The sequence below is a fragment of the Aythya marila genome (assembly GCF_965140915.1).
Source record: "Aythya marila genome assembly, chromosome: Z".
Classification (NCBI taxonomy): Eukaryota; Metazoa; Chordata; class Aves; order Anseriformes; family Anatidae; genus Aythya; species Aythya marila.
This window is the reverse complement of record NC_139080.1, coordinates 82,860,751-83,004,929: the sequence shown is the minus strand read 5'-3', so window position 1 is coordinate 83,004,929 and position 144,179 is coordinate 82,860,751.

The following is a 144,179-nucleotide window of genomic DNA, read 5'->3' as shown; positions in this document are numbered from 1 at the left end:
TGATGAGATCTGTTTGGGATTCTGACTCAACATCTTGCTGCAGCCAAGAGAAAGAGGAGCAGAATGACTGGAGAAAGTAATTGCAAACTCTTCTTTATGAAAAGTCAGAAAAGAATATATCCCAAGTAAACGCTAAATTGGCAGGCTGTAGTATGAAGATCTTTACATGGTTTAATTCTTCGAGTCTGTCCTTCTCCCACAAGGCTATGCAGAACTTGTGTGCCTCTTGCACTGCAGAAAGCATGCTGCCTGCTGGAGGCCTGCAGGAGCACTGCTGGATGAGGATGCTGGCAGAAAATAGATAAAATGTTCCTTAAAACAAAACACATCAAAAAAGAGGAGCTGTAAGAAAGTGGCAGAATGTATCTTCCACCTAGCACTGGGAGCAGGATGAGGGTACTGGTGATGGAAAAACACCAGCGAGGATGTCAGTGATTTTTTATTTTATTTTATTTTATTTTATTTATTTATTTTTGAATCTCTGTTCTGAAACCAAAGGTGCTTAGACTTTAGAGAAGTCAGTGTTGGGTGACTGGGGATGCTGAGAAGAGGGGAAGAGGCAGAAGGTCACACGCAGCCCAAAAGCATGAGGGACATGGGACCTGCACCTAGGTGAGGCAGACAAGAGGACTTTCAAAATAAAGACAAGGATGATAATGCTTTAATTACAATTTCCTACCTCTTTCCTTCCTCGGTTTGTGAAGTTACTGATATGGTTCCTACATGCTACATCCCTCATCATTCAGAAAATGAACAAGAAAAGAGATTTAATATGTTAAATTCAATTTTAGAAGGAAAAGAATAAATTTGAATCCAGGCTGTTTCATTTAAGAAAGATGAGATTTATAACTGCTGAAATATTAACCTTGAAAATCTTGATTTATGAGTGATAATGGAAGCACTGACAAGACCCTTTTGTGTACTCACTAGTGCTGCAACTCCTGATATATGCAAAGCTGGTGAGATAAAAGAAAAGTAATAAAGCAGAAATAAAGCACTATTGTGGAAGACAAACTGTTTTAATCTGTTTTAATATCAAATAACTCCAAAGACCCGATTCCCATGTTTTCCAGAACTAAAATCACTGAAATCAGAGTAGGTTTACCTACCAAAGGCAGTGAACTAGGAACAGATGTTAAGATGAAACAAAAACAAATCTGTTGCTGATAATAGGTGTCAAGCTAGCCTCTGAAGATGTGGTGCTTTGATTCAGGGAGGCTCCCAGAAGTTTGCAAGAGTCTTCAAATCTCTCTAACATATAAGTTGCTTTTTCTCTGGAGATTTCTCTTAATAATAGCGTGCAATTGGATTCCAATGTGCATTGTGTTTGTTTTTTTTTTTAGTACTCTCTTTATCACAGATGATGGAAATATCAACCAGATCAGTTAAATTAGAAACAGAACCACTTAAGTGATTTTTAAAATAAATACAGTTTGTCATTATAGAGTGAGCAGTTATCAGCTTTTCTCATTGCATTCCAATCAATAATCACAGCACTAGGAAAATAAGACAAAATGTCTTGCTATATTCTTCAGGATGGTATTTTGGTGTTAACTGTATTGTCAGTTCTAATATTTCTCAGGTAAAACACAACACCAAGTAATACTCCATCAGTTGTTTGCAGGTATGAGCACTGTAGTATGATCTGAACAGGACATCTTTATTAAAAGAAACAGCAGGGTATGCACAGTCTAGACAGGGAAACTGATATTTCTGACTTCTGTGAGCTACAGCATGTTAGCAGGTTACTGTAGACATGATGCTGTATAAAACATGGATGTGATTTTGTTATGATTTCAATTAATTAAGGAAAATTTCAGCAGAACTCTGCATGTTAAATGAGCCATTGTGCAGGAAACCTGACTGCAGCACTGGAAGGATACTTACACGTGGCCTCCCATTCATCCCACTGCCCTGTGACTTACAATGCACCAGTTACTGATGGGACAGGTGGGAAGTTCATAATCATGGAAGACAAACAAAAAAAAACAAACACACAAAACCATGGACCAAAACATTCCAATCTTTTAGGATACTAGGCTGTACCAAATACATACTCTCTTATTATTTTTCACTCTTTAATGGACTTTAACAGTGGAGAAATTTAAGGAAATATCAACAATTCATGAAACACTTATGATTCTTTTTTTACAAATAAAAATATTAGTATCTGTGCATGATGGCTTGCAGTTCTTTACACCTGTGTACTACTGCACTCAATATCACACATACAGGAATTGTTGGGAATTTTATTCCTCAAGCACAGCAATACCAAGAAGGAGAATTGCAGAAAAACGTGTGCTGGAAGATGGCTAGCTACTGATAGCAATAATTTTTCTGTTTTCACAGTATCACAGAATTGAAGGGGTTAGAAGGGACCTCAAAAGATCATCGGCTCAAACCCCCAAAGTGTTGTTTTAAAGATCCTCGCCATCCAAATGAGGAATGCTAGCTACTGCATACGGCCAAAGAGACTTGTCATATAATCAGATGAATAAATAGTAGAATAAGTAGTCAGAAATACAACAACAACAAAACAACAACAAGAAAAACTGTTTGCAAGACACTCACTTACATGTGAAAAATCCTTCTTCTGAGCTACATAGTGAGTACTCATGAAAAATTCCCATTTTTGTTGAAAATCTGGATAATTCTCAGGTTTATGAAAGTCTTAATTGATTCCTAAGTGATTCAAAAGCACAAAAGAGATCAATTCTGTAGAGAGAAATTGCAATTTGCCTCATATTCTGTACTTCTTCAGCTTCTGTCTTAGTTGGGGTCAGGGTGTAGTAGTGAAGAAGGAGGCAAGTGTTGAAAATGGTGGCAAGTGTTGAAAATGGCACATCTGCTCTGTCCTTTCAAGCCATGAACCAGTGTGGAGGAGCAAAAGTCTGTGCCACACATTGGGTGAGGACAAATGGGAGGTGTGGAAAAAATTGAGACAGAGACAGAAATTAAACAGGCCCAGAATCTGGCCATTTCTAGCCAGCTAAGAGGGTCTTCATGAGTGGTGGGACTCTGTTGATGCTAACATCTCATATGAAGAGCATCTCAGTGTCTTGCTGCACCAAGCATGGTGGCAGCACTAACCTGATGGAGGAGGGATGTTTTGGCAAAAGGTCTTCCAAAAATCCCGAGCCAGAGGTAAAGCTTGCAATTGTCAGGCAAAAAGCACAAATAGTGTTGAGGAGGACCTGCTCAAGCATGGTGCAGTTCATACCTATTAGTAGCCTTGGCACAACAAAAAATTACCAAGGGACTGTCTTGGTGCTGATGTAGCCCAAACCAGTGTGTAAGCTTGCTGGGGACATGAATCTTATTCTATAGAAGGTACTCAGCTGGCTGGAAAAAAGCACAGAGGTTAACACCACATTCATTTAAACTATTGATACTGACGTGAACCACGTAACCCAAAGAAACAGTTCTTATATATAAAGCAAATATTATGTCGTTTTATTACTTGTAGTTAACTTGCACTGAAGTGATATGCAAGTAATTTGAGTCTGTACATAGAAATAAAAACATCTGCAGGGTATTCCCAAGGTTATAATTTTGCTGAGGATTTCTCTGATGTCATAAACTGAAAGAGCTGAGTTGAGCTGTTTAGTCATAGGAAGTAACCCCAAGATGAAAATTATAGCCTTGTAACGCACAGCAGGCAAGGCTTTATACATTAACAGCCTTAAGTGCGCCATCTGTGACGATTATACCTTCTCTAAAGACTCAGGGTTCCACTGAAATGGTTTTCATACATATAAAATGATTTTTTCCCCCCATCTATTTTGCCGTCTTCTCATTGAAGATGGAGATGTCAGTCTGTGCTCAGCCAACAGGAAGGCATAAGTGTTACCTGTTAAAATTCGATTATGAAAGAAGAGAAATAAAGTTGGAAGGCTGTAGCTTTAAATGTGGCTTAAATACAATTTCAAAGTGTTGTCACACCAGCCACGTTATCCTCTGCTGACATCGGTGTGTTAGACTGTCAGAAAACAATCATATAACTCTGACAGAGATAAGACAACGCTGAGCTTACACTGAAAATACAGAAAGGTCGTCAAGCAGTCATATACTGCTCATATCATATTTATCTTTTGGATCCTCAATCCAGAATGCCAAATGTGGGCTACTGCAAATCTTGCCATTGCCAAACAAACAAACAAACTTCCTTGCAAAACCTTATTATGAGAGCAAGAGCAGCCTCCTGCCTGGATCAAAGCTTTCTCTTCTGTTAATTTTAACAGATTCGTGTTGATTGGATAGGTCATCTTGAAGAATGCCACCTTTAATGACTAATTTGAGGAAAACCAATAGGGAAGATAGTTTTAGAAATATACTCTATGTTTTTATGCTCCCTTCCCTTGATAGTAAGAAACATTTTTGTGTGCATTTATCTCTGTGTAAGAGAAAGTTAAAATAAGACCAAGCTAATGAACATCTGTATTACTTAAATGATACACACAAAATCATCCTGAGAGACCTATCAGGTGGCACATTATCATGCACCACATTTTGCATAAAAATATGATAAGTAAGTTAATATATCTGCTGTATATTCTACACACTACGTTTGTGGGAGAGGCAATGCTCCTTAAGTATGTATATAATTGTATATGTTTGTGTAGAGTTTGAAATCACCTGGTATGCAGTGGCACGATATGCTAGCATCAAAAACCCCACATCACCTGGCATGTTCTGCTCCTGAAGAGGAAAATTAATAATAACTAATGATGGTCTCAAGACACCATTTTGTAACAGAACTCCTAATATTCCTTTTTGATTAAGGATCGAACACATTTGTATCTGTAATCCTTTGTTTACATATAGAAAATTTAAGAAAAAAATATATACAATTAAATATGTTTGGTTCATATCAGGTGTATAAGGTTACTTATGTATGCAAGTCCCTGAATTCAGAGCAGTTCTGGATTGATTCTGCTAATCACCAACTGCCTCATCAATTGTTTGTCCCTTGCCTTTTTTTTATGTATGCTTTGACATATTATCTAACAGGTGTCTGAGAGACAGGCTGTTAAATACAGGATGATATGAGGGAGAAAACATTTTTAAAGAAGGTTAGATAAGCAAATCACTTAGAAGAAGTGCTATCACATATTCCTCACTGTTTTCCTGACACAGCATCTATTTTCAATTGAAACTTAATTTTATTTTCCACAGTGGAAATAGGATTTTATGTTTTAACTTTCTTGGTTAGAACAATGTAGACAGTTCAGAAAAGTGCATTAATTTATAGAAATTTATAGCTAAGAAGGACAAGGTCAATATTGGCCACAAAATGCTAACTCAGTTGCCGGTCATTTCAAACAATGTATAAGTGGTTTCCATCAGAGCTTGCAGTATGTAATTTAGTGAATATTTCAGACTATCCACTGGCATCTTAATTTCTCCAGCAGATCTCCCATGTCAGAAGCAACTGACTACTGGTCCAGTTATTTATATTTCCAGAGTGAATTAACAAAAGCAGCTTTCATGGTTTTCTTCGGTGTTTCATACCACAGATATGCCTGATTGGAAAAGTAGGTTTATATTGAATCGCCATTGAAAATATCATTGGGATGATTTATGGAAAAGGAATTCACATAATGACTGCATTTGATGAAACTGAAAGCTGCTTCATTGGTTTTGTGAGTTTGTGATGTTCCCAAGGCCTTGGGATGAACTCGCTGGCTTCAGCCGCTCTCCTGGTGACACCCAATCCATTACACAAAAAATGTCCTACAGGATATTTCCTGCATTTTTCCTGTTTCTCCCTAAGGAACAGTGTGCTGCAGAAATCAAACACTCAAGAAGGTTTGGAGCAGAGAGTTAATATGTGTAATCTATTTCATGTGAAAGATGTTTTTCTTTTTGAGACCTCTGGTCAAGTCCAAGGCTGGATCCCATGGAGCTCATGCAGGGCACCTGGTGAGGTTGCACTCACATCTGTTTTCTCCTTTGGGCACTGGTGGCACTTGGAAATTTCCAAGTATTTCCAAAGCACTTGTCAGGATCTGTCCCGGCAATAAGCATGTTCCTAAATGCAAACATTTCAGGGGAGTGAATACAAGGCAATAAAGCAAACATCTCATAACTCTGCTGGAAGGATCTCAGAGGCCATTAGCCGCCTAGACAAATCTACACGTCATGACTTTATTCAGTAGCAAGAAATGCTTACTTCAACAGGCAGACAGAATAGCCAAGTCCCACAGCTATTAATAAACTGACTTACTGCCTGAGAAAGGGCAACCTGAGATTGTTTGACCAGTGACAAATGTTGGAGATTATATGGAGAAAATAACATCTGAAAATACCCGGAGGCTGGAGTGAGTGACCTGCTCTGTCTCTGCCTTTGAGCATTCTTTGATACGAACTCAGAAAAATGCAGTAAAGCTTCTTGTTCTGGGTTACCTTGCCCCTGTCCTCACAGCCTGACACTTTCAGTTATTTAACACACACAATCAGCCCCTACACAGTCAAAGGAAGACACAGTGAAATACTACAAGTGATCAAATAAACATGGCTTGACACCTCCTTTGGAATCTCTAGGAAATGACAACAGCTCCCTGTTGTCGAGAATGAAAGACTATTGTTCTGGAAGAGCAAGAGCCATTAAGCTAATTACACATTTGCATTGATTTTGTGAAAACTGAATGAAGTTAAATTAATACAAGCCAGATGTAAACCAATTTAAGTGTGTTTGCATAGGGGCTTTCACCAGTTTAACTGATTTAAAACCAATTTCATGCACAAACAAAGCCATATATCTTTTTTCTTCTACTTTACAGACTGAAAATTAAGTAATCATTTCAACTTGGATTTTGAGAACTCTACATTAAAAATGTAGCTTCATTGCTATTTAAGAATGACTCAACCAACTATTATTACAATGCATATCCTTCCAGAACGAGATCTCAGATTCACACTTCTCTTTGTAACCAAATCCTGTATGTCAAAAGCTGGATCCAGACCTGGTTGTAAGCAACCTTGGCTTACGGGATCAGAATCATGGTCTTATGGTTATATGAGGGTGAAATAGTAATTTAGTGCTATGTTTTTTAATTTTTATTTATTTATTTATTTATTTATTTTTTGGTGCTACTTATTGGGGAATAAATAACAAGACAAGGAAAAAAAAAAAAAAGGAGAATAAAAAGAAAAGGCTTTAAGATGCTTCAGACAGAAATGAAGAATATTATTTTAAATTTTAAATTACTTTTTAAAATTATTTTTTTACTTTTATTGTTGTCTTTAAAATCAGTAGTTTGGAGAAGATGCAGATGGAGAGGGGAAAGCCACAGAGCTCCTAAAACACGTGCCAAAATTTGCCTGCTCTGCCAAGACATAAGCAGTAGAGATGTCAATGTCAAAGTGAAGGGATGGCAAGGACCCTGCTGCTGCAGCATAACACAGAAATTAAGGAATGTCCATTTTTGAGATATAAGCAAAATGCCTGCCCACACATGGTCAAGTGCTTGAGCATGTGCAAATGAAGTAGAAGGACTAGAAGAGTATATAGAAATAATGTAACAACTCTACAGACTTAGTAATGCATACGTTTACTTCAGAAGAAATACAATCAGCAGGAACTAATATTTATCTTCTGGAGAAATGTGATTGGGTCATATTAAATCAGTTTAGACAAACCTGGGCCTAAAGTTTGCTATATCCAAAGGAGATTCTGTGTGTCTTCTTTAAAGCAAAGTTGCATCTATAACATGCAAAAAACATAGAAATTTATCTTTATTCTTCATAGTTTCCTTAGAAGCAATAGTTCTTTACTTGACACAATAAAATAGATATAATTTAGAATATTTAGTTTTACCATGTGTCATATTTTATTTACTAACATTAAAAATTTCTTAGTATGGCATAATTCAAAATAATAATATAAACAATTAATTCAATTAAAAATTAAGCACTTGATACATTTCCTTGCTCTAAAATATAAACATGAAAAAATGCTTTTTAATTACAAAATTATCTACTGTGATTTGATGAGTTATTTTGTGTCCCACTGCAAATGCTTCCTTGATGAAACAAGGCACATCTGGTAAGCCAAAACGCACTACTTTTCACTTCACCAGAACTGTGTGCAGCTCGAAGTCACCATCACACATCCTCCACGGTAACCCAAATTCTAAATCCTCTCTTTCCATAGTTCCATTCTGTGGGCTCTTTGCAAATAGATGTATGAATTTTTGACCAGGAAAAAAAAACAAACACACACACACACACAAAACAAAACAAAACAAAAACTGACAATGAGTCACATGTTCTTATTTTGTTTCAGGGATATCTGGGATATGTACACTCATGCATGCTGATGTCTGCATTGAAAGAGTGGAACCTGCTGAACCTTTGGCACAGGCTGTTCTCCTCCAGGTACTCACTTAGTCCAAAAAATGAAATCTAAAATAAAAAATCCAAAGAGAAACTTCCCAAAGTCAGAACGTTGCAAATTCTCTGAAAAGCAGATATATTTCCTGGCTGGAAAGGTCTTGCCTGTAAGTATTAAGCAAAAGGTGGCAAATCATAACTACCGTAACTTGGAAACTTTCTTTCTGTAACTTTCCGTAACTCAGGGAGCAATGAAAAGGCAAAGCTTGCAGATATTCAGAAATATTCTTGTACGGCTTCAGAGCAGGTGCTGGAAAGCCTGTGGTTTTCTGCTTTCCTTTCTGGTTGCTGAGGTTTCAACGTTGCAAACATGCTACTTCATATTACTGATGGAACACAACAAAATGAAGCCAGAAAGTGATTCCCTAGCAATAAACTCAACCTGAAATTTAAGTTATGTAGTGGATGGTCAAACTACTTGTCCACAGTCTAAGAAAAACATGGCACTTCTATTCTAGTGTGGATGGGAGGGATTTAAGGGTGGTACAGAGAAACCTTGAGCCTGTCTCTGTATTGAGTTTGCCTTTTACACTGAAAACTCATTGGGTCAAAGCCTGCCAGTTACTGTGTGTTTGCAGAGTGTTTAATATAATAGGAACTGAAACCTTGGCTGCTGAAAAGACATAGATATAATACACATCATTGGTAACAAAAATTTCAAGCTGTGATAAAAATTATCCCTCTCCACAGTTTCTCTGCTTGAAATATTATCCTGAAAGCCAGTAGGAAAACAGAGTCCTCAAAATTTAGCCTTCTGATTTGTTTACTCAAGCTACGCTTAGTCATTTAAAAACAGTGTCTCTGTGTGTGTAAGCTTTAGCTAATAGTGTCAGGCTTAGAGAAAAATTCCCTACAATCAATGTGTGTTTCTCTTTTAGTAGTGTGTGTGTTTATGTACATCTGCTCTCTTCCTATTGTCAACATCTCACCGTGCTTTGGGTGCTGTCTCAAAGAGCTCACAGCTGAAAAGATAAATAACATTGAGAGGGAAAGAGAAAGATGCAATCAAAATATGCTCAAAATTTCTGTGTAGGATCTCCCCCTTGGGGCACATGAAAAGTCTAATCCACTTTCAGAGGTGGTAAAAAAAGCTCAGAAGTGTATTCTCTGTACCTGTACTATCACTTCAACTGCAAACACAGAGCTGGAATTGTCTTTCCAAATTTATTCATCTATGAAGTTGTAAGGAGCCTTATCAATGGCAGCAATTAATTCTGCTGTATTACCTCTTTCCTAACTACATTTATCTAAACCTTCAAACATGACCCTGAAGGCACACAACCGCATTATCACGCATATGTACTGATGTACACTGATGATGCCTAAAGCCTATTTACTATTGCATAGCCTCACAGAAAAACACAGACCAATTTTTTAATAGATTAGCAGGCAAACGGACATGTTGTAGCCCATTTTATTCGCTGACACTGAGCCAAAATTAGCAATCAGTTTAGATACCTCTGGTTGTCCATTTCTCTGATGAAATGACGAGGCTGAGGCAGTGACAATACCTCTTTATGCCGTTCAAAGAGTGTATTAGGATTCAGAGGAGCTAGGTTCACAACAGTCCCAGGGCTTGGCACAGAAATAATGCATCATTCCACAGCAACTTTCCCCCGCCATCCCCAGAGCAGCCACCACACAAGCCTACACCATTTTTCACTAGGAAATTAGGTTGTTAAACCCAACACACGAAAGCGTTTCTGCAAGGGGTGTTAACACAGGTGTGGATTTCCACACAGCTCATAGCACACAAATGCATTGAAAAATAAGCAGCCAAGTTCAAGTTTAAAAAAATATTAAAAAAAATAATAATATATATATATATATACATATATATATAACATGCACAATCCAAACAAACCAGACAAAAAACCCTGTCCCATCTGTCAAATTGTGTGTGTGACATCAACAGATATTCTTCACTTGTTTGCAGCCATTCAGACCAACCTGCCCCACAGCCCGGGCTTTGTGCTCCAGCTCTCTTTACAGGCTCAGCGGGCTGGAAAATTACCACATGCTGTCACAGTTAGCTCAGCCAGGTCTTGTTATCATTGTTTCCAAGGAATCCATTCATTCCATTATTTTACATATCGGGCAGACGTCCTACCACGGAGGCTTGGGCCGCGTTAACTTGAAGGGCCAAACGTTAATGGTTCGCTTTTGTTGGCGCAGTACGTGGGAAAAAGTGCCCAGACAGCTCACTGACACTGGTTTAGGACCTCCAGACTTAGGGGGTAGCCTGTGAAGAGCTTTTATGTAAACAAGACTTCAATAAACAAAGAATATCTTCTGTGTCAGTATTCATAACCCATAAATTTTTCTCCTCATCCCCCCCCTCTTGCCCCCCAGAGCAGCATAACTCTTCAGATACAAAGAGGCAAGAAAGTGGTATGGATGGTCAATGCCTTTTGCAGAGCCGGTCTGGGGGATGTGTGCAAGAAACCATACAGCCAACCCTGATTTATAAGGGATATTATTGAGCTCCCGGGTGGAACAAAGCAGTTTTATTTTGAGCTTGCTCTACCATCAGTGTGGCTGATAATGGGGCATGTGATTGTGGAAATTTAAAGCTTGTGATTTGTGTATGTCATAGCTGATGTGTCAAAAGGAAGGCAGAGCATGCCTTTCCTTCTGTCCTGGGCATGGAATTTCAAGCAAATGGATCGCACTAACGGCAAATTTTATTTTCCTCTGAGGGAACTGAAAAGCTTGGCAATGTTCAGAAAGTACATAGTAAATTTGGATCATTCAGAAAAAAAAAAAAAAAAGAAAACAAAAATCAGAATAAAGAATAATATGTTCAGTTATGTTGGTGTCGTCATTCCCACCCCCAGCCCCCCCTAGATGTCGATGGTTTTTAATTTGTTTTTATTTATTTATTTATTTATTTATTATTTTTTTAAGACCAAATTCTTTTCTCAGTTGACTTGACTTTTGTGATTTCACAGGGCTTGGCTCTGATCAGGAGGAGCTCTTGCTCTGGGACAGCTCCACCAGCTTTACCCGACTTTGTCCACCTTCAGCCCACCATGGACCAGAGGAGGATGCAGCTGGTGGGAATGACTCTTGGCAGGGCATCTCCAAGCAGGACGAGTCCTCGCCAGTGATGTGATGTCTCAGGGGCAGAAAGAGATGCTTGGATCCTTTAATTTGAACGGAGTGAAGTGAATAACAAAATGTGTCACACAAACGAGTTGCAAAACCCTTTATGCCAAGAGGGAGGCACTTTTAAACTGCTTAAAAATTAATCCCAAGCGAGAGCGTCTCTGAGTGCCTGGGGCTTAATTGTCAGATCTGAATATGCTCTTCTGCCTCGGGTGTCAGGCTGGTGCTGAGGAGGGAAGGGGCTGGGCTTGGCATCTGCTGCCCACAGTGTACATTTCAGGTGCTGAGTACTTCCCTTCTGTTATTTCCGTTGCTTTTGGACAACAAAGGTCTTGATAACATGACCTGGCTGCTCCTACTGTGACAGCATGTGGTAATTAGCTGAGTCCACTGGCATTTCAAAAACCTAAACACGAGTCTCAGCTTTTTAAGCTTGCCTGCAATTAGCACAGCTGTTATTTCAGTTAATTTGTTTTATTGATACTGGGAACGTCTACAAAGAGCCCCACAAAAGTCAGCAGCACAGTATATCTTGTTTTCTGTAAACAGTACTGAGTACTTGAGAACAACTCTCAGGCTCTTTCTAAAACCCCTCTGTGATATGTTTCAGGTAGTAATAAAACGTGTTAAAATACTTGCACTATCCTAAATTCAGGTTAGCCAGTTCACGTCTCTATGAAATATATTCTAATTTCAACCCACATTATTTTGGGGTCAGGCAGCTATTTTTTTCCCTTCTTCAGATGACATTAAGAGCCAATTGAGGTAAATTTATTTTTCCATAAAAGTAAAGCGTCAAGGCTAGAAGTCCAAAGCCAAGCTTTCCGAAAAATCATCATAATAATTTTGTAAACTGTAGATAATGTCATCTTGGAATAAAAAGATTTTTTCAGGGTAAGAAATGTTACATTAAGACATACATTACAACTTAGTGTTGCCAGCTTAAACGTAACCTTTTTTTTAAAAAAAAAACAAAACTTCCAAGGCTTTAAAATAAGCATAAAATGAGAGAGAAAGAGAGAGAGCAAAGAACGAGACTGAGTTACTGAAAGAGTACAGGAAATAAATGTCACTTTTTAAAGAAATCAATTATTTCAGGCATTCTGAAATGCAATGTTTTGTCCTTACCTTTTCAAGCTTTTATGTTCATGTGCACTCACTCATGCTATTTCCAGTGTTTTTAGGGAAGATGGGGTCTGGAAGTGAAATGGGAATAAATTAATAGGAATTGCCCCTAGTTTATGTGGTCTTCTAAAATTGTATTACCAAATACACAGACTGCATTATTCAAAGCAGCAGTTTCATGTGTAGCTTTTCATGGCAGTAAAAGTGTTTTTGAGTGGGAAAGAAAGTGCAAAAAGAAAGACATTTTAATGTACAGTGGCAGACAACTGCCTAAGTCCCATTAACATTTGGGGACATTAGAGCAGTTGATCTTTTTCTGTGCACTACTTTATTCTGAGTAACCTGGTGTTTAGCCCTTGAAAATAATAAAAAGCTACCACTTGCCTGGCAGTCAGAATGTCTCCTGTACCAAAGGGTTTGTTTTTCTTCAATTAATGCTGTGCTGCTGTCAGACCTCAGGGTTACATCTGCTCTCCTGTTTAGCATGATGATTCAGATCTTCCATTTTCAAAGACTATTACGCACCCACCCACTCCCAAGCCCACCATTCTCTGATGTCTATATCGCCATCAGAAATTCAGGTGTGGAGGGAAAGCATAGCCCCTTCTTACAGTGCTAAAATGCCACTTGGTTTGTAAGTAGGCAGCTCCTGCACTCTGCTCTCCAGCAGCCTGAACATGATGGAAAACCTTACTGCAAGTTTTCACTTGCATTTTTAGTTCTTCAGAAGAGCTTTCTATTGCAGAATGAAGATTACAGCCAGCAATACAGCAAGGATGGAGCCTGTGCTGAGGATGATAATGGCCTTCCCTTTCTTAAGCTGCATTTCCTTTGGAAATGTCCTTTTCATCAGCTGGATCAGGAGGTTTTTTACTTTGGGAAGCAGATGAAGAGGTCCCTCCTAACCAGGGGACATTACCTCTCCTGAGGCAGCAGACTGACAGCGAGGCTGTCCTTCACAGATGTAGGCTACATAAATTCTTCTCTAAATTACAAAACATGGTATCTGAAATGTTTGGGATAAGATTTTAGAGAAGAAGAGATAAAAAGAAATAAATATTCTGATAAGTGGCTGAGACAGTCACCTCAAAGCTTGTAAGAAAGAACTTAACTGCAAGCTACTAAGAAACGTCTTTCTTTAATCTCCTGACCATGAAGTGTAAGCACAGATAAGTAACTTCCATTGCCTGCCCACAAGCATGAACAGCTACCATTTATCTGAAATTTGTAAAACCAGAATTCTCTTCCTGAGCATGACTAAAAGTCGAAACAACTTGGAAAGAAAATCCATGCTACTCCACTATAAGGAAATAAAAATATCTGTATTCTTACAAAAGCTTCTTCAGGACTGTAGAAAAAAAAATAAAAATCATAGCTCAGTGTGATAGTGGCCTGTGATATACTCCAAATAAACAGAGCTTTCTTAAGCACAAAAGTCATACCTTTGACAGCCATCTTTTCCAAATAAAAGTGCAAATACTTAAGTGACTGATTCAGTGACTTTAATATCTTCATTGATGATCTGGACAAGGGCATTGAGTGCACCCTCAGTAAGTTTGCAGATGACACCAAGCTATGCACGTGTGTCGATCTGCTCGAGGGTAGGAAGGCTCTGCAGGAGGATCTGGATAGGCTGCACCGATGGGCTGAGGTCAACTGCATGAAGTTCAACAAGGCCAAGTGCTGGGTCCTGCACCTGGGGCACAATAACCCCAAGCAGAGCTACAGGCTGGGAGATGAGTGGTTGGAGAGCTGCCTGGCGGAGAAGGACCTGGGAGTGATGGTCGATAGTTGGCTGAATATGAGCCAGCAGTGTGCTCAGGTGGCCAAGAAGGCCAACGGCATCCTGGCTTGTATCAGGAACAGTGTGACCAGCAGGGCTAGGGAGGTGATCGTCCCCCTGTACTCGGCTCTGGTGAGGCCGCACCTCGAGTACTGTGTTCAGTTTTGGGCCCCTCGCTACAAGAAGGACATCGATGTGCTTGAAAGAGTCCAGAGACGGGCGACGAAGCTGTAGAGCTTAGGGATATGGTTTAGTGGGGACTGTTAGTGTTAGGTCAGAGGTTGGACTCGATGATCTTGAGGTCTCTTCCAACCTAGAAATTCTGTAATTCTGTGATTCTGTGAAGACAGTGAAACAACTACAGGACGGCTCACACTGAATTTGGTATGATTTTGAACAAGGAATACTACTGGAATTCATAAAATTTACGAGAAAAGGCATTCAAGGGCATTCAAAGGCATTCAAGGAAATTAGCAACCTCTGCATCCTTGTCCCTTTGTCACCTTCCATTCTTTTTTAAAAAGAAGTAACAATAGTTCAGAAAAGTATGCAAAACCAATATAGACTTTATCTACCTGACCCATCATAACAAATTAGCAACTGTTTATAGTATTAGCCATTTCCTATCATGTTACATTAATATCACAGAATTTTAGCATTTGGTTGCCCCAATAAGATATTACCTGGCAACCATTTCAAGCAATTTTCATATCAGATTAGTGAAAACAAAGACTAACACACTCAGATGCTAGGATGGAAACTACCAATAGAACATGTAAAATATTCCTTTTTTTTGTTTGTTTGTTTTTTATTGTATATTAATGTTTGTATTTCCCATTTCAACATTTTCCTCCAAAATTTCATTACTAGACTTGGACAACTAGCACATTATCACTTACTTTCCAAATTAAGTAAGTAACCCATGTGGAATAGTTATAGCAGTTTTTAACACCTTTTATTATCAAATTTACATCTTCAAGAAAAACAGTGATGGCTACTGGCGAAGACTGTGTGAGACAACAAAATCAGAAGTGATGCAATGAAACATACTTAAGATGCAGATAAAGAACAATTCCTAGAGGACTTGTCTTTCTAATGATACAGTAATTGTCTTAAAGAAGTGGTGAAAACCCCTTTACACTATACAATCAATGTTAGACTGAAAAAAGCACTACCAGATATTGTCTAGGGAATAATTTTGTGCCAGGCAGCAAGAGGATGGGCTTGTTTTTATCTTCACTCTCTCAGATGCTATGATTCAAAACTTGCTTGGAAGATGAAAGACTAATGGTATTTAATGGATTGCTGGGTTCTTGTCTGATTGCTACACCATTTTCTTGCTTTCAGAAATTAAATAATTTAAGAAGAGAAGAAAAAGACATTTATATAGCTTCTGGATATTTTTTTTTCATTAATATAAGGAAATTCAAGCAAAGGTCTTTCAGAGTCTACCTGCACCAGAAAAGAGAATCACTGATAATGCAAGTGGTGGAAAGGCAGTGATGCAGCATGTCTACATCGAGGACTGCAGTTCAGGTGGAAATTCACTCTACATTCACTCTTTTAAAATTCATTTTATTTTATTTTACTTTATTTTATCCTGTTGCAATTTGTGATGCCTTCATTGTACATTTTTCTAAGCTTTATAAGACCCTTCTGGAAGTTTTATAAAGCAAATTCAGGGTGTTGGGAAAACCTGGAGAGGTTTGGTGGGAAAAGAGCTCATGTGTGCTTAATTGCCTGGGAAACTCTGAAAGACATAGTCCCATTTCATAATCCTCTTGGGTTCAAACTCTGGCTGAGAAATCATGTTCTTTTCTAACCAAGAACATGTATTTTCTGGAGCCTGCAGAGCATTTGACATACCAGGGAGAGTATTACCGCAGCATCTGGTACAGGGAGAAGAAAAGGAGAGAAAGATTAGAAAAGCACTCGCTTGTTACACTGTGATACCCAGTAATGTGTAAGAGCTCATAATCTTAGGTTTTGCCTTGGGCTGGTGCCATCTCTGTGTCACTTGCCTGTGAAAAGGGCAGGCTGAAAGCAATGGTTCTGAATTTATTACTGCAGTGAGCAACTCATTTAGACTAGGATACTAATTGCAGCAAACTTTGAATTCCATCATACTTTTATTTATTTTTTTTTTTTTTTACTGAGTAAAGTCAATCATTTCTCCTTTATCATCTGTTCATCCTTGTAATTCCAGTAGATCTCATTAACAGATGAGATTTTTTGCATCTTCTGGTTTGTATCCTCAGCTCTCTGGTGTTTTCTTCCCTGTCCTTACTTTGAGAAATGGACAAATTGATTAGTTTTATAGCATCCGGGACTGTGAGGTATCTCTTGCACTTTTTTCTACATGCCTCAACCTTGGTGTCACTATTTCTGGCCCTTTTCTGTGGGTGATTTGGAGATCTCAGCGTTTCCTGCTGCTTCTGCTCAGCCGAACAGTGTTTGGCTCCACGTGGAGCTTGGCCACCTGCAGCGCATCCAAGCTGTGCCTGAGCTGCAGAAATGGCAAGGCTTCCTCTTTGCTGGATGTCATTAGCAGTGCCTAGATACTGCTCAGGCCAGAGCATTTACAAGAAGCTTCTCAGACATCCTGGAAATGAGTAAAGTAGATCACCTGAGAAGCAAGTGCTGCTGGCAAAATAGCCACTCCTGCTGCACACTGTGCTATTCATAAAGGTAAGTGGCCTCCAGCAAGCTGGGCTCCCCATGCCGTGAAGTGCACAAAATAGAGCCTTTACCTATGCACCGTGGGAGACGGAACCTTACACACTGGCTTCATTACACAAAGACTTTCCATCCACACTGCCAGGACAGCAGGCACAGGCTGAAATTCTAGCAATTACTTTGGCTTCATTTCATGCTAAGCATTATGAAGTGCTGGAGATGATAATGCTTGGCGTAAGTGTCCCCTTTGCTGTGACTGTCTGTAGCACACCACAACCATGCCTTTTCTGTTTGACATTGGGAATTAACATCACCATACTTCATTTTAAACATCTGTTAAATGGAAATAATAACACAGTGCCTACCCCCTGAAGAGGCGTGTTGTGAGGCTTAACTAATTATTGTGCACTTGCAAAGTGCTCTGAGGTCTCAAAAAGAAATATACCATCAAAGTGCAAAGTATTATTCTCCTGCAGCAGTCGGAGAGCACATTTTCAGAGAGGCTATAAATCTGTTACCAGTGTGATCCAAGATAGGTCTGTCAGCTGAAGGAAGGACATGAATGTTTAAACATTTATTTGAATATTAAACCAAAGGTCTTCAAAACCCATACTGAAGGCTCCACTGCAGTCCTAAGTGAATTCTGGTCATGTAACAGTGTGCAGCCAGAGTTGTACAGCTGAGGAAATTCACTTTGCCAACCATGCTGGAAACTTGGATGGCAACTTCAGTAAATCCAGTTATTCTCTTTTCACGTTGGTCCCTTTCCAGAAGAACAGCAAATCCTTTTCTTCCAAATACAATGATTCTTAGATTTGCTGGAAAGAATATTAGCATCTTATAATTGCATTGAATTGTTTGTGGCCAGCTGGTACAGACTACTTTTTTTGCTGAGGACCTGCCGAATGCACGGCATTGTTGGCTGTACTGTTTAGTATCACATGCAAGACTATGAATGATTCATAGTCTGGTCCATGTGCTAGATTTCTGTAGATGTTTTGGCTCATGTGGATTACCCTGGTGCGGCAGACATTCTTCAGCCAACTTTAGCCATCAGAGCCCAAAAATTAGTGAAAATGAGATTGCAGCAGGGGTCTTGGAAGAGCCCTTGATGTATTTCCCACGGGCTATGAAAGAAATAGGTATGAGAGGACCATTGAGGTGCTGTTGAAGCATTGAGGCCCTGTGACCTGTCACAGATTTGCTGAAGGCAAGCTTCCCACTGCAGCAGATGGTGACAGCAGTGTGATCCCCAGTTGTGGGTATTCAGATTCGAGTAGCTGACAAGATCACACCCAGGGCATGTCATTTCCACTGTGACCACACACAAGCGCCCAACGCCAAGGGCAGGAGCTGCACTGCTTGTGAAAGATCACAGCTGGAGGGTAGATGTCTCTGTACTTTATGGTAAAAATTGTAACACGGGTCAACTCCTTCTGCTCTCAGGCAGTGCTTACTACTATGATATCCACCTTCCAGCAGTCGTGTATATCTTCTTGGGACTGGAGGTCCAGAGTCCAGGGTTGGCAAGGATCCACACAGTAGCCAATAGATACAACACAATTTATTACCACTGCAGATGCAGTCAGTCCCAAAACTTTCTGGGGAAGCCCTGGGAGCCCTGGATGAGAGGTACCACAAGGAGCCTTACAGCAGTCAGAGAACATTCTTGGCTGATCACCTAACTCCACGCAGTACCTCGTGCAATGGCCCATATAAAATCAGCAGTAAGCTTACTGCTGATAAAGCAGTAATAATAAAGTTCTGTAGGCATACTGAAGTTTTGTCCTTCATCAGCTCAAGGAAATCTATATTACTACCTGCAACTCTGAAAAGTCAGAATGCTATTCAGGCAACAAATTCAGAATGACTGCCTTAGCCTCATGGATCTGAAGAGGTCTTTAGCATTGATATAAAAGAATAATAAAGATGATTGTTCCAGTGAAAGTGATTCCAAAAATAAGCACAGGGGGTAAATTTCTGCCTCCTTAAAAAGCTGTCCAAACAACCTCATTTCTTCCAAAGCAGAGCTGGGGGTCTGCAACCAGCAGTCTGCAGATGGAGTCTCCACTTGTGCAGTAATCTCAGTGTTGGGTTTGCACGTGGCATCTACCTTCTTTGCCCCAGTGCAAGTAATGCAAGCTACTGTGGTGGTAGAAATATGCAGAAAGAGGTGCAATGAAGGAGTTAAGCAGAAAAAAAAAAAAAAACACAACAACAACAACAAAACAGATTTATAATTTCTGTTATTGGCCTCTTCTATTGCTACAGCCACAAATTATACAAATTGTCAGCAGGATGGTAGTTGATAACATAAAAGGCTCACAACTGCCAGATTAAAATTAAAAATGTATTTTCAACCACAGCTCACGGCTTCTCCACAATGACAAATGCAGCTTGCCACGTGAGCCCTCAGAACACCACAGTGACTGCAGAAGATTCTTCTGCAGCTATTAAAAATCCTGGGTTCTGAGTTATAGAGTAATAAATAGAAGTGAATTTTACTGGGGATGCCAAACTAAAATGTCAGTCAGCATAATGTGACTGGGAGATGAAGGTATCAATGAAGTTACACTAAACTTTCAGGTAGGATCTGGCCCAGTTATTTCCCACTGTCTGGACCAGATATTATCCAATCACGTATTGCAGGCAAATGTGAAAGGGCTTCTACTAGTTAAATTTTCTCAATAATTTGCACATGAAGACCTCATTTGCTACTTGCTTCTTGCCTCCCAGGGCCACCTCTGAGGCGGCTGGACTTCTCCTTTCATCCCTGGTGCTGCAGGTGTCCTCTGGACTCTCTTTTTAAGCTTATCCCTTATCATTTGCACAGACACGTCACAGCCTCCTCTGCTGGAGGGCAATTTTCAGCTGTATGGTAGTTGTCCACAGGTGGAACAGTCTTTGGGGCATCATCTCCAGCCCAGAGGAAGCGTGGGATGTGCCAGTGTGGCCTGTGCATCTCCAGGACTTGTTCATGGAGAGAAATAGCTGGTGTGTGGTGCCTGGCCACTTCTTGTCAACTCTGAACTCGTTGCTTCTTTTCCTCACACATCCAGATTCCCAGCAGGTCTGTCAGAGTGCAGTGGTTTTCCAAACTGTTATGACAAGGGGAGATTGTGGGCTTCCTGAAAATGCAGAAGAGATATCAGATGCCAGTATGTCCAGTTCCAGATGCTGATTACCTCTTCAGCCCAGTCCAATCAAAACTTTGATAACAATAATGCATTTTTCTTCTCATTTTCAATTAATTATTTTTTTATATATATATAAATTGTAGTCTGGGAAGTAATCTGTTTCAAATGAACTAAAAAATACATTTAGTTTAAAGTGAAGGAAATGTACTTATATCTGGTCATAAATCTACTCTAAATAAAAAATATCAGATGCAATTTTTAATGTTACTTTGAATCTGATCCAGAATCTCCCATTCAAATATCATTCCTCATGCTCAGAGAATCACAGAGCTAGGTAAAACAAAGGGATTTATGAAATATTTGTTGTGCTCTGTTCACCTGCCCTCCAATTTCTGAGTCCTTCTGGCCATGCAGCATGTTACTGAACATTTCCTTGCAGCAATGAATTGTAGGACACTTTTTAATGAAATGTGAGATTCTCATACAAGTTCCTCACACAAGTAGTTGTTATTTTAAGCAAAACACCATACACTGTGAAAAAGTATGATGAAACTGCAAGAATTGGTACACTGGAAAAAAATATCAGCGGGGAATCATTGCCTCAATATATTTTTCCTCTCCAAGTTATATATTACTAGTTTCACCTTTTGTGTTCTGCTTTTAAAACACATTAGTTCATGGGTAAAGTACAAATGCACATAACACTGAAAAAGCACCTTTAAGATACTGGCTATGGGGTTAATATATATTTATGTGTGTATATATATATATATATATATATATAAATTAATGTAGGAAATGCATTTTTGTTACTATTATGCTTGGAAGTATTCCTAAAGAGCAGACATATGTCACAGGAACAGACACATTTCAAAGGAAGAAACCTCCATTAGATTATAGGACTAATAATTTTTTATCAATTAGAATTCCTGAGGGAAAGAAGTCAACTCTCTTCATTAATAATATTAGTAGTGGTTGGAATTACACAATCTGTCTGGAGATATGGATAATATTTTGAGGAGAAATGTCAACTGTTTAAAGAACATATTTGAGAGGAAGGAAAGGGAAATAAAGCAAAATTGTCTCTTGGTACCTGCTGTAATTTCTACAGTGACAAGAAACCCATACCTTTGCTTCTTAAGGTGTTTGTAAATTGCAGCTTTATTTTTCTGGTGCTTTTGCTTCATGTAAATTATTATGTTATACAGACATGTACTATACCATGCTATTTTATTTCTATTTTGTATTTTACTACTCTGTTATTTATTCAATGTGTTAAGTTGTAAGCTTGATTTATTTTAACTGAGAGAAATCAATTTTTTTGTTGTTTTTGTTTTTGTTTTTAATGTAAATGGATAGCTTAGTATCGCCTGCTGTCAAGCCTGTGAAATGGTGAGTAGAAGTGTACCCTGTGCTTCTGTAGCATAGAAAGTGTTATGATTTCAAATATACTTTCTAGTTCAAGTTGTCACAAACCTATCACTGAATATTTTCCATCATCTCATCCAGGAGGCATGTGAGAATAATAAGAACACCTTTTTTATTGAATATGATCACACCAAGTTAAGTGGATATTTTGAATTTCTAGGCTTCTGCTCCATGAAGCCATGTCTTCTCTGGAAGTATGTCTCAGATACAAATTTAATTAGCATCTGAATTTCACAGATGTGGATGATACAACTTGTTCACACTGTCTGAAGAATGGATCTCGTGGAGCTTTTGTAATCCTGGAAAATATGTAGGGGTGATATAAGATAATAAGCCTTCAGCCACTCCTTTATCTGCTGGAGGAACAACAGAGCTGGACATAAGCAATCCAGGAGGTTCTTGGAGAACATCAATGACCTGACTGACAGAGGAGAGGTGATCTGTTAGACCTCCTACTCACCAGCAATGAAGGGCTTGTTGTGAACATGAAGGTCAAAGTCTACCTAAGCTGCAGTGGCCATGAGATGGTTGAGTTCAGAATCTTGAGGGCAGGGAGGAAAGTGGAAAGCAGCTAAGCAGCTCTGAGCTTCAGCAAAGCAGACTGGCCTCTTCAAAGATCTGCTTGGAAGAGTCCCATTGAATACAGTCTTGGTGAGAAGAGGGGCCAGATAAAGCTGGTTAATATTCAAGGAATACGTCTTCCCAAAATAAGGGTCCATCCTAAAGGATGCAACAGGAAGTCATGCAACAACACAAGGAGGCCTGCTTGGATGAACAAGATGCTCCTGGAAAAATTCAAACACAAAGAAAAAACACAGAAAAAGTAGAAGCCACATCAGGTAACCTGGGAGGAATACAGAAACATTGTCTGGTAAAGTTAGGACAGATGAAGTTGAGGTGTCCTCCCACTTCAACCAATCTGTGATCTCAAAAATGTATAGGCCTCCCCCATTTTTTTGTGTGCTCTAGTGTGAGATGGGGACTTTCCCACTCTCCTTATTGTAGAAGTATGAGAATTCATGAGTTTTTCATGTCTACTTTTTACCATGATGATTATACACTGCTCACTGAATCTTGCATGTTCTTTCCTAAGGGTTTGTTTCTTGGCTTGCTGTTTTTTTTTTTTTTTTTTTTTTTTGTTTACCTGTTCCCCTCTCCCCACCCCCCAACATCCTCCCTGTTAATACATACATGTATTAACAGCCATTAATGTCCCCATTCACAAAATTTTGTCTTCTAACACATTTGCTAATTAATATACATATATACTTCATATTTTCATTGATTCAGTCTATTTACTTGGTTCTATTTTGAAACCAACACATTTGAGACACATTCATTTAGTGATTTTACTTTTATTTTTTCAGTCTTTTGTGTTTCACATTTTCTTATTTTTTCATAAACTTCTGATTGAATTTAAAATAAAATCAAAATTCAAGCCATATGAGATTAAATAGTACTTTGCTATCTAGAGAGAGTAGTTATTGAATAAACTCAGCAGATTAACTATAGCTCTTACTATTGATTTCATTATTCTTCTGTAAAACATTCAAGATTCCTCAGAAAATGATCACTCAGCTTTTTCCCCATTTTATATTTTCTGTAAGAGCCCTCTAATTTTACTTTCCCATCTAACATTTTTAGATAATCACTTCTTATATCTTTTTTTTTTTTTTTTTTTTGGTTGTTGTTGGCATATGTTGAATTTCACAGAGCTCTTTTTTCAAAGAAAAAAAACAAAGACTTTCTTTTTTTTTTTTTTTTACTTTCTCTGTTTGGGAAAGGTGAAAATTACAGAACCATGATTTGATTTCCAAAGCAAACTAGACACTAGGCTTTAGAACACTAGAGGAAATTTTGAAAGGAAGAATAAATAGAAAAGTTATATTTCATACTAGTAAATGGAAAACAGACTGAAAATGCAACAGGGTTTTCCTAAAAGTAATCTTCTGCCTTAATAATCTTCAGGCATTTTAGTCACATTTAGAAGAAAGATGGAGAAAGATACAGAGGTATATAAAATCTGTCAGACTTCAGTTAAGCATCTGATATACTGCTATAATGGAAATTCTCAGTTAAACTGGCAAAATAGGAACTAGTTGGAAAAGTGTGAGATGAGCACGGAGCTGAAAGAAAAGATGGCACTGTTTGTGCTGAAAAGAAAAGCATCAGGCAGGGGAACGATAAGAATTGACTTACTTAGGACACTAGTTTTTAGTCCAGTCTTCTTTAGTAGTGACTTTTTCATAAGGTAGCTTGGCAACTTGTCAAACTAGTACCGTGCAAATGGAAATCTGGAAATGCTCAAAAAATAGGATTAACACTGGAAGCTTTGAGTACAACAAAGGAACTGATAAATCTTGATAGCTGGAAAAACATGAAATAGACTCCACAATTTAATGTGGAGAGTGCAGAGTTTTTAACTTAGGGATGAATAACATATGTATATAAAATAGCTTTTTTTTTTTGCCTTTTTTTTTTTTTCCTAAAAAATCTGAAGATGTCAGTCATTGAACGCCTAGAAGCCATCAGTGTCGATACAGTGTTGATTGCAAAGCATTCAGGAATTTATACCTTTCACCTCTTGCAGCCCAGGGACATCCCATCTACAGTGCTTTGCGAAGTTCTGGTTGCTCCTATGTGAGGAGGAGGAAATCAGACCAGAGGAGAGGGGAGGCTGAAGAGGAAGGTAAGAGAACAGGTTATCCTGAAAGAAGGGACAAGCACAGCTTGGCTTACCTCACCCTGCAAAGTAAGGCTACAAAAGGACACACTGTTGCCTCTGATTTGTGCCAGAAGCAAACACCAGGAAGGAAAAAAGATATTTAAGAAAGGGACAGCGCTGGCTCACGGATGAATAGTTAACAAATGTTGTGCATAAACTGAAAATAAGCTAAAGGTTGTGAAGCATCTGGGGAGTGAAATTCTGAAATAATCTCCTGTAAGAGTCATCAGGAAGATGACATTTATTAAAATAATACCATGATGTGATAGCATCTGATGGAAGAGGAATGGACTTGTAGGGAAACAGACTTATTAACTGACAGGAGGCCTCCGTCAGTCATCCCATCTACACTCATTTTCCCCTACTTATGTCCTCCTTCCCCCCATCCTTTACAACATTTGTGGCTGGTGAATTGCAGCTTCTCATGGCCCAGAAAGAGAATGCAGCTTTCATACAGGCTGTGTTATCCTAGGAAATGCCAGCATGTCCACCTCAGCTGTTACCTCTGATTTTCATTTCAGAAAACTTGTCTTCAAACACAGAGGTGACCAAAAAAAAAAAAAAAAAAGAGAAATCAGGCAGCTGTTGGGCCTGGAGGGCCCAACTGTTGCATAGTATAAACAAGTGTTACAATTTCATGAAATATTTGACCTTTTGGGGCATGCATTGTACCTAATATTCATTCTTTACAGTTCTGCTTAGGGATAGATAACTTGAATGGACAAAGTTTGCATTATTTTTTTCACCTTTGAAACAGTCCACTGGTCTTATAACCATACCATCCAGAAAAATTCCTCTCCATTTGGGTGCAAGCTGCTCTGTTAAGTACTGCCAGTTCCTGCTCTGCATCAAACAAAACAATCAGGTATGGTTTTAAAATAGCCACCGCTGTTTTGTGTCCTAGACTCTCTTGCTCAGAAGCTGATTGTGTCTTTCCAGAAAAGAACATCAGCACTTCACTGATTTTGTTGTCGTTGTTGTTGTTAAGGGCACTGCAAATAAGAGCTGGGAAGCCCGGTGCTGGCACAGTGCTCTCTCCAGGCTGAGCGTGTTTGCAGGTTGCTTTTCCTATTTTACTTCTCCAGGGGTAGTCGATTTACCTTTTGCTTGGAAGTTTATTTCTTGCACTGTGTCTGGTTCTGCACTGACTGACTTTGTTTTTCAGTGCTACAAACAAGCTGTTCTGGAGGAAGAGACTGGTGACTGTACCACGGCATGTTAATCCCTGATGGATATTTCTGTAAGGGCAAACAGGGGCTTAAGGAAATATGACATTTTAGGAATAAGCAGGGAAGAGGGATGCTATACAAAGGGACTAAATACCCCGATATCTATGAGACTTTCTGTCTGGGTGGGCTGAACTGACAATTGGTTCATTTTTGTGGCCTTCCTGTGAAATCAAAATTTAACAAACTAAACTATTCCATATATATCTCTATACACACATACATATATATATAAACAAAACAAAACAACAACAACAAAAAACATCTGTTAGTGAAAATTAAAACAAAATTAATCTTAGGTCTTCAGGAACATAAAAACTTTAATATTTCCCTCCACGTGTTTTGCATGCTGACCAGCTGATTTTTTGGTTTTGAATACTCCTGTACCCATCAAAAAGATCATCTGGAGGATATTAGTCATCAGTAGAGCCTATTCAGACTTTTTACATGAAATAAAGTTATGTTTGAAAATGCTGTTTGTCAGAGCTGAAAGTCTGCAAATGCATCTGCTTCAGTGCAATTTTTGATCCTCAAGGGATAGCTCCCACAGGAAACAGACTGACATCTCCTCAGTATGGCCTAGCTGGCTTCTTAGGGACCTGGGATTTCAGGATCCTGGGACAACGCTGCTGCATAGGTGAGAAATATGGACCAGGTGAGAGGAAGGGAGGAAGTTAAAGATGCTTTATTAAGAACAGTTCTTGCCTCGGAGGAGCACAGAAGCATGATTGTTTCCCTCTTCATGGGACTTAAGGACTTTGTGGCAGTGCAATAAGCATTAGCAAAAATTAATTTCCTTTGCAGTTTATTAGGACTCAGGCTGTGTGAGGCTAGAAGTGTGGAGGATTTCCAAAGCGTTATTTCTCCTAGCGGCTGACTCCTGAATGGCACTGCACATTGACATTATCGACTGCACAGGCCTAACAGACGATCTGGACTCATGTGTGTGCATTAGTCACGCATGGATTGACAGTATTTGTAAAGGTCTCTTCTGAAGCAAATTTTCATCAGCAGGCATTGTCATTTTAAACTGACTTTTATAAATTCTAATAGTAATAAAGTATTAACCTAGAATTTAGAATATTTAACTTAATTCATTGTTTTCAAACCATTTTTATTTTGTTTAAGTTTATATAATTTAGGGATGTGTGTGTTCATGCATATATATATTGATTATCAGCATTTATATTTAATTCTAGTGTCTCATTGATTGTACTTGAGCATAATTCCATTATACCAGTCTGAGACCAGAGGTGAGCTCTTTCTGTCTGTGCTAAGCAAGTTTTTTGAGTGAGAATTCATTTAAGCCTGTCAGACAGAGCACTGGTAACAAGGAGCTTCTGAACCTACAGCCTGCCTGCAAACACCCTGGAAATGGTTGTATAGGAGTAAATGCAGGTCTCAGTCATCTTAATGCTAATACACTAATTAGAAGCATTTTCAGGCCAGGGAGCTTTAGCTCAGGCCTCAGAGCTGAAATGACTTCAATAGAGAAGGTGGGTGTAATGACCTTCTGCTGCAAGGTGGATTACTTCTGTCACATCATCAGTTTTAATTCTTCTTGATCCTCGTTACAGCTTTTTGATGCTACGGAGCATGGGGCTCTTTTGAAACCCTTGGAGTGTATTGTGTGCCTGCTCCTGACATGGCTTTCATTGCCACTTGTCTCTGCAAAATCACTCTGTACGTACAAAAAAGGTGTTTTCCAGGGCATTTTCTGTGTGAACTGGAAAAGCTTCTGGCAGTCTGCCTTGCCAGTAGGTGTCTGTATGCAGGATCATGACGATATGCATTTACCTTTTTGTTTCAGATATTTCAGTACACTCGTTCCATTCCTGAGTCTTGTAGTCTAAATTCAACATGAAGGGACTCAGTGCAGCACAGGGGAGGGCGGGTGCTGTGATCCAGCGTTTGATGACTGCTTTGTGGAGAATGTGAGGTCCCTCATTCACAGGCGATAATGCCTGCAGCAGTTATGATGCCCTGAAGCACCATGAATGAACTGAGAAGATGAATGTACTCCACACTGTCATTTTCCATATTAGTATGTAACCTTTCTGCCAGACATCATTAGCAGTATGAAGTCTCTGCTGTCTCAGGGCTTCCTTTAAAGTAAATACAACAGTTGTACCGAGCCCCCAGCTAATGCCACATCCACCCTCAGGTTTAAGGCACTTAACCTACTTTTACAGGTCCTATTCCCTAATTTGCAGGTCCACAAGTGCATTTAGATATAGGAAAGCAAATGGGGGTGACAAATAACCACAAATGTCATTAATTTGCATGACCATGATATCAACCATACAAAAATAGTCGCACAGAGAAAGGAAACCTGAATAACACACAAAGGGCATGGCCAGATCCAGATCCCAGTTATTGATCAGGCAGCCTGGCTTACAAATCTTCAAATTAATGCAAGCTTTTTAGGTTTTGGCCAGGACTCAGATCCGTAATTCTGACCATGCTGATGTTAAACATTTTGTGCAAGCAACATATCCCACAGGCAGGGGAGAGACATCTCCAGACTGCTATTGGTCTTATCTCCAGGTCACCTAGAGCTAGGCAGTTGCCGAGGCTGGACATTTTCTGCTCCAAGAACCATGCAAAGCTGGGCAAGTGTAGATCCACCCTGTGCTGATCTTAAAATGTCCCTGGTGGCAGGCAGTTGTGTGCTTTGCTGCTCCAGTGCCACAGCCTGCGAAAGGCAAAGTATCTTTGTGGGTTTTGCCTGCCTGAGCTGGAACATTATTCCTTCTTGACCTGGCATAGCCCTGAGGCCAGTCCTGAACTGGGCTTCTCTGCTCAGAGACAGCAGGGAGTGAGAGCTGCTGCCCAGTTCCTGCTGCGGTGATGGCACAGGAGCACTGCCAACAAGCCCTTGGGTGCCCCTCTGCCTGCCAAAATCTGCATCAGCACAGGAGGTGGGATGTGTTCCTGGGTCTGGGCTGGTCACCTCAACCTGCTCGAGGTGTGAGCACAGCATGATCCCATCTGCCAGCAAAAGGACAGTGTGGGGAGCCATTGTGTGCCCTTACCACAGCCCCCTGGTCACCTGCTGTGATCTCTTCACAGGGTTTCTTGTCCTTCTGGTGACACCAGGATGGGACAGGGCCCCACGATGTCAGCATCACAGCACACGCCGAGCAAGTGGCATCCACCTTCCATATGACTTCCAAGGATTGTGCTCATTTCTTCACCACTGTATTTCCCTCAAGATTCACAAATTGTGCTCTCTGAAACTCTTAAAGTCTATCCCACTGCCCTCAGAGGGGTTCTGTTGGGTTGGGTTGCATTTGATTTTATTGAAATGCATTCTCTTACTTGTGACCTGGTAACCTCACTATTCAAGCCAAAGCCATTCTATAATTCACTGCCATACTCATGTACCTCTCCATCATCCACTGCAGCACCTGCAACCTACAATCTGGTGTTAGCAGAAAAGCTGAATAGCTTTGGAACACGAACTAGTCCATGGAAAATCTCGTGAAAGGTCCATCTTTGGTGACTCCCTGCTGATTGACCTTGAAATATGGAAGATGAGTCAGATTTTAATCTAAATGGGGAGAGATCCCTCGTTTAAACTGATACCTATTAATATATATATATAATAAACATATATATAATATATATATAGTATATAATAAACATATAAATATAAACATAATTTAATACAAAACCGTGGATAAAAGCTCACACAGTAGGGCATATGCTATAACAAAGCTGACCATCTATATGATCATATAAAAATAAATCAGTAATTTTGTAAGACCATGAAAGAATTATTCTCGATTTACCATACTTAGGTATATATAAATAAATTATATTTATTGTCTCTGATTCTAGCCTCTCATAATCTAATTGATTCCCAGATTATCTGTTTTCTTCAACACAATTTTCATGCTACTTTTCTTAGAATTGCTCTAACTGATCTTCAATTTTCTCCTGTGATCCCAGTCAAGTTTTGCATCTTGTTTTACAGACACCCCCTGGAGATCCCCTCTGAGTTTATTAGCATTCACTAACGACAGTGATTTATGATTCATGGAAAACCTTGCACATTTCAGCTAGATCTGTAGGATTTTAGTTATCCAGGCCAAATTTCTGCTGACATTTCTCCCTTACTGACTCCTTTGTTTACTATTTTACAGTCCCTAAGTTCTGAGTGGTGTTCAGCTCTCACTGAATACACTGCACACAACATCACAGGGCAGAAATATTCTTTTTTGTAAGACTGCTAAACCTATTGGAGCAGGGTTTTTGTTTTGATTTGGTTTTGTTGTTGTTGTTGTTTGTTTTTCCTCCTCTCTTCATCTCCTGGTTTTGCTGTCAAGTAAAATTAAAATTGAACTGAAAAATAATTGAAAAAATTCTTATAGTTTAGTCAACCTCACTTGCTAATGGTTGAGCTGAATTATGGTATGAAATAGGAATCCAGTTTGGAGATCCTGAACTTCTGCTTTGAAATCATCAGAGCCCTTTGACTCCATGGAAGGGGACAGGAGGAACATGTCCTTGCTATAGAAATTATTTTTTTTAATTGGCAAACCATTGAAAATGTAAAACATCAACAAGGTTCCAGCTGCAGAGGGTGCATACCCCACCATGACAGTAGATACAAATGCAAGCAATTGAAACTGAGCTAGAGGAAAACTCTAGATCACTTTTTCTTAGCTGCATTGGTTATTCAGAATTAATGGGATTCAATGAATTAAAATGGTTTAATAATTAAAATCAGCAGAAAGGAGAGTGCTGAGTAGAATAGTAGAATTTTAACCATATTTTTTGAACATAAATCTAGGTATTAGAGAAGATCACTTTATCAGAATAATCATGTAAATACATTCTGCAAGAACTGTAAAGAATATCTTTCATGCTGCAATTACTAGGAAGGCATTATACTGCTCTGTATACTTTTCATTTCCCTATGAGGCATTTTCAGATCTTTTGTTATTGGTTTAGATGATATATAAAGAAGACACATGCTCTTAATTTCATTTATAATTTTAAGCAGCATGTAGTTGCATAATTTGCCTTTTAATTACTGCTGTTAGCCTTTTTGTATAATAGTGGATATTTTGTACAGGTCATTGTCACTCTAAACTCTGCACAAGTTGTACATTAAGTATATAGTACACCTAGTAGGGTACAGCAATTATTGCAGATAAGTATAGACAGCAGGAAGGATCAGTCTGACCCTGTGCTGATAACACTGAAAAACCTCCAGGGGAGAGTGAACAAACACCAGAGTGCCAATCCAAACACTTGCAAAATTTACGTGAATCCAATAAATACCATTTTTTTTTTTTTTACATAAAATAGTCTGCTAGAAATGTGGATGCAATCATAGGTTACTAACAAAAAGTATTTTAAGACAGAGTTCCAGCTCTGCTGTGCAGTGGCATGTGAAAGAGCCCAGTATCTTGGCTTGCACTGTGTATTTGGAAAGGAAATTGTGTAGCTTGCTGTGTCTGTATACCCTGGTCTGGGCACAAAGAGATTCACCAAGAGCATGTGGCCAAGCCTTTACTTCAGGAATCTCAGAGCTACCTGGCTTGATTCTTAGGAAGTTATTTTCCATACTATTTAAGATATCCTGGAGAGCTGAAGGCAGAAAGCCCAAATTCTGCTTTGCTATCGTACTCTAAAAGAAGCACTACCAGGAGACTACCTCCAACTCTGACCCCACCACAACTGTCAAAAATGTTTTATAAAAGTGTTAGGATCACCAAAGCATGAAGTACTCTTCAATTCTCATTTATTTGCTACTTTCTAAAATCCCTTCTTTAATTTAAGTCACGATTGCTAAAAAGGAGTCTGAAATGGCAAAACATCATTGGGTTACACTTTAGGCTTTGTTTTTTATCGGTGAGTATACCTTTGCCCATTTCTGTTGTCTCTCATCTTTGATAATTTATTTGAGACTTATAATTGTTTTTTAATTGTTATAGACACTACTGACATCTTTTAGTCAAATCCCTCCTTACAATGCAGATTGTCAGTGGTGTACTTCCCAGATATTCTACAAAGAGAAATATTTATATTGACTGAAAACTGAGGTGTAAAAAAAAAAAGAAAGAAAGAAAGAAAGAAAGAAAGAAAGAAAGAAAGAAAGAAAGAAAGAAAGAAAGAAAGAAAGAAAGAAAGAAAGAAAAAGATAGTGCATTCAAGTATTTATTAATCCAGTATCCAAGGGGGCGGGGGGGAGGAGAGAATAAACCAAACCAAACCAAACCAAAAAACATGCACACACAATTTGACAGGCTCTAAGGGATATTTCATGTGGTTTATTCTGCTCAAATTTCTGATAATGCTACACAGTTGGCAGAAAGCTCATTTGATGAAGATAATTGATCTGCCCTGGATTAGTTTTTCTCTTTTAAGCTTCATAGTGCCAGAAGATATCTATCTCATAACAGCTTCCTTAATTTGAAAAAAAAAAAAAAAAAAAAAAAAAAAAGAAGGTACTGACATAAATATAAAAAACTCCAGCAGAAGAAAAGACAACCTGCTCCCAACCCAAATGAAGTTAAACGTACATTTAACAGGAGCTGGATGGTCTGCAGAACAAATAAGGTCACTTTGACATGTTTTGAATCAATTCTCAACTTCAGATAACTGCTAGTGAATAGCTTTTGTCCATTATTTTCTCCTACAGAAGCACAAGTTTATACACATGTCATATAAAAGAGTGTGGAGTACTGAAGATGGAGGATTTTATAGGTTACGATGTGGTATATACTGCAGTTCAAAGGTCCATATAGACAATGAGTAGACAATGGGGTAACTACTACTGGCCACTACTAATGGTTTTGTTGTTTTGTTTTTAATGAAGGGATGGGGCAAAGACATGTGCAAGCACTGTGAGCAATGCTGCTCTCCCTAACAGGTAATTTATGGTCTGTACCAGCCAGAAAGACCCCCACAAGCAGTCAGGGAGGTGTCTCACGCAAGCTTAACCTACGCAAATAAACAGAAAAGGAAAAGCAAAAGACACATTTTCTTCTTTCTGCTACATTAGTTCATCCATCTCACTGAAAACTCCTGGCAGGCAGAAAACATTCAACTTCAAAAGAGTTAGCAGTCTCCATCAGTTAGGGCAATTTTTAACGAGTCTTCTCAAGTGAAAGATAGCTCAGTGAAGGAAAATACTTAATCATATGGGAAGCTAAGACCAGCTCAGACTGCAATTAAAAGGTTTTAACATCTTCCCTCAGCCATCAATACAATTACTGCCCAATTACCTGGTCTGGTTGGGAGTGTCCCTGCCCACGGCAGAGGCTCGGCACAGCGTGAGCTTTAAGGTCTCTTCCAACCCAAACCATTCTGTGATTCTGTGTGAATTACAATGAGTTTAAGGTCCAAATAAATAATGTTGACTTTACCTGGTATTCCACATGTTGCAAAGCAGTGGTGATTTTGGAGGATACCGCAGGTAGAAGTTCACTCAGGGAGTGTCAGCACAACAGGAGTAGCATTAGTACCTGCACTAGGTGTCCATGTCCAGGTTTTGGTAGCAGAGAGCTGCAGAGCTGGCCTCTGTGAGAAGAATCCAGAAGCTGCCACACAGTAGGTAAGAGCTAGTTTCATTCAGCTCCAAAAGGGATGTGCCACTGGCCAGAAATGAGCCAAAAAGTGATGTTTGCACCTCTAGGACAGCAGATTTATTTAAGAAAGGGCAAAACAAAAATCTTCTGTGCTACAGCAGCTGGGAGAGAGGGGTGAGCACCAGCCTTGCAGTCCCCAGGTGAGTGCAGCAGGAGGGCAAGAGGTGCTGCAGGCAGGCAGGCAGCAGTTCCCCTGCGGGCTGTGCAGGGAGAGGCCCCTGGTGGAGCAGGCTGTCCCCCTGCAGCCCATGGGTCCCACATGGAGCAGATCTCCACGCTGCAGCCCCCCCATGGGTGGAGGAGCCCCCGGTGGAGCAGGTGGATGTGGCCTGGAGGAGGCTGCGGCCCATGGAGAGCCCCCGCAGGAGCAGGCCCCGGGCCAGAGCTGCAGCCTGTGGAGAGGAGCCCCCGCAGAAGCAGGGGGTCTGGGGGGAGCTGCCACCCACCCGTGGGGGACCCGCCCTGAGTCTGTTTTGCCCATGACAGTAATTATTTAGTGATCTTCCTGTCCTCATCTCAACCCTTGAGCCCTTTGCATCCTATTTTATTCTCTTTCCCTTTTAGGAGTGGTAGTGAGAGAGTGGTTGTGGTACAGTTTAGCAGCCCGTCAGGGTGAAACCACCACAGCAGCATCTTCAGCATCAGTCATGTGTTACTGCAGCATCAGGTGGGCTTTCCAGAGAAATGGGAAGCCCTCCAAGCTTCACTGTTCACTGCTGTGTGAGTTGGTTCGGCCACTGCTGCACGCAGAGGAGGAGGCTGTGAGGTAACTTGGCAACCCAGCAGTTTGACTCAAAATCCTTAAGCCTCTCCTGGAGAATCTAAATGCTGAAAAAAGGGATCGATGCTAACAAGATTTTCTAAGGCAGACATGCTTTAAAAAGTATACTCCTTTTAGTCTTTGTATACCATGTATATTTTCCACACTAAATTCTCTCTCTCTCTCTTTCTCTCTCTCTTTTTTTTTTTTTTTTTTTTTTTTTTTACCTTTTTACTGATTGAATACAGTTTAGCATCTTTTTTATTTGACTTTGCATAAAAAAGGGAGAAAGACAAGTACAAACACATCCATTTTTGCTTTATATTGCAACCTACTTCTTGTCTAAGTTACATATAAGTTATGCCATAGAGAACTATGTTTTGGAAAGGAGTGGTTTAAAGATGTTTTGATGAGACAGGCAACAGCAGAACAGAGATAATTACAGTTATTCTTTCATTTGATCTGTCTAGAAAACGCCATATTTTTATCAGCCTTCATTCTGTTTTCTCCCACGATAGGAAGTGTAAATCTTTCTATTCAGCTATGTCAGACTGCTGAAAGTTTCCCATTTTGTTACTGTTATGATTGACAAATCTATTTTTAGGCAATTCTGAAGATGCCCAACATAAGTGACACAGGGATACCATAGTGAGATATGCCTCAAGTGTGAAAATTTCAGGACAACATTCTTGAAGATGGTTGCATCCAGGACTTCCCAGGAAAAACAAGTGCCAGGCAGTGCCTGGATCCCCAGGATCTCTGCACAACTTCTGCTGCTCCATGGCCCCGTGGCTGCCAAGCTGTGCTCAGCCCTGCTATGATCTTTGCTCTTACCCTGGTGGCACAGTCCCTAGGCTCAGCTGGCAGCTCATGCCATGTCAAAAGCTGCTGATCTTTCCACTCTGATGGCAAAAAGGCTGGAAGCAGATTGTGCTGGGAGAATCAGCCACTGGGATAACAAAAGTTGTAAACTAGGAGACTAGTTTAGATAATACACTGTCTGAAGTGTATTGCTTCCTCAGCCAAATTTCTTTAAATGCATAATAAGAAAACTCATTCCTGAGTCCTACCAAGGCCCTGGAATAGAACTGCCTTTTAACAGATTTTTTGTTGTTTTTCTTTCTTTCTTTCTTTCTTTCTTTCTTTCTTTCTTTCTTTCTTTCTTTCTTTCTTTCTTTCTTTCTTTCTTTCTTTCTTTCTTTCTTTCTTTCTTTCTTTCTTTCTTTCTTTCTTTCTTTCTTTCTTTTTCCCTTTCAGTTAAAATAAAACCTATAACTTTTGCAGACTATTCTGCTGCTACATGATAGAGCTGCTCTTTTGGCATGACCCACTAATAAGCTAAGATTCACACAGGCTGGTTTCCTGGGAAAATTACTTACTGGGGAAAAAAAATTCAAGTGATGAGGGATGCGTCAAATCCAAATGCATTTTCAAGTATCACACAGAAGCAGGAAAACAGATTGCTTGAGAGGGTGTTAAAAATATTAACCAGTACATCTAGGGTGTGATTAGGTCACCTGCCTGTCTTATGCAACTGTGCAGCTCCAGCAACACCTACAGTTTTCCAATGGGAATGGCAAGTATCAGATCTTTGCAAATCTGATCACAAATCAAGTAGCAGATTCACTTTTGCTGAAAAATTAGAACATATACTGAGTGTAAATATTTTCCAGATACTCAATGCTAAATTAAAAAAGAGCTTCACCTCATCTAATTCCATAAATGGAAGCAGTCAAGTGGCAAAGAGATGTATACTTTCTAACAGAAGGAAGCTCAGTTTTGACAGCTATGCCTGTAGCATGGTATTCCTGTTTTTTTTTTTTTTTTTTTTTTTTTTTTTTTTTTTTTTTTTTTTTTTCCCCTCCAGAATTCGTCTAAATGGCTAGTTTCTTTTCTGGGTTCTACCATAAGAAGCCACAGGTGCTTTGTTAACCCATTTCATAAAAATAAATAAATGTAACAGTTTGGCTTCCAACCTTTTAAATGTTTTGTGTTCTGAACTTTGGAGATTTTGAATTCTGTACGTGTGAAGATACGGTGTGATAGAATCTAATCGTAAATGCTAGTGAAGCCCATAAGATTTTTTTTCCTTTGCCCTCTCCAGGCATATCCCTGTTGTTTCACAGCTGACACACACACAAAATAGTAAAGCTCATCTTTGATGAGGCTCCAAGCTTCTAACTGAAAAAAAGTTAGCTCTTCTTCCAGCAGAGCTATTGCATAGCAGCAATGGTAGTCTGTGTGGAGAAACAGAAATAAGTGTACTTACAGTACTGCTGTTCTGTTTATCTTTCTTTCTTAATTTTAGATACTGGTGCTCCTGCCACTGCAAAGCCTCCAGGACTACAAGTGTATTTATCCTTAGAATAATGCCACAATGTAGGAAAGCGCTGTCATCCCTCTTGTGTGGTTTAACTAATGAAACATTGTGGTTTTAGATGCTGTATATGTGAGAAAAAAAAAATAAAATATCTTTTCTGCAAAATAAACAAATTAACAATTTAGTAGTCATTACAGGGGATTGAATTTAATCCCTGTTTGGGATCAAATTTTGGGGAAGGATAACTGTTTCATGGACAATTGAAAATAATTCTTCTAGAATACTATTGATTCAAAAATGTTTTCAAAGATGTTTATTCCCAAGCAACTAAAATATTCATCACTAGAGGTACCAAACAGTTTCAACATGTAGACAGATTCCAGGGACTCGCTCATAGTTACATGAAGTCTTTGCTGGAGCAAGGAATACATTGATTTAAAAAAAATAATTTATCTCTATTTCAAGGACTTCCCTTGATTTAGCCAATGAGAATGACTAAGATTACCTTAGAAAGAATCAAGAGGTTAGCCATATTTTATAGCATATTTTTTGAATATATATTTTACATTGTTGTACACATACCTTTCCCATTTAGAAAAGAAGTTGTACATAACGTGCAATAACAGTAATTATATTCAAAGTTAAGATCTTTGTCAGATTTGGCCGTGTCTTTGATTAGTGGATCACTGTAGCACTTTACAATTGATTTAATCTTCTGATTTACAAATAAAAAGTTCGATGAATGGTCTGTAGTCAAGAAAGGCAAATACATATGTATCTGCTTTACCACATACTGAAATTAAGAGTTTTTTAAACTGACCTTATCTGAAAATAGTTTTTGTCTTGCAATTTATGAAAGCTATGTGATAGTTGTATATTTTAGAATGACCTCATTAAAATCAATAACAGCCTACTGAATTTATTGCTTTCAAATTTTCATTCCCATTTTTATCTGCAACTTGTCCACACACTGACCCCACCTCCTGAAGAAATGCTGTTAAGAAATAAAGGGGGAGCACCCTCTCCTCTCAGCAAGAACATGTTAGAAATAAAACGTTAACTGTAAACTGTTAGTGTGGGTGATTAAACCATCAACTATTTTACTCCTTTAGGTAAAACAAAATGCAATCCCTGTCCTAGATAGTTTATTCTGTTTATTTTTTAAGTGTAAAACAGGAGTCATTGACCTAGATTCTGATCTGGAGGGAAAACTAATAAGACAGTACTGATGTTATCACCATCACAGCCTAAGAACTATTTAATTTTTCTTGGTATATAGATTTATTGAGGCTTGAAAATGTAAAACCAGACAAGTTTTCAGCTAACTCACATTAAAGAACATTGAACTGTGTTTTGCTAACAAATTGTTGAAATAATGAAATATAAAATTAATGTGGGGTTTTTCTTTTGTTTTGTTTTGTTGAAAGATATTTTTTCCCCAGGACTTTAAATTCATTTACTTTTTAGAGAGTATTTAATATCCAGGGTCAGTGAATATGCAGAAAAAATCATGAACAGTGGTGGTTATAACTGTTGTGTTTACAACTCCTGCAAATTCATCAAAACTGTGAGCAAAGGAAAGCTATTAATTAATGGGTAATATTATCATACAGAAAAAGTTGTGAGAGTTTTCAGTGAGTTGTCAAAACAGAAGGGAAATGCTAAAGAAGTGTGGTCACATTTCTGACAAAAAAATTTGTAAAAAAAATCTTCTTTATTTTTGTATAAATAAAATGAAACAACAGATTTTATTGTTACTTTAATGCTTCCACAGTTGAGAAGAACTCTTTTTGGTAAGTAAATGAAAATTATTTTCATACTGTATAAAATAAAGTTTGCATGAAACTACGTTCTGAAAGGATTTGTATTTTCTGTGGAAAAATCATATGAAGATGTGATTAAATTCAACAAGAAAGCAGTAATTTTCTTACTGGGTAGTTTATTAACCATTGGCTGTAGAATGAGCCTAAGAAGAGAATGAATGAGAACTAGAATGATTTATGACAAATGTGAACAAAGTCACATAGAATATAAACAAAGCAGTTCTTATTAGGCTGGTAATTTTCCTACTTTCTTTTAAAATTACATAGAAATTTCTCTTCAGACCACATTAATCTTCTAATATAGCTCTACAGCATTGATTTCCGACAGATTTAAGTTAAACTGAAAAAAAAAAAAAAAAGAATTTTTTGTCCAGCTGTGACTTTTAACAAGATCACAGATATTTCATCACTTGGCTACCAAGCTAGAGAGATTATCCTGTGCATATATTCCGCAGGGTATTGTGAGACAATATCACATATCAAATAAAGGAAGAAAGACAGCAGAAAGACTTGTTTTTTCCAAACCTGTTACCTCAAGGATGAAGCCCATTAGGTAGTGAATTTGAAGATCTGGAGTCTGAAGCTTTCTGTGCTACAGTAAATCTGTAGAAATACATTTCTCTTTAATGAAAGTACAGCAGTTTAGGGCTAATGTAGGAGGAAAGAACCAGATCTGTTGTATGGAAATGATGCATCACTTTTACATTTGCATAGATGTGTTTATAAACTTTAGTCTTGGATATCAGGAATCCACCTATATATGTTTGTACTGTTTTCCCTGTGTAAAGTATATAGCATTATAAATACATATGATTGATCTATAAAACATAAACATATGTAAAGTACCTATAGATTTACAGATGTATCAATGCATAAATTAATGTATACCTGATATCTGAATGAAAAACTGCTTGCACTTGTTATGCTTTTATGTGATATATCCATTGCATGTGGTTTATAAGAAGTATTTAGATGACAGATGTTTATGCAGCTGGCAGATATGTACAAAATATACCCAGACATTTGTGTACATGTACATATGTTTACTGTAGCTGTCTTGTCTGCCTTCTGAGGCAGTTTTCTAAACTATAAAGAGCTATAAAGAGCTCACACAGGCCATCAAAGCTGAGCTGTACCTTTATAATCTAGATTATGCAAAGTAGCATCTGTACTTTATTATGCATTATTTTGAATGAGGGCTGTGGTATGATTTCAGAGCACTGCCTCTGCGTTTTGTCCCCAGCTTTGCAGGCTTTGATTGGTAAACTCAAGCATGGAAAATTAACAGCAAATGAGATAAAATAAATCATACCAATGCGCTCAGCTGTACATTTTTAATGGCTCTGCACGTTGGTAAACTGTCATTTAGTCGCAATAGCTTACAAGTGACTCAGCCAACGATGCCTACACCCCCAAGGCTGTCAGTTTCTACATTGGTGGTTTCTAAAACACACACTTCAGTCTAGAAAATAATTTTTCAGGCAACAGCAGAGATTCAAGCTTGTTTTTCACAAACAAATATCTGTAGAAAAACCTGCTTAGGACACACAGTACACAACAGATATACTAGCAAAAATGCAAAGATCGTTCCTGTTACTAAGACAACTGTCCAAAATGAAAGCTCAACTCGAGGCAGAACTATCAAAGGTATGGTTTTGCAGTCTCATTCAGCTGCTCTCTGTTAAAGAGAGTGAACCAAACAGGCATTTATACTGAAACCACTCTACAGTTAATGGATGGCAAAGATCTTTAATCTGGGACTAAATAATACTTTCACACATTTTAAAGTCCCTTTACAGACCTCATAGGTGTAAGGAGGTGGTTTAAAGGTTACAATGAGCAGTTATCTCAATACCTTTCATAAGAATTTGAGTGTCACATAGCAGTAATGATTTATATAAAGGTAATAATTTTCAAATGCATTGTGTAAAACAGGCATAATAGCTGCAGACATAATATAAATGTTGACTCCTTGTATTATGCATTTATAAAGTAGAAGCGTATTTTCCAGTTTTATAAATTTTGAACTAGTTCAGAGCACAGAAAACTTGAAAAGAATGTGTGAAAGAGCAGGACCATTTTCCCAAGGCTAATTCGTTCTATTTTCTTAGCAATTGTGCATGGTAGTGCTTAGCTGAAGACACCAGACATCCATGGGCTGACTGGTGATGAGTTACTTCCCCTCAGGAAGCTAATCCAGAGGGAGGAGAAGTAGCCCTGGTACTTCTACTGCCCCGTTTAAACATCAGGGACTATTTAGGGAAATCACAAGTGTGAATTAGCAAAGGAAAGAAAAAAAAAAAGTCAATTTCATTTTCCAAAAATAATGTCCTCACACAACCATGAGGAATTTTTGGATGAGTATTTCTCTACCCAGTGCATCCTCAAATAGGGCACTGGAAATACCTCTTTTTCATACCTTTTAATGAATTCTTAAAGAGGACATGATTGAGGCCAGAAAAGCAAAGATGGGATTACTGAAACAGTACTATGCTGTTGATGGGCATCTTCAGCTGCAGAGGACCATAATACTGCTCCCTGTAGGGTTCATAGGGCTGTGGCATTCTTGGACAGGCCAGTGAAAGCTGTGCTGTAAGGGGACACACTCCCACTGACAAACACCATTTATCAGGAAGGAAGTGTAACACATGAACACCCAGAAAAAGAAAAAAAAAAAAAGTTCATTTTTTTCATGCTGTGTGTAGTCCCCACTTGGTACCAGCCCCCTTCAGACATACCATGGATAGAAGTGTGTTGCAGCGTGTGAGCTTTCTCAGCAGTGCTGTCCCTAAGTTCCTGTGAAAATCTGCACAGATGTTCGTGTGTGTCCCCTAGGAGATTACACATCTTTCAGAAAGCTATGAAATTAGGGAATCACAATCAGCTCCAGACATAGCTTGTCTCCAGAATAAATGAAGGGGATTAGTTTGACCATCCTAGAGAATTTGGCTCGGAACCTCTCTTTGCTTCATTTTGGTAGGGAGGAGAGCTGGTTGTAGGCTTTGAATTGGCTGAGGTCCAGCCCTCCGGCGTGGTAAGAAGCAAGAGCTTTTCTTTGAAGTTGTCCTTCAGCTTTTCTCTTACCAGAATGAAAATGCTTTGCTTCCAGCTTCATCTGGGCATCATGGTGCCACAGGGCTCTGAAGGCAGGGAGCAGGTCAGATCTGCACTGGCTTTGTGCCTGGGTAGCTCGTTCTGGTGCACGTGGCAGCTGAGCTCTGTCTGATGTCTGTTTGGAAGTGGTTTTGTGAAAACAGAAAGCAATATATGTGCCAGTGGAGATGGCTCCCAGAGCACCATGTAGTTAACAAGACTGAAATGAATTATTTAACATGAAAGAGCTGTACATCTTGGGGAAGAGCTTGTACTTGTTTTCCTGGGCAATACTGAGGAATTAACTTTGCAATCCTTCACATTGCAGGGGTAAGCACATTTCTGAAATCATAGAAAATAAATAAATACATAAAACGGCCCTACTTAATCTGCTGGCAAGCATGCATATATATGCATGCAAGCAGATTCTTTTTTTCTGTATGAAATAAATCAGACATGCAAAGCTAGAGAAAAGGAAGTCTTGGGACAATCACTTCCTTGCTCTTAGTGTTTCTCTGAAATGAAAAATGTCAGCCATTCCTTGCTTTCTACTCCCTTGCTTATGATCCACATAGGTTATGGCAATGTCCCTTCCCATTACTCCACTGCACAATGTGTCACTTTCCAAAACAGTAAGAGACACATCCTCCTTTAAGCTGGCATAGAAAAATCTATTTCTTTTATACTTAAAAAAGTTTAAAAGAGTCTCTTTTATTTTCTTACAAAGGTGTTTTTTTTTTTTGTTTTTTTTTTTGTTTTTTTTTTTTTTCCCTTTGGATCAAGATCAATGTATACAAAAAATAATTTCAAAATCCAAGAAACTTTTTATCAGATTATTTTCCCAAGTCAGTTTTCAGTAGGTGTTCTGCCTTGTCATGGAAAAAGCAGCTTTGGTTCTTTTCTTGTACATCACTAAAGTGAACAGTCAAAAGCAGAGGATTTTAGCTTATGTTTGCAGATACTGAGAGAGTTATCACCCTACATATACAGTGGAACAAAAATAAGGGTGCTTCTTGCAGACAGTGTGGTAGAGTCCTATGCCTGATGGAGTTTCAAATGTAAAGATATATATTCTGAGTACATAAAACATTTTGTTTATAATCAGAGTTGTAAAATTGCTCTAAAGAATATTCACTTTTGAAGCACTAAAAGGTAATTCTGTTCTCTTGACCCCCTTTTGTCTATTTGTTGTGAGACCCATTGCACACCAGTTAGGCATCTCTTTGACTGAATTTTAGTTCATCGACTTAGAAGTGATCCATTCTTGTAAATTAAATGCCAGGTTCCCGAGGCAGTGTGTGAAAAAAGGGTTAACTTTTAAATTAATAATGAAGTTTAACAGTTAAGCATCAGCCTCTAATTAGACTACTCAGAGAAAAAAGGAGGAAATACTGATGACCTGAGATCTGGTCTCCCCTGTGTTTAAGGAGAGGTAACAGTTGAAGGAATAACAGAAGCTAACACAAACTGGTGGTTTCAAGTTTTTTATTTTTATTTTTATTTTATTTTATTTTATTTTATTTTATTTTATTTTATTTTATTTTATTTTATTTTATTTTATTTTCCTATTCTCCTGGCTTCTCATCCTAAAAGATGCCACAAAAGAGTTGGAAAAGCAAGATCCTGAAGGCTGAGAAGAAAGGGGACAAGAGGATATGTTAAACATAGCAGGTCTATGGCCAAGATGGGTTGAGTAGGACTTTAGGAAAGCAAGGAGACTGTTTTAACTTCTGTCTCAAATCATTGCAGGTGCCAGGACTGGAACCAGTGAGGCAAATGAAGATTTTATTCCATCATAAATCTCTTGGACCTCTATTTAATGTTTCCAAAAGAAAACAGAGAGAAAGAGAGAAACTCTAAATTAGAACCAAAATAAAGTTTAAGTGCAAGTCAGAGTCAAGAGGACATGCAGAAATGAACTGACAAGTCACTTCACTGTGCTCTGACACTGCCCAAAGCTGGATATAAAGCTCACAGCCAAGAAGCACAGCCCAACACAGTTAATTAAAACGAGAAAGAGAGGGCAATTGAGCAGCTCATACTCACAGTTTAAAAGGACGAGAGGATATACTTGGAATGGCATTTACTGCCATGAAAGGGGGCAGGGGGAGCAGCTATGAACCTTCAGTGACTGCAAAAGCCCACACAATAAAAAGGCCTTATTTTAGTTAACATGTTGTCAGCCTTTGACAACTGGTGGTGTAACAGCTGGTTTTGATGTATTTTCTTTCGAGGCCACTAGACTACAAGCTGTTTATTGCATTCTTCTGCCCAGACTGCTCCCTGGATACAGCCTGAAGTCAAGAGGTCAGAGGTCTAAAGCCAGGAGCCGAAGGATTTGTCATCGTTTAACAGGTCACTTGGTGCTAGTACTGTGCAAACCGAAGCCTAGGACTGTGTAACACATTTTATTTTTCACGAGGGAAGTGGGTCTGGCCCAAATGTTTTCTTCCCTAGGGTCATCAGTCTGTGCCTGGATGTCAGATCATCATGCTCAAGCACATGCCTGAGCAAAACATTGAGCAAAATATCCCAAACTGGCAGCATAATTATGGGCTGCCAAGACTCGCGTTCAATATTCAAATATAAATCTCCAAAATATACAGAGTAAATTGGACACAAGCAGGTAGGGCCAGTCACCAGACCCTGTTTCACCTCCTGTGCCACTCTCAGCTAAAAGAGTGCAACTGGAAAGGCAGAATTGTTCTTAATTCCTGAGAAATCTAGGTGCCTGGCAACTGGATCTGATAATTTCCACTTTTCTGTGTTACACGTAAAGGCTGTTTTATGATCTTTTCCTATGAGTGTGTAAATGACTTGGCTTAAATCACCCGCAACTAGCCCATACAGTCTGTCAGGTGCACATGAACATGGGAGGACTGATTTACAAGGGTCTGAGCAAACACAGCCAGTTTCAAAAATATGGGAACTGGATGACTTGATAAATTGTCCTTTGAAAGAGTGAAGGAAAAGTGGAACAAACATTTTTCTACCACTGCAGCCAGGAATTTGAAGTTCCAGCAATGGGGTTAGTTCTGAAGCTGATTCTTGTGAAGAACCTCTTTTCTTCAGATGAAAATTATATTAAGCAAACAAAGAAGCAGGAACATTCATATACTTCAATTCTTTGTACAATTTACGTCTTTTAGGTATCAGAAGGGCTATTTGAGATTACTTCTCCCAGTAATTGTCATTCTTTATGTCTATAAGCCAAAAGAGGGCCACTTTTTGCTTTTATTATATGTCCAAGGGACATATTCAAGCAAAACAGGAAACTGTCATTCATATATCTTCTAAAGGCAGAGAGCAAATCAGCCCAAGTTTGCCGCTTCTTTTGTTCTTCTGTTGTGACAGCATTGTGGACTTTGCAAGGTGATGAAGCATAAGGTCAGGCACTTTCTGCAAGCTCATTTTCTTGTGGGGACTTTAATAAAGCAAGAAATTATTGAAACCTTCAGGAAGGACAATTTGAGAGTTCACTCTGCCTTGTGACAATTATGTAATTGCTTTTCGAGGCTGAGGTCTCTCTGCATTAGGTCGCTCAATCTTCCAGCTCTGGGTAGGTTGGTGCAGCTGCCCAAATGCCGTCGGGCACATCCAAGCCCTGGCCTGGAGCTCCTACCCACGATCCTGCCCCATGTGCCAGAAGCTGAAAATTTCCAAACCACAGAAGAAAAACAATAAGCCTAAAGTGCATCTTATTTTGATGTTGCGGTCATTTTAAAGGCAAAGAGGGCAGAACAGGGCATATTTTCATTTGTTTACACTTCATGCAAAATTCTACTTTCTGAAAAAGTAAAATGCGGATGAAGAGATGCTCCTTGTCTGATCTAGTGTGCCCTTGCTCTACTTGTTGCAAAAAAACCCCTGTCAGACTTTTATATAAGCACAGTGAAAGTAGGATACACTGTTCTTGCAACTGATACTTTCTAATCTGTCCTAGTAGCTTTCTGAACAGTATTTTTCAGAACTCCAGTTCTGATTTACAAATTAAAAGAGATGAGACAAAATTTCATTGCAGTTTAGGAGAATTTGGGTAAAAATTCCCAAGAGCTCATGTATCCTTCCAGCACGTACTTGTTAAAATGAATGAGCAGGATTTAGGGCAAGGGGAAAGGGAAAGGATTGGAAGGGAACATAAGGGAGGGAAAAGGGAAATATTTACCTGTTCCTGTTTTTTTTTTTTTTTTTTTTTTTTTTTTTAGTAAGACAATGATGTTTGGCTGTCAGAATGATGAGTTCTACATACTGAAATGAATATCTTGAATCAACATACAGCAAAGTGAATATAGTACTTCCAAAACTATTTGATTCACAAGTCAACCATCTATGAAGTAGCTTTTTCAGTTCAGATTTGAATTATAGATCAGAGAGAGAGTATTTTATATATACATATACATATACTTATATATATTTGCCAGGTCTTATACATCCTTCAAGTTCAATCCACAAATTTCAAAAGGACCAAAACAAAAAGTAAAATAAAGTTAAGTCCTCACACCCTACACCAAGAAGCTGTTGTAGAGAAAAGACACTCCTTCTAACAAAAGGGGTTTTGAATTTCATCAGTGCTACAATCCTACTGTTGCAAAACTCTGCTTAATGCTGTGTTAGTGATGTTGCAGAAAATGTATTATTTTGATATTTTGGACTATATCATTTTTTTATGCTTGCTTTTTTTTTTTTTCTTTTTTTTCCTTTGGTAACATGAAAGAAGAAGTTACCCTTTATTTTGGAAAGTAACTGGAGAGGAGTTGGTTATAGAAAAGGAGCCTGAAAAAAAAAAAAAAAAAAAAAAAAGATGAAGGGGGATGCTTTGTATATTTGCAGACCGATTTGACTTGGTGCTTGGGTCTGGAAGAAGCACTGCTTTGCAGCTTGCTTGGGCACCCATGGAGCTGGTGGGATTGAACAGCATGCACTTGCCTGGCCAGGGAGAATTAGTGGCAGCAGGTGGGCAGGGGCATCCAAAACATCCTTGCTGGAGGAGACTGGGCCTTCCAAGACCTCCATCAGCTGAAGTCAATACAGGCTGCCTGTCCACACACCAGCAGCCTTCATCCCTGCCCATCACGTGGAGAGCAAAGAGCCTCCAGGACTGTGCAAGGACCTCGCTGGCTGCCAGCACCCTTTGTCTCTCCCGTACGGGCAGGACATGATTCCCTGGGATTAGCCAACAATTACGTTCTCTGAACTGATCAATTCAGCCAATTTACTCTTCAGAGTAAATTGATCCTCCAGAACAAAGGGATCTGCCAGCAGGGCGGTACCTGAGAAAGCAGCATGCCTGTGTAAACAGCACTGTCCTTGCCCCAATGTGGAGTGGCCCGGCGCCATATGGTGCCACTATGAACTTATTAACCGGAGGATTAACTCATCTCGGCACTTGGGATCCCCAGTTTCCAGCTGTGAGAGTGATTGATGGGCTAACTACTGCTTCAGCCTTGGAAGTTATTTCCTCCATTTAACAGAGTCAAGAAGACAGAAAATTGCCCCCTTTGTGAATGCTAATCTCACCACTCCTTCCAACACCCAACACAGCAATTTATTCCAGGCAAAGTCTTAAAATTGGTATAGTATACATCAAATGCATACTAATTAGCAATTTCTTTTGAAGTCTCCATCACTTACTAAGGGTCTCCTTACCCATATGTTCATCATGCCCCACTTCATCCTTTAATTACAAAACAGCACTTTCTACTAATTATGAGAATGTACAATGTACCCAGTATCTGTCTTAAAAGCTACACCTTCTGAGGCTTAATTTGGGGTCAGAGGGAAAGCAGGCAGACAGGCAGGCCTAACACCTGAGTGGCACTGTCCTCGTTTTAGGCATATGCATTTTTATTCCCACTGGCTACACTGCTTGTGGGAGCCCTCCATGGAAAGGGGATTTCATTAGAAGCAGCAAACCTCGTGCCTGCACAGCACTGCACCCACACTGCCCGAGAGATAACGTAACATCAATAAATAATTTGTGTTTATGCCTATCATGATTAATAACTGAAGATGGATAAATAAATGGCCAAGTTCTAAAGCAGATTTCACTGCTACGGTATTTATTTTCATGTTATCCTTATAGGCACCTTTGAGTTGCTTCAAATCATTATCTTTTGCAACACATACAGCATCTAAAGCCCCATTCAAAGTGAATACATTGTTTATGAAATGAGGAAATACTATGTCATGTAGATTTGAACAAATGAAAGCTCTAGATGCTTGCTGAAATTTATGTTTTAATGGTTTCCTTATCATTGCTTAAAAGCTGAATATGCTTTGTGTGTGTGTGTATGCGTGTGTGGTGAATTTAAAGAATATGATCATTTTAGAGCATATATGGGTATGACAATTTGTTTGAGTGAAAAGGAAACTCAGGTTCCCTTACTCACTCTTGCTCAATGAAAGAATGTTTATCAGAAGCCACAAGAAAATATTCACTCAAACCTTTGTTAATATTTTTCTTCACTTTTGTTGAAACTTCATTTCAATCAAGGTTTTCACGCCAGATCTAAGCGAGAAAAAATGAAATATCTTTATCTTTTAAAGGGAACATTAAAAGAAGCATTATCTCATTTCACTTCATATTGCAGCATTTTAAATAATTACATCAAACATTAAAACTGAGGTTAAAACAGACGTTAGTGCATATGAGTGCTGGCTGCCAGCAAGTACCACATTTGGGTTTTGTACCAACAGAAATCCACTGAACAGATGTACTAGACAAATTTGTTCCAAGAGCCTTAACTCATTGGTACGTTACAAATTCTGCAAAGGACCAGTGCAGGAGATCCAGAGCGATACCCTGGTGTGCATCAGCAACACCATCAGAGGAGCCTTACAGTGAATTCTGGCAGCTGCAATGAGATTCTCACCATCAACCAATTTGTTTTATCTCATCATGGTGGTTTTACTCAGGTGGGCAGCTGAACTCCACCACAGCTGCTCTCTCACTCCCCCTCCTCAAAGGGAAAGGGCAAGAAAAGATGTTGGAAGGGGCTCAAGGGTTGAGATAAGGACAGGAAGATCACTCAACAGTTATTGTCATGGGCAAAACAGACTCAGGGCAGATCCCCCACGGGTGGGTGGCAGCTCCCCCCAGACCCCCTGCTCCTGCGGGGGCTCCTCTCCACGGGCTGCAGCTCTGGCCCGGGGCCTGCTCCTGCAGGGGCTCTCCATGGGCCGCAGCCTCCTCCAGGCCACATCCACCTGCTCCACCGGGGTCTCCTCCACCCATGGGGGGGCTGCAGCGTGGAGATCTGCTCCATGTGGGACCCATGGGCTGCAGGGGGACAGCCTGCTCCACCAGGGGCCTCTCCCTGCACAGCCCGCAGGGGAACTGCTGCTGCCTGCCTGCAGCACCTCTTGCCCTCCTGCTGCACTCACCTGGGGACTGCAGGGCTGGTGCTCACTCTTCTCTCTCACAGCTGCTGTTGTGCTGCACTTTTTGTTGTTTTATTTTCCAACAGGTCCAGCTCTGGACAGTGGGTCCCTTTTGGAGCAGCTGGAAATGGCTCATTACTGACATGGGGCAGCTGCTGGGTTCTGCTCACAGAGGCCACCCTTGCAGCCCCCCTGCTACCAAAACCTGGACATGGACACCCAATACACTTGTGCCCAGCCCATAGAACAATGAATTTGTACATTGCATAAAACACTGTGGTAACAGCGAGCTTTATCCATACACCTGTGGGCAAGCTATAGGCAGCAGATGGCCTGCAGACAGGGTGGGACCATGGCTGCACACAGGCTATCCCATCTCCATTTCTATCTCTGTCCAGACTGCTGTCCCAGTGCCTGAAGCAACAACTACACAGACACAAGTCTACCAGCTACACATGATGGACTGGCTCTTGTGGACATCTTCTGGGAAATGGAAAATTTCACTGGAAACCTATTTTAGAAGAAAGATGGAAAATGGCTTTTCATCATGTTGACACATCCCCTCCTGGCATTTTCAGAATAAAGTGTTTTGACTTCAACCGATTTATTTTAATTGTACTTTAATACATGTCTTGGAAATAATTGTTAAAGGTAAGCATTATTTTCCATTTCTCTGAACTGAAGTGATTTTTTTTTAACCAAACCCAGTAATTTGCTAAGCCTACATTGCATTGAACTTCAATTATTAACACTAAAGTCCTAAAAAATACAGTGTGATTTCTGGAACATTTTCTCAAAGTCCTAAAATGTCAGACTGAGTTACAAAAAAAAAAAAAAAAAAAGTCTGAAAAACAAAGAAACAAAAGTAATTTACCTGGCCTAGTCATGGATGGAAAGCAAGTTCTCTGTTTCATAAGCAGTTTTTTACTAAAATAGTTTGCAAATCAAGAGGAGAAATGAGGGGCTCCTTTTGTATGTATATATATGTGTATATATATACACATACATGCACTTATATCTCCATGCATACATACCCGTGTATATAAGTAGATAAGTATGTGTACACATGTATGTGCATACAACTATGTGTATATATCTATCTGTGTGTATATGTAAACAATGTTATGACAAGTCAACATCTTGAATTTGGGAGAGGACAGTTATGCACATTATTTTTGAACACTGAAAGTGAAACTGAAAATATTGTGTTTTGTTTGAAGTTCAATCATGTTTCAGAGGATTAAAGTATTTCTTATTTGTAAAAAAATAAATATATATGTGTATCTCTTGTCTGGCACTTCATATGATATGTCGTGTCTGTGCCTGTTGTGATTTGGGATGGGTGAACATTTTCAACCTCAAAAATAATGATTTAAATTAGGAGCTGACAGACTCCCACAGTCCTGCAAGTGGTGATGTTATCGTGAAGAAATGTAATTAAATTGTCTCTGTCAGGGAGAGATTTGGCCAGTCACTCAGTGTACATCTTATGTGCTAGCACTTCTTTCATTAGCTATTAACAACATCATCTTTAGGTGCTTTATTTTCAGCTGGAATATCATGCTGATCAAACTACACTTCTTATTCCCTTTAATTAGGAATGCAGCATACTTCTGTCCTCAACTTCGGCATCTCAAAAGCATTTTTAAAATATCAGATCATCTGTCATCTGGGCTGAATGTGATGATAATTGTATTTTTCTCTCTAACAGATCAAAGCTCAAGAAGAACTAACGTGCATCTTGGATATTCAGACTCAAGCTTGGAGGTCAATTGAACCCAGAGAAGTTGTATTGCTGATTTTAGAGCATAAACACTGCCTTTAAAAGCACTGTTCAGTGACATGCTGGTACCAAACTGCTGTCCAAATTTCTTGTACACCAAGTGCTTTATTGAGGTGTGTGGGTTTTTCCCCTCATGTGCTGCCATTCACTTGAATACAGAAAATTAGCATGGAGCCAAGGCATAGATCTGCCAAGACGTTAGAAGAACTTGATAATTTTAAACCCAGCCCTCTTACACCCTGTTTTGAAAGTTTACAGGAAGGAATTTGTATTTGCTTTCTCAGTCCTCCCTAAATTTCTTACCATCCTGCACATGCCTCAGAGAGGCTCTAACCTTAGGCTATAGCAGCCACTGTAAGATTTCCCTCATTCCTTCTCCCCCCTCTGTAATGAATGTTTTTTTCCTATTGTAGAACAAATCTCCAGGTCCAGGACAACTTCTTTCTCTGTGTGCAAAGGCTTTCAGTGTGGGGTGAGCTCCCAAAAGCGGTGTGTGTTTGTCCCGGGAGGATGTGCAAATACACTGACATTTGCTGTGACTGAATATTGTGGATATACCCATCACTCATCTGTGATCACTAAATCACTGCCTCCCAGCAGGGCTGTAAACTTCTGTAAAACTGGGTCCTTTGTCTTACCAAAGAATTTCTTATCTCTGTCCAATACAGCAGCTGCCAAAGGTGGCATGTGACTACATGAACCCTCTGAGGATTTTACAAGCACGGGAAGTGATCCCCCAGTGGCCAGTGTGAATGAGATCTGCAGTAAATCACCAGAGCAGCAAGCAGAAGAAAGACTAGCTGTGGCATAGGAATTGTCCATGTTTCCAACAGTAAAACTCCTGATTGATGGAATATGAAACATTTCACATGAATTTGTGCAAGAGTATTTTGAGGGCAGTGGTTCAAGGGAAAAAAAAAAAAAAGCATTTTTTAATTGGGCCAACAGAAGGGAGATGGGAGCACTCCTCACCACGCTAATTGACAAAGCAGATTCACTGATTTTATACACTGGGCTGGTCAAGAGCTAGAGTTATTATTATGCTAGAGTTTATTTAAACATGGCACATCTGTGGCTCCGGTGCATTGCACGCAGATGGCATCCCTTTTTGTTAAAGTGCTTGATAACAACATTGCTTACTTGTCAGTCTAGATAACCTCAGATAACATGAAGAAAGTGCTTACGTTATGCTTAATGACAGCTTCATTCATTATGCCACTTAATTCTTTCCACTTATTTGACATTTGCTAGGGTCCTACAACTCCCCTCATTTATGGGAATTACAGATGCCCTGGGCACAGAAAAGCTGCCTCAGACAAACAGCACACCACCTTCACTCCCTGGGTGTGCAGCTCTCCTACAACACACCAGGGGCTGAAGTCTGAAAAATGAGAGAGAAAAGCCGGTGGGCTGGGGGCAATGACAGAAGTCTGTCTGTGCACTAAGTGCTACTCATTAAAGTGGGTCCCTGGTGAATATGACTGCTATGCACAGGTGAAAGGGCAGGGAATTAATGACAATCACCTCAGCAGTGACAGGGAAGCAACAAGTCATCTTCCCACGCTGGCCTTTATCTTGCCTGCAAGGGTTGCTGCGAGGCACTTGAGGCAGCCCTGCCCTGGCCTCTGCAAAGGCCACACTGTGTGCAGCATGCATTGTTACCCATGGGGCATGGTGTTAAGTGGCAGGTCTCTCTCTCTGTCTTCTTGCAAGAGGAGATGGACAGGACTGGGAAGGAAAGGGAATGAAGCTGGCCTGGAGGAGCTCTTACGTCTTTCCAGCAGAGCATTACTCAAATTGCATGTAGCCCTGTCCTACAATATTTCACCTGACTGGGCTGCAGGAGGAGCCTGCCAATCTCTCTCAACCCCACTGCTCATATGGACAGTCTTGCTCAGAGGGTAAGAACCCTTGGATATTTTGACCATGTATTTTTTTCCACAGCCGTGGAACAGATTTGCTCTGTTACTGAATGAACACCCGCTCATTAACTAGCTCAATGGGCACATCTGTAATGAGACATTGCCAGTTTATTGTGGCCTTAGACTAACTGTAATGGTAAGGTGCCTTAAAGAAAGGGCACATCACCTTTCTGCCTCAAGGCATGCAGTTCTGTGTTAAATCAGAGTGAGATACCGGGGGCTGATGCACAAGGAGTGGGAGAGTGACACTTTCATGCCATTTCCTTTTTTAGCATCTTCCTCTTTTCCCTTGGGTTTGATACAGCTGCTGCCACCAGTAAGTTTTAGTCAAGTTCCATGTTTTCTTAGCTTACCTTCCTGTGTGGTAGCAGGGAAATCTGGAACATGCAAACTCCTGTCTCCTGCCACTCTCAGAACCAAGTAGTAAAAAGCTTATGGGAAAAGTAAAAAGGTTTCCTGTATGTGGGGAAAAAAGTGTTTTGCTTACACCCATCCTCTGAGCTAGAAGTACTTGGAAACACTGCCTCAGAGAAGTTTCTGTACAAGCTTTGATTACCATCAGCAGAGCAATGTTCCAGGATCAATGTGTATATAGTTTAGATTAGAAGAGCATTCAGAATGGTCTGCTTTGCAATGTCTGGATAAGTTTTGCACAGAAACTGAACAGCAACTTAATCTTTACACTTTCTTTCATTTCAATCCCATTTTAAAGTGCTTTATGAGTCATTTAGTTTCATATAATAATCAAACACTCTCAGCCTCTTTTGATCCATCTCTGCTTCATGTGGCACCTTGCTACACCAGTAAATGTCTATCCTCCAATCTGGTGTTTCACTCCCAGTCTGTGCTGCTGAAAGTAGTGATATTAGTCAGAACTGGGGACTTCAAGAGATTCATGGAAGCAAATCTTAATAATATACATCGACAGTACTTTGAATATATTTTGCATTTTATAGCTAGTGACTGTAAAACAATTTTGAATTACTCCTAAAATGAAGATGCATTTGATAGAAGATCTGTTTTGTTGGAGGACACTATATTATTTCAGATAATCAAGACATAAAAGGTTCTGCCCAAAATGCCACTTTAAAATGGTCTTCACCACTGAGGGGCTGACCAGATCTTCAGGCATGAAGAAAAGGCAAAGACGGTTTTCAAAAGCCATGGTACAAATCCGGGTAAGACTTCCCTTCCTCTCTCTCTCTGTTTATGGAAAGTAGAAGGAACTTTATTTTCAATCTGAAACTTCAGAAACAGCCTAATTCTTACTATGCACCCAGAAAGTGTCTCTTGATGAAGAGGAGGTTGCTGCCTTCACAACATGGCTGTGTGTGGGGAGAGCAGGAAGGAGAAGGGCAGCTTTGTAGCTGGTTTTCATGGACTTGCAATGGTGAATCCAGGCTGAGAAGTGTATTAATTCAAAAGAAAAGTAAATATAAAAATGAGCATAGACTTGCCTCTGAATCCTAATATCTTTATCCTTGGGGATTTGGATTCCATTACAAATATTAGCAAAGATCAAGGGCGTTTTATTTTAAGGGCAAGCCTAATTGGAAAGAAGTTAATTCTACAAAAGTAGAAGTCAGCTAAATAAATTAAAATTGATTAGAGGCCTGCTGTAGAGGTGTCAGATCCTCTAGGATTCTTACCACACAAGTCAAGCCTCAGTCTTCAGGGGACCTCTCATATCTTCCAAATCCTAACCCACTCTTTCCTCTAGCTCTCCTACATCCTCCCAGCCCTTCTTGTGCACATTTTGACATTGATGCTCTTGCAGATCTTTCTCTCCCCCTCCCTCTTCCTTCCTTTTGGAGGCATAAAATAGTCTCTGACACCTACCTAGGCCACTGGGAAAAGAGGGGCATTGTCTTTCCAGTTGGTTATTTTAGCTGATTCCCACTCTGAAGTCCAGTTTCTCTCTTTACCATCTCTGCCAGTAGGGAAATGCTTTAAGACAGATAGCAAATACCAGCTCTTCATTTTTAGAATTATGATTTTTACTCCTAATTCTGCTATTTCAGGGCAGGTCATGTAGAATCACAGGTTGGAAGAGACCTCTGAGATCATCTGGTCCAACCGTCACCCTACTACCAATGCCACCCACTCAACCATCTTCATTAGTTTTAGAACTGATGTATTTCAAATGGGCAAAGCAACCAATAAAGACAATTTTGCTATGCAGGTAAAGCAACAGTTAAGAAAGAGACTCAGAGAGTTGAGACTACCTTCAAATTTGCTTTTTAACTGGTTCTCTGGCAAGGCAAAACTCATTAACACAAGGCTTCAGCATGCTTTCCTACCTGTGTGTGCATGTGCGTGTGTCTGTCTTCCTTCCTAATATCCACTGGAAACTTTGGCTCAACCCCAGTGAAACTGCAGAGTGCATGGTCTGAAGCCATTATATCCCTACAAGTTTTATGAGAAAATACAGTATCGCCAGCTGCTTCCCTTGCTCTGACTCCACTCCCTGTTGGCCTCTGTTGAATCCCACTGGCTGCTTTGCCTAACAATATGCAGCTGCTTTTAAGTTCATAATAAACAGCTGGGCAGATGAGAGAGGTCCTGTCAGCATCTCTACCAAAGCACTATCTGTAATGACATGCCACTCTGCCTTTCAGAGATGAAAAGGAAATAATTGCATGCACAGTAATTATTAACAATAACACAAAGAAATTTATGTAGATGCCCTCAATAAAAAGCTCTATAATACTGAAATCATTTAGAAGTTATTTTGGGTAGGCAGAGATTTTATTATCTTGTTAACAATTCCTGTAATTGTGCTGCTAGGAATATATAACTGCAAGATATCATGGGAAAATATTTGCTGTATAAAAAAGAAAAAAAGAAAGAAACTACATAATAACTGATTGATTGGAAAAGAAGCTGGTGATAGAAATATCCAAAATCTGGAGGTACAGAATACATGAAATCAAGGATTTCTGTCACATTTCAACAGATATTGCATGGATAAATATAGATCTGACAGTTTATCAAAAAAAATAAAAATAAAAAAAAATGAAATTACGGCACTTTCAAGAAAAAAAAAACAACAACAACAACAACATACAATAGTGTTACGGAACAAAAATAGCTCATTATAAATTTAAGCAGACTGCTACATTTGAAAGCAAGAGTAACGTTTCAAAATCATAATGAGAAATAACTAACTCTATACTAACTAACTAATCTCTATAATGAGAAATAACTAACAAAGAACTGCAGTCTGTTTGGGAGCTGCAATTACAATGATTTTATGAAAAAACAAATGCTTAAAATCTTGAGTAGCCTGGTCACTTGTGAATACAAATCTTTCATTTACAAGTACTCTCCTAAACCTCCAGACTGCTGGTAAGAGAAAGGAAACACCAATGGCAAATTGAAATAATAGTTTATAAAAACAAAACATCTGCATGTTAGGTTGGGATGTTGTTCTAGTACTATTGGAATTTCTGGTGAAGTTAATTGTACAGAGGTTCATGGTCAATATATATATATTAGCCAAATAAATTAATGATCTTGATCTTTTGAAGTGTTTATGGTATGGACTGAGGAGAGGGGGGCACAGCTCTGAAACTTCAGTTCATACATGTAACAATTACTTTGACTCAACAAATCATTTTTAAGGCATAAGCACATACTTACAGCTGTGCTAATGTCAACACCCTTCCCAATAAACAAAGTTCTTAAGAATGTGCTTAATTTTTATAATCAAAATTAATGGCATTACTTATACCCTTAAGACTTATGTTTGTCCAGGTATCTTATCATAAAACTGAAGTTCCTTTAAACACATAGGTCCTTATGCAATAAATCCTGCTGATAGCAGAGCTCATTTGTGGTGTGGTCCTGCTCCATCACAGAGATGCTCAGTGCCAGTCCCTGCCCCTGGTCCCCTCCACCCACTGCAGATGGGTATTACTGATGTTGCTGCATGATCCTGTGGGGAGTTACAGGAAGACCAAAGGAGAGAAATAAAGCAGGAAGAGAAGCAGAGACACCAGTCATAAAGGGAAGGTAGGAATTGTTGCTGTTTTGGTTAAGCAGACATCTCCGGGAAGTAAACTTTTGTTGTTTTGACTCTACCCACTGCTGGGTCAAATCAGATGGGACAAGGACAATTTATTATTATTATTTTATTTTTTTTTTTTTTCCAGAACAATAAGCACAAAAGAAAGTGCTTAGCTCTTGCTGGGAATAGAATATTTTAACTGCCAGATGGCATTTGTTAAAACTCCAGTGGCCACACCTAATTCCTCAGGCACGCACAGGGTCTTAAGTGTTGTGGCCAGCTATGAAACATCCAATGGCTGGAGCTGTGAGTTTTGCACCGCAGAGGGAAACGTTAAGGATGAATATCCCCAGGGATGGCTACCTCCAGATAACAGGGGAGGACACACAACAGCAGTTTTTTGCTCTGGTAGGTGTCACTTCAAAGAAAATATAATAGACGTGGGTTTTCTTCTCAGAAGGTAGAAGTTCTGCAGATTTTTATTTCATGTAGGTATCTCCAAGGAGGGAATGTGCTACCATTCAAAGGGTAAATCAGCACTGAATCAAATAGCTACAATTTTGGGCCCACCAAAATAGGCAATCTAGGATTGCAACTTACTTATTTATCAAAGCCTTCTTTGAAAACACTTTCCAAATGCTGTCTAGTCTCTGTGGTTGTGTAGCTGGCATGGGAAGCAAGCCCGCACAGCAGGGCTGTGATCAGAATGGATCTGAATCATTGGCAATCTGGGGCAGTCAGAATTCTGCCTGCTGTGACCACCAGTCTTCAGCCAGCCCCACAGAAAACATTTCCAAAGCAAACTCCAAAGAAAAGGTAGAAATCAGAGTGATTACCAGGTCATGAGGCCATCATATGTTATAAAACAAAATAAATCACAGAATCATAGAACTGTAGGGGTTGGAAGGGACCTCAAAAGATCATTGGGTCCAACCCCTCTGCCAAAGCAGGTTCCTCAGAGCAGGCTGACCAGGTAGGTGTCCAGACAGGCCTTGAATATCTCCAGAGAAGGAGACTCCACAACCTCCCTAGGCAGCCTGTTCCAGTGCTCCGTCACCCTCACCATGAAGAAGTTCTTTCGCATGTCAGTGCGGAACTTCCTGTGTTCTAACTTGCAGCCATTGCCCCTTGTCCTATCCCCACAAACCATTGAGAAGAGGTTGTCTACATCTTTCTGTCCCCCACCCCTCAGATATTTATATACCCTGAGGAGATCCCCTCTCAGTCTTCTCTTCTCCAGGCTGAACAGACCCAGGTCTCTCAGCCTTTCTTCATAGAGAAGATACTCCAGGCCCCGTATCATCTTTGTAGCCCTCTGCTGGACTCTTTCCAGGAGAAACAAAACAGCACAAGGAACTTTAATTGTCTGTGTGGGATGAGGATCTTAATTTTGCTTTTCAAATGAGTAGATTTTTAGCCCTGGAGAAGCCTCTGCCACCTGATTCACTCTTGATTCAGCTACAGGTTTTTCTGAGTCTTGGCAAGCAAATATTTTTTGTGCTGAGATTCTCAGTGACCTTACTATGCTAGATGTAACAAAGCTTATGGCATCAGACAGGACCAGAGTTGGCAGTTTTATGTCTGGATGAAGAATCTTACTGTTAGAAATATATATTTCATTATAATTTAGGAGTATGATTAAAATTAGGATAATATTATTAATGAACAATTATTAACTAATCTGTCAGGGGTTATATTTTTCCTCTGTGCAGCTCAGGAGACCTAGGCTGAAAACTAGAGTGCAATGGTGGTTTTAATAAGGAGTTTATACCATTGATAAAGGGCACAAAAAGCAGAAGGAGCACAGGGAATTATAAAAGCATCAAAGTAAGGGCTGAGGCTAGCAGGGTTACAGTGGGATCAAGGCTTTGACATGATAATGTGTAAGATAAGTAAGGTAAAAGATTAGTTATGGTCTTCAGGACAAGGCAGTCCTGCTCATGGTGCTCTGACAATATATCTTTAGATAATATTTTTAATTGGAATTGCTTCAATATTGAAGTAGGTGCTAAAAAAGGCAACATCTGCATTTTTACATCTCTTCTTGCACAAACACAGCTCATTTTCTTCCACACAGTCTGGTCCTCTCCACACAGCAGTAACCTTCACGTAAGTATGAGAAAAGTGGTGACCTTGACCTGTGTGCTGGGTACTACAGCTGACTATGAGTACGGGGAAGGAAAAGTCTAAGTTTGAAATCATCAAAACTAAGATAATTTAGTATGATGGCATCTTCTGGAATTAAACACCCAAGTGGTACAGTCACAGTAGTGTTGTACATACTCCTCAAGACTGTACCATGACAAAACCCTTTGGGTAAATTTAAATAATGGAACAAATTATTCTTAAGTTAAATGATACACTTTATAACCCACTTCTTATTTTAGAAACATTTAATAATATTAAATTACCTAAATGGCTAGGGAGAGCTATGCTTAGTGATCTACTAATTGCCAGCAGAGTCATTCCAAAAATGGAAACCCTCAAATGCACCCACCCCAATTCTGTCCCACTCACTAATAGATTGAGACTACTCTCAAAAAATTTCAAATATGTGAGAGATGATTGCATTTGACATTGCTCCCAGTTTTAGTCTGCAAGGTGACCTCGAAGACTTCCTTCAACTGATGTCAAAAATTTTTTACAAACTTAGTGAGATGTGAAAGCTACACAGTTCAGTCTTCTTTGTTACCTCTTCTTCCCAATTTGTTCAGAAGAAACTCCAGCAGAACATTGGCAAACATCAGTCAATAGTGGTTTTGCATTTGCATAGGGCTACAAACCAGTGATAAGATTAACTTTGGATTCAGTGCAATAAATTGTCTGCTACATGTCTTTAGAGGGTAGTTCATATGCTTAAAATCAGTTATATAGCTATTTTAAAATTATTTTCTAAGCTATGCCTGAAATCTTTTGTTGACTTCAATACCATTAACTAGAAATGAAAATATAGCAGTACAGATAATGACTCTGCATTAGTAATCTATAAACCATATTGCTAACTGCCCATTTAAGTCATGTGCAGATCTTTACAATATCATGCTAATTTTGAAAGTTTTGCTGCATGTAAATTATGTGTAATGCACTTCTTTGTGACTTCTTTAAGAAAAATACCAAGAAGAGTTTATAATTTCAAAAAGATCACAGGAATATTTTCACATTTTATATATTGTTTAAAATAAATAACTTTCCTAAGAAGTTCCCTGTGAACTTTAGCCTTTGTTTTTTTTTTGTTTTTTTTTTTAATTTATTCATTTTTTGTTTGTTTGTTTGTTTGTTTGTTTGTTTTACAAAAGAGTTCCTATAAAGTGCCCTTGAAAGTATAAGTGGTGTTTTAATGGCAGAGACAGAACTATAGAACTATAGAACTATAGAAGGAGAAGAGCATATACCTCTAGCGTATCTGTGATGCTGATAGACTTGTGGACATGAATTAAAATCAGGAAGCTAACGTCATTACTGTCTTCAACTGTTGGACCCATCTCTCAAACAGAAGGATGGCCAATTCAGAATGAGCTATCTACTCACAAATCAGCTCCTGACTTGCTGTTTTTCAGCCTGGCACACTAATGTGAACTAATTCAGATTTTGCTTTCTCTTAATAAACCATGCTGAAGCCTGTGTCAGTTCGGGGGCTGATTCGTGAATGGAATAGATGTTTTTGCCTCAGGGTTGAGAATGTCTTGGGAGAGACAGGGCAAATACCTGAGGGATGTAACTAATCCACTGCCCAATTTTCATTGGTTTCATCGACTCCCCCATCCACCTTTGCCAACCTGTGAATATCAGCCTGAATCTTATTATTCCTCTTCTGTCATGGTTTCCATAGTACTGCCCTGCAGCAGACACCTGAAAGGTGCCATTCAGCAAAGCCTTTTGACGCATACCTAAAGATAATGACCTTTAAAGTAGGTTTTAATAATTTGCTGTATTCCCACCTATTTATCCAAGGTTTTCCTAATCCTTTTAGCACTACAACACTGAAGAGCTCTAGCAGATGCAAAGGCAGTCCCCTTGTTGATCCAGAACCCTACAAGACTTTTAAAGACTCTTTTGTTTTGCCGTATTTTAAAACACACCTTGGCATTAAAACAAAAGCAAAAAGAAATAAATGAGCCTCATTTGCATGGATACTTTTGATTCCTCTTCTCTCACTTACCTGCTTGCAGTGAGTGGCTCAAAGCTTTCAGCCCACATGGAGCTGTTAGCAGCATAAAAATAAACTATGGGCTTTATCTCACCTAGATTGTTGTTCTCTATCACTGCCATATGACAATACTAACTCGTTTTCTTCAAGCTTGCTTGCCTGAGTGCTTCTCCCCTTGTCTTTTCCTCAGCTTCATTCTCATTTTGTTACTATTGCAGAATTATAGTAGTTGCCTGGCTTTGCTCTTTATACCTCAAGGAATACGAAGATCATTTCATGTTCAGCTAGAAAGTGATAGATGGAATTCTGAAGCAATCACAGAAACCTTCAGATACATTAATGGAAATAGGTAGATTTAATTGTTCCTCAATCCAGGACCACCTTTCTATCTGGCTGGATTAAGAAATCTCATGGTTCACCACTACTTTTAGGTGGTAATTAAAAAACTGCAGGTACAAACTTAGTGTTAAGTTCCTTCACTGCTGTTGTTTTGCATGCTCTTCAGCAGCAATTTCTAATGCTACATTGGAAAAACCAGGTGCCTAAGGTGTTTTCCTGTCCTGGTTTCAGTTAGCACAGAATTAATTTTCTTCCTAGTAGCTGGTGGAATGCTGTGTTTTGGCTTAGAATGAGAAGAGTGCTGATAACACCCCGATGCTTTAATTGTTGCAGAGCAGTGCTTATACTAAGCCAAGGACATCTCAGCCTTTGCTCTGTCCTGCCAACGGGCAGGCTGGGGGGTGCAGTAAGAGCTGGGAGGGGACAGACCCAGGACAGGTGACCCAAACTAGCCAAAGGGGTATTCCATACCATCTGACGTCATGCTAAACAATATATAGGGGTGGCTAGCCGGGGGGAGGGGGCCGGACTGCTCGGGGTTAGGCTGGGCATCGGTCAGCGGGTGGTGAGCAATTGCATTGTGCATCACTTGTTTGTACATACTATTATTACTTTCGTATTATCTCCATTGTATCATCATTATTATTATTGTTATTATTATTTTTGTTATTTTTTTTCCTGTCTTATTAAACTGTCTTTATCTCAACTCACGGGCTTCACTTTCCATTTCTCTCCCCCGTCCCAGAGAGGGAGGGGGGAGGGTGAGCGAACGGCTGCGTGATATTTAGCTGCCGGTCGGGTTAAACCACGACAGTCTTTTTGGCGCCCAACGTGGGGCCCGAAAGGTTGAGATAACGGCAGATCTGATCAGAGTGTGTTAAACTAAAATTGGTGGAAGGATTAGACCTGCTTAATAGTCACTTGTCATGATGCTGATTGCTTTAATCACAACTCTGCTGCGCCTGTTTTCCAAATTGAGTATTATAGTACATTATTTTCCGTATTTGCTCTCTGTAGTGTTGTTTCTCCTCTCCGGGCCCTGGTTTCAGACCATTATGGTACTAAGTGTTATAGCAATGGCTTATGAGACGATAAGATATCTGGTCATGACTCTAACTTGGTATTTATACTCAGTAACATCGTGGACTCTGTACTTTGGAAACAGCATCTTGGGAACTATTAGCAATTATACCTATTGTTTTTCTCCATTAGAGAGTCAATCTGTGGAGGGGAAAGGGGAGGATATTTTTCCTTACTTGCTTACTCTCCCTTTCTCCTTCACCACCCCTGTATCCTCCTGGGTCACTCTGCCTTCCTCCTTCATCACCCTCTTATCCCCTGAGCTTGTCACAATAGCTCTCCAAGATATTGAATATTTCTGGAATACTCAGAATACCATAGTCTTGTTGTTCTGCCTCATGAATGCACTTCAGATTCTGCTTAAAGTTAAACAACTACTTATGAAGCTCATCCGGAGATCTGCCCGGAGGCAGTATAGTTGTGGGTGGCAGGGAGTATGGATGGATATGGGCAGGCATCTAGAGCAGTTGGCACCCCCAGTGTGTTGGAAATTCACCCCTGAACAATGGCAAAATCCTCAAAAACTGGCAGAATGCTTGAAAAAAAGGTGTAATGATTCTGGCAGTTCCAAAGTAACACAAATCATTGTAACGTGCTGGGGCCTGGCTCATGCCTATCGAGCTGCCATTGATACTGCTGTCAACTTAGTGACAGACCCTGCGGCCACTCCAAACCCTGTGACAGATCCAACGGCCACTGTGACCCCTACGGTGGATTCTGCAGCCGCTCCAGTCCCAGCTCCTGCAGCCGCTCCAGTCCCAGCTCCTGCAGCCGCTCCAGTCCCAGCTCCTGCAGCCGCTCCAGTGCCAGCTCCTGCAGCCGCTCCAGCTCCAGCTCCTGCAGCCGCTCCAGTCCCAGCTCCTGCAGCCGCTCCAGTCCCAGCTCCTGCAGCTGCTCCAGTCCCAGTTCCTGCAGTCGCTCCAGTTCCAGCTCCGGCCGCTACTCCAGTCCCAGTTCCTGCAACTGCTCCAGTCCCAGCTCCTGAAGCTGCTCCAGCTCCAGCTCCTGAAGCCGCTCCAGCTCCAGCTCCTGCAGCTGCTCCAGTCCCAGTTCCTGCAGTCGCTCCAGTTCCAGCTCCGGCCGCTACTCCAGTCCCAGTTCCTGCAACTGCTCCAGTCCCAGCTCCTGAAGCCGCTCCAGCTCCAGCTCCTACTGCTGCTCCAGTCCCAGCTCCTGCAACTGCTCCAGCTCCAGCTCCAGCTCCTGTAGCCGCTACAGCTCCGGTTCCTGCAACTGCTCCAGCTCCTGTAGCCGCTCCAGCTCCTGTGGCCGTGTCAGAGAAACGAGCTGTAGCAGTGCAAGTTGACCCTGCAGAGGGCATTCCAACCCCTGTGGCAGACCCTGTAACAAAGTCAGAGAAACGAGCAGTAGCAGTGCAAGCTGCCCCTGTAGAGAAGGTGAAAATATGGTATAGAAATTCAAGTCGTTTAGAACGCAGAGAGTCTTCTGCCAATCCAGGTAAGGCTTCTGCCAAAACTAAGTATAGAGATGACGAAGATGATGACGACGCTGGGCCGTCAAGGATTCAGGAGGAGGAAGATGAGGATGCCGAAAGAGCAACAGTAACTACCCGAAGCCTAAACGAGCGCGAGCTACGAGATGTGCGAAAAGATTTTGGTCGCTGTATAGGTGAGCAGCTTGTCACCTGGCTGCTCCGGTGCTGGGACTCTGGAGCCAATTGTGTGGAATTAGACGGCAGGGAAGCCAAGCGGCTGGGATCCCTTGCTCGAGACGCCGGCATTGACAAAGCAATTGCAGATGGAGCACGACCCACCAGCCTCTGGAGGCGTCTCCTCTCAGCTGTGAGGGAAAGGTATCCCTTCAAGGAAGATATTTTATGTCTACCAGGCAAGTGGACCACTATGGAGAAGGGAATCCAGTACCTGAGGGAATTAGCCGTACGGGAAGTGATTTATGAGGATCCAGACCTCAAACAAACATCCACAGATCCAGATGAAGTCAAGTGTACATGACCCATGTGGCGGAAGTTTGTACGGAGTGCACCATCATCATATGCCAGCTCATTGGCAATAATGGCCTGGAAAGAGGATGAGGAACCCACAGTGGGTGAAGCGGCTAAACAACTCCGGCAGTACGAAGAAAGTCTCTCCTCTTCCTTACAGGCCTGCGTCTCAGCTGTGGAGAAACTTTCTGAAAAGGTTCACCAACTTGAAGAGAATCTATTGTCCTCCCCACCTGAACCAACCAGTGCCCACCGACCAAAGGAGAACACTTGGGAGAAACTTTCTGAAAAGGTTCACCAACTTGAAGAGAGATTATTCTCCTTCGCACCTGTACAAAGCAGTGTCTCAGCTGTCAGGGGTAGGCGTTCACCCACACAAGGAAGACGATATGGTGGGTACTCACCCCGTGCCACCCTGTGGTTTTACTTACGAGACCATGGAGAGGACATGAGAAAGTGGGATGGAAAATCTACCGCGACCCTAGAGGCACGGGTACGTGAGTTGCAAAAGAAAACAATCAGGAAAAAGGGATTCTCCGAAAAGTTTGCTGCTCCAACTTCCAGCAGACAGTCCTTCAAACACAGAAACGAGGAAGATTCTGACCAGGATTAGGGGGGCCCTGCCTCCAGCCAGGGGGAGGAAAGGGACAATCGAGTTTATTGGACTGTGTGGATTCGATGGCCTGGCACATCACGCGCACAGAAGTATAAGGCTTTAGTAGACACCGGTGCACAATGTACTATAATGCCATCGAGCTATAAAGGACCAGAGCCCATCTATATTTGTGGAGTGACAGGGGGATCTCAGCAGTTGACTGTATTGGAGGCTGAAGTGAGTCTGACTGGGAATGAGTGGGAAAAGCACCGCATTGTGACTGGTCCGGATGCTCCATGTATCCTTGGCATAGACTATCTTAGAAGAGGATACTGCAAGGACCCAAAAGGGTTCCGGTGGGCTTTTGGTATTGCTGCCTTAGAGACAGAGGGCATTAAACAATTATCTACCTTGCCTGGTCTCTCAGAGGACCCCTCTGTTGTGGGGTTGCTGAGGGTCGAAGAACAGCAAGTGCCAATTGCTACCACAACTGTGCACCGGCGGCAATATCGCACCAACCGAGACTCCCTGATTCCCATCCATAAGCTAATTCGTCAATTGGAGAGCCAAGGAGTGATCAGCAAGACTCATTCACCTTTCAATAGTCCCATATGGCCAGTGCGAAAGTCTAATGGCGAGTGGAGACTAACAGTGGACTATCGCGGCCTGAACGAAGTCACGCCACCACTGAGTGCTGCAGTGCCGGACATGCTGGAACTTCAGTATGAACTTGAATCGAAGGCAGCCAAGTGGTACGCCACAATTGATATCGCTAATGCATTTTTCTCCATCCCTCTAGCAGCAGAGTGCAGGCCACAATTTGCCTTCACTTGGAGGGGAGTCCAATATACTTGGAATCGGCTGCCCCAGGGGTGGAAACACAGCCCTACCATTTGCCATGGGCTGATCCAGTCTGCACTAGAGCAGGGGGAAGCTCCTGAACACCTGCAGTACATCGATGACATTATTGTGTGGGGTGACACGGCAGAGGAAGTTTTCGAGAAAGGGAAGAAAATAGTCCAAATCCTTCTGAAAGCCGGTTTTGCCATAAAACAAAATAAAGTCAAAGGACCTGCACGGGAGATCCAGTTTTTAGGAATAAAATGGCAAGATGGACGTCGTCAAATCCCAATGGATGTGATCAACAAAATAACAGCTATGTCTCCACCAACTAACAAAAAAGAAACACAGACTTTCCTAGGTGTTGTGGGGTTTTGGAGAATGCACATCCCAAATTACAGTCTGATTGTAAACCCACTCTACCAAGTAACTCGTAAGAAGAATGAGTTTGAATGGGGCCCTGAACAACGACAAGCCTTTGAACAAATCAAGCAGGAAATAGTCCATGCAGTAGCCCTTGGGCCAGTTCGAACAGGACCAGATGTAAAGAATGTGCTCTACACTGCAGCCGGGGAGAACGGCCCCACCTGGAGCCTCTGGCAGAAAGAACCTGGGGAAACTCGAGGTCGGCCTCTGGGGTTTTGGAGTCGGGGATACAGAGGATCTGAGGCCCGCTATACTCCAACTGAAAAGGAGATATTGGCAGCATATGAAGGAGTTCGATCTGCTTCGGAGGTGGTCGGTACTGAAGCGCAGCTCCTCCTAGCACCCCGATTACCGGTACTAGGCTGGATGTTCAAGGGAAGGGTCCCCTCTACGCATCATGCAACTGATGCTACATGGAGCAAGTGGGTTGCACTGATTACTCAGCGGGCTCGAATAGGAAACCCCAGTCGCCCAGGAATATTGGAAGTGATCATGGACTGGCCAGAAGGCAAATACTTTGGGATATCATCAGAGGAGGAGGTGGGTCGTGCTGAAGAAGCCCCACTGTACAACCAGTTGCCAGAGAATGAAAAGAAATATGCCCTGTTCACTGATGGGTCCTGTCGTATTGTGGGGAAGCATCGGAGATGGAAGGCTGCTGTATGGAGTCCTACGCGACGAGTTGCAGAAGCTGCTGAGGGAGAAGGTGAATCGAGTCAGTTTGCAGAAGTGAAAGCCATTCAGCTGGCTTTAGACATTGCTGAACGAGAAAAATGGCCAGTTCTCTATCTCTACACCGATTCATGGATGGTAGCAAATGCCCTGTGGGGATGGTTACAGCAATGGAAGCAAAACAACTGGCAGCGTAGGGGCAAACCTATCTGGGCTGCTGCATTGTGGCAAGATATTGCTGCTCGGGTAGAGAACCTGGCTGTGAAAGTACGCCACGTAGATGCTCATGTGCCCAAGAATCGGGCTACTGAAGAACATCAAAACAACCAGCAGGTGGATCAGGCTGCTAAGATTGAAGTAGCTCAGGTGGACCTGGATTGGCAGCATAAAGGTGAATTATTTATAGCCCGATGGGCCCATGACACCTCAGGCCATCAAGGTAGAGATGCAACATACAGATGGGCTCGTGATCGAGGGGTGGACTTGACCATGGACGCTATAGCACAGGTTATTCATGACTGTGAAACATGTGCTGCAATCAAGCAAGCCAAACGGTCAAAGCCTCTTTGGTATGGAGGACGATGGCTGAAATATAAATATGGAGAGGCCTGGCAGATTGATTACATCACACTCCCTCAAACTCGCAATGGCAAGCGCCACGTACTTACAATGGTGGAAGCAACCACCGGATGGCTGGAAACATATCCTGTGCCTCATGCTACCGCCCGGAACACCATCCTGGGCCTTGAAAAGCAAGTCCTATGGCGACATGGCACCCCAGAAAGAATAGAATCAGACAATGGGACTCACTTCCGAAACAACCTTATAGACACTTGGGCCAAAGAACATGGTATTGAATGGGTGTATCACATCCCCTATCATGCACCAGCCTCCGGGAAAGTTGAACGATACAATGGCCTGTTAAAGACTACCTTGAAAGCAATGGGCGCTGGGACGTTCAAAAACTGGGATACGCATTTGGCAAAGGCCACCTGGTTAGTCAATACTAGGGGATCTACCAACCGAGCTGGACCTGCCCAATCAAACCTGTTACGTACTGTAGATGGGGATAAAGTTCCTGTAGTGCATGTAAAAAATATGCTGGGTAAAACAGTCTGGGCTACTCCTGCCTCAGGAAAAGGCAAACCTATTCGTGGAATTGTTTTCGCTCAGGGACCTGGATATACTTGGTGGGTGATGCAAAAGAACGGAGAGGTCCGGTGTGTACCTCAAGGAGATTTAATACTGGGTGAGAATAGCCCATGAACTGAATTGCACCATGTTAAATAGTATATTATACTGTATGTTATCACTACCATGATTACTATAGGTGACTAATTAGAATGTATGGAAAAGAGTGTAACCTGAGCATGACATAAATGGTATGGAATAAGGGGTGGATAGATGTCCTGGTTTCAGTTAGCACAGAATTAATTTTCTTCCTAGTAGCTGGTGGAATGCTGTGTTTTGGCTTAGAATGAGAAGAGTGCTGATAACACCCCGATGCTTTAATTGTTGCAGAGCAGTGCTTATACTAAGCCAAGGACATCTCAGCCTTTGCTCTGTCCTGCCAACGGGCAGGCTGGGGGGTGCAGTAAGAGCTGGGAGGGGACAGACCCAGGACAGGTGACCCAAACTAGCCAAAGGGGTATTCCATACCATCTGACGTCATGCTAAACAATATATAGGGGTGGCTAGCCGGGGGGAGGGGGCCGGACTGCTCGGGGTTAGGCTGGGCATCGGTCAGCGGGTGGTGAGCAATTGCATTGTGCATCACTTGTTCGTACATACTATTATTACTTTCGTATTATCACCATTGTATCATCATTATTATTATTGTTATTATTATTTTTGTTATTTTTTTTTTCCTGTCTTATTAAACTGTCTTTATCTCAACTCACGGGCTTCACTTTCCATTTCTCTCCCCCGTCCCAGAGAGGGAGGGGGGAGGGTGAGCGAATGGCTGCGTGGTGTTTAGCTGCCGGTCGGGTTAAACCACGACATTTCCTTAAGCTATTTTCCTCACAACCCTGCTATATCATTTAGCATTTAATAATTTTGGAAGGATGAAAGAAAAAAATCTTTAAAGTAAAAGAGCATATTTTAATAAATGAAGAGAGAGCCAATTTTCAACACTTCAGCTTTCATTTTTGAGAAATACAGTGACATCCACAGTTGCACTTCAACTGGCACCATGGCAGAGATGAGACTTCCCGTCAGGAGTGGTCAGTGGAAATGACAGGCCAGAGAGTGATGTCATTGGCATAACAATGAATGCTTTTGGTATGTGCCCTAAAAACAGATGTCAAGGACATCAGGAAGATGCTGAATTGTGTAGAACCCAGAACCATCATCTACATCATTCAATTCATTAGTGTCAAGGAAATCAGGAAAACACTGAAGTGTGTGGACCCCCAAATCAGAATCTTCATCATTCATTAGCCTTCTAATTTTAATATTCACTTCCTATTATATCTGTGTGTCTTGAACTTACTGGTTTGTATTTAGCACAAAACACCATGAAGTGAAAGATCTCTACTGACACAGGAGAATTTCAGCAGACATGTGTTTCCATCACTTATCAGATCAAAATAGTTCAGATCACCAGAAATTTGTCACTAGCAGGGTATCTCCAACCCCGCTTTCCCTGCCTCTTGTCTTACTGTCTGTACTTGTCACGTAAATGTGGAAGAGCTGGAAGGTATGTATTAAAGTATCGACAGCCATTATAAAGGTCAGGCTGCCTCTTCTTTTTTTCATGATTTTCAGCCATTCTGGGATGGAACTGGCAGTGCTTTCTGTATTTGCACAGAGTTGATGTATCAGTTATATTTGAAGAAGGTGCCTGAGTAAACTGCAAAATAGCAATTACATTTCTTGAACATACAATGAAAAAATGTTTGCTTTGTCACTGCTTAATGAGAAGACGGGCTTGGCTCTTTCAGAATTTGTCATAGTGTTTTGATTACTTCTTACTAGTTAACTGTGAATCTTTTGATCTCCTGATTTTGATAGACAGTGACCCTGTCATCATATCAAAGCACTTCATATTACAGTAAATGGAGAAGCAGGGCTCTCCAGAGATATCCTTAGGGCAAAGTGTGTATGCATGCACCAGGAAGACAGAGAAAAAGGGAGAGATCTATAGCAACTAGCCTATTTAGGGTTTTTCTATAGTAGAAATACAATTGTGTCATGGGACCCACTTACAACAGTTTCATTGCAGAATGCAGCTGGTAACCTTAACCTTTAAGCCTTGCTGTGGAACATAGTTATGGACCCATCAACACTGCAAAATAGAACCATATTGTATTTGGGTCAGGGGATAACTGTGCTGTAACTTTGTCCTTTGTCACGGCTGTGATTTTAACACAGACAAGGCCTTCCAAAACCCAGTATTATATCATATGTCTTGTTCACTACTAATAATTGCTGATGCTACGGCTATTCTAGGGGAACCACCTGCTGTTCCCTTTTCTTTTGTAAAGCAGCCCCTTTGGCAGCAATAGTAGTAATTCTGTGAAACATTGCTACAGACAATTTATGTCAGGTACAGTAACTGACAATTTTGCATGGCAAATTTCTAACTTTGTATAGAAAGGTGAAAAACAAATTTTCAGTGGATGGTTGTTGCTCTCAGAAGCCATCTAATTCTGGTCTTTTCTAGTGCCTGTAAATGTCAATGCAGTTAAAAAGTTTCCTACTGATGTGAACTTTGACAGTGGCAAGTGGAGGTGTGCAGTATCCATACTGCCGCCTTAACATCATTGACAGCGTTGGGTGATCAACCCAGCTAGAGACACGAAGGCTATTCACATTGTTTTGTAATTTCTATCAGGCTGATATTTGGGCGCTAGGGGTGATTACTTTGAAAGAGAGAAGGTGGTGAACTCATCTAGTTTCCCATCTTCGTTTTCAAAGCCTTGGAGGAACATGGGGAAATGTTCTAAAGGATGCAGTGGGTCCACCTTTTCACTGCACTTGTATGAGAAGGAGGCTCAATGGAGATGACAGCATGCTGTCATGAGCTCCCCTCCAAGGTCTGGCAATTTTTCCCACTTCTGCTGCTCTAGTGATACCACGCTGAGCTCCTACAAGGGGCAAATCCCACTGCACACTCTCCAAGTGATGGGGCAGCCTGAGAGGAACAGACTGATCTCTATAGCAATGCACTGCAAGATCATGGTTGCAGCAGGCTCCGTCTTCCTCCAGCTACCATATGTAACCTATCCTACAGCATTTAGAGTGCTCGGATGGTGGCTTATTGTTCTGTTGTGCAGAAGACACTTAGATATTCTTTTCCCCTTAGAGAACCCTATCAGATCTTTGGGCAGGGTTGATAATCTTCCTATTGACCTACTTCATCTCAACTGGCAAACTTTTAGCCTCCACATCCCCTTGTGCCCCATATAGAAAAAAATGCACTAGGAAGGGATGCACTGACTACTCTTAGCCATGGCTTACAGGCAGGCCCTCCTTTCCCAAAGAAGTGAGAAATGCATCTGCTCTGACAGTGAGGGTGTGAAACCTTCAAAATTTTGTGATGGTGACTATGCACCAAGGTGACTGATGTGTTAAACACGGAGAGATGGAGGCACCTCAGGCAACAGAGCCACAAAGCAGCAGCCCCTCTTAGCTGGGACCCCACTCTGTGCTGCCCTCAAGGCTGTCAGTACAGAAAGGGAAGGTAGATTGAATACCACCAGGGACTTCTCTGCTGCAAGAGTTTTATTTGCAGCTGTCATATAACCACGCCTCTCCAACTCTGAAAAGCAGTCTCCAGCACTTGGTACCTTCTTAGTCTTTTATTTTTACTGAAGAGCAGAAGCAGCTGCTTGGAAGGCTCTGGGAGATAAATGCACAAAAAAATGTAGGGCAAGACAGAAAAAAAGAGTGGGTGGAGCACACTGACTGCAGCATCAGTGTCAGCCCCACGCTGGGATGGAAACACAGGTGGTGGTGACGGCTGCCTTCAGATCCTTCCCCTCACTGCTCCTGTTCAGCTTACAGAGGAGGAGGGAAGGGCTCACTGCAGAAAGGGTTTGTGTCTTCTAACTCATCCCACTGCTCATTAATGAAGTTTGCTTTCCCTTTTCCATTCCACAACTTTTACATCTCGTCAAAGTTTAAATTATCACTCTGCAAAGCAGTGAAATTCCATCCTCAATGTACAAACCTCCCTGTGTTTAAAACAATACTAATGCTAAACTACTAAAATAAAATTAAAAAAAAAAAAAAAAGTATATCCCGGTAAAATTTATTAATTTATTTTGTTCAGGAAAATAAATGCAGCTTTTGCCAAATGTAGAAAGTACAGGGAATAATTCTAAAATATTCAATATCCAGCCAGCTTCGTTTTTCAGACTGAATTGCTGTTTTAGTGCTATTTTTCTTCCAGAAAGCAATGTATGGTTTCCTTTTCTACAGTCTCTCTCCTGACAGAAGTTTTCTGTTCTCAAATACTGCTAAAGAGCAACCTGGAAAGATGTATCATGGCAACTGGAATTAATTCTCTGAACTGTCTTTAGCCACCAAAATGTGTAAATTTTGTTTTTACTGAGCACGAAGCAGTTCTGCTAATGAAAAATGGTCTTCACTCACATTGGAAGAAAAAAGCAGAAGTTCACATATATCTCACTTGGATATTTTATTTATTTATTTATTTTTAATTTTAATACTACAAAAAATAAATATGCCATCTGCAGTAAGGGTTGTCAGGCAGCTGTTAATTAATACCTGTTGGAGGATGACCATTACCCTCCACAAGTGGGCATTGAATTTGCCTGTACAGAAGTTTTAGGTTTCCTCAGTTTCAAAGAGCACCATTTTTTGAAAGAAAGCAACCAAACTGGAGCATTTTCTGGGTCTATACAAAGCCTTATGTTCAATGTCTTCCTTCTGTTCCCATACCAGGACTTCCTTCTGCTTTGAGGCTGTTGGCTGCTGAAAAAGTGCTGATACTGAGGCAGGTGATTCTGCGTCCACCAGGACAGTGCAGAAGGAACAACCACCACCTAGAGGTGTCCCTGGTGATACGTGGGACAAGAGGAGTCAACTCAAGGGCAGGAAGAGTAACGTCCACCTTGGACTATTGCAGAAAACACCTCCGTGCATGTTTTCTCAATCCTTCTCTAACTGGGGCCCCGACTGAGTCAGGAGCACTGCTGTTTGGTCATTTATTAAAGCTCTCTATTCCCTGAACTTCTGCTAGCAGCCAGGCTTTGAGAAGCTGCTTCTGCCAGCAAGGGCTGATGAAATGCTTTTCTAGTCTCTATGAAAAAGCTTCTTCTAGCCTTTCTCCATGTTGTAGTATTAAAATGTACAAATATCCCTTGTGGAAAAGAGACAGTTTTAGAAAAGGAGAGTGCAAATATTTCTGTCTCCTTTGGACAGAAACTGCTTGGTGCTTGACCCTGTACAAAAGAGGTGGCAGTATTTGTAATACCTTGAGTTTCTGTGTACTGCAAAGCCCAAAGACCTCACAGTCTTTCTGTGCATTGCAAATCCTTGCTGCCTCTGAGGACATGGTATTGCTGTCTCTTCCAGATGAGGACACTGGGGCAGACATTACTAGGAGATGCAAGAAATATTGTGAGAGAAGAGTCAAAATGTAGGGCTCTGGCTCTATTTCTGGGTCATGTCTGCCTTGCAGCAAATGCAAGTCTGACTTTGTGCTTTGGTTTTGCAGCTTGAGGTTTTCATAGTGCTGCTTGCTTCTGAAGGAGTGAAAACTCATAGTTTCAGTTCACCACAGAGCAATGCCTTCCTTTCTACATCTGCCTACCAGCAGCAGCGAAAACCTGATGTGGACAGCCGGTATGAAGTTGTACTGACCAAACAGATGTCACTGCTGGAAAACAGGCTCCATGTGTCTTCACGTGCAGAAGAAAGAGCAGGTAAGGATATTACTTTGCCTGGTGTTGCAGATGAGGTAGTGTTGCTTCATCAGAGGAAATACCTTTAATCTACTGGAAACTACTACAATACCAAAAAAAAAAAGTTTGATTTTTTTTTCAGTGGTCTTCATCTTGCTCCTACTTCTCCATCAGCATGCTGATCCTGCAGTACTTTCCTATGAAGGTGAAGGATCTTCTTCTAATGTTCAGTGGAGCTCATTCCTCCAAGCCCATAAAAATGGATTTCTCATGTGACTCCACTATCCGGTGTATTTTCAAGAGCTGTTCTGCCTCACCCCTGCCCCTCCAGAGCACCTTGTAATCAGGGCCAGAGGCAGGCTTGCTTGTGCTTTCACAAGAACAATGGATGCATAAGGATGGAAGGACTGGACATACAAGTGCTGACAACCTTTTCCTATAGAAATCCATTGTGTTCATTAGCACAGATAACAAAACAATGAGCAGGAAAGAAATTCTGCAGACTAAGTCATGCTTATTGCCACTGCTGGTGTGATCCATGCCGGTGATGCTGCTGGGGTGTGGAAGAAGCTGCAACAACACAGACTGATCCCCAGACCACAAAAGGCTGAGAAATGCTATTGTCTCCTAGTCCTGTGCATACCTCCCCTCTCATCCCGGAGCAGAGTGACCTCCTGGTCTGGAAGTGGCAGAAGAAATACAGCCAACAACTGCATGTACAAGGATGGCCCCTCAACCCTTACCAGGCTGTTATATACAGCGCAGCAGGAATTTATTTCAAACCAGCGGAGACTGGGGCCCCATAAAACTGTACAGCCTCAAGCCAATGAAATAAGTTTTGTAAAATACATAAACTCCAATACCGTGCAGTGAGGCATGCCTCCAGTCAACTCCCATTCACTGGTGGCATTGTATGATGGATACTTCCCCACTGGTTGTTTGCCTGGTTGTTTGCTGATGGATCAGACCAGCACAAACCGTCAGCTCCTTTCCTCTCCCTTCTCTTCACCTCCCCGTCACTGTGTTGCACATTAGAAGGCAGGGCTGAGTGTTTTGACTGCAGAGACAAAGCTAGGTGGGGATGCTTCAGCAAAACCTTGCTGCAGACGTCCTGAAGAATAGCTCCTCTCATCTCAGATCCAGTGCAGGACAAACATCCACCCTTGACAAACTGAAAAACACAACAGTAGACAAACAGAAAAATAAGCAGTAAAAAAAAAAATAATATATATATATATATATAATCTGTGCAGATGATGCCTGATCTGTATCACAGGAGAATACACAACAGGCTGAAGCACTGTTTTTTTTGTTTGTTTGTTTGTTTTTGTTTTTTTTTTTTGTTTTTTCTGTGTGTGTTTTTTCTTTTTTTTTTTTTTTTTTTTTTTCACTTCAAACTACTGTCAGTGTGATGCTGAACAAGTGCCATTAATCAAGAGCTCTGTAATTCATCAGGCACAGTGATGTACTTGAAATATTATTTCAGTATCATTGTTCAAAAGCCTCTGTAACTGATTTGAAAAATTGAGCTAAAAAGAATTAGCTACTGCATTTTAAAGCCAGGGCTATATATAATTGCAAACAGCAACTTTCTTATTCTTAATCTGATTCTAAATATGAAAACAGGAGAATCTATGATGCCTTGGTGAATCACACAAGATGTTCCTCTGTCAGCATCCTGAGTGACATTGTCCCAAGCCACATGCTTCACAGGCAATACGGACAGGGATATGCAGGATATTCCCCTTCCTGCCTGTATCCCAACTGCTGAGTCCCAAACCATTTTGTACAGTAGAAGCAGTTGTGCATTTATCCCTTAATTAACACAGATATCCTCAATATTTGTATCAATACACTAATCTGTTTTACTAGCACTAAGCTGTCAACCTGTATGGTATCTGTTGGCAATGATTTCCACAGGTAGATTATACATGCTTCAGAGCAAGACTTTGCTCATTACACTACATTTTCCAACCAACGTTTTCCCCATGTCATATGACTTCTGCACACAGCCTGAGTTATGTGCAGCTGCCATCTCTTATTCAGCTTCTTTTTATAAAGAGCTTTTGGCTTTTAAGCTGTTATTTGAACAGGACACCTTTCACATATTTAACCATTTCCATTACCTTCAATGCTTTTCATTTTACTTGGTCTATTTCTCTAGCCTCAGGGTGACCATAGATATGAGGAAGCTATTCTGAGTGAAGGAAGGATGAGTTTTTAACAGTTGGCATTGTATGCCTGGCACAGAGAGTCATGTCCAGTCCTCCTTGCAATATTTTCTTATCCTTTTTGCTCATGTGTATATGTGCATTTTGGTCAGAACCAGGGTAATGTTAGTCTGAGCTGTTGTATTATTTCCAGAACATGTTTGTTTACATGTCATGATACTGAATTTCATTGACGCTTTCTTCTGCACACAGAAACTTTCTTAGGTGCTTCTGCAGATCATTGCCATCCTTGTCTTGACTAGTCTGAATTATGTTGTGTTACATGCAGATCTTGTCAGGCTTTTACTGATCATTAGAAAATAGATTACATCAACTATTTACAGGGCTCAAAGCACTTAATTATTATCTTTTGCTTCAAGAAAAATCAGTATGCTTCTTTTTCTCTTTCAGCCCATTATCTATTTATAGAAAATGTATTTCATCTATTTAAAGACTATTTTCTTACTTCAAAATATGTTTATTTCTTTAGCAGCCAATAGTGTTGTATTTTTCCAAAGAACTTTTGGAAAGTTAACATTACATTGATTATTTCTCGTTCATTCTTTTTACTGATAAAACATAAGTATGTGTGTGGTAGGTTGCAGAATTGTGATATAGATTTTTTTTTCTTATAATACCTGTATAATACTATTATGGTCTATGTACCTTTGTTCTTCCTTTGGATAGCATGCATCTGGGCTGATACCTTTTCACTGACTTGCCACTTAAAAACAATACAGGCAGAGAAGTTTCATTACCCTGGAAAGTATAAAAAGCAGAAAACCTGTAAAAAAACTTTGTACCCTATGTCTTCATGGCAATGAGCAAAGCAATTTATAAATAAATAACTGATACATAAATAAAGGTAGTCTATAAGTTAAAACAAAACAAAACAAACTGTTTACATCAAATGCATCAAATGCTTCTGTACTGAAATAAACAACCTGCCTGCTAGAAAGAAAGATTTCAGCTCCCTGCATCACCCTGCTGAGAAGAGCCAGCAGCACAATGACGCTGCATTTCCAGGGGAAACTGTTCTCTCCCGTTCTCTCCCACCAGCACCCAAACACCACATACAGCACACACCGGTGCTGGTCCCCACACAGCCTCCTGGGGACTTTTCAGGTTCCACCTACCAAGACCAGAGCACCTCTTCCAAACAGAATCAAGTTTACAACAGTTTAAAATTTTTAGTATATATTTTTGAAAAGGGTCAATAACCACCGGGTACCAGCTGACCTGAAACTTTATCATATAGCTTTTAATGACCAGCAGGTCCATCCTTCACATAAGCACGTTCTTACTGCCTCACGTTCACAACACAGCATCCTCCTCCAGCACCAGTGAAGCACTTACAAACAGAATTTGGTTAGTGGTTTTGTTTTTGTCTTCTGTTGGTGCAGATATATGTACGGCTCATATGCCTTGCCTTCTGTAGGAAGAACTGGTTAAGTTGATCACCTACTAAGCATGTTTCAAAGGCCATGGGTTAATCAAGTTTTTTTGCTATCACAAATAACCCCTCTGAGTTTTATTTTTGTCTTCGCTACAGGTAAGTGATTCTGTTCTTTTACAGTATTACCCAGGCTCTATTTTGGTGTTTTGTGGATCCTAAACTCCCCAAATATGTTTGTCCCTTTTGTATTATTTCATTTCCAGTTTGGCTGCCAGTCACAGAACTTTTTTTTTTTTTTTTTTTTTTTTTTTTTTATTAAATGAAATTGATCAACTAATATTGTTGGCCTGTTCACTCAATAAATGCACATTTTTAACATGATTATGGCAAGAACTATGACATAGTTTCATATACTCATTAATTTATTATTGAATGAAAATACTTATTATATGTACTCTATAGACATTGTGTGTCTATACATGCTTATCAGAGGCATTTCCAGGATTGCTACCCTGTACCCCATCCCTCATCCTATTTCTGACTGTAGGGTAAATCTGCTGAAGAAATTAGGCAGCTGCTTGGCAACTCCAGAAATTAAATGCCAGTGTGTACTACCAAATGTTTTTGCAGGAAGTTAATGTTGTAACTTGTACAAAATGCAATTTTTTTGTTAAAATTGAAACAATGTATACTTCATATTGGGTTAAAATGTATCTCTTTTTCTAAAAGAGAAAAGGGTATAATTTTGCTCAAAATGAAATGCTGAAACTGAACTTTGACTTTAAAGAAACTTCCTTTTGATAAAAGTGATGCTAGATATTACTTCTACATAATTTGCTCATCACTTCTTTTTACTCAATTATTTAGCAACATTAAGTGAAACAGCACTTTACTAGGCCTTCTGTAATACCATTTACTAAATCAGAGATGTTTTACAGTCACCAAATGAAATGAAAATCATGAGTACCAGGACTAGTTAATTATATTTACTGTAGACAGTAAATTATATTTTTACACATAATGATTTTATCATAGCTGTAAAAGTAGTTGAGTTTATAGAACAAGTATACAAAGGGTGTATCTAATAAATTGTACACAGAGGATTCACAAACTTGATATTTGAAGTGGATGAAGACAGTGCAGAAGTGGCTTTGCACAGAAAGCCTATCTCTCCTTTCATCCATCTATCCAAAGTATTTTAAGGGATTGTCATTTTGGTATCTACATTCCAATTAGTGACAAGAGCTGTACGATGAGCTCACACTTCCATTACAGCTTGCTGCTAATGGTTGGAATTAGTTTATTTAGTTACAATAAGCATTGTGTTCAGTCTACTCTAAAAAGTCCTTGCTCATATGAATGCCTGTGCACAAGTGTCACATTTTCAGACCACTCATTGGGGTAATTCATTAAAACGTTTCTGCATGCAGATGCAGTTCTCAATCCCCGCTTTATGGTTTTGGGTAATTGCTAATCCCAAGTGGCAGTTGTGTTGCTGAACACCCTGCTTCATGAAAATGTTTCATCAGGCACCTGAAACATACTCGACACCAGCCCTATTGAGGAACCCACTTTGTTAGCATGATGGGTTTAGCTGTGGCTTTCTCACAGGTTTCTGTGTTTAATCAGCTGGTAGAAAGGAGGAAGGACTAAGAGCTAAAGGTAGAGGAGAATTTGTAAAAGAAAATCATATGGAAGTGTGGTGTGACTTCAAAGGTTTCAAACATTCTTAAAAAGAAAAAAGAAAAAAAAAAAAAAAAAGAGGAACGAAAAAGTTTATGTGAAGTGTCTTTTATTGAGTGACAGCTACAGATTCAGCAGAAAAAGAGTCTGCATCTCCTCAAGTGTCAGCTGTGCCCCTTCCTGCAACTTTCTGGCTATGGGTTCAAACACTATGATTCAAGCTGGATAATAATGCTACTGAAACTAGGTGAAATATTCATAGCACAATGTGTCTAATGCTGAGTAAAACACATTCAAGTAATTGAAACAATTGTGCTAAATGATGACTTCGTCATCAATTTACATATACATGTAAATACAGAATTCTGTAAAAACAGAAAATGATTTTTTTTTTTTTTATTGCTGCTCATTTTTATCTTGAAATGCATTAGTTATAATTTACATCATAGTGGTTTTTATTTTCCTGAGGGTAGAGAGCACTGTTGGAAGCTATTTGGCCTTATTTTCATACAAGGAATAGCCATATTGTACTGTTATATTATTTCTTGCCAGCCCTATTACTCCTTGCCTGCTTGGAATATGACAACAGCAGGAAGCAACAACCCATACCATCAGGCAAATGCAGTAGAGGAATAGGACTATTTCTTATTTGCCTATGAAGTAGAGCTGTGAAAACGATTATGTTCAAACCCAAAATATCTAACACCTTTCTTTTAACCAATTTTATATCTTGAGTTTTTTTGATCCAACGTGACATTTTGGGGTTTTCTGAACTATAAAAGGCGATATAGAGGCATAAGCCTGTCTAAAAACTGCTGTTATACCCCTTTTTGGAAAAAATATTATTTTCAATTTTCAAAAGTGAACTTCGTGAAAGATCAAAATAATTGAGCGTTTCAGGAGGAAATGGAGGATGGGGAATCAACTAAACTAATCCTTCACATTTTTTCCTCCAAACCTCAACCATTCTATGACTTTGTGATTTTACAAGTATCACCATGGCTCTAAAGCCATATTTCTGTTCACAACAGCCTGGCTGTCCTCAGAACAAAACAAATCAAAACAAAACAAGCTGTGTGAAACCCTTTCATAATTTTCATTCTCAGTTTTAGGAGGGTGGTGTCCTCAGTTAAGAAATTTCTGAAGCATCTCATCAGAAGAGGCTTTGTCAAGAAAAAGCTCCTCTCCTGCACAGTAAGACAATTTGGGTTAGAAGAGCTTGTGACAGAAGATATGCTAAAGGATTTATGGATTTTTAGAGGGACAGCTGATTCTGTGCCCCAATGAAGACTGATTGATAACTCTCTTTTGAAGTTTCCATTTTCTTTGTTGCAGATATATTTTTAGCCAAAACTCACCTTATCTATCTTGCTTGGGTGTTATTGATACCATTTCACAGTGGGCACACAGAGTTTGATTTTGCTAAACTCAGGCTTAATAGGTGTTTATGTTTCATTTCACTTTAGTCACGAGTATTGATTTTTGGGAACACTGATGTTGGAGTAGAAATACATGTATGAGATACAGTTAGCAACTTGTCTGTTGCCCAAACTACAACAGAAGTAATAGTGCAATATATTACAATACAATCTAAGAGAAAACAATATTGGCTATTACTGTCACAGAATCACAGAATCGTTTAGTTTGAAAGAGACCTCCAAGATCACCTAGTCCAGCCTCTGACCTAACACTAACCAGTCCTCCACTAAACCATATCACTAAGCCCTACATCTAAACGTCTTTGAAAGACCTCCAGGGATGGTGACTCAACCACTTCCCTGGGCAGCCCATTCTAATGCCTAACAACCCTTTCGGTAAAGAAGTTCTTCCTAATATCCAACCTAAGCCTCCCCTGGTGCAACTTTAGCCCATTCTCCCTTGTCCTATCACTGGACACGTGGGAGAATAGACCAATGCCCACCTCACTACAGCCTCCTTTCATGCACCTGTAGAGAGTGATAAGGTCACTCCTGAGCCTCCTCTTCTCTAGGCTGAACAACCCTAGCTCCCTCAGCCGCTCCTCGTAAGACTTGTTCTCCAGACCACCTCACCAGCTTCATTGCCCTTCTCTGCACTAGCTCAAGCACCTCGATGTACTTCTTTTAGTGAGGGGCCCAAAACTGAACACACTACTCGAGGTGTGTCCTCATCATAGCCGAGTACAGGGGGACAATCACTTCCCTAGCCCTGCTGGCCACACTGCTTCTTATACAATCCAGGATGCCGTTGGCCTTCTTGGCCACCTGAGCACACTGCTGGCTCATATTCAGCCGACTATCAACCAATACTCCCAGGTCCTTCTCCACCCGGCAACTTTTCAACCACTCATCTCCCAGCCTTTAGCTCTGCTTGGGGTTATTGTGCCCCAGGTGCAGGATCTGGTACTTGGCCTTGTTGAACTTCATGCAGTTGACCTCAGCCCATCGGTGCAGCCTATCCAGATCCTCCTGCAGATCCTCCTACCCTCGAGCAGATCAACATGTGCACCTAACTTGGTGTCATCTGCAAACTTACTGAGGGTGCACTCGATGCCCTCGTCCAGATCATCGATGAAGATATTAAAGAGGACCGGCCCCAGCACCGAGCCCTGGAGGACGCCACTAGTGACTGGCCTCCAACTGGATTTGACTCCATTCACCACAACTCTTTTGGGCCCAGCTAATACCCAGCCAATTTTTATACTTATATACTTATATACTTATATAATTATATACTTATATACTTAAACTTATATAAGTGTATACTATACTTATATATACTATACTTATATATTATATATATAATATAATATTATATATATTCTTAGTATATACTTATACACTATACTTATATACTTATGACTTATATACTTATATACTTATAACTTTTTATGACTTATATATAAAAATTGATTTAATCTTTTCCATATACTTCCTGTGCATCATCATTTCTCTGGTGGATTATTACAGTATTCAGGTAAAAATATCAATGTTCACATTACTGAATGAATATACACAAAAAAAATAAAAACAATAAAAAAAGGCTTTGAAAAGTATATGTTACCATAGGATGACATACTTTAAGAAAAAAAAAAAAAAACTCACTTATATGTCACCTACTTTCTGGTGTATTTTCTTTGTCCAGAAACTATTTTTAAAATATGAGGATTTAATATTTTTTTGCTAGAACCTACTGCAGCACTTTCAGATTCTGACCATATTGTATACATTGCAAGAACAGGTTTTCTTTCTGATTATACCTCTCCTACCATTTCTTAAATATGGTATAAATTTAAGAGAAAGCAAACCATAAACAACAGATATTAGCCATGTAATCCAATGCACTGCTGGAAGATTTTCTGTAAATGGAAAAACCTAGTTGAGCAGATGGAAGCATACTGAAAAAAGAGATCAGAACAGGAAAATAAACATTAAAAGTATGTTTGAAAGTGAAAGACTGAAATTGTTATATTTTATATTTGATTTAAACCAGTTCCTTGTGTACACCTTGTTCCTCCACCCTAAGAATTACATTTCAGTTTTCAGTAGCTGACGATTTCTCCAGGATTTTGAATCTCATTCTGTGTTTACAGTAATATAAGAATATATTGCCGCTGCTAATCAAATCTTTCAATATACATCAACAGCTTTTAAGAGGAAACTTATTATCCAGGCTATCCTGAAATATCTTGAAAGGTTTTTAAATGCTTTTATTTAGAATGCTTTCTGTGTTCTTCACCCTGTTGTTGTCCCCTCTGTTCTCAGAGTGCTCACAGAAGTCACATACGAGAGGCAAAGAAACTCTCCTCAACTGTGCACCACAGCCCAGATTCTACAATAAAACAAAACAAAACAAAACAAAACAAAATAAAATAAAATAAAATAAAATAAAATAAATAAAATAAAACAGAGTCAAATTGTGGCATTTTATTGCTACTCCTTTTTCCTTTTGCTTCTCTCCTTTCTTTGTATCACGTATGGCACGTGAAATACAGTTTTCACATTACAGGTTTCATGATTTTTGTTGTTGTTGTTGGGGGAGTGTCTCTTCTCTGCCCTGTTCTGCAGTGCAGCCTCAGAAAATATGAAGAGTGTTACCAGTGACTTCTTAACATTGGCCTGACTGGCAACGGAGTTTTTCTCTTAAGAAGTCAGAAGGGGTCTTGTATGAAATGAAATTACACCAGTGAATTAGCACATTGAGACAGTTGTCTGTGATTCAAAGCACACTGACGTTGTGAAGCTGCCACCAGCTGGAACCACTTTTAGCACTGGTGTTAAGAAAATTGTAAAGGCAAGATCGGCAGGAGAATTAGAAAAGGATGTGTGTGGAAGAAAATAAATGGAGAATGGGGAAAAAAAAATTAGAAACCACTAATTAGCCAAGAAATGGAGTAGCTTTGCAATCTTTTTTCACAGCCTCAGGTAAGTGAAGGGCTGAGTTTAGTAAAGAACAAACAGATTAAAAAATAAAATAAAATATAAAATAAAATAAAATAAAATAAAATAAAATAAAATAAAATAAAATAAAATAAAATAAAATAAAATAAAATAAAATAAAATAAAATAAAATAATAAAATATTTTCCCCTAAAAAAATTAATCAGTTTTGTTCTTTGAAATTACAAGTTGGCTATTTAGTGACATTTTGCACTGGATTTTACAGTGATTTAAAATCTAATAATTTTAAATTACTAAGGTGTTATGACAGTTTTAATTTACAGGTGATATTTTAACAATAGCAAGTCCTCCCCCCCCCCCCCTTTTTTTTTAATGAGAATGCAAATAGGACTTGTCCCAAAACCTAGACAGTGCTCTCTGAAGTTTATTGTGTAAATGTACTTAGAGATAGACAAGCTAAAGAAGGGGAAAAATAGATGAAAAGATTATTTTTTTCTTCTACCAGTTAAATGATATATATATATAAAAGTACAATCCAGAAATGCAGGAGCCTTACAGCTGCGCATGCACAGGGCTCACCAAGAACCAGAATGGAGCAGTAAGCACCCCACCCAGGTACTGCATCTGCAGCGGGACTCCTTAAAAACAGCCTGTGATACTGCTTGCCTCAAGAAGGAGCCCTTTCTGCACCTTCTGAATTGGTGTCATTGTCAGTCAGTGCCTGGAAATAGTAAATAATAACAGGGTGCCACCCCTCTAGTCACTGAACTTGTGACAGATGGAGAAACCTCTGTCCATGTGTAAGGTGTGCTAAACACTTCCTTACCTGTGAGCAAACTCCTTGCTCTCCTGGTGTGCCATCTGGACTCAGAAAGGTTCCTTCTTCTTCTAGATGTTCTGGAGAGGTTTTGTGGAAAAATAGGATTTCTTTTTTTCTCTCTCAATGGGAGGATGTTGTGCTTTTGTATACATCAGTGGGCTATATTTAAAAATACGTATACTGATATCTTCAGTTTTGAACAAACCTTTCTTTAATGTGGTTTACTTATGTCAAAATATTAATTCAAAATTAGTGATCAAATGAGCAACTCACAGGCATCCCAGCAAGCAAAGTATGATAACTTTTACAGCTGACTGCTAGTGTGTGCACTACACCCAACAATTTCATTCCACTTCCCTGAGGGATTAGGATCCTTTTGCTCTCTTGTCCATCCTCAGCTTGTTTTAATAAGCCTAGCCAAGAGGTAGTTCCTGGTTCCTGCTCTTTCAGTTTCTAGATATCAGCTTTGGCTGTGGCTGCCCCATCCCGGGCAGTGCCCAAGGCCAGGCTGGATGGGGCTGGGGGCAGCCTGGGCTGGTGGGAGGAGTCCCTGCACATGGCAGGGGGTGGCACTGAGTGGGCTTTAAGGTCCCTTCCAACCCAAACCATTCTGTGATTCTGTGTTGAGCTGAAACTAAAGACCCACAAGACAACTCCCTAACATCTCTGGATCTCAACAGGAACAGAAGATGTCTCCGCCTTACAAAACCACACCCTGCAAATCTAGCTCTCCTGTTTAATGCAATTTCAAACCAAATCACAACTTCACCTTGCCCCATTTTAAAGCTTTTCAAAATGCTTACATGAAGCTAAGAACTATCTCCGTAAACTCATATGTTAAATTCACTGTTGTGCTTCTGAGTTCTTGTATTTAGTTTATTTGTTCTGTCTACATCTGTTTTACACTTTGCAATTTTATAGGCAGGGGTCAGAGTGAATTTAAAAACAGTCAATTAATGTTTTATGGGCTGTCTTCACACTGGAGACAGAGAAGTTTTGCCATAATTTCTATGTGAAATGGTGATAAAAAAAGCATGGAAATATAGATGTAGATGACACATACAAGCAAGCATGAAAACATGTATATATTGTTAGAAACGATATATAATTTATTTGGAGTTTTTTTTGTTTTACATTCAAGCCAGCAACAGCTTTATGGAATTTGTACAAAGTGATGATATTGTCACTTAATGATATAAAATGACTCCTCCCAAGATATAGAACAAGTCTACACTTTCCTTACATTATCATACATTAGTAACAATCGTAAGTAATTGTAATGTATGAAAATTGAGTTCCTTGAATGGAATATCTATCTGTTCAGCAAACAAGAGTAGCTGATAAATGGCTTCGTTGCCACCAATATTCATGGAGAAGGGACTCAAAGAAATTTAGAGGGAGAATAAAAATACCAGGAATATGAAAAACATTAATGTGATGCTAGAGGTGAAAATTGAACAGGCACATTTGAATGTGTGTTTATAGAAAAGTAATCAACTTCATATCATTTCTTTAATAGAGGAGTTAAATGCCCAAATTATGTTAATAGGATGGTAAAATTTAAACACAGGAGTTGGAAAATGTTGTAACTTCCCACTGTAACTGAATACAGGCTCTTTTAGCAGCACTGAGAGAAAGTCTAAGCAAAAGAGATGTTATACATAAAAAAGCATATATTCATCATATAGGTTCTATTCTTTTAATGTATCGAAGCTAAATTTGATGTTGTTAACTTAATATTTCACACCTTTTTCCTTAACATAATCCTAGCATGCATTTATATCAGGGAACATTAAAGAAGCCCATCTTTTGAACCTGGATCAGTACCATGGGATCTTCACTTCTCTCCAAGAGCACATCCTGAGATCTCTGCTCTATAGAAATAACTATTTTTCTCTGTGGATTATATAGAGGACTTAAAAAATACAAAACCCAAAAAGTTAATGGTGAGAATTACCCTAAAAGCTCATCCCTTCAGCAGATCACCTTCAATTAAAGTTTTCCAATTAAACTTCAGTCAGTAAACAATACATGTATATTTATGTACATATGTCAGGCTGCGTATATGTACTTCTCTAGATATACCTAAAATGGCAACAGTCATGAAAACAATTATTTCTAGCTAGAAAATGTATAATAAAGTAATGGCAGACAGCTTTAAAAACTCTCATGATTTCTGTCAATACCCTTGCAAAAAAATAGTGAATATATTTAATATCTGTAGGCATTATTCCTATTCTGATAGCCTGAATTTTACAGTAACTTCAGATGCATATTTAAAGAGATTAAATACCTGAAGCACTGTATATTTTATTTTATTTCATATTGGAAAAAGGAGCCCTTCAACTTAATCGATACACTCTACTATTAAACAAAAAATTGATGCAATTGTAAGGTAACAGGGTATGACAGTTCGTGGTTTTGTGCAATTGTACAACAGCCTCCTCTAGTCCCAGGTAACTTGAGTGAACTGAAATTTAAACACTAATGAAATTTTAAATGGCATGCTTGATGTCATACTATGGGTTTGACTGTATTACTGCTACATTATGCATATTGAAAATTATTTAAAATTTAAAGTTAAAATAATAAAAATGATAATAATATGTAACGATTCAGCTTGGAAACTTTCAATTGTAACATATTCCTCAGAGCTAGACTATTTCAATTTTTATTGATTTTTATTTTAAAATATATTTTGGACACCAGTAAAATGGAACAAAAGAGGAAGAACAAACATATGATTAAAAGTAAATCATGGTAAAAATGGTAAAAATGATTGCAAGTGGCTGGCAGAAGATAGATTGAAATACAATAGTTTGTGCTTTACCATCAAGTAATTGGCAGTTTTATTCCTGCAGCAGCTATAAATTTTTTTCTGAAACAGATTTTTAAAAATTTCTACAGCTCTGTACCTAGATAATAGAGAAGATAAGAGAGGGAAAAAAACTTGTAACAACCTAAGCCATCAGATTACATTTTCACAGAGCTCTTTAAGGGAGAAAGAATTTGCAAAGCAGTTGCTGATGGTTGAATTACCAGATTCTGTTAAAACTAAAGGAAAACCAAAGGTTAAGCTTTCTTCTTGGAAACATCAATCTGACCAGAAATGGGTGATTGGTACTATAAGACTAGCATGTAACGTTTCTGCCTGAAGTCAGATCAAATGAAAATACAATTCATCATAGATTTCAGCCAGTTAATTATTCATCCTGAGTAGCATATGAAAATTTAAAGGTCTGTAACTGGCAAGCTGTATTTATAAAACACATTCAAGATATTGTATTCTAAAGTTTAGCTGTAATGTTCACAATTTGACTTGAAGCTCTGAAGTTTAAATTTCAAATCTGTGTTATATGGATTTTATTATTATCAAATTTGCTATTAACATATTGAGTAAAAAACAAAACAAACAAACAAAAAGAAACTGAAAGGAAGGAAAAAAAAAATTATCTGTAAAATTTAGTACTTTGGCTTCAGTTTAAATACCAATTAACCTTTGTAAAATTTAGACACAAGAATATAAAGTTAACTAAATAGGATAGGATTGTAATAAATATTCACTAATGTTTTAGATGAATGCAAGTTACACTATGAAATCACAGAAAAATATTGATGGGCTTGACAAAGGGAAGTCAAACAAATGAAAAATATTAAATAGCAGAAAGGAAGGTATTAGGATAAAGCTAGTATAAATCAATCAAAAATGATTATAAACATAAACATGTGATTATAATATAATTAATTAATTTCTTTACATCCTTTTCAAGGGCATTGTTTTTTCCTTATTCTATACTTTCTTTACCCCTAGGATCTTCTACAGATGCTTTCAAAGAAGTAATGAAATATACCAAATTTTAAGCAATAAAAGCTCTTTTCAGAGTAAGAATACATTATTTTTAATCCTCTCACTTCATAGTACAGTAATCGAAACAAGTTTTAACTCCCAAATAGTGTGTTCAGAATTTCTATAACAATTTTGTCTATTGCATAAATATGTTTGATACAAAAAGAGGCATTTCATACAGTGTAATGCAATTCACTCAAATAAGGTTATTAATAATAAACAGAAAAAAATCATTTATTTGATAGTGATGAATAATAACGTTAGTATTTAGATTATTATGATCTGAAAAATGATTTGATTCTTCAGACATAACTAATTCAAAAACAAAATTTGTACACAGCTTATTGAATTTGCAAATCAACTTTTATCATAGACAAAATGATGTTTTTTTAAAAATGCATTGCTTTCATCCTTAATCTATTTTTATTCCTTTAAACAATGTCCAACCTAAGGTCCTGCCTAGGACAAGAAATGCCTGTAAACCCCTGGTAGTATAAAGGAAATTAAATTAAAGCAAAATATTTAAAGCAAACAAATTCTTCAGTGGATGACCTAAGAATATCTGTTATCACATGAAAGATAGTCATAGGATTAAATGTGCATTTTGATTATTGGTCAAAAATGTACTGTGCTTTAAAAATAAACAAAACTCTTAGAGTTAATTAATTTAATAGGCAGTCTTCTTAAGGAGATCTCCTCAAAGCAGACAGACTCGTCATACCAAAGTGGCTACAACAAATAGCTTAAAATAAGTAACTTAAAATAAACAAAACTTTAAAGATTTTTTTTGAAGCAGTCTTTAAAAAAATGGTTTCATTTGTTCCTTTTGTGCAGTGTGTTCAAAATGACCTTTGCTATAATTAAGAGCATCCTGATGTCAGGGGCAGTTTTGATAACTTCTCAGGACATTTATGTATACATATATAAATATAAATAAATATAAACATATGTACATATATAACAACAATAACAATAATAAAAAAAGTCTAGAGCCTTATTCTTAATGATTTTGTGATTTCTTGCTACAGTCTGGAAGATGAACCAGTAGTACTACAGGGACAGCTACTGCCTGTGATTGACAAAGCTGGTGTAATTGTGTGACTTTCTTGTATAATGGTTTAAACAAAAGTAAATAGTTAAAAAAAAAAAAAAAAAAAAAAAAGATTAGCTGTGTTCAGTGCCCATTGATGAAAGCACTGTTCTCTGATCCACACTGCTATTGTTGGTTTTAGTTTAGCTCCCTCTCAATCAATATCTAACGGGGCATGATTTAATAAGGTTTTATAATCTCCAAAAGTGGGGGAAGGGTGGTTGTGGTATTGTCATTCATCAAAGGGAGCCTTTCAGGTTTCTTTGCTTTCACCTGCTGGGACCCATTTGGTCTCTTTCAAAGAGAGTGCAATGACAAAATGAATGAGAAATGCTAGAATAAGAGTCTCTTATTCTGCCCAATAGTATAATCAATGAGTGCTTGTAATCCCTATTGTACTTCACAGAGGTAGTTGTAAGACAATTAAATCTCACTTCTCAGGCAAATGATTTTGATAGTTAACCTGAAACAGCCAACAATATTGTAGAGAATGAATGCATCTGAAGCAATGATGTAATGGGATACTCCTCGGCTAGAAAACCTTGGTGGTTTGGTTTTGGGAACTGATTTTTCTTGTTGTTGTTGTTTGGTAGACTAGAACTACAGTGAATGCCAGCTACAATTACAGAAAAATATAGGCAAAAAGTAGAAGAGATTTTAACTTTAATTCTCAAAGGTGAAAAAGGGTTGAATAATCCACATATTTTCTCTTTAAACTTCAGAATTTGTGTCATAAATGAACAATAAGAGAGCCTTACATTTTTATCAGTCTAAGTTCTAAATGGTGGCTTAATAAATAGCAAACATTTACACAGCTAGCATCATCTTGATGTGACAACCAATTTAGCCTTAATTTCATTTGCACCAGCTAAAATCAATTCCACTTCTTTTCTTCCTTACTGAATTGGTTGCACGTCAAAAGACAGCTTGTACTCTTCTGAAGAGACATGCATTCATTTTCTACTCTGTATTTTTTGTCCACCTTCTACAGCACAAACCTTGTTCTCTGAAAAGCACTTACCTCCTGCATCATGTACTTATGTATTTTTCCCTTTAAATTCTGTTTTTGTTATTAAATTCAGTCTTGCATCAATTTACGTATTTCACCAGAATTGTAAATATTTTTTTTCCTATAATTAGAGTATTACACAAACCCAAAATGGTCAAAATGCAATGTCTGAGATTTATGCCTGAGACAGAAGGCATTTGCACAGGCAGAAGATGCCAGAGCCAGCAGACCCCTGCTTTTAGACAGTTTGTAATACATTTAGAGAAATAAACGTTATTTGCCATTTATCTTTTGAAATATTACTAATGCAAATAAATACACTTCTATTATTTCTTCTATTATTTTAAATGGCAGTTTCATATCAGCAGTTGAGACAAAACCACCAGTTTTCACTTTTTTATTCCAAATTTTAAAAAGAGAATTCTAACATGGCTATTGCCTGTTGGCAAACATCTCTGCTTCTTCTGTTTTGGTGTAAAGGGGTCTGCTGGGCATGAGGTCTGTGGCCCTCAGCTGAATGAGCTGAGCTCTGAATTGGGTAAGGGACATGGCTTTTTTGGAAGGGAATCCAAAGGGAATCCATCTTTTGAAAATGGTCAGCTTTTCAAGTATGTTAGAGGATGCTAACTATTTTTTATTTGTTTATTTATTTATTTATTTATTTATAAGACCATCTAAGTTTTCTACTAGCTTCTTTCTGGATGGCCTTTTTCCAGTAAATCCTGAATGTTATTTTTCACTTTGAGCTATAAGTACTTGTTTCAATACTGAAGTTCAGTTGTCAGGGGAAGGCCACAAAATACGTTTTAAAAATACTGTAAGAAATAGCTATCTCATTATAATTCTGCAACACAGAGGTTGGATGCGAACAAAAATGTGCCTCAACAGAAAGGGGTGGATCTAATTTTGGACAGGGAGCATCAAGTTTCTGATTGGTAGAGATTAAATGTTATGCTAAGGTTATTCAGTGATGAGTAGAAAAAAGTGTTGTGTGGGGGACATGGTGGAAAAAGGCATAGAAGAAGAGGGATGCTGTTTAGAAATCGTTTAGTGGGGATTTGGAGAAAAGGCAGAGGGAAACCGTGATGTGGGTTTGGTGTGGGATGGGGAGATGCCAGTAGGGATCTGAGTCCAAAAACACACAGCACAGTGCTGCTCGGGTATTTATGGACACTGATGAGATACCCCTGAGCCTCTCCTTCTCCAGGCCAAGCAGACCCAGCTCTCTCAGCCTCTCCTCACAGCAGAGGGGCTCCATGCAGAGTATGAGGGGCACCTGTATCCGTGGGTGTGCAGGAGCACACGAGATGGGGGAACAGCCAGTTTTCCTCCCTGTGGTCTTCACCAGCACCAATAGAAGAAATTATTCCTCTAGCCCCTTCCTTTCTGACCCATCCTGTGATTTTGGGTGCTCATTTCCCTGTCTTTTGAAGGGGTGACACTTACTGTTCAAGTGTCTCTGTCCTGGCTTAAGAAATGCATTGGAAGAAGAGGTTTGCTGCTACAGACCCTCTTCAGAAATACAGCTTTCCCAGTCAGGGTGGGATGTCCATAATTTGGTGCTGTTGCACACAGCTGGCTAACCAGTAGTGACATTGCTGAAGGCCTCTCCCTTGCTACGACTGCCCTGTCTTGTTAATTCCTGCAGGAATTAATGAGCTGTCTCCCTCTTGTTTCCTCCAAACACCAAAAGCTTAGAAGCTTAGAAAAGTGACCCACTGGCAGCCAAATATTCTCTTTTTTTTTTTTTTTTCTTTTTTTTTTTTTTTTCCCCTTTGCTGGAGACAGAAACCTTTGTGCAGCTTGTTAGGTGGATGGGATATCACAGAAATGTGTGAAAAGCTGCCACAGAGACAAAAAATGCTGTTTTGGAAGGTAGCATTAGGGTGTCTGCTAGGTTCAGTGGATGTGATGGTATGAGATGAAGTAGACAGCAAAAGCCCCTGAGCCTGGAAAAATAGTTCAAAAACATTATGTCCCTTAATTTTCTTTTCTTTGTTTTGCGTGTTAAGGATATGAGACTATCTGTTTAAAACAACTGTGTCACTACTGTGTCACAGGTTTTTGTTTAGCAGGACACATTCACCTCTGGTTTAATATCTCATTTTCAACAGAGCTCCCCTAGGTTGTATTTGACCCAAGGTAGCTCGCTGAATCCTTGTATCTTCACTGTACTTTTAAGTTATTTAGTTTTTGATAGATTTTGAGCTGTTTTAAAGCAATTGTAACAGTCCATAACACTGTACCTATAATAAAAATAATAAAAATTGTGCAAGGTTTTTCTCCCCCACCCCCCCCCACCCCCCCCCCAAAAAAAAAAAAAAAAAAAAAAAAAAGCAGCATTTTGTTCTGCATTTGATTCACTCTTTTCTTGGGCAAGGGCAAAAGTACTAATTTTTTCTGTGGAGCTGCATTTTCTAGAAGAGAATTTCAACACCCAATCCAAACCAAACCAAACCAAACCAAATCAAACCTCTAACAAGTAAAACCTAAACAAACTAACTAAACAAACAAAAACAAAAACACCCCCCACCTTGTCCTTGTCAAAAAAAAAAAAAAAAAAAGAAGTAATTTCAGAGTTTGCTACACCAAGCACAACAGAAATTCTGCAAAGGACATGAAGATTTCAGCTTTTTCTCCAGCCAGACTAGACCTCTCTGGGTTGTGAATTTTTTGTTTTGTTTTGTTTGTTTGTTTGTTAGAACCATGTGAAATTAATGATTTAGCATTTCAATCAATGAGACTTGAATTGAGAAACAAAATAAAATCTTAGCTTGAGTCCAGGGTTAAAATAAATGAATAAATAAAATCATGTACCCCCATCTTTAGAAAATCCCTAAATAGATGTAAAGAAGTAAGAGTAAACTTACTTTTCAAGTGATACGTATTTGTATGGCAGGAAATCAGAAACTGGAAAATCTATTATATCCGTATATAAGTAAGTATGAAATAAATCATCCCGATGAGTTTCCTGGTGTGTAATACCTTTTCTGAGCACATGCAAATTTTCTAGAAGAGGCTTAAATGACTTAAAATATTTCCCAAACCACAACAGGTCTGTCATTCACACACTGCTGGGCGTGGAGCTTAACTTTTTTTTTTTTTTTTTTTTTTCCGTATTATTTTAAATCATGGTACTTAGCCAAAAAACCCAAACCTCTTTAAAATTAGACTCTTTGCGGCAGGACCCGGCAGGTTTTCCCACCGCAGCGGCGCGGGGAGGTGCTGGCAGGGGCTGCGCGGTGCGGCCCTGACACCTAGCGGGGACCGGGCACGGGGAGAGGGGCGCTGCGGGTCTCGTTCGCTTGTGAGCGATCCGAAAGGATAAGTAAAATAGTCGGAAGCAGTAAAACAGAATGCAAAATAAAATATAATTAAAAATATAAAATGCAACATATGACATATGAAGTACATAAAACAAAGTATATAACATATAAAATAAATAAAATTAAAAAATAATAAAGAAAATAAATAAAATTAAAATTACATTAAAATAAATTTTTAAAAAATACAGTAAAAAATAGAATCGGGCCAGAGCCCGATTTCTGTGCTCTCAGATAACTGACCATTTGTGCGTACTTCTAGACCACAGCCACCATTAACTGAAAGATGCTAGTCTGTATTTATAATATTTATTTGCATTAAATTATATTTATTGTCTGTACTTGGTATATTTATGCAATCCCTAGCATTTATCACCATGCCAGGAAAATTGTGAACCCAATGCTGGCTTCTCCTGAAGTTAGCAGACACAGAGCCCTCCGGCAGCGGTGCTGTTCTAACATTTCCTCTCCTTGTGCTGTCACAGGAATTTATGGGCTGGGCCACCCTGCAAGTCCCCATCTCAGCCAGGCACTTCAGGTGCCTGTCAGTGACAGAGAAGCACGTCACGGGGAGGAATTGGTTGGTTTCACAGAATGATGTGGAATAAATAACTTCACAGCCTATCTCAGGCGTTGTTACTGGAGGCCACGAAGTATTTATGTTTTCCATCTCAGGGCCCCATTGCTTTGCACTTTATCCTCGTCTTGCATGGAGCTCCTGCTCTGGCAGAAGCAGGAACCTGTACATTTTGCCATAGGCCTCTGAACAGGTTAATAATAATCATTCCTTTCCCTTTGCCATGCATCTGTGCTATTTCAGATCTTACATGTATGTAGCCTTTGCAGTCTAAAATTTGCAAATTGTTCTGTCTCACATCATTAGGAAAGGGTGTTGCAAGTGGGTGGTGATGAGTTTACAAGCACAAATAATTATTTTTGAGCAAATATGTCTGTGTGCAGAGATCATTGTATGAATGGGGAATAATACAGCAGAATATATATGTTATTTAAAAAATAGTAATAACTAAAAAGCATTTCCCAGGAGCCTATCTAGGTTTATGAAGGTAGCAGATAAAGACCAAAGGTGCCAGGTCCCTTGGGACACGTGGCCATTGCCCAGGACTCACAGCCGTTACCTGACTAATACACTGCACACTGCTTCATGGGGTTGTTGAGGGGGGAACACAAAAAGCAGTCCCAACCTCCATCTTCCAGATCTTAGTACCTGAATGTTAAGTGAAGCAAACAACACAGACTTTTTACTACTAGGTACATTGAAAACCACAAGGAGGAGACGGACAAATATTACAGGACCAAGCCAATGAACAGAGATAAACACTTTATTTTATGATTGCAGTGGAATAATCCCCCAACAAACAACTTATTAAAATACCTCTTTTTAAGATTTTAGCCTGGAAACCTCTCTACTACCTTCCTTCTGATGCAACAGATCCATGTTAGTTTATTTATTTATTTATTTGCAAGTCCTCTTCATGGGACAGCACCTTTGCTGCCTTTTGGATTTCTGTAGATTCACAAAACAACCAAGGTGCATGGTTTGGAGCACAAATACAAAACCTAGGTGTGTTGGAAAAAGATTCTTTACAGAGGTCAGGAAGGATGCAAACACTGCTGCTTTTACATCAAAATTTCCTGCCGCGTTTTGAACATCACTCCAGGTAGAAGAGTGCCCTACCAATACTCTGCACATTTCATCATGTGAAAAAAAGTAAAAATCATAACCACTCTGTAAAATCCAGATATCCACATAATTTCTTACCTAAAACTAGAAAGGTATGTCCTATATAACTGCCCTTGCAGTACTATTGATTCAAGTGGGCTTTGGTTTCTCAATTAAATGGAAAAAGGTGATTTGTTAAGTCTGTGCTGCTCTCCTTAAATCAAAATCCTGTTCTGAAGCTTGGTTTTCTACATTTTTAGTCCTTGGCCTTCAGTGTTTATCTTCGGGCTGTATTGAGGTGAGGGTGTGATTTCTGCGATGTCTGGAAGCTGAATGGCTGTGCTTGTGAGCCAGCATCACCACCTTACACAGCAAGGTCCCCACCGTGCAGCTGGGTGTCTCCTGCTGCTCCTGGTGCCCTGGATGTTTTCCACATGCATCTCGTGGTGCTCCAGAGCACCTTTAGCTTCCCTCCCTGCCACTCCTTTCTCGGTTTTATGCTCCAGGGGAAGACAGAGCCCCATTCACTCCCAGGGGAGTGCTGCTCCCTCACTGCCTCAGGGCTGCCTTGCACCCTGCAGCACCCAGCTCCCGACCAGCTCTCCACTAGCTGCCCCTTCACCGCAGCGCTCTGCAGATCAAAACAAGCTCAGTGACAGGTGGCTTGTGGCAATTTAATGAAATGCCTAGTCACCGTGCAGCCTCACTCCTGTAAACAACAGTAATGAACTAGCCATGGTACAGCTGCGGGAATGGGGTGCAGGCAGGGCTGCAGCACCACCAAGACCTCCTGCAAATCCTGCACCATGGGACAGGCAGGCCCTTGTACCACCGAGCTGCTGCTTTTCACTACTGTCATTGCTGGAAATGTACTGACTTCTTTATGGTTTCATTTTGTTTCATTTCATTTTTTCCCCCAGTGTTCATGGTACCTTCTCATGCCTTTTGTAGCTCATGGTGAGAATGAACACCATGACAAGACCACAGAGGAATGCTTGCTATGTATGAATGGTAGAAGGAGTGTCATCATTGCAGGCTGGGGCTGGTGTTCTCTCTTCTGTAATATTCTGCAGGGAGAAAAGTTCTCATGAGGTTCAGTTGTTCATTTCCATCCACACTGAGTACAGTATCTGCATGCATTTCTGGATTTTTTGTACTGTTATGTACTCAGGTATTGATGATACAAGTTTACTAAATGTAAACCACAGTGAGTCGATCCCCATACACTGTGGCGGCAGCCTCGGTGATACCACAGGCATCAACCACAGGTGATGGAAGTGGCCTTGGTGACTTCAGCAGGGGAAAGATCATTGATATTAGATTTGCAGAGAAGCTCAGAGATACAGCTCAGTGCCATGGTTGCAGGAGAAAAGAAGAAGAAGAAGAAGGAAACGGAAAAGGAAAAGGAAAAGGAAAAGGAAAAGGAAAAGGAAAAGGAAAAGGAAAAGGAAAAGGAAACGGAAACGGAAAAGGAAAAGGAAAAGGAAAAGGAAAAGGAAAAGGAAAAGGAAAAGGAAAAGGAAAAGGAAAAGGAAAAGGAGAAGGAAAAGGAGAAGGAGAAGGAGAAGGAGAAGGAGAAGGAGAAGGAGAAGGAGAAGGAGAAGGAGAAGGAGAAGGAGAAGGAGAAGGAGAAGGAGAAGGAGAAGGAGAAGGAGAAGGAGAAGGAGAAGGAGAAGGAGAAGGAGAAGGAGAAGGAGAAAAAAGAAAAGGAAAGGAAAGGAAAGGAAAGGAAAGGAAAGGAAAGGAAAGGAAAGGAAAGGAAAGGAAAGGAAAGGAAAGGAAAGGAAAGGAAAGGAAAGGAAAGGAAAGGAAAGGAAAGGAAAGGAAAGGAAAGGAAAGGAAAGGAAAGGAAAGGAAAGGAAAGGAAAGGAAAGGAAAGGAAAGGAAAGGAAAGGAAAGGAAAGGAAAGGAAAAAAGGGGAAAAAAAAAAAGAAAAGGGATAAAAAGGGAAAAAAAGGGAAAAAAAGGGAAAAAAAAAGAAAAAAATGTCAAGAAAGAAAAAGAAACAGAAAAGGGAAAACAGAGGGAGAGAAAGAGGGAGAAAGAGAGAACAAAAAAAAAGAGAAGGAAGGAAGGAAGGAAGGAAGGAAGGAAGGAAGGAAGGAAGGAAGGAAGGAAGGAAGGAAGGAAGGAAGGAACGAAGGAAGGAAGGAAGGAAGGAACGAAGGAAGGAAGGAAGGAAGGAAGGAAGGAAAGAAAAAGAAAAAGAAAGAAAGAAAGAAAGAAAGAAAGAAAGAAAGAAAGAAAGAAAGAAAGAAAGAAAGAAAGAAAGAAAGAAAGAAAGAAAGAAAGAAAGAAAGAAAGAAAGGAAGGAAGGAAGGAAGGAAGAAAGAAAGAAAAAGAAGGAAAGCTGAGTACTTTTTAAAGAATATTTAAAAATCGGGCCCTAATTGACACAGGGAACACTGCTTTTGAAAATACATTTTGTTGTTGTTGTTATTGTTTTCTCTTTTTCTTCCTGATCTGAAGTTGAATGGTAGCCTTGGTCTGTCCCCCAGCACTGACCAACAGAGGAAGAGTTTTCACAAAAACTGTGTGACTGTGGTTCTGTGTGTGCACTCTTGTATGAATATGATGTGATCATATCTCATTTCTCATTGGAATGAACATAATTTGCTCCATTCCAGTCACATGGTATTATGCTAGAAGCTCAGTTCTTGGCTCATTAATACAAGTAGGAATTTTGCCATTGACTTTAATGGCAGCAGGAAATGTTTTCAGTATTACAACCCATTGCTGTAAAAATCCTTCTTTCAAACACTTATTGATTCTCTAGGATAAAAAAGGTGCAATGAAAAAATAAGGGGAAAGACAGTTTTGCAAATTAATTTCTTATCTAACTTAAAATGAACTACAGAAAAGGAAGCAACACCAAAACAGGTTTTGAAAACATAGAAAGAGTATGAAAATTAGATAAATTCAGGCATATCTGCCTAGAGTCTATCACATTATGTTTAAACATAAACAAATTATGTTTAGATTATATTTTCCAAATTATCATGCTGCTTGCACAGGTTAGCCTGCACCATGACTGTGTCTGCAAACATTTTTCAGGTCATCTGGAGAGTTTACAGCATGGAGAGATCACACCAGCATTGGTGAAGTCCACTTGATGACCATTGAATATATTTTTTTTCATCTTTTTTTCTGACTGTGGTATTTTTTCAGAGTACCTTCGTGAGGGGACAAATCTCTGTTCCCCAAACTCCCAGGGCTTTCTCCTTACCTAAGCAGCAAAGTCTTGTCCTGAGCATGGATCAAGCCAGGCAAGCTGCTCCTGAGAGTGCTGGAGACAAGGAATTTGATGGAGAAGTAGGTGGGGAGTTTCACAGCAGTGTCAGCATGGTTCCTGGGTCCACTGCCCTGTACCAGTCTCACTGAATAGCAATCACCATTGTTTAACAGCTTCCCCTTCACACCCTTGTACGTGGTTCCTGGGTGCAGTGATCTACAGCTGATGTCAGTGTCATTAAGCCCCTTGCAGGCTGGGGTATTCCAGCACGTCCCTCCACCAGAAAACAATATGTCTGGCATCGCAGCACGATGACTGTTCATAAGTGATGACTTTTTAGGGATTCTTACTTAGCAGTCTGTGGAGAGATGCTTTATAAAAGTCAGGGAAAGACAAACAAGACCACTGCTGTATTCTTGGAATTATTCCAGAAAACCTATGGAAAGGAGTCCTAAAAGAGAAGTTCAGATGAATTATTTTAGCTTGAGATTTTTTTTTTGTTATTTTTTATTTTTTATTTTTATTTTATTTTTATTTTTTTTCTGAGAAACACCATTCCATCCATACTGTTGTGTGATGATTAATTTCACCACGCACTTTCCAGCTATATTAACCATAGATGAGCTCCTTATGGATATTCTGGAAGATTTATTCCCAGATTTATTCCCTATTTGAAAATGCCAACACAAAGTCAGATAGGGTGAGCAGAGATGTTGCCTTAAATGTGTGGCAGAACCTATTGCTTCCTTACAACTGATAGTCTTGTTTCTGAAAGTATATTAGTTAATTTTCTTCACCACTACTGGTGAAGAGAGGAACTACATGATAAGGCGACATATGGGCAAAGGGAGTTAACAAACGCTAGGCTCGTCATCAGAGGGTGAGTTGGGCCTGAGGATCTAATGACCCCAGACCATCGTCTGTGTCCAGCATTGGCAGCCCCATCCACCCACCCATGGCAGAAAACCCTTCCCAGCAGAAGGCACCTGTGGGACACATCCTTGTCCAGCAGTTCTGCTGAGATTGCTGCTGAGTGGGGAACCTTACTGGTATTCCAATAAGTCTCTGAGAGATGCGCCCAAAGTCTAAGGCATTAGGAATGTCATACAAAAGGAATTAAACTGGAAGAACTTCTCTATTTGCACAGCAGTAAAATTCCTAGTGCTAAGGAAGGATACCAAAATGCTTAACAGCTCTAGGAAGGGGAGAATCAGAAGAGGTTTAAAGGAAGTAATTGGAAATATGGAGAGTACAATAAATATTTTTTATTATTATTGTTTCCATTGGTCTACATTTTTAAGAAAAAAAAAATGGAGAAGGGAGGTTGCAGGACTGGGTAAAATCAAGAAAAGGGGAGGAAAAAAAACGTTTTTATGTTGCATACATCCAACTCCCTACTATGTGTCAGTGCTGCTGGCAGGTTTTAAAAAAGTGGGGTAGCAGTAGCTAAATCTTCTGTCGATCAAGGCCTGGAGTGCACAATGATTTTTGATATGTCCAAACAATCAAGGTAAATTTAAAATTTCCATCCATACTCAAGAAACACAAGTGTGAATTGGTGGTCTATGATGATCTCCTTACATTGACTTCCTCAACACACTGCTTCTCCAGGTTGAGAAGAAGGGAGCTCAGCCACAGGCAACCAAAGCACATCACACCATGTCTCCTTGGGTCAGCATAAAGTCGGTGCTCTATTTGCTTGTGTAGATACAGTCCTGGAATGTTGTGCTGTCTCCAGCCTGAGAACAGCTCCTGTACTTTCCTTTTCCTTGTTTCTCCCAAGAATGTAATAGATACCTCCAGCCATTTCCTTGATAAGTATCTGATGGAGAGGTCACCTCTGAAGTTTGCTGATCCCTTGATTCTTCAGTGGATCTCATTTACCTGCAACTGCCCTCCTGAGGGAATCAACAGGTGAATAATGGAATCCAAGTGTATAGCTGTGCAGCTGCGAGGTGACAAAACAACACCATGTCTTCTCCTTGTGCCAGTCACCCAACCTGTGCAGCCCTTCCAGTGACAGCTGTGATGGCCTTCCACTTCAGTTCAGCAATGAACCATCTTTGGCACTTCTGGGCTTAAAACATGAGCAGCAGGATGGTGGCATAACTGGTCACAGGTGTCTATCACTGATGACCATTACAATCCTTAAAAATTGGATGGCACTCTAAAATCTAGACGACACTTCTAATCAGAGGGTCAGCATGCTGTTATTATGGCTGGTGCAGTGATCGCTGTTATTATTGCAAACAGACATTGTGGTGTCCAAAATGTCCAATTAGAAAATAGTAAAAATAACTTACAAAAAATAATGACATAGCCTTAGCATCATCACCCCAAAAAGAAAAAAAAAAAGGTGAGTCTTGTTGACCATCATTTAAAATGAGATAAAAGAGAAACCTCACTCCCTGCTAATTCAGGGTGTGTGGTGTGGCTCAGCTTGTCACCATGTGCAGCTTCCTTCTCTTTGATACACTCAGTTTTACAAAAAGAACAAATACACATGAGTAATACATTACTGAACCATTTGTGTGCATACCTCTATTTTCCCTACCAGGTCTCACTATTCTGAAAGGTACAGATGTGACACCAGAATAAAAAGGGTTATTTAAAAGATTTCACAGGGGCTCTGTTTGAATTTTTACTTGAATGCCTACATTTTCACAAATTTTTCTTTACAGAAATATTCTTTTTGAATGGCAGGCCACAACTGGGCTTTTCCTTATGTCACTGACTAGAAATATATGTTCTCATCAGAGCATGTTTATCCCGGGGAAGGACTATAGATGACTCAGAGGTACATCATCATCCTGATGATGGAGGTTTTCCATCCAGAGCTGGACAAAGGCCTCCTCCTCCAGCTTTGCTCAGATGATGCTCCTACAGAATGGAGAAGCTAAAATAACTTCCAAAAAAAAAGTTCCCAGACGTGTTCTCAGACCTGACTCTCATAATCACAATACTTTCCACACTCTGGCACACTTCTGACTCTTATCTGTATTTTTTCCTTCATCTTAGCAAATTTAATTGCTAAAGGGCAACTTTAAAATGTATCTAAATGCAGGTTTCAGGAATAACGTTAGGCTTACATTTGTGAACACTTTGCAGCACAATAAGGAAAGGTGGCACTTGATGTCTGAAAGCACAGGATGATGATGCACAAAAATTAAAGACATCTAAAAAGAAAGCTTCCCTTCCCTTCCCTTCCCTTCCCTTCCCTTCCCTTCCCTTCCCTTCCCTTCCCTTCCCTTCCCTTCCCTTCCCTTCCCTTCCCTTCCCTTCCCTTCCCTTCCCTTCCCTTCCCTTCCCTTCCCTTCCCTTCCCTTCCCTTCCCTTCCCTTCCCTTCCCTTCCCTTCCCTTCCCTTCCCTTCCCTTCCCTTCCCTTCCCTTCCCTTCCCTTCCCTTCCCTTCCCTTCCCTTCCCTTCCCTTCCCTTCCCTTCCCTTCCCCTCCCTTTCCTTCCCTTCCCTGAAAAAATGTTAAACAATTAACTATGGTGATAGTGAAAACCCAAACTGTCACAAGGCTCATTCTTTGTATAATTTTTTTCTTTCTGGTTCAAGCATACTTTATCCTCAGTAAAAGCAATTTCTTCCACTAATTTCTTAACCCTAATTTTCCTCATGCTCCTTTAAAACACAGTAGTAAAAAGCAGGTGACATGCAGGATCAAAAAGAAAAGAAGATCCTAGCAGAAAATGAAATACTAGCACTGTGGTTCTGGCAAAAAGGGAAATTAATATACCTCTGCTTTTCAGAATGTGAATAGATGCACAAATTATTAGTTTTCCATTTATTCCATCGGGTATTCTCATACCTTTTTCTTCTCACAGCCTTCCTTTTCAAGAAATTCTAGGCGCTTCTGTTGAAATGTCAAGAAGAACTCTAATGGATATCATAAACTGAAAATAACCCACAGCTATCTCCTGCTCTAATGCATGCCCTTTCTCCCTCTGAGAAAAGAGGTCACCATGAAACACAGTTGCATAGACAAAACCTTTTACAAATGTCTCGTACAGAGGAGGTGGTATGGTCAAACGGCAAAATATCTGGCATTTTGAGCTCAAATAAATGTTGTTTATTTAAAAAATAATAATAATGATAATTCTGGCAGTGTGTTTTATAATGGATTACTCTTCCTTGTATTCATTGCAGTATATTTGCTGCAGCACAATAATTCCAAGCAACCATGGCCCATCCCAGGAGGATGGTAAGTAGACTGAGAGGATGAAGATGGGAGGAAGACCATGGGAACAAGAGCATTCGGTCAGACTGAAGTTCACCTGGACTAGAGAGCAATGGCCAGCAGCAGATGCTTGGGGGCAAGACCATCGGCACTGTCTCCTTTCCCTCCCTACTGCAAGGCTGTTCCTCCTGGTCTTAGCATACAGCAGATAGAAAAAGGAAGTTACACTGTAGCAAACACTGATTTTTCTTCACATTTCATATCATGATGAGGAGAATTGAATTGTTCTGTAACCATATTGCTTTAAATGTTTTTCTACAGTTTCAATTTTCTTTCAGCATAGTGTTATAATCTATTTATTTGTGAATTCCCTTCATTGTGTTAGTTGCTGCTCCTTTGTAACTGTGATCATTTGGACTCCTTTTTCCTCTGCAAGCAGTAGTGCTTACCTTAAAAATAATTCATGTTTAGGCTCATGTGAGCTGGATGCTTAACACCCATCACCCTTTATTCACCCTTCACCCCTGTGCCCTGTCTTGCAGCCAGGTCTACACAGGGCACCAGCAACTTCTGACATGGATTTCAAGCTGTAGCTCATGTGATTTCCTATTTCTATATACTGCATTTTAAAAACAGGAAAAAGGATGCCATTGCTACCAGGGACTCTTTCCCAGCTGTGGAGGAACTCTCTGCTGGCAGAATGGAGACCAGCACGGTCCTGGCTGTGGTTTTTCCTCACTTGTGGCATGGGGGAGGAAAGGGTTCTGCAGCACAAAGTTTTCTCCTCCATGAGACTCTTGATAAATTTAAGCAGTGTCTAAAACAAAAGACAGGACTGGAAGGCCCTGTGCAAAGGGCAGGATGAGACTAGGACTCCGTTCCCTGTACTTCTTGGCTATTATCCATTCCAACCTTTAATCTTTCACAAATCCAGCCACTTTAGACTTAGTCTGTTCACCCACCATGATGCTCTGTTTCCATTCTTTTTCCCCTAATATATTCTCATCCTTGACATAATTAAAGTGGCTTCCCCCCTGTTTTCACAATGTTTTCATTTCTTACTTGTGCAGTCCTTCTGCAGGATGACTACCTATATAGGTGATGAATTTTAAGCTATATAACATATTGATAAGTGATTGGGAAAGAAATGGTTGAATAGTGAGTGACATGACAAAGTTTTTCAGTGCTGAAAATATTTTCAATGTATTTGAATATAATAATGACTGAAAAAAAAATCTGGTAAAGAAAATATCATCATGTTATGGCTTAAATTTTGTGTACTCCTACGTCCTGAATATTCCGTGAAGTTCTAATTCTTTCATCTTAGAAACAGGTCCAAGTAGCAAAGATACAGAGAAGGGGCAGAAATTATGATCAGATATGAAATAGAATCTATATGAAAAGAGATTATATGAAAATCTATATGGGAAGAGATTCCACACCATGTGAGGAAGAACTTTGTTGTGGTTTAGGTGATGGAGCCGGTTGCCCGGGGAGGTTGTGGAGTCTCCAGCTCTGGACATATTCATAACTTGCCTGGATGCCATCCTGTACAATGTGTTCTATGTGGCCCTGCCTGAGCTGGGGGTTGTACTAGATGATCTCTAGAGGTCCCTTCCAAGCTCAGCCCTCCTATGATTCTGTGAAAAAAAAAAAAAAAAAAAGGTTTCACAAACTCATGGAGGACAAGTTCATTGAAGTCTATGAACTGCAAAAGCCTAGAAGCAAAGTCTAAATAAATATTCCTAAATCATTGTTTGCAGAAACAGCACAGCAGGAGAAAGCCAAAGCACAAACTCATGAACCTGGCCGTTCTGCTGTTAATAGTAGTTTTAAGCACTGTTGGCAATATCTGCCCCATTCTATGTTGATTAACCTTTCCAATGGTTTTGATACACACATTGTGGCTCACACAAATAGGTTGATACCCCCCAGCTAGTGCTTGCTCCATACAAACACAATGTGAATATTAAAAAGCAATATTCTCTATAATGTTGTTCTGTTTGGTATTTCGTTCATTTGTGCTTTTTTTTTTTTTTTTAATTTTTATTTTTTTTCCCAGTTAGAAGCTGCTGACACTGCCATCCTCCTCTTTGCTTTCTCTTTGTACATCTTCCACCAGATCTTCCTCCTGGCAATGCCAGACTGATGCAGACACAAGCTAATTAGCCCAGCATGTTTATGAGGTTGAGCTCTGTGCACTGTCTCACCTTCGAGGTGACTTTGGGAGTGTAAAGAATCAGTCCTGGAGGAGTCTGTCTCTGTGCAGTTTATGAATTCTGTTTGATTTCAGGGAACTCTCTCAGTGTGTGTATAAAAGACTGAAAACTCTACTTTGAAAGTGGAGCTTGCCTTTTTTTTTTTTTTTTTTTTTTTTTTTTTTTTCTTCCTGTTATTGCCATGACTTTTTACTTCCAGATTGATCTGTAAGGAAAATTTATCAAACCCATCCTGGTCCCCTGCTCATGGTGAAGCTGTGTTTGGATGGAGAAACCATTCAGCCCAGGAGGAATTAGTTTCAAGACTGAATAGCAGAAATAATTGACTGGCTTACCTGGCAATAACAGGCTTACTAATTGCTGTTGCTCATGCCCTTCCTCAGAAACAAGCAGCCTAGAAGAGATGGTGACAAGATGAAGCCAGAGGTACCCTATGTGAACAATAGCAGGGCGGATGACCAGTAGCTCCCTGGAGGACAATGTTTCTATGGTAAAATTGAGTGTTGCAAAGGATGCTGCTGAAAGCATATGCATACTGTGCTTTTCTTACAGGCTTGAATTTCCTATGCCAACGTAATTGTGTTAACAATCTTCACAAAACAAAAGTGTTATGTAGCAAATTGCTATCAATTTCAGAAAACAAGGAAATAGAAAATCAAACTGACCACATAAGTCAAGCTGTCCACTGGGAAAAGTACATTAGCCTAAGAGCAGCAAGAATGTAAGGCTTTCACATGACTCCCAGAAGTTAGAATCACAATGTCTACCCAAGAAATGCCTATCCAGCTAGAAAAATAAACTAATTTGGAGCTTGCTTACACCAAAGAGAACTTTGGGTTCTTTAGGAAGGTGAGTTTTTACCAGGCTAATGATAGGCAAAATTTTGTTGTTAGCAAAATGTAGAATCATATATCAGATCTTAAAGTACATCCCATAAATATGGGACTTTTTATGTCTGGCTGAGATTCCAGGTTTTGTGACTATTAAAACATTGATTCTAGTAACAAAATTCAAAACTTCAGAACAAATTTCTTAGAAAATTTCAAATAGAAGAAATGGAAGTGTTTGGACAACTGGAAAACTATTCTGAAACACTAAAAATATTTTTGCAACTTTCCTTCCTCCCTTCCTCCCTTTGTCTCTTCCTCCCTTCCCTTCCTCCCTCCCTCCTTCCTTGCTTCTGTCCATCTCTATGCACAGATAAATTAGGTAAATTATGCACAGATAAATTAGGAAAACATGTATTGCTTGATTCAGGTAAGTGATGACACACGTTGACTTTCAGAAGACTGCTATTGTATTAAATACTTGTGTTAAAGTTAAGCACATTTTGGTATAACACATCAATTACATTTTTTGACCTTTCAACATAGTAGCTGAAGATTTGGATAACATGTGAGACTTTAAAAAAAATATCTATTGGGCTCTTTACTTTTTTTTCCTCATACTCTCATGAGTTCAACCCTGCAACAGTCCATCTGTCTGGCCTATGAGACAAATTCAGCTCTTACAATGGAGATGAATCGGAAATGTTGGTCTGTTCTGTTTCTGAATCTTACTTGTTCCAAATTAAAATGCGCTAATTTCTGGAGCATGTCTTAATGGGAAATCCAAGGAAGTAATGCTATTTGAAATTAACAATAGCTAGAAACACATGACAAATGTGAAACCTGAGATTCTCCCCTGTTTTCCAGAAGAGTAAACTTTTTATGTCCAGAGAGAGAAAAGGTTTTTTTTTTCTGAAATAAGATGAGAATCACACAGAAACAGAAGGGACCGCTGGACAAGGGTCTAAGTAAAATTGATGGAATGGCTGTGAAGAGTGGGGGGAAAAAAGAAAGTTCTCGTCACACCCAGGTTGTCAGGCAAGTGATCTTATTTATCAGACATGAGTGATATAAAAGCAAAACAAATTTCCCCTTCTATTGTTTCTTTCCAGTATTTCTATGTTATAAATTATTCCCCTCCAAGTGAAAGATATCAGCAACCTAATTGGAAACCTCCACACTCCCCTGGTGTTGGGGTCATAAGTGAATTTTTAAGGAGGAATGTTTGGGACATCTCTTTATGTATATATGTATATATAAAATGCATAGTTATAGCAATAATTACAAATAAGAAAATGTGAGGAGAGTGTGGTTTCTTTGGAGATAAGGGGAACAAGGCCTACCTGAAGATTAACTGAAATTTATTTTACATCTCTAATTTATATGATTTTTTTTTTATTTTTTTATTTTTAGTTTACCAGATGATTTATTTACAGAACAGTCTGCATGCCAAGTAAAAAAAAAATATGTTATTTTTACCATCTACAACCTACAAATGGATTCTGAACATTAAAAAGAAATTGAATAAATATCTTTCTTGAATATGTGAAAAACTTAACAACAGCCCTGGAAAATAAAGAGAACTGTATTACTGGGCATTTAGCAAGAGCTGATTTACATACTGGTGTAGGTCTTTCTTGAAGTGCAGAGAAATGCAGAGGAGAAAGGAGGGTGAAAGGAAAGGTGAGGAGAGGAAAGGTGAGGCAAAGCAAGACAAGGCAAAGAAAGGCAAGGTGAGGTGAGGCAAGGCAAGGAAAGAAGCCATGAGCAATTGCAATCTACCACTGTGCTTATTGATGAATCCCTGGCACATGTTAATTAATGCCCTATTGTTTTTGGCAGCTTACCAAGTACTGCAGCTGTAGACAGAAGGATTCTTTAGACTAAAAGTGGCTTACAACTTATATTGAAAAGAAAAAGAGCTGTATTTATACAAGCTGTGAGTGTTTGCTAAGAAAAAGCCTTTTCTGCTGTTAGTATAATTGATTGAGATGAACTGCTACCTATCACAACATTTTATTACTATTATAATAAAATGTTAAACTCTATAGAGTGAGCAAAAATTAAAACATTTCAAGTATTAATAGTACAATTTGAAAAAAAAAAAAAAAAGAAAGAAAGAAAGAAAAAAAAAAAAACCTACAAAAAACAAACACTAAAAGTCTCCAGGGATCTTTTTCAGATTCCCATAAGAGAGATGAAATGATGAACCTCATCAGAATAAAGCAAATTTCCCAAACCACTGAGTATTTTCAAGGCATTTTCAAAGGCATTTGTTTTTATTTCTGTTCTTTTAGGTGAAGCTTCCTGTGAGTAATCTTCTAACTATTCTTAAAAAAATCTTTAAAAAATAAATTATTATCTAGCAAGAATATTGACAAAAAAAAAGAAACAACAACAAACACACACACACACAAAATTTTTCAGTATAGAAGAATAATTGCTATCAATTAATTAATGTTAATATTTACAACAGAAAACTGTTTCAAAGCAAGATGCACATTCAGGTTAGAACAGAAACTGTTCATGTGACCCCATTTTCAAACAAAACAGCACAACTTCTTAAAATCAGAATTGCAAAACAAACAGATCACAAATGAGCTACAAGATAAGGATAATTTGCAGAAATGATTGGCTGAATAATTTCTAACAGCAAATACATCTGTGGAAATTATTATCTAGTTTTTGACAGGTTGAAATGAAGAAAAATATTAATAAGAATTTAAAAATCTGTGGAAAATTTACCTATTATAAACTATTCATCCAGTCTGCTAATATGATATATATAATAACTGTTATGCACCACAAAGATTACAGTACTGTCCACTCTGCATGTCGTACAAACACTTGTGCACAGAGTAACAAATGTGTGATTTTCACAATAAAACAGAATGACTAGCTTATCATCTTGCTTTTTGCTCAAAGAGGTGGCACATTGCCACAACACCCAAGAAAAGAACACAGCCTGAACTGTTCAGATGCTTGGCATTGTCCAGGTGCCTATTTCTTCTTTGCTTGCCTTTTCTGGGGAAAATATAAGTGAAATATTAGAATGTTGTTGTTGTTGTGTTATTGTTGTTTTGTTTTCCCTTGAGTATCTTATTATACCTGCACTCATAGACATCAAGGATGGAGCCAGGGTTCCTCCTAGACCCACCTCCTGTACTGGATATGAGACCTGTCTGCAGCTCCTATCACCTGGAGAAAATAAAGCAGAAGATTTGGAAGAAGATTTTGGAGATTTGCTTATACAGCCAGAGAAGAGCTGTGGTGTTCAATAATCATTATTTGGAACATCCTAGCAAAGATGTTTACCTTTTCTGGCTGGAAGTCTTTGAGGAAGCTTTCCTGGCTAGGTAAGAAATCCCAAGTTTTAAATAAACATATCTAAACATTAATTTATATAGCCTAGCAATGCTTTATTTCAACACTAACTTCATAAATTTTATGGAACTGGTAATATTTTTTAGATAAGAGAGAAAACTGATGTTGTATTATTTCTTCTATGAAAATAAAATCCATGCTTTCAGCTATAATGAGATTTCCAGAAAGAAAATAAAAACAATCAAAAAAAAAAATCAAAACCAAAACAAACAAACAAAACTCAACCAACCAACCAAAGAAACTCACAAAATCTTTCTGAAATCAAACTTAGCAGAGGGAATTAATTCCAGGTGAGAAGGGCCTGAATCACATCATGTCATCATTTGCCTCAACAGATAAATGGCAAGTCCTAAATTTCAGTCATGCAATCCTTTCTACATGAGATAAAACAAAAAGCTCCATCTTCACATAGTCCTATAACTGGTTTACAGTCTCATCATCTTACATTCAGTGAACATGGAGGTCAGAAAGATCACTAAAGTGTAATTTCAAAATGTTTTCCACTTACTCCTTTTTCAGAATTTCTGAGAATTTAATTCCTTGAGTTACTTGATTAACATATTTAGGTGTTTTTTCTATCTGTGAAATAGGAACAGTGTTACTTGCTTAACTCTGAGGCCTAAGCAAAAAATCTTACTTCATTATTTGTATATTATTTGCAGAAGAGCTTCTCCATGTGCCCATACTACAACCACTACAACTTCCCTGAAGACAGGAATGAGTCCTGGGTTTTGGCTACGTGTTTGCAGCTGATTAAGAGATGGAGGGAGTTTGTGCATAGTTTTCCAGATACTTAAGATGTCAGCTTCCTTTCAAAATCAAGACCATCTGTCATCAGGCAGTTGACATGATTCATCCAGATCATGGATATTTATCTCTACACACACAAACTAAAATTTTCCTGATTAGGTTGCCTACATTTTTTTTTTTTTTTTTTAACAATATTGACCGGATAGAACTTTTTTTTATGCTACTCATATTAAGCAGAAGTATTGTTTCCTCTAAAAATATTGTTAGCATATGATAAATATTTCAAAATTTCTCGGCTCAATGTATGTGCTATGTGAACTGATTGCAATCTGTGTGTCACTTATTCTGCAAACTTCTTCATAGAAAAAATTTTAATGTGTGATTTGTTCCAAACTGTTTCTTATGGTTGGTTTGAGTTTATTAATAACCGTTCTTATATTTTATGCTAACTTCCCAAATGTTAATATATGAGTTTTTATTAAAAAATCACTACTACAATTCCTACTACTCTAAAAATAAAACTAAATTCAATGCTTTTCTGTAATCTAAGCTATCCTTCTTCACTTTACAGAGAAAAAAAATCACAAAGATGACCATCATTATCTTGTCCAAGCAGACAGGTTTTGTTTTGTTTTGTTTTGTTTTTGGCAGGACAAAAGAAAAAGTGCAAACTAGTTTGCAATACTAAAAGGCAAATTAGGATGCCAGTGACTGAATTTTCTCCCTTTTCCTGTACTCAAAAGAAACATTTTCAACATTTCAGGTGTGGGTTGATATCCTGAGATTGAAAGGTAAATCCACCTTACGGATCCCTTCCCCAACAAAAATCCTCTTGGAGCAAGGATGCAAGTAAAATGTGAGACACCTTGAAGGTGGGGACAGAGATGGATAAAAGTCAAGAGGCTGGAGAAGATGGACACAGGCATTCCATGGAATGCAGTTCATCCCAGCTGGAAATGATGCCTGGCAATACAGATACCCTCATGTTAGAGCTATAAAACTTTAGACAACCTGGAAAGGGAGGTGATGGATTTCAGTTTTTGGTAACTTAGATACCACTGAACAGCTCTTAGTTCTTGACATTTTATCTTCTTGCCACATAAATCAAATGATGGAGCCACACAAAGTGGCCTTCAGCAGTGGATCAGGTTCACTAGGACAGTGTTTCTCTTTGAGAAGTGTGATGAAAGCTTTTGCTTCTACTTTCCAAAGAGAAGAATCTTTAGAAGAAGTATGTCCTAAATGTACACCCAAAGCAAAAATCAAAGAAACGCAAAACTGAACAGGTTTGCCTGCAGCCCCATTCTCTACCATAGTCTCATAAAAATTCTGTCAATAAGCTCATGATCCCCTGAGTTTGCTTTTCGTACAGATGACTTCTCCAGAAAACAAACAAGCAAACAAATAAAACACACACACACACACACACAAACACCCTTGTAAATGAGTAGGTCTTTTTTTTTTTTTTTCCTAGAAAGAAGGAGGAGATGCTTTTCCATGGTTTCTGCATGCCAATATGTTCCCTATGCAGCCTGTACCATTCCTCTTGCAAAGTTCAGATAACACAGACAGACTTCAGCGTGGACATATTTATATTATTTTCTGCATCTGATTAAGAAACTTAGGTCTAAAAATTCTACAACTCCAAAAGGCAACCCTGTTGAGAAAAGGGAAGTTTATATTAATATATATATATATATATTTTTTTTTTTCCACATGAAGTTTTACATAGTTTTAAGTTTTAGCTTTTGTTGTTCCATTTTGTAGCTATTTGTTTTCTCTCTCTTTTTTTTTTTTTTTTTTTTTTTACCCCTTACCTTCAGGATCTCTTATTTTCTCATTAAAATTTATACCTTTTATTTATTAAATATATATTTTTATATTTTATATAATATAAATTTTATATAATTTATAATAAATAATAATTAATAAAATATTTTAAAATAATGTAAAAATATAAAATAAAAAATTGCAACTTAAAAAAAAAATATATTTTTTTTCTAGCTGATTAGCCACACCCTACAACAGAAATTCTATTGATTAATTCCTAATCAAAAGACCTTTTATTTATGTTGTAAAAATACTTCCCATTTTAGATCAAACTGTTCCTGTGTGATATTCCAATCCACGTTCATAGTGGTAACGCCTCCTGCCTCTATGCTGCCAATGCACCTCATTAGCATCTTCCTAATTTTTCTGCAAAAAAAAACCTTCATGGCAATATTTAATAATCCCACTCCAAGCCAAAGCTAGTAAACTTCCACCCAAATAAGTACTTCCAAAATGGCTTTTTTCACACTTCTTTAGAGAAATTTTATATGCTGCTTTCCTTTAATTTCCAGTCTGACACTGGCAGTTACTCCATTGGAAGTTAGAAAGATCTTGCACCTCTCCTGTAGGCTCACACCAAAATCAGTTACTGAAGGAGAAAATCATTGCCCAGACAGAGCCTAACTCCATGCCCAAACTGAGCCAGAGCACCAAACTGCTGTCTGGGAGCCAAAGCATACAGAAAGTATACCGTAACTGCTGGAAGGCTTTTTCAATGAGCACAGCCTTCATTGTTGGTCTGATGCTCCTCAGAAGCATTAGACTTACACCAGACTGACACCATACACTCTGCATAACCGGGCTCCACATCTGCAATTCATCCTGTAAGTCTGGGACAGATTTTTATTTTTTTTTCCATGCCCGTTATAAATCAGACATTCCTGGAAGACCTGGACTTCGTAAATTCAGCACTGAACTGATCCACCTCTGAAGTCTACGTCTGGATTTTCAGATATGCAGTAGCTGTGTCCTCAGCTGAGCTGTTGGGCACCCAGAAGCACAGAGGAAATTTGCACAGTCCTGTAAATCTGTCAGTATTGGAGTTCCATGATGAGTTGCGACCACAGTCAGGACTGCATGGAAAATGTCTCAAGGGACACAGTTTGGGTTTTCAGACAATGTGGTCAGGATCAGCATTGCAAGGAGAGAAATCCTCCAGGAAGAACACCTTTTCTCTAACACAAGACAAAGTGAAGAGGCTCGGGACCTTACTCCACCTTTCTATACTGTCTGACCATTGCCATGGAGATTTTACAGCTAGCTGCTGTAGTAAGATAACCAAAAATTAACGAAACAGAAATAATGTTCTCCACAAAGCTAAAGAGAAATGTGATTTATTTTTTAATTGTTTTATTTTTGGCCTAAGGAGTATGTCAGCATGGCTCCTTGGGCTACATTTAGATGAGATAATATCACCTGATGATGAGTATTACATATAAAAGTATATAAAAGAGACTTAAAATCACTTTTAAGTCTCCAGATCCAGACTGGACAAGGTGGGAAGGCAGAGTACAAGTAGCCAGGTGCCTCATATCACCATCACATTTGAATTATCTTTTAAAAAATAGCTTCTTCAAATCCAGATTTGATGGAAATGGGGTTGCCATGAGGAGGGTCCTGGACTTGCCTGAGGTGGAGGAGGACCCACAACAGATCAATTGCCATGTTCTCTCCACGTATTGTGGGGATACAGATACTGTGATCCTTTCCCCAGGTATTTTAATTTTATTTATTTATTTATTTATTTATTTTTACCATGGAGACGTACTGTTTAGCATGAGCACCATAGTGAAAATGGAGCCCTTAATGTCTGATCACAGTCCCATCACTATCATCAACACCTTGCAGGAGTAAAATCCAAGAAAATACTGGTGAAGCTAAATAAAGGCACATAAGGTCAAGTTCTGAAGTGCAAGTTAAAAAAATATAAATAATAATAATAATAAACCTATAACCTAACATAAAAATATGTATTCCTCTCTATCTAGACTCAGAGTCTTTCCATGAATTCCAGTGCTTGTGGACAAACTCACCAGCAATGGCTTGGCACTTGCAGGGAACTGGAGATACAATATTTTGTAAAATGAGGGAGTTTGCATTCATGTAAGCATGGACTATTTATGAATTTATGGCTTGTGGTCTGCATGAAATGAACCACTGGAAAGTCTGCAGAACTCCATGGGACAGGAGTCACAAAGCTTCACGCAGCTGTAGGAGGAGATAACTCAGGAGAGATTAAGTGGATAAAGGATTGTTTAATGTAATAACGCTGAAGGATTCCAATGTTGGCCAGTGGTAGCCTACTGCCATAGGGCTGGGGACAGCACTGTGAGGTTTGTCAAAGATTCCTGATGATCAATGGAGAGGGTGGGATGAATAGTCAACTTAAAACAGTTATCAAATTTTTCTTCCTTGGAGTTCTGGAGGCACCGTCATTCATCTGCAAATCAACAGGTGTACATTCTTGAAGAGCAAGACCATTAGACAGTACAGAGCAAGACCATTAGACGAGACAGTACATTAAAGGTTTTTTTGAGCTTTGGTTTAGTAATTTTCACCAACTTCTAGTTTAACATAATTATATGCATTTAATAATCCCAAAACAAATTTGATCACTTCCCAAGAGACAGAAACTTTTGGTGAGATTTACAGGTAGAATATAAATATTAGCAACTATTCGTATCCATATCACAACAAAAGCTCTTATACTGTCAAGGACACTGCTTTGTGTGCATTAAAAATCTGTCAGCTAAACAGATAAAGTGGAATCCTGGGAGAATTGGAGAAATTAACTGCTGTGGGCTACTGCTAATGAGCAGTTTGAGAAGGAAAAAATCATGGTCATGAAAGTGTACAAATAGAATGGAAACAGAATTAATACTACACACAAAGAGTTTGTTCGCATACAATAGAGACTTATTTCTTCCAGATGTTTATTGATTTTTTTGTGGGATCTACCACCAGATACCTACAGAAGATTTTCCAAGCAGGATCAGTAAGATCAATCAAAACACTGAAAATTTGATGTATGGCTAGGCTGCTGGGTGAAAGTATGCAAAATGTGTCTAAGGCTTCATTAGAAATTTGTTTGCATGACATCTTCCACAAGATATGCAACTGTCTGGCAGCATTGCCTCATTAAAAATAATAATAATAAAAAAGCCCTAAATGGTCACTCCCTGAAGAACAGCTTTTGCTCATGCCTCTTTATAAGCTATCAAGCAAGACAGTCTCCTGCACTGCATCTGGGGGACCCACATCATGCTTCCAGTTCTTCTCCAGAAAAAATCAGAGCATTCAGATGGTATGGTGACTGCCACAACCAATTTTCTTGTCCTCAGTGTCAAAAGAAATGACCAGGCAGATATTAGCTTAACACAATATTATGACTATGTCTAAGAAAGAGCTACAAAGCCCTTTGCTTATTCAGACCCCATTGTCCATTCAAGTGGGCATTAAATATGCTGATATTTAACTACCTGGGCTAAGCATTAAAGAGACATACAACAGGATGAAAGAGCTATCCAGCTATGCCCTGGTTAATGGGAGGAGATTATATGTCTCGAGAGACTTTTTTTTTTTTTTTTTTTTTTTTTGGTCTCATGCCTCCTCTAACTGTTTCCTCTACTGGAAGGAAAAGATCATAAGTTAGACTATTCTAAATGTATAGAAAGCAGACACTTTGGAAATATTTCCTTTGTTCTATTCTCAATCAGTATCATTCAGGTTAAAACAACCCTACCTTTTATTTTAAATCATCAGTGGAGTTGTCATGTTATTTCTAATCACAGTCTACATTCCTGTTTACATCCAGGGCATATAAAACACAAAATACCTGCAAATTTGCATGACCAGCAAAGACCACAATGTCAAGTAAATACAAATTATACACAACGTCACAGTATCTCCCAGTGCACAAAGTTAAAAATATTTATGTTTAAGCTCTTCCAGAAGGACTGGATTTTTTTTTTTATCTATTACCAGTGGTTTCAAACAAAACCAAAACCCACAGATCCACAGATCAGCTATCAAATGAACACAATTTAGGTAACATGTTATACTGAACTTTTTACAGATCCTATGAAAGTCTTTTTGTTATTTTTTTTTCCATTCTGGACAAAAGAAAACAAACATACAAACAAACAAACAAAACCTATACCCTCTTCTGTTATGTGATTCATAGTCACCTCATGTCTCCTGAAATACACACATATATCATAGGGATATATATCAAGAAGACAAGATCCAACTAATAAGCACTACATGCAGCAGGAACTAAAAGAGTTGTTTTATCTACAATGTGTTTTATCTACACAAGAGTTTCATTTATTATTTCATATTATTAAATACAGATAAAAAATAGTATGGTACTACTAGGTAATACTAAAGCACGTAGGATATATCCAAAGAAGCTAACTGTGCCTGGAATTTACTGACCTAAAGTATCTTCTTGTTTTTCTCTGTCAATTTCCCTGCACTTTTCCTCAGTCATTGCTCCATGTAACACCATCTCACAAGAACACAAGCCTAATATCTTGTCATAAACAATCAGTATGCAAAGTTGAGTTTTGGCTAATGAACTGTGATTGGTCTTGTAAGTTATGGGTTATTTTTCTTCTGTACCATATAGTAAGATGAACCTACACTGTTAGAAAGAAAGTTTGAAGAAGAATAGCAGTTTTATTTTTACTGGGGATGGCAGAAAATAAGAACTAGATGAGCAGAAATGAGTTTCAGAAAAACTTTTTTCAACACCAAAACATCATGACTGAAACATCATTCTTACAAAATGCACCACTGAAAGAGAAACAAACAGAATGCATGCAAAACAAAAAATTCATTTCAGTTCATTCATTCCATCTGAGCCTGATTGAGCTGAGGGTTTACTTCTCTCTGTGTGGCTATCTGGATTGTTTAATTGCCTCTGTGGCAGGACTTTGAAGAAGAAGATGCAATTCTCTAAAATCTTATGTTATCACATGATCTGGCTTCTTTCAAGACACAATCATAGTCCTAATCTACTTGTTCAATCTCAAAGAATATATACAAGGGTTAACACAAAAATGATTTGGAGTAGATATTTTATAAATTTTCTTCTCGTTTGTTGGACTATTTCATAATAAACAAACAAACAAACAAATAAATAAATAAATGGTGCAACACGTGAAACATCCTAAATCTGCACCAGGGCAATTCCAAGAGCAAATACAGGCTGGGCAGAGAATGGATTAAGAGCAGCCTGAGGAGAAGGCCCCGGGTGTGGTGGTTGATGAGAAGCTTGACATGAGCTAGCAATGTGTACTTGCAGCCCAAGAAGCCACCCGTACCCTGGGCTGCACCAACAGCAGCGTGGGCAGCAGGGTGAGGGAGGGGATTGTCCCCCTCTGCTCTGCTCTACAAGATCCCACCTGGAGCCTGCGCTCAGCTCTTGGGGACCCTGCAAAGGAAGGATACGGATGTGTTGGAACAAGTCCAAAGCACAGTCACAATTATCAAGGGGCTGAAGCACCTCAACTACAATGGAAGGCTGAGGGAGCTGGGGTTGTTCAGCATGGAGAGAGTAGCCTCCAGGGAGATCTTGCAGAGGCCTCCTGACCCCTAAACGGATCTGAGGAAAACAACAACAACAACAGCAAAACACTGAGACATCTACCCAGTTGGCTAAGGGAGCCCAGTTGATGGAACCTCTTTGATTTCAGCAAAGCTTCAGTACTGTTTTTCTCTGTCTCCTTTTAGACAAACTGACTAGTACACAGCTAGAGCAATGCTTAATATGATTGGTGAGCAAGGGGCTGAAGGGTTGGGCTCCAAGGGTTATCGTAAATAGGGTTGCATCAGGCTGGTGGCCAGTCACTAAGGGGTTTCCACAGGCCTCCACTTCAGGGCCAGTTCTCTTCAGTGTTGTCCTAACTGTAGGACACTGTCTTCCATGTTGGACTTGAGGACATATTGAGTTAGTTTATGGATGACACTAAATTGGAGAAGCAGCTGACTCCATCGAGGGTAGAGAGGCCTTGCAGAGAGATCTTGACAAAGTAGAGAGCTGGGCAATCCCCAACCATATGAGCTTCAGAAAGAGCAAGTGCCAGATTCTACACCTGGCAAGGGCCAGCCCTGTCTGTACGGACAGCCTGGAGGACGAGAGGCTGGATAGCAGCCCCACAGAAAGGAATCTGGAGATTTTGGTCGATGGCAAGTTGAACGTGAGTCAACCGTGGGCACTGGCAGCCAGGAGAGGCAACCACATCCTGGGGTGCCTCCAGCACGGCAATGCTAGCCAGTCTGGGAAGGGATTGCTGTGCTCTGCTCTAAGCTCTTTCAGCATCAGCTGGAGTCCTGTGTGCACTTTTGGGCACCACAATATCAGAAGGACATAAAACTGTTGGAGAGTGTCCAAAGGAGTGCTTCAAAGTGTTGAAGGGCCTGGAGGGCAGGACAGATGAGGAGCAGCTGAGGTCCCTGCATTTGTTCAGCCTGCAGGAGACTGACAAGAGACCTTATGGCAGCCTGCAGCTTCCTCATGAGGGGAGCAGAGGGGCTGGCGCTGAGCTCTGCTCTCTGGGGACTGCTCTCAGATATGTGCTTTGGTTTTGCGAGGGTCACCCAGAGCAATGGGCTTTGACATCACCCAGCAATGGGCTCTGAGGTCACCCAGCAACGGGTTGTGACCTCACGGCCCTCGCTGCTTATATTGGGGCGCCGGCAGAGCCCGTCCCAGCCTGGCTCGTGCCTGGACTCCCGCTGAGCGTGTGTGCGAGGCTTGGAGTGTTGAGCGAGGCTTTGGTGGAGCTGTGCTGTGGGGCCATCGGCAGTTGCTGTCAGTGCCCGTCCCCGCAGCCAGTGCCCGTGTTTCCCCGGCCCTGCCTGGCTCAGGCAGCCGGGGCCCTGTGAGGCGCGCTCGCAGCAGCGCAGGTGAGCTGTGCGGGGACACGTGCCCCGGGGCGGCCCGTGTGGGGCACGGGACAGCCCAGCTGTGGGGCTGGGGCTGGGGCTGGGGCTGGGGCTGGGGCTGGGCGGGGGGTTTCCTGCTGAGGGGCCGGGGCACTGCCGCTGCCTGCCCCGGCACAGCCACTGACCCTGGCCTCTCTCCTTCTTGCAGCGAGCAGCACCTGTCGCAGCGGCGCCAGCGAGGGGAAGCAGGTCCCCATCCACAGCTCTCCCCAGCCCGCTGCAGCGAGACAGCACGATGGCCACAGAGGCTGATGTCACCTGCCCTGTGTGCCAGGGGACCACAAAGGAGCCCAGCGTCGTCATCCCCTGCTGGCACCAGTTCTGCTTGGGATGCATCGTGCGCTGGGTGAAGAGGAGCGTCAGCTGCCCCCTCTGCAGGCAGGAGATCACTGCGATCCGCTATTCCATCTGGTCGGAAGATGACTTTCTAGAGGTCCAGGTCGCCTGCCATGCAGAGAGAGAAGAGGACAGCCACCAGGATGAGCAGGGGGCTGCAGAGCCGGTGCCCCAGCCTGCTGTGAGCGGCCTCCCACCCGAAGAATGGGCGGCCCTCTTCAGGGAATACCCTGCTATCCTCGGTCCTCTGAGTCCTTGGGTGCGCCAGCAAGCCAGGGAGTTGTTCGGGGCTGCCTGGTGGGACCAGAATATTCTGGAGGCCAACGTTATTGCCTGCCTTTGCCGCTACGGGCTGGATGAGGTGACTTTGATCCGGGAGCTGCAGCCATCCCTGCAGGGCCATACAGTGAGCTTCGTGCACCAGCTCATTGACGAAACTGTCGAGATGTGCAGTGATGAGTTCTTTGAGGCGCTGGGGCTCTTGGAACCTGCTCCTGTCAGCCATCACTGGAATGGCCCTGAGGTGGTTCTCGAAGGCTCCCAGGACAGCAGGGAGCCAGAAGACAGCTCTGCAGCCACCCCCAGCCCTGCTGCCTCCCCCCGGGCCACTCCTGTGATCATCGAGCTCTCCTCCAGCAGCCCAGAGTCTTCTGACATCGAGGAGCTCCCCAGCACCTCCAGTGCTGCCCTGCGTGGGGATCCTGGCCACCCACCCAGCGCACCCAGCCTCACAGAGCAGGAGGAGCCCTGCTCAGAGCCGGGACTGGCGGCACAAGAAGACGCTGCGGTGCCGGGCTGCAGCCATGGGCCCTCTCCTCCTGGCCAGGACAGGGACCGCTCGCCTGGGAGGCCCCGGCGCGCCCCGAAGAGGAGGGCCAACAGCAGCCCGGACTCTCCCCAGCCCTGCAAGAGGCCGCCCCCGCGGCGCCTTTAGCAGGGCACACTTGGCTTCCAATAAACAACATAAAAGTGGTGACTCTGCCACAGTCAGCGTCTTGATCTTCTTCACAGAATCATCGAATCACACAACCAGACAGTCCTAGGATCAGACAATCACACAATCATGCAATCAAACAATCACACAATCATACGATCATACAAGCAGAGAATTGTAGAATGGCTCAGGTTGGAAGGGACCTTAAAGATCATTTAGTTCCATCCCCCCTGCCATGGCCAGGGATGCCATGCACTCGATCTGGTTGTCCGTGGCCTCACCCAACCTCGCCTTGAGCCCCTGCAGGGATGGGGCATCCTCAGCTTCTCTGGGAAACCCGGTCCGGTGCCTCATCACCCTCTGAGGGAAAAATTTCCTCACAACCTCTACTCTAAATCTCCCTTCTCTTAGTCGAAAACCATCCCCTCTTTTCCTGCCATTAACAACATTGTAGCCCTCCTCCAGACCTGTACTTACAGATGCACATCCCTCCTGTGCTGGGAGCACCAGGCCTGGACGCAGCACTCCAGAGGAGGCCTCCAGGAGCAGAGTAGAGGGCTGCAATCACCTCCTTCACCCTGCTGCCCACACTTCTGCTGATGCAGCCCAGGATGAAGTTGGCCTTCTGGACTGCAAGTGCACACTGCTGTGTCATGTCAAGCTTCTCATCCAGTAGAACCCCGTAAGTCTTTCTCTACAGGGCTGCTCTCCATAAGTTCTTTTGCCCTTACCAAGGTGCAGCACCTTGCACTTCGGTTCGTTGAACCTCCTTAGCTTGACATGGTCCACTTCTCAAGCTTGTCCAGGTCCTTTTGGATGGCTCTCATTCCTTCTCTTGGATCGACTTCACCTCTCAGCTGGGTGTTGTCTGAAAACTTGCTCAGGGTGCACTCAATCTCATTTTCGATCTAATTAAGGAAGATACGGTCCCAAGATACATCCCCGAGGTACACCACTTGTCACTGGTATCCACCATAGAACCATTACACACCTCTCTCTGGGTCCAGCCATCGCGCCGTCCACTGCACTGCCTCATATCTTTCCCATTTAGAGATTAGGATGTTGTGTGGAACCATGTCAAAAGCCTGACTGAACTCCAAATAGATGACCTCAGTTGGTTGACCTTGTGACACAGTGACCTTGTTGACTGATGCAATTCCTCCATCAAAGAAGGCCACCAGATTGGTCTGGCATGAATTGCCTTCTGGAAAGCCATGCTGGTTGTCTAGGATCATCTCCTTGTCCTGCATGTGCCTTAGCTTTGCCTCCTGGAGAATCCATTCCATGATCTTTCCAGCCACAGAGGTGGGGCTCTGGAGTTCCCCAGGTCTTCTTTTCTACCTCTTAAAAAGCGGGAGTGATGTTTCCCTTTTTCCAGTCACTGGGGACTTTGCCCCACTTCCAGGACTTTTGAAATGTGGTGGAGAGAGGCTTGGTGACTACATCAGCCAGTTCCCTCTGGACAGTGGGATGTCTGTCATCAGGCCCCAAAGACTTGTAGTTGTGTCAGGAGGTCCCAAACTTGCACTTTGCTTACAGTGGGAGGGACTCTGCTGCCTGAGCCCCTGTCTAGAGATTTGGGTACTTGAGAGATGTGCAAAGCCTGACCACCAGTGAAGACTGAGGCAAAGAAGTTGTTAAGTACCTTAGCCTTCTCCACATCTGTTGTTACCAGTTCTCCATCCTCCTTTGTCAGAGGTGGTACACTCTCCTTAGTATTTCCTTTGTGGCCAACTTACCTGTAGAACCCCTTCTTGTTATTCTTTGTATCCCTTGCCAAGCTCACTTCATCTGAAGAAGAGCAGTGCAGCTAAACATGGAACTGTTGCAGAGACTCTGGAAGAAAAAAAGTTTGTCTCCTGTGCAAGAAGGTACAGGCAACTCGGGGAGAGTAGAAGGAAGTTGCCAGCATATGCAGAAAGAAAATCAGAAAGATTTTCTGATGAGTTCAATCTGGCCACTGTGGTAAACGACAACAAAAAATGTTTTTACAGCTCTATTAACAGTATGGCAAGGGCCAAGGAGAATTTCAGTCCTTTACTGGATGTGGCAGAGAACACGACTGCTGAGGAGAATGAAAAGTCATGCCTTCTCAATGCCTGCTTTACATCTGTCTTTAGTAGTCACACCAGTTCTCTTTGTCGTATTCAGCCTCCTGACATGGAAGTCTGGGATGGGGAGCAGATGAAACCCCCCACAATTCAGGTGGAAACAGTTGGAGACCTGCTGCTCCACCTAGACTGTCACAAGTCCATGGGGCCAGACCGGATTCACCCAAGGGTGATGAGGGAGTTGGCAGATGGGATTGCTGGGCAGCTTTCCATCTTCTGGCCCTGATCAGCAGTTATGATCAGCCAGAGAGGTCCCAGATGAGTGGAAACTGGTGAATGTGACACCCATCTAGCAAAAGGTTCATAAGGAGGACCTGGGGAACTACAGGCTTCTCAGCCTGACCTTACTGCCAGGGTAGGTGATGGAACAAATCATCTTGAATGCAATCACACAGCATGTGCGAGACAGCCAAGGGATCAAGCCCAAACAGCACAGGTTCATGAAGAGCAAGTCCTGCTTGACCAACCTCATCTCCTTCTATGACTGGGTGACCCACCTGATGGATGAGGGAAAGCTTATTGACGGAGGATGACTAGACTTCAGTAAGGCCCTTGCATGGTCTCCCACAGTATTCTCCTGGAGAAGCTGGCAGCCCATGGTTTGCACAGGTACACTCTTTGCTGGGTTAAAAACTGGCTGGAGGGTCAGGCCCAGAAAGTGCTGGTGAGTGGAGCAAAATCCAGGTAGTGACCAGTCGCTAGTGGTGTTGGGGCCTATCGTCTTTAAGATCTTTCTCGATGATTTGGATGAGTGCACCCTCAGTAAGTTTGTGGATGACACCAGTCTGGGGGGACTTGTCAATATGCTGGAGAGTAAGGAGGCCCTGCAGAAGGACCTGGAAGGGCTGCCTTGGTGGCCTGAGGCCAACGTGATGAAGTTCAAAACAAACAGGTGCTAGGTCCTGGATATCTCTGGAATATCCAGAGATATTCCAGAACATATAACTGAGTTATATGAACAATTCTTATAGGCTGGTTGGCTGGGCTGGTGGTAGGGCCGCTGCTCGGGGACGGGCTGGGCATTGCTCAGTGGGTAGTAAGCAATTGCACTGTGCCTCACTTGCTTTCTATATTCCTTATTTTTCACTTAGATTTCTGTCCTATTAAACTTTTCTTATCTCAACCCATATAAATTTAGGTTGTTTCTTTGTTTAGGTTTCTACCTCTCAGACCACTGGCAGTAAAAATTGGTAAAAATATGGAGAAGAGTATTCTGGGAGTCCTTCAAAAACACCTGAAGGACAATGCAGTCATTGGTCATAGCCAACGTGGGTCCACCACAGGAAAGTGGTCCTTAATGAACTTGATTTCCTTCTATGAAGTGGTCAATCAACTGGTTGGCTAAGGGAATCCAGTTGATGGAACCTCTTTGGATTTCAGCAAAGCTTCAATACTGTTTTTCACTGTCTCCTTTTAGACAAGCTGACTAGTACACAGCTAGAGCAATGCTTAATATGATTGGTGAGCAAGGGGCTGAAGGGTTGGGCTCCAAGGGTTATCGTAAATGGGGTTGCATCAGGCTGGTGGCCAGTCACTAAGGGGTTTCCACAGGCCTCCACTTCAGGGCCCGTTCTCTTCAGTGTTGTCCTAACTGACTTGCATGTAGAACTTGAGGGCATATTGAGTCAGTTTACAAAGGATGCTAAATTGGGAGGAGCAGTTGACTCCACTGAGGGTAAGGAGATTTCTTTAAGGCAGATGTCATCTGTCTTGATTTGTGTAAAGGTGTTGATTTGGTTCAACAGAACATCCTTGCCTCTAAATTGGAGAGACATGGAGTGGATAGATGGATAGTTGAGTAGATGAGGAATTGGCTGGAGGGACACATTCAAAGAGAAGTGGTCAACATTTCCATGTCCAGATGAAGAAGGGTGACAAGTGGTCAGACCCCTCAAGGGTCTGCATTGGAACCAGTACTGATAAATGTTTTCATTGGTGACCTCGACAATGGAATTGAGTACACCCTCAGCAGGTTGCTGATGACATCAAGCTGTGTGGTTCTGTCAACATGCTGGAGGGAAGGGATGCCATCCCAGACAGGCAGAAGAAGGAGGCCTGTGCAAACAATGGGGTTCAACATGAGGCTCAACAAGGTCATGTTGTTGACCTTCAGCAAGGTCTTGCATCTGCACTGGGACAATCCCAAGCTTATATATCTCTACAAGATATATAAGGAAAAAAAAATAATTATTTCCTAATGATAATCTAACTAGAAAGAAATGGAACTAGGAAGAGACTTTATCTCTTTGCCCAATCAGTCTGCTTGAGAACAATAAAGAACTAAATGTTTTCCAGGTTTTGCTTAGAGGTATTGTATACTACATGGACATTGATTAAAGCCTGAATACCACTTCCTTACTGAAAAGGTTCATCATAAATATAAATTTACATTTTGTTTTATGCTTAAAAAAAAAAAAAAAAAAAAAAAAAAGATGATGAATATATGAACAATAATTTAAAATATATTTGGCTGTAGTTTGCTCATTTTTAACTGAGAGTGGAACTTAACCACATTAATTGAAATACTTTAGGTGAAAGCTAAAATCATCTTCTTTTTTTTTTTTTTTTTTTTTTTTTTCTGAGCTTGACTCTAGGAGAGCATTGGCTTGGATCTTGCTTCAGGACCTGAGATGCTCAACGCTCAAGTGGCAAAAGTGCTGATATTTAAGAGTCCACATAGTCTTGCTGTCATCAGCAGTTGACATTAAGTCTCTCCCATGGCTACATGAAATATATGGTTCAATATGGCTGTACTAAGATCAAATCATACTGAAGGGCAATTTGGCAGAAATTGTAAAATGACAGCAGAACTTGTGCTTGTTTGTTTTACTGGTAAGTAGAATTATAAATAGTTCGTATGTGAACTAGTGACCAGCTAATCAGAAAACTACTGCCAACCATTAATGAAAAATCAGCTATTTTTCTTTTTACACAAGCTCATATTCATACTGTAATATATACATCTCACAGTTCAAGTTTTAATGTGTCCATAAAAGTCAATGGCTTTCTCATAAATTAAAGCAGGAAAAAGAATCTCAGTATAAATAGAGATACATATAGACAAATATATCTTCCCCTAAATATTGAATATCTATATCTTTCCATCTATCCTATAGAATATATGTATATAAAAAACACTTTACATATCTGCTGCTTTATGTGCAAGGTATAAATACATATTGTACATAAATGATTTACTATAGAAACATCAATATTTCTAGATTACACCATATATTAGGTGAACTGTCATTAGCAAAAGAAGGATACATAGCTTTTCAACAAAAGAAGAGAATGAGTCTGCCAGAGTCTTGCAGTGGTTTGGGCGTTTTTGGTATGCATGCATTTGTGTGTATGCGTGTGTGTGTCTTTTTTTAAACATCCATCCCTGCCAATCTTTGCACTGCCAGTAGGGAAAATGATATCCATGGCAACGAACAGCACCTTTCCTACCCACATCAATGATGCCTCCAATCTAAACTGTCAAATATTCTATGCACATCATGTAAAATAGGTCTCTTTTCCTTATACCTCTGTGCATCTAGTTTCCTTGGCTACATGTTTATGCAAATGAGAATTGTCCTTTTTTTCTCAGGTTGATTGAACACTGAATTTGTTTTGCACCCTGGCAATGCAAAGACGTGCTGTCTTGCCACCTGGTATACCATGTAATTGCAAAAGCCATACTATAATGATAACTCTCCTTAAATTAGTCTGATAACACCATCATCCTGGTTTGTGAGGAAGACTTAGAGTGTGCTTTAAAAGAACATTAATATGGGGCTGAGATACGCGAATAATATTTAATTGGCTCTCTAGAGTGTACTAATTTTCAAGTCTGCAAACCTAGCGTTTGATTTGTTCTTTACTGTTAGTGAGAAGTAGGAAACATCCTTCATAAATCCTGAATGACAAATTAGTCACCATTTCTGTACTAAGACCTAGAATTCCAAGGACTGTCCTTTGTTTTGTTTGGCAGGAAGAAAAAAAAAATCCTATCAAACACCCTGGGATCTACACACCTTTTAACAGATATACAGTCAAATCCTTTCTCTTTCCTTGGCCTCCTGTAGTGGCAATTCCTACAACAACCAGCAAGTAATGCAGAATAACCTTCAGTAACTTATAATAACCCCACAGATCCCATAGAAATGACAAGCAGACAAGCCATAGTGCCTCAAACACAACCTGCACATATTGGTGCTGAGCTATTTCATCACTGCCAGGTCTGCAGTGCTCTGATCTGGGAGTAGAAGATACTTTGAGTTTCAGCCACCAGAAACCACAGCAGACTTCAGGGAGATGGGAAGTCTCATTTTCCTTCTTTTTCATGTCAAGAAAGGTATGTATGACAGGACCTTTGCAATGGTACCTGGTAAATAAAAAGTGCTGGACAAAAGATGATCATGCATTAAAAAGGGGTGTTCTTGTGAAGCAAAGGCTTCTGGAGACATTTATGTCTGTTTCACAAGGATAATTTGGTGTCTTTCTTGTAGGCTGTGTGCTGTGGGAAGGGTAAAGCAGTTGCAGATGACTCATCAGTACAGTTATCAAAAGAGAAATTGTTCTTTCTGAGAAAAACAAACCCAAAATGTATCCAAGAGTGAACAGTCAAAAGAATGGGAATTCCTTTTGGCACAAATGGTCTCATTCTAACAATTCAGGCTGGAAACTGTCTTCAGCCCTAATATACCAATCACTTACCCCACAACAGCTAGTTTCCTTACAGAGTGTGTTCAATACAGCTCTTCAGAAACTGCCAAGACCAGATGAAGAAAACAAACAATGCAAGTGAAGTTACCATTCACAAAGTTTCTACTAACAATGAGAAAATCATTAAAAACAACAACTGTGCTTGCAAAGTAGAATGCAAAGTTCCTTGTCAATATCAATCCTTTGTCACCTAATATCAGATTATCATGTCTTAACTGTTAATATGCAATAGACATGGTGCTGAGAATATGCCATGTTAGGCCCATGAATTCACTATAAATTGCACTGGTGGGACTGTGCACTGGTGCTGTCTCATCCTCTGCTGAATGAAAAAGCTCATCAAAACACCATTCCATTGACAGCATTTTGTCTTGTATTTCCAGAATGCCTGGTAACATCTTCTGAAAGCAGTGTGTGGACATGTGAAAGGTTTCTGCAGGCCGTGTTAATGTGTTAAACACCATGTTTTCCTCTGATAAGTCAGCTCCACTGGAGCTATCAGCTTCCTTCTGAAGATTCCAGCCAAGCAGATGCTGAACACAGTGGTGGAAACACATGATCTGCTTGTGGCTGCTTTAGAAAAGCTCCTCAGCCACTTGTTAAGGAAAGGTGGGAGCCTGATGGGGAAAGAAGTAACATGTGAACTGTAAAAGACTTTCTGTCAACACACAAAGCCTTTGGGGATCATTCCTTCCAACACTACTCCAGAGCTTTGCACATAAAATCAGGATAAATATGTTTACGTAATATTTTGAAGGCATGTAGTCATAAGGCCACATAGATCAGGTTCCATGTCTACATAGATGGCAAGCTCCATTCATATCTGCTTTCATTTGTTTGTTGTTGTGGTTTATTATTAATAATAATTATTATCAATATTATTATTAATAATAATTATTATTATTATTAATAATAATATTTTTTCCTCTCAGTTACTGATTTTTTAACACTTTGGACAAGTGAGTCCAAAACACAGTTTTGAAAGATAATTCAGACACTCTCTGATGAAAATGTTCTAGAGTAAGAGCAACTTTAATGTGTGGATCCATTGCTATGCAGGTTAACTGTATTAGACACAAACAGGGGGCTGAACAGATATTGTGCAGTTCCACAAGAGGAACTTTGGCAACTAATATTTCCATGACTTTTTCATAACTTTTCCATAACTTTTAAATCTGTGTGTTGGGGTGCACTAAACACAGCATAGCCAGCCGGCCTAAAGGGATGGTGTTCCCATTGTATTTAGTGTTGGTGCGGCCTCACCATTGTGTGCAGGCCTCACCTGGAGCACAGTGTGCAGCTGTGGGCTCCCCAGCCTACAATGGGTGTTCAGGCCCCTGGAAGCACGCAGAGGAGGGCAGCAAGCCCAGCCCAAGGGCCGGATGGTTGTGCTGTGAGGAGAGGCTGAGCACACTGGGGCTGCCCAGCCTGGAGAAGAGGAGGCCCAGAGGTGGCCTCATTGCTCCTGGCAGCTCCCTGAGGAGGGAAGCGCAGAGGCAGGTGCTGGCCCCTGCTCCCTGGGAGCTGCTGGCAGGGCACACGGGAACGGCACAGAGCTGCACCAAGGGAGGGCCCAGCTGGGCATTGGGAAGCCTTTCTTTATCCTGAGGGTGGCCAGACACCACAACAGGCTTCCTAGTGAGGTGCTGGGTGCCCCGAGCCTGTCGGTGTCCAAGAGGCATTTGGACAGTGCCCTCAGTATCGTGCTTTGACTTCTGGTCAGCCCTGAAGTGGGCAGGCAGTTGGATTGGGTAATATTTCAAGGTCCCTTTCAAGTGGATTATTCTAAATCCTAAAATTTATTTATTTGTTTTGTCAGGAAAAGGACTTATCAGTAATCACTTATTAAAATGTTTTAGTCTAGTCTTTTAAACAGATTTTAAAATACAAAGTACAGGGCAACATCTTTGTTCCAAGAAGAGTGAAGAGCAAAGACATGTAAGTATAAGTACAATACATGATAACATGAAATGGGTAGGAGCTGCTGAAATGGGTAGCTTTACAAAGAAGATGAGTCTTTTTATAGAGGAGGGGTATTAATCTGCCATTTTTTCCAGGTGCATAAAGAAAATTGATTTAGTTTAATAGAGGTTATCAGCATTAACAAACATTTTTGTCTTTTCACCATTAATGGTGTTACACCATCCTTTTACAAAATTATTCATTGTGACATGCAAGGCAATGAGCAGTACAGGTTCAAAGTGCAAACCAGAGGGATATAAACGAGAATAAAACTGCAGCCACTCTTTCTGTTACGCACATGGAAAACCTTACAACTACTCTCCAGCTACTCTCCAACTGTTCTCATCATCAAAGAAAGGCTTTTGTGCCTGAGTTCTTAGATCCCTATAATGACCACAATATCTCTATATCTCAACTGACCTTTAGTATCTAAAGTCTAGAATCCACCTCAGAATCAACCTCAAAATCCACCTTTAGTATGACACCTACTTATTATGTCATACTAAATATCTGAATGGACAATTGAAAACAGAGGCCAAATTAACAGGATCATTTAATCGTCTAGAAAAGTGAGCACAACAGCTGCAGTCTGGGAGAGGATACCTGACCAGTATTCTTTGCTGATTTTTATTTTATTTTATTATTTTATTTTATTTTATTTTATTTTATTTTATTTTATTTTATTTTATTTTATTTTATTTTATTTTATTTTATTTTATTTTAATAACTCAAAGGATAATGGGAAAGGAAGTTGCATGATATTTTTATTGCTGTGACTCTGGGAAGTAAGGAGGATACATTAATAAGATATGATAGATTCTATATAATAGAATCCCTCATTTCAATCTTCTGTTGCCAGCAGAAATCTTCCTATGAAAACCAATGATGTCATACTGCTGTGAAAGTTATGAGATCAAGTGTGTTCACATATTTAGTAAGACAATTGTAATCATGCAAACTGCAAAATCAGGAAGATATTTTGCACGTACATGTTCACTATCACACCCAGACCCTAATGTTAAAAAAAAAAAATAAATGTTCAGGCCTAGTTTTTCCATGGTTTTTCCATGTTCAGCATCAACACTGTCAGGTTAACCATAAGCATTAAACAAACAAACAAACAAACAAACAAAAAACATTCAAATTATTCTTGCTAGAATTGAAAAATTCATGCATGAGAAAGCAATTACTCTGCTTACTACCCGATCTGGGAGTCTGCATATACCAAACTGTGCAAAACTTAGTCGTTGCAATGACAAACAATGTTCACATTCACAGAACAGTTTCTTTTCAGATGCTGTTGCAATAATGAAGCTCCACCTATAGTTTTTCTGACATCAAAGGATTTTCTAGCTTACAGGTAAATATTCCAGACTAGGCTTTAAATAACAGGGAAAGTGTCACCACAATGCAGGGGATCACACATATATTTCCCTTCAAATGAAATAAAAGTAATTATATTTCTTATTAGGAATATATAATTTGTACCCAGGGAAGATAAAACCTACCTGAATGCCATCCTGCGTGACATGCTCTAGGTGATCCTGCATGGGAGGGAGGTTGGACCAGATGCTCTTCAGAGGTCCCTTTTAACCTCGGAAATTCCATGATTCTGTGGTTCTGTGACATTTAAATAAGTGTCAATCTATGGTCTAGTGGTGCCAAATTTCTTGTTTTGAAGGATCCTATACAGACATTCATATCTTAGCCTGTAACCATGCCATCTCAGACATCATCATTATCATTGCACCATCATTACAGCTTTCAGCCGATTTTTGTCCTACTTAGTATCTCAGCACATTCTTAATAACAGTCTGTGTAATGAAAGCATGTTCAGATTCACATAGATCATAGGATCATTAAGGTTGGAAAAGACCTCCAAGCTCCTCTGGTCCAACCATCCCCTACCACCAAAGTCACCCACTAAACCATGTCCCTAAGCACCACGTCCAACTTTTCCTTGAACACCCCCAGGGACGGTGACTCCACCACCACCTCGGGCAATCCATCCCAATGTCTGACTGCTCTTTCTGAGAAGAGGTGTCTCCTTGTTTCCAACCTGAACCTCCCCTGACACAACAGGAATAGTCAAGGCAATTTTACATATCATCATAAGGTCTTTATGATCTCAAGGAACTGCCTGGGGTGAATATGATGTATTTGAACAAGATGTCAAATGTATTTGCTTTCGCAATCTGAACTGACTGGCTGCGCTTGCTGAAGGAGTACCAAAAGCCTTATGTCTTCCCCAGTCTTGAAAAAATACGCTCCTCTCTAGAATGATAGATTGAATGCTGAGGATACAAAAAGCCAAACAGCTTGACTAATTATTGTCAATTTTTACATTGTCTGTTCCAAATCTGAAATTGCAAGGTTGCTTACAACTGCAATAAAATCATTCTTCTTTACATAAAGCACAGTTGTACTGTCATCAGTTCTAGATGATACCATTCATTTTTCTTCAAGTTGGTGGAAATTTATCAACAAACAAAATAATTCTGTTCAGTTTTGCTTTAAGTTATCACTTTGGCTTTGAAAATTTTTATTTTTTTCCTTTTAGGTTGTTACATGATCTGAGTATCAGCTCTGAGACTGTACTGCTCAGTCAGAATTAGGGACACCAAATCAAGAGGTAAAAGCCTGGCATAATCAATATTTAAACAAACAAAAAACAAGATTAGTCTATGGTACATTATTACTTCATTTAATTTAGCAAGTGTCTTCCAATAACTAGAGGTATTTGTCAGTTTCTATAGACTTGTTATTAATGTCTTTATTGTTTGCTTAATTGAAGTTAGACTCTACCATTAAGAGCTCCATCCTATGTCATTCAGACCTTTCAAATGAATTTGTCTTTGCCTTGAATAATGATATTCCCACTCTGCCAGGAAGATTGAATAGCAATCAAATGAACCTTTTAAAAAAGTACAATGCTTTGAAGAATCAACCCTCAAGCTCACACCATCAACTTTCTTATTATTACCACTTCTGAGAAACTGCCATTTTCTAGACCAAATCATAAAGTTCCTAGTATGAACAGTGGATAAGAATGGTATTTGTGGGAACCTGATGAGATAAAACTGGGGGATGGAAGATGCTGCGAAATCTACAATTCACAGAAAACATTTTGTGTTTTCCAACAATCTACACTTCTTGCTGTTTTTGGCATCGTAATGAAGCACGGTGTAACTTTTTACCAACCTGCCTTGCTTATTGATGAATAACCATTAACTTCACCCTTCAGTATTGTCAAAACCTTTGCTGTCAATATCATTTAAGCTCATATTCAGTAGGAATATTAATCAGTTAGCTGCATGCTTTTATCCTAGGATATGCCTGTCTAGGTACCATATCCAAAGACTTGCAACACACAAAACAGTTATTCAGAGCTCCATTTCTCATTTATAGAAATCAAACAAATAGTTGAGAGTAGTTCTTAATGACCAATGTCAGCATTTTATCTCATGACTGCAGACATGCTAGCTCTTTTCACTATGTCATCCATCTGTAGCATCACTGATAGCTTATTGCATTTTGTGTTCCTAAATACTTTCATTAACACTAATAAAATAATAATAAATAAATAAATCAATTAATAAACAACAATGAAACACCTAGGACACCTGGTCAACAAACCACACCTTTATTTTATTCTTATGTCTAGTAAACAGTAAATTCAGTTCACACTTACACTCATCAAGTCTATTCTGTTGTTTTTCTTTTCTCACATCTGCAAAACTCATTCTAAAACCAGGAGTTTAAATAACTTAAAAGCTTATGATTTTTTGGTTTAAACCTGCATGTTTTTTTAAAGTATTCTTCCACCTGTTGTTTAATAATAGTTTAATCTGTAATATTTCCAATTCTTCATGACTTTCAAATCAATTATGCTTCCTTTTCCTGTTTTTATAACCCAGGACATATTTATAAATGCAGTTCTTCTACTCAACCATTTTACAAATCATAACTGATTTCCCTATTCTATCTCATTTATTAATGGACCTGTTTATCTAGTGATTACATCAATATGTTTGAAACCCCTATGTAATTCCCACAGAGTGTAGCTTATTCTGACAAATAACTTTATAAGCAGTCTATGAGCTTTATGTATGCACTAGATAATTCTGTGTCAAACATTAAATGCAAATTCTGCTTAGGCTTATTGATGAAAATTGCTGCTGCCTGGCCACAAGCTGCTGAGTTTTCAACACAAAATCCACATTTTTATTTGCCATCTATGCAAGAGCAACATGGAATCTCAAATCACATGGTCTTCTACATCCTCATGTGGTATGCTCCATGTAAATTTGCCTCTTGGGAGATTGAAAATGGAGACTGAAAACCCATTGAGGTATATGAAGGTGTAAATTTAGCTTATAACTTCTTAATTTTTGGCAAAAAAAGAAAGGAAGAGAGGTGAGTCCATTTTGACTTTCAGGTCCCATATTGCCTTCAGAAAGTTAGAAAAAGAATGTTTCATTTGTATGGAAAACAAGGAAACGAATACATGCCATAGAATTTTTGCTACACTGTGCTAACATCTGCTTTATAAACACTGTATTTTGCTATTGTTTTTCTGTTTTATTGACCTCATATTCCCGTTTTGTACTTTATTAGGACTGGATATGATTCCCTACCATTGTACTTGCTATTTCATCACATTTAAATAAACTGACCCAAACACACAAAGCCTTTACAGCTTTCAGAAATAAACATATTTAGTGTACCTACACATTGCAAAGATTTCCATGGTATACCTAAATGCCCAGATTTTGCACTAAGCTGGGAATCTTTGGGGAACCAGTTCTGGCCTCTCTTATACCATTATAATTACAATGAAGCTGAATTTATCCCAGCATAAGAGAAAGAGTGAAATTTGTCCTAAACTTCTAAAAGCTTAGCAATATGGACCATTTATGAAATACAGATTTCTGGTTGCGTACATGCTGTCCTTCTGAACCAGGACCAAGTTTTATACACTCCATTTACCTCATAAAGAACAACAAGATGCACTCCTAAAAATGTATAGTGTCTCACATTTCTTTAAAGTTTACAATAAAACCTCAAAAGAACTTAACATTAACAACTTTAAACAACTAATATTCTACCTGATGTTGCAAAATAGTCAGAAATAATTTTTAAATTTCTTTTAAAATCTGAGCTGCAAACCCAACAGCTTTGGCAATTAAAAATCTCATTAACAAGCCCTCCTTGCAGACTGATGATGAATCTTTGGAGCAGCTATATTTTGTTCTAGTACTCAAAATTTATTTTTATTTTTATTTTCCCAGCATTTTGTTCTAGTACTGAGGATTTATTATTTTTTCCCATAATTTTTTAAAATAGATATAAATCCTAGATGAAGGAGAACAAGTCTATTACCCTGTTGTTTAAACCCTATTGAATCTGAAATTTGTGACTTTTATGAAATGCACCAAATAAAAATTCAAACATGAAGCAAAAGAAAGATAATTAGTGACAGAGAAAGTATACTTTTTCCTGCTGACTTAACAGCTCCCCACTTCAACATGAGCTAGCCAGCTTCTGTTGCCTTTTATTGGAGATGACATTGAAAAACAATTTAAGACTAACAATATAGAAGAGTTCATTAAGATTAAACGTAGGGGTTCAGAGGAAGAGAGGAGTTGGTGGATACAAGTCCTGCTTCACTCTTGTTTGAGGGATACTTGAGCTGGAAAGATAGGAGAGAATTCAGTTGCTGTGAATGCTACACTGTCGAGTGAATTATGTCAGACATCCATTTAATTCTGCAGGATTTTGCTGGAAAATGATGAAATGAGAGCAAAATTAAACAATAGAAATGTGTCACCACATTTTTTGCATTTGTAAACAAAACAAAACAAAACGTGTGTTGCATCTCAAATTATTCAAATTTTTATGTCCCTGAAAATTCTGCTCAGGAAATGTTTTTCTTGGAAATACCATGATGTATACTCAACAGAAACTCTTATTTTTAAGGGGAAAAGAAAAATGATTCAGAATAATTTAACATGCTCAAATATAAAAAGAATCCCAACCCAACCCTAAAAAAAAAGGGGGGGGTTGGGGGGAAGATTGAAATAGATTTATTTGCTCGAAATAAAAAGATTTATTTGCTCAAAAAAGATTTATTAACTTCAGAACAAACAAATTACTAATTTCTATTTTATACAATGAATATTTCCTTTTTGGGTACTGTCAATGGTATGACATTTAATTTTTAAACGGGACAAATATTTCAGAGTAAATCTGCTATTCTATGTGTTGAAAGAAAAAAAAAAAAAAAAAAAAGGATTGTTGAATGGGGAAAGGAAGCTCAATCCTGCTGTTTTTAGACAGTTTACATATTTCAGGCTAGGATTTAACTGTGAGTAGATGTAATTGTAATGAAATTTTGACAGAAGGCAAGTAAGAATAAGAAATAAATATACAACTAAAAATATGCAACTATTTAGGTTTAGCTTCCAGGAATGGGAGCAGACAACCTGTGTCACTTTCACAAGATCTGTGTCATTTCCCAAAATTTCCTTGGTAGTTTATCACATGAGATGAAAAAAGACCCACAATCCAGAAGGGTTTACATAAGAAATATATAGAATTTATAGTTTTCCCTACAAATGTTCTAATCAGCAAAATAAGAGATAAAAGATCCTATATATTTTTTGAAGGAAGAATCTTTCGGTGATCATTGCGAAGCTTACTTGACATGTATTGGGACTGATATGTTGTGTCTTTGCTATGGACAGTTAGTGTATACATGAAGGATATTATTATCAGAAAACAAATAAATTAACACATTTTTCTAATCTCTTTTTCTGTACATTAGTGTGATTGTTTGCATTCCAGAAATGACACTGACAAAGAAGGACTTGTATGTACAGACTAGTAATGATAATAGCAGCAAAGCTGTTACATTTCAGAGAATAGTCTAGGCAATTTTTACAAATGCAAGAAAACTGAACAAAATGTTCTAGGAAAGCAGCTGTACTAAACCAATAATTGCACTCTTGATAAACATTCAGGAAGAGTTTGGATCTGAGAAACTTTCAGAAAGTGAAAACTTGAGAAAGTCTGGAGGAGGTTCCTGAGAATTTTTGTTCAAATTGTTTATGAATTTTCCTCAGCTGTCATGGATGTCTGTATGTGTTTGGTTTTTAGAAACACTCAAACAATCACAGTTTATTTGCATGAGTATCTGAAAAAAAAAGAAGTGAATTTCACACTCATGCACAAATATTTGAAGAAAATGAATAGCAGATCTGTAGCTGTGTATACATGCAAGAAAAGCCCACACACTAAACTAATCAGACAACTAATATAATTCCCTGAGATGAATCTGCCCATTCACGAAGAACACGAATATTAAACCATGAGTATAAAATGAGATCCATTTCCGAGCTATGCAAGGGGAGATGGCAATAACCTTGGCAAAATACTAGTGGGAATGTCACACCTAAACAAACTAAAATAAATAAATAAATAAATAAATAAATAAATAGATAAATAAATAGGAGTTAATTTGCTAATTTTCTTGAATAAAATTGAATTGTTACTTATTCACTCAGCATTAATATTTGGCTAATAATTGATACTGAATAATTCAGTTCTGCAACTGTAAGGAGGTCTATGAAAATCCCTGTTCATATTATTAAATATATCCTAACACTAGTTTCATAACTGTTTCTCTATCTTGAAAAGTCTAAATTACTTTCATTTTCTAGAACATTTATCATAAGACTGCATCAGGAAGATTCTTCTCCTTCATTTGGGAAGTTCCACTGAAAATTTGTATTTGTTAGGTCTGTCTCAGCAGATTCAGGAAAGAAAGATACTTGATCTTCCAAACCTTCACTACATCTTTTCCTCTGCTCTCCAACAATCATTTTCATTTTATGTATAACACTGTCCAAATTAGTTTTGTGCGTTTGTTCATTTGGATTCTTTTTTTTTTTTTTTTTTCCAATTGATGTGTCTTCCATACATTTTTCTATTCTTATATAACTGATGCTCTATTTTGCATTATTTACATTACCCTACAGTAGCAAGGTCTGTACTGGGATAAACAATACAAGATGCATAGCAAAATGTTTTTGCATAGAATCAAAAAGAAAGCAATTTCAAGATTTCCCTTATGTATTTACTTTTTGTGCTGAAGCACAAAAAAGCAACACAGTATAGCCATAGACCTACGTCAGACTGGAGGAGGATGTTCTGACATCACCTCTGATCTCCCTTCTCAAATACACTGTTGCAGGACATGTTCAATAAAATACTCATGGCAATAATGAGATTCCAAAAAAGTGAATGAAAATAAGCCTTTGCATCCCATAGACACTGCTCTTGTTTCATCCAGGTCCTTATCTCTAAGAAACGTTGTAAAGGACAATACTTGTATCTTTCTGAGCTTCTTCCAATTCTTCTAGTCTTTACTGTCCTTTCAGGACATCCATTTACTGACTTGAAATATGTGCAAATCCAGTTCATACTGGGTATATTTGATGCATTGCACTTTTTAGTTATAATCTGGTAAATCACAGAATCAGAGTGGCCTGGGTTGGAAGGGACCTCAATGATCATCTAGTTCCAACCCCCCTGCCATGGACAGGGATGCCACCCACTAGATCTGGTTTGCCAGGGCTCCATCCAGCCTAGCCTTGAACATCTCCATGGATGGGGCATCCACAGCTGCTCTGGGCAACCTGTTCCAGTGCCTCACCACCCACCTGGAAAAAACACCATGCATGCTGAATGAAAGATAGCCAGCCCATTTTTCCACCCATTTTCCACCCAAAATTGTTTCCACCAATTCGAAACAATTTTGATTTTCGAAGTCAGCCTCTTTTGGTCTTTCTTTTCAAAAATTAAACAGAAAAAATAAGCAAAGCACAACAACAAAAAAGAATAAATGTGGAAGAGAGAAAGAGAGAAAGAAAAACAGAGAGAGAGAGAGAGAGAGAGAGAGAGAGAGAAAGAAAGAAAGAAAGAAAGAAAGAAAGAAAGAAAGAAAGAAAGAAAGAAAGAAAGAAAGAAAGAAAGAAAGAAAGAAAGAAAGAAAGAAAGAAAGAAAGAAAGAAAGGAAAAGAAAGAAAGAAAGAAGAATATCTACAGGATGACATTAGAATTGGTCTGTTTAAATCGTGTACTTGAATAGTTTATATACAGCTTGGGCTGTTCAGCCTGGAGAAGAGAAGGCTCTGGGGTGGCCTCATCACACTTACATGAGCCTTATAAAAAGGATGGAAAAGGACTCTATTCAGCTAGATAATGATAGGACAAGGGGAAACGGTGTTAAACTAAAAGAGGGGGGATTTAGATTAGAGGTTAGGAGGAAATTTTTCACTCAGAGAGTGAAAGGCACTGGACCAGGTTGCCCAGAGAGGGTGTGGATACCCCATCCCTGGAGGTGTTCAAAAAGAAGTTGGACGAGGCCATGGGCAACCAGATCTAATAGGTGGCATCCCTAGCCATGGCAGGGGTTTGGAACTAGATGATCATTGAGGTCCCTTCCAACTCAGGCCATTCTATGGTTCTATGATTTCTCAGTCAGGCTATTTCACCCCCAAAGTATATAAAAGCAAAGTATATAAAAAGGACTGAACCTTAAAGTTTTCTCTTCAAAGCTTCCAGGTACAAAACTTGTACTCGTTCAAAAAAGCAAATAAAAAGCTCCAGAGGAACTCTACCATTTTTCTTAAATAAGTGGCACTAACCAATTAGAGAAATGCCTAAATCACACTTCAGAATGACAGAAATAATTCAAAATGTTTTATGTTTCCAAGGTTTTCTAACTGCATTTGCCAACCCTTTGAAATGTAATGAATACTAAGGGAAACATTTTGAAAAAGAGGTCCCCAACTTGCATGCAAAATTACACACAACACACAGGAGGTTTAAAGTGTATATAGTGTTGCAGATAGTCATTCAAACAGGGCACGTGAGTATGGACATAGATAGGTCCCCATCCTCAATTTGTGCAAAGCAGTGATGCATCACTGAAAAATCAATCCTGTTGCTGGCAAAATAAGCCCAAATATCCCTGTCCGCAGCAGTGACCTACCCTGATAGGCACAGCACTACAGGACCACCGCAGCTGCTGTGCCCTTTGCAGGTCCAGCACTTCCCACATTGCTATACAGTCTCAGAGGTATGCTTAACAAGAAAAACTGAGTGCTTCTTGCTGATGTTCATCCCAGCCTGCTGGATTTTTATGAGATTCCTGCACTGTGTGCTGCACCGACCAGATCTAGTGGGTGGCAGCCCTGCCCATGGCAGGGGGGTTGGAACTAGATGATCATTGCGGTCCCTTCCAACCCAGGCCACTCTGATTCTGTGATTTACCAGATTATAACTAAAAAGTGCAATGCATCAAATATACCCAGTATGAACTGGATTTGCACATATTATGGGAGCCAGCACAAGATGCCACCAGCCCTCCTCTCCAGCTCAAACCCTGAGGACAAACACATTGTAATATCAATATAACTTTTGTACTTCTAGCCAGTAATTTAAGCATTTACCAATCATTTAAGTAAATTTGAGGTTTATTTGAATTACCAGTTCCACTTTTTATATTATTATTATTTTATTTTATCAGAGATTATTTATAATTTCTATACCATTCTCTCTTCTCATGCTTCAGTTTCCACAAGATACAGAAAACAGTGAAATACCATGAACTAAAAATAGCACCAACAGGATATGAAAATCTTAGCAGACTGTACTCACAATTCCCTATTGATTTTCCCTTCAATAATATGAGATTAATAGAACAATAGGCAGTAATGCAGTACAATGGAGATCTCAGAGTTAAAATACCAGACTATTAGAGTGTAATAATAGCTAATACTGCTGTATCTGACCAGCATGTCATCTGTATAATGTGATGCAATAGGATGGCATGGTGAATTAAGGATACAAGGTAAATAAAAATGAGGGCTTTTTTTTTTTTTTTTTTTTTTTTCTTAATGTTTAACAAAGGGATATAGTCCAATGATTACTGATCAGGAAAGGAAAATACCAAGTATTAAACCAAAATAAAATGATTTTACATTTAAGCATATTTCAATGGAGAGACATCAGCTAAAGTCATTTTCAGTGGTACAGTTAGAGAAGACTATTATTACCACTTGTGTCATTGGGGCTTATGCAATATTTCACTATAAGCAGAGCATGCTCTTTGCAGTGAAGAACCAGCACTCATTACAAGGTTTCTCCCCACTATAAAAATGTGTATTGACTTAGCTGCAGAGCCACAGTGATGTATACAAAACTCAGAACCTAAATATCAGCAGCTATTACTGTTTCCACTTTTTTTTTTCTTTTTTTTTTTTCTTTTCAGATTTTTTACTCCATAAGCATGCTTATCAATACTATTTTTACTTATGTGCCATAAGGACTTCTCAAAACGCCAGCATTTTCACAGTGCAATGAGAATGTTTAGAGGCTGGTCACCACTAAAACATACTTCACTGGATTTTTGTGTGCATATTTACAAGTCAAAATCAATGTGATTACATGCTTATGCTCAGAATACATGATACAAATACTTGTTAACATTGGAAAATGGTCAAAGCTCAGGTAGGAAAAATGTAGTACTTTCAAAAGCATCAGTAATAATTACATTAAAACAAAAACACCCCTGAAAAGGGTTCACTGGACACTTTTTAGTAGTAAAGAGTTTTTAAGCTCTACTTGTCCTTCCAGAATTACTCTCACTTTCCAATCAGATAAAACCACTGTTGTCAGCACACCTATCCATGGGCTCCAGGAGTCAGTGAAATAGATGTGTGTCAAATTTTAGCCTGAAATTGTATTTCCTGCTGCATTTCTGTATATATTTGCAGTATGCCGATGAAACCATTCCTTGGTCTGGATAAATATTGAATGTGTTGCTAGAGTTTGTTCTGTAAAATGTTATCATGAGTTCTGAGCTACAGAGCAAACATTTTAATACACAACAAGGGAAAGATCTCTTAACTGCTTTTAAATTGCAAGTACATAGCATCCTGTTAAAAGTTAACCATTAGGCATTTTTAACATGCCTATTGCACAGGTAGTTGGGGATTGCTTGTTTAATTGCAATGAATGACTTAACTGACTGCAAAATAACTATATAAAACTGTATAGATATTCACTGTAATAAGGGGGCTTACGATATGAACATCAGCATTTTAAAAAGTTCTGAGCTGATACACCATATCATTCTTGAAAAAAGAGAAGAGTGCCTCCCTTTAACTCTCATGCTCAGTTTGGCCATTATTTTCAGAAACTATGCACAAATTAACCACTTTTAGACATAATAATTTAGAAAGCCTAGCTTGGAGGTGGGAGGTGGAAATATACCAGCCAATGTATCTAAATCATTCATATTCAAAACACCACCTCATCAATTCAGCTCCAAGAGAAAAAAAATACAGGATGCTGTATATGAAATGCAGCTGTATGCAAAAGAAACAATTCAAAACTCTCTACTCTGGGTGTGGTCATAAGAGTTTAACCTGTAGTGAGCCAGAATTCATCCAGATTTTCAGCATCAGGAGCAGTGATACAGGAGCCATATAAATAGTATTAAAAGGGTAAAATAATCACAGGTAATTGCAGCGAACCACAGTTGTTTTCAGTGCATAGCTATTGGTATATTTTATGTATATATTACAATTTGGAGAGCAACAGAACAACAATTGGAATACAACTGATCTGCCTTCAGTGTGGCTGATCTCTGAGGACAGGCAACAGATGATTAAGTCCAAAAAGTCCATCGCTTCACATTTGGATTAATCTGTTTTTTATTCCCCTCCCATAGTAGAAGAAAGGGGACATTGCCAATGCTGGTGCTGCCACCAGCCTGGCTGAGCCATGCCCACTTTCTGCCTTTAGTGCAAGGAGATGGACATCTTTATAATCAGTTTCAAAAGATCTCTGTGGTGCCTTATTTAGATCTCACTGGCACAATTTTCCCCAGCAAACAAAACAATTTCTGATCACATGGAATACTGCACCCATTCAGAAATCAAAGTAGCTGCTCTCTGCTTCAATGAAAGTGCATTTATTCCACTCTTCTGCCCCCTGCAAGGTGGAACTAATGACACAAAATTAAGAAGAAATTAAGAAGATTAAATGCCAAAAAATTTTCATGGCTGGGCTAGCAGTGTGTCTGATCCTGTCCAGTAGTAAGTGTACAGAGAGGAGCAATAGCAGTAATTACCAGGGTAGCAGTTCTCAGCACAGAGATGGTTTATTTGGCATGAGGGAGTGCATGAAAGGGTCCAGAATGAGTGAAATCAGAAGGGTAAAGAGGAAATTAATCGATCGCTGATTTTTGCACCCCCTCCTCACAGGAGACAACTGAAAAAGAAAGTAAATAATAGAAAACGAATTGAAAGGAAGTTCTCTTTGCATAGTGTGTCAGAAACAATTCACAATGTAGCGGTTGGACTGTCAGCACACACACAAAATAATCAGAGGCATATTTGCAAATGACTGGATCATTTTGCAGGCTTGTAACATTTGCTGTTATGCATGCAAAGGGAGTGCCAGGAAGAAAATCAGAGCTGAATTTGTCCAGGCAGTAAGCTGATTGCATGCAGGTATCACCCACATTCTCCTTTGCTGGACCACGTGTTGAGTAGGCAAGGTCCATCAGTCCTGGCAGACCTTGGGTGATATTGTCCCCTGCAAGAGGAGATTGCCATCATCAGCAGGTCAAGAAATGGCCTGTTTCAGCCTTAATTAAGTAGAAGAGTGACTTTTTTGATAGGAGCTCCTACCAAAGAGGACCACGAGTGCATCCAGCCCTGGTGCCTTTCCCTGGACTGGAACTTGTCTGTTGGATACTTACATACAAAAATAGGGCACACGTCTTCATGGCAGCTCTGGCCAGCAGTATTGGAGGGTTGGTATTGTCCATGGTGTGTAACCTCTGAAACCACCCTAAAACCTAGTTTCATTGACTGTGGGATGACAGGGGTAAAATTAGTCAGACCTGATGAGGAAGTCACTAGAGATATGTGTTTATCTTCCTGGTTTTATGGTGTCTGTGTTTGAAATACCTCAGCTCTCAGAGCATGCCTACTGTCAGACCCTATTGACAACACCCTTAATCACCAGTTTCTCTGTATTTCTGTGCTTCACTCTCTCTCTGGTATTTTTAATATATCTTGCTTCTGCTTTCAACTCATCCACAAAGCTGTCAATTTTCTGAAATGCTTCTCTATCTCCCTCCTTCTCTATGCATGCCTACGTTTCTGATGATATCTGAATAACTCAAATGAAAGGCAGAGCATTCTATTTTAAAGATGGGAATATTCAGTATTGCCAGCCCACTTTGGTGCATTTGAAGTGGTTAAAAAAGTTGGTGTATTTGTATCTATGTGCAGTGCTGTAATGAGGTCTCGTGGACAGTAAAAAAAAACACCACTCATACCTCTGAGGAGCCACTGACAACCTCGACTGAAACCTTATTTTAAGCTGGGTTCCTGGACTTTTTGTTCTTCTATGAAATTCAATTTATTTTCTTTTCACTGTATTTGCCCTGATTTTTTTTTTTAACACACCTACCATCACCCTCCTTGTCTTTGTCTTTTCCATGCTGCCAAAAATACATGCCTGATATTTGGAGGAAGCTGATTTATAGATGAATTATAGCAGATTAGATGAATAATAGATGAATTCTAGCAGATTGACACCTTTATTTTGTCAGAGCCTTTGCTGAAAAGATGTTTCAGGTTTATCTCCAACCTGCAGGAAAGCTAAATATCTCTCAAAGGCAGAAGGACAATCAATGGGGTAAAATCTGTATTCTTCAAAGAATCCTTTTTTCCTCTCTGAGTCTGGGCACAGTGGGAGTCTTCTGTTTTTGTTTGTTTGCTTATTAGTTTGTTTTGTTTTGTTGCTCTGGTTTGTTTTGTTTAATTTCATTTCCTTTCTTTTGCTTTCTTTTGACTCGAGAGGGAGAAACTACTGTTTGGTATCCCCTTCAGAAGGCCTGAGCCAAACCCTCAGGAGTCAGTTTGCTCCCTGTTCCTGGTGGTCCCTGTTTCAGCCTTCCATCAGACCATGCTGCAGTGAGCAGAGCCCTCATGACCTAGAAGAAACTTTCTTGTTTATCACTTACTGCACAGGAAATCAATTTGAGTGCTCCAGATCATCTGAAACCACACCTCTTTTCAATCTTTGCAGCCCAGAATTCAGCCCAATGTCTGGTTTACTGTTTATTCCTCTGCTCATTGGAGAACTCTAAATGGGGAAAAACAAACAAACAAACAAACAACAACAACAACAACAAAAAACACAACTCAATTTTAAACAGTTTATTATTATTTCTTATTCTGTCCCTTGGAATAGGCTGTTTGCTTGGGCAGTGTGGCTAGAGCTGTTATTATACTGTGATATTTCTAAAGATAGATTATGATATTTTAATGTATATATATATGTATATTTGTTTTATTTATTTTTGTGTGTGTATGTGGAGAATATAGGCTGAGCATAGACTGAATGCTAGAGAAAAAAAAGATTGTTTTCTGAAGCTGTTTAGCTGCATAATTTGGGAATGTAGGGCTGGATCCCGAAGGTGCTGACATAGGTTTAAACTATGTACCACTGTTTGGGATAAATGGTCCATAAAGAGAGAACAAATGGACGATCAATAGGCAGAGTTACTTCTAAAGTCATCTCCCCAGCATCATTTGCTCTTTAAAGAACTGAACAATGGTGTCAAGGGACGGAAGGCGCCTTTTCATGGAAACTCCCCACATCACTGGCAAACACCAGTGAATATGTTTTCTTCCCAGATTTAATGAACTCTTTAAAATCTGTCAGAAAACTACAGAAATATTTTAAAGCATATATCCTCAGGCACACCTGTGGATACACATCTTAATTATTTAATGCCAATGTGTTAAAAAGCCTGGCACTGAATTAGATTTTTATTAACTTAGAATAAGAAAAGGTGCACATCCATGATTCTTCCTTCCCTCTCTCAGATTTTGGATTTTATGCTTGCAAATTGATTTATTTGCCAATGATCTCCATTTCCCTGAAAACTCCTGAGTTTCTTCTCTCCCCACAATAACCATATTTT